This window comes from Typha latifolia, chromosome 4, assembly GCF_019914945.1.
Source record: "Typha latifolia isolate L0001 chromosome 4, TyphaL0001v2, whole genome shotgun sequence".
NCBI lineage: Eukaryota > Viridiplantae > Streptophyta > Magnoliopsida > Poales > Typhaceae > Typha > Typha latifolia.
Window position 1 is genome coordinate 12,816,539 of NC_133089.1, and position 120,024 is coordinate 12,936,562.

Below are 120,024 nucleotides of genomic sequence, written 5' to 3' on the forward strand. Positions count from 1 at the left end.
TTTAGCTTTTAACCTTCGATCTTAGTAGTAGTTTTTGTAATCTAGGTGATAAAGTTAATACAAATGTTGACATATTTTTCTTTAAAAAAAATTATCATGATAAAACTAAAAGGAGAACACTACTTTTCAAAAACTAGCAATGTATATATTTATTGAGTTTTTAAGCCCCGCTGATATCTGGCATATAGTTAAAATAGGAATAGCGATTCATATTTATTATTACTAAATAAAGAATTTATTCTATGAAATAATTATTCCTATGTTCACTTGTGTTCTAAAATATAAATGTAATAATTACTTTTGATTTGATATAAAGTGAAGGAAAAGATAGAAATATATATTTTATTTTTTTATAAAATTATGATAAATGCCTTTTAATTTGATATAAGGTAAATTAATAGGATATATATCAATAGTAAATTAATAATTAGGTTAGTATATAATATAAGATATAATTATGATGAATAATATTTGTATTCTAGAATAATTACGAGGTTTAGTTGTTATTTTGGAATAACAAGGTTGTAGTTTAGAATAAGGAAAAATTCTTTCGGAAATCTATAAAGGAGCTGGCCAAAGTAACGTATTAGGAGAGAGAGTCATGGTGAAGAGGTGTCCTTGATTTGCATGGATGAGTTTGAGACTTGGTTGGATTCACAATTACTAGAGATTCCAACATGACTTCCAAGATATATGCCTCTTCTTGTGGTTCCACTTCATGAAGATGAAGAGGACATATCAATTGAGATGTAGTCTTATTTTATAACCGATACGATCTCCCCTTGGGCTAAGGTTCGATCTCTTCTAATTCTCTGATATGGACCGGATCTGACACAGAACTTTGAAATAAGATCTCGAAAGATACCGTTGTTGGATTTACATAAAATTTGGATATATTGTAGCCTTAGAAAAGAGCTTTCTAACAAATTAAATTTCAGGCAAATCGGATGTGGGAATCTCGATATATCGTCCGATTAGTAGACGAACGTCATGGTGGTCTGTTTATGATCCATGGATGGAGGCACGAGATCCTAGGATGATGGTGGTTGGAGGTGGACCAGAGTTTGTGGGGTAGCACCGGTGAAAAGTGGTGATGGAAAGGTTATGGTTGACGGAAGGGTTAGGGCAAGTATTGGATAGATTAGAAGAAGGGGAAAGAGAGGGCCGCCCCTAAGGGTCTAGGGTGATTGGCCAGTCGAGGGAGGTTAGAAGCGGCGTCGCCGGGGATTGAGAGAACGAGAGCGAAGAAGACGAAGGAGGCAAGGCAAAACTCAATTCTTCAATAATCAATCCTGACCTCTAGTTGCCATCTACATCCTTTTAGAGGCTAACCAACAGCTCAAGATTAATCCTAAACAATACAGCTTCGTCGACCGCGTTCGAACGCGCTTGACCGCATTCAAACGCACCGAGTTCGCTCTTCTCTAGAATTGCGAACGCGATGCAAGCATTCGAACGCGCGATCGAACGCGCCTGTTTCTCACTTCTCTGGATTTGCGAACGCGATGTAGGCGTTCACAGTGCTTTCGAACGCACAATGCACACTCTTCACCCACGTTCTCGACCGCATTTACAACCGCATTCGAACTCACTCCACCTGCGTTCGAATGCGAATTACAGAAAACTTATTTTCATAGAAATTAAACACTAAAACAAGAAACAAAGACACTCATAAAGTGAATCCATGCTCGAGACGACATCGGTAAAGTCTGAATCGTATCAATAACATAGAAAAAAATAAAAATAGAGAAAATGCACAATTAAAGAATCGACAATTAATACTTGTAGTTTAATTATTCTAATGCCACAAAGCTATAACATATTTTTGGAGAAAAAAAGACAAGTAAAAGATTTTATTTAATTAACCATCATGGTTACAAAAGGCCTCAATGAGATTTGAGGTGAGCAACTGCAAAAGAGGGGGAGGGCAAGCACCTATCCAAGTATAGCTAAAACCATAAGATTGCCCCAAGGTCGCAAGCCAATCAGAGGCTTGATTAGCTTCACGACATAAGAAAAATTATAATCTTGGTATTTTTGTAACTAAACATGTATATAAATAATTATAGAGTCCAAGGCTCTTTGTGGGTTGATGGTGCCAGGTGCTAGTAAGAGTTTGAGAGTTAGACTCGATCTACATACACACTATATCCAAATCTTTCATAGCCTTTAGTGCTTCACACACACCAGCTTCATGCATTTAGTTTTGCCCACCCTAGGGGAGAGGGTTCCTATCGGATTGAAGAATCTAGTGGTCTAGGCTTTATAGCCGCCTCATACTGCTTTTGCTTATAATATTCCAAAAGGAGACTAAAGAGTAGTTCCAAACTTAATTGTTGCCTAATGAATGTCATTGAAAATAATACTATCCATGCATTTTAAGATTTGCTAGTGAACAACCCTAAGAACCACTCCGAGCAAACTTTTCTCAGGTATAGAGATGCCACCATCCTCTAAGACCCAAAGCTCATTATCCCATAGGTGTAAATAAAAGGAGTTAGCCTCAAGGTATTCATCAACAAAAGTTTGCATAGAAGCAGCAAAAACACAGTTATAGAATAAGTGGGCAATGGTCTCCGATTCAAGGCCACATTTTGGGCAAATGGTCTCAGAGACGAGATATAAATAATGAATGAGGTCTGTCATAGGTAACCTAATCCAAAAGACTTTTCCAACAAAACTTTTAGGCCTTGTTTGGTTTAAGATTAAGCCCTGAACTCGATTAGTTAGTCTCATTTCTTAGTCTTAATTTTTTTAATAATAAACTTAATTAGATATGAAAAGGAGAGAAAAAAATTTAGTTATCGAACCAATTTAGAAGTCCATGAATCAATTTATGAGGAATTTCTAAACTCAAAGTAAATAAAACCTTAATCTTTAGAGGAACATTCATGATATAAACTCTTTTTCACCTATCCCACATGGCGGATTAGGACTACCATCGTATCTCAGGTAGGTATCACAAATCTATAACTCAATAACCTTACCGCTCCACTTGGTTGGCAATTAAGTATATAGTAGATGATCAGATAGGCAGAGACACAAACTATTCTAGAGTGTATGGCCATAATTCATCCTTTAAAAGGTTCTATGGAAACTTCTCAACCTGATGCACTAGGCCGCCTCCGGCAAGCATATCTTTCATGTTTTTGGGTCCCCCCCTAGTTGCAAAATCTTTAAAACTTTTGGCCCAAGTCCAACGAGGAGCCTCAAATTGGTCTTCTAGACTTCTACCCTTCTATTAATTATAGTTTCTATTATAAAAGAACGAAATCTTTAGCCTACATTGTCCTCCTAATATTAGTTTTTTAAATTTATTTTAATTATATAGATTAAAGTTACAATATAGTTACTATATATATATATATATATGCTTATAAGGGATCTAGATTTATCTTGAATCGGCAATAGGAAATATTAGACTAATACGAGCTAATTAATGAACATGGTCCGGTTAAGTAAGCAAACCAGTGTATGTACCGACGGCGACGCCGCCGTCGAGGCCGACGTGAGCTCCAGGCGTGGTTGGAAGGAAGTTCGCGAGGTCGGGCACGGCGACATGAAGGACGAGCCATGGTGGACCAAGATGCAGACCGTCTCGGAGCTCACCCACGGCATGCAACACCATCATCTGGGTCGCCTCCGCCCTCCACGCCGACATCAACTTCGGCCCGGCTACCTCCCCAACCACCCCACCATAATCCGACGCTTCATGCCGGAGCCCGGCACGGCCGACTACGCTGAGCTGGAGAAGAGTCCGGACAAGGTGTTCCCATCCCGCATCACCAGCCAACTGCAGACCATCGTCGGCGTGTCGCTGATCGAGATCTCATCCCCCTCTGACGAGGTCTACCTCGGGCGGAGGGATAGCCCGGAGTGGACTGCGGACCAGAAGGCGTTGGAAAAGTTCAAGACAAACGTTGAGAGGCATAAGGATGGGAGTCTCAAGAATAGGAACGGGCCGGTTAAGATGCCTTACACTTTGCTAGTGGAGTAACTGGAGTTGGGCTCCCTGGCAAAGGGATACCTATTGATTAGATTGGATTGGATGAGAAGAGGTTGATATATAAATAAAATGGCCTCCGATTGCATTAATATATATCTCATCTCTTCTCTTGTCTTCTTTGGCATCATATGTATGTCAATGTAGTGGTAAGCAAGAAATCAAAATTCAAGGGATATTTAGACCCAAGTCTGATGTAAGTTTGATTTAGGTCTGATCGGGCATATGTCAACCCATGACATTACTGATAGGAGGGCCCAATCTTGAGAAAAGAAGCCTGGTTAGTAGATTACCATAGATATGTAATATAATGCAATGCTTGTGGATAGAAATTTTATAAAATTGCCCCTAAACTTGATTCTCTATTTAAACAGGAACTTTCACCGCCAAAGTCAAACGGATCTTTTAAAAACACTGTTATTCCTGAAACGGCCCACCGGCCATCACGTTTGGATACAAACAGACTTCGTGCACTTCACCAATACGTTAGAACAAAACCACGGTCTACTAAACCTAAGGTTTTGTATACTTCTCCAGAATGACCTTTTCCCAATGTTGATCTTGTTTTTGGACCTTTTTGTATTCGCATCATTTAATTAATTATTTCTTCTTAGAAAAAAAGTAGACTCAGTAAATAGTTACTCTGCTTTCCGATGAACGCTAGTTACGATGAAATATATTTGCAGCATATGTATTTTTGCACAATTACTTTGATATTTTCCATACTAAGAATTTTCTGAAACGAGTAGGATTAAGAATTTTTCTAGGTTACTGTAATGGTGGAGCATTCAGGGGAACCAAAGGCGTGTGCCTTCCCCAAGTGGAGGTGGCATGCATTATTTAAGTCCAGAACTCAGGGTAGGGTATCAATCTATCCATCACTTGGCATCTTTCTTCACTAGGAGTGCCAAACTGGGTGAAACCCCCCATCCCACTATTCCCATACCCAACTTGGGGTCCACCATCTTTGCATGTCTAAATTAGCACTCACTACTTGCCACGACTCCGATGGAGATGGCGGCCCTTAATTCCCTTCTTCTTGCACTCGGTGGATCGTCGGAAAACCAACTCCTCGACGGCTCGTGGGGCGACGCCATCTTCTCCGGCCATGATCGGAGGATCAACACTCTCGGGTGTGTGATCGCTCTCAAGTCGTAGGGTTTGCATCCTGGAATATGCGACAAAGGTATGTTCACTTAACTACTCTGCTCTCTTATTTAGGTTCAATGGTTATCTCTTTTTATTTCATCTGTAAGAATATATGGAGGTTGGCTGAGGAGGAGGAGGAAGAGTTCATGCCTATTGGTTTTGAAATTGCATTCCCTTTACCGATAGAGATGGATTATCTCAAATACTACTTATTACTTTCATGTATGTCATGCATTTGGGATAGGATTGTTATTAATTTTAGAATTTAAATTAATTTGAAATTAATAATTAAAGGATTTTAAAATTCAAACGTTATAAGAATTTCAAAAGTTTTGCGACGATTATAACAACAGCAATTTTAGATAGTTAATGGGCTGATTTATTTTTGGGGGGTTATAAAATATTTTGGAGAATTTAAAACCCTCAAATACCTATGAATCAAATACAAAGCTTTGGCTACTCCTCTCTCTTAATTTTTTCTCTTAAAAATATTTTGATCAAATCAGAGGAGCACAGCTTTCAAAGAGAAATGTCGAAGGACTATACAAATCGACGACGTAGGAACATTATTCTAAGTTATACCTTGAGAAAAGATAGGCAAGAAATTCTTTGACAGAGGGCGCAATTTTTTTTAGAGCAGTTACGTTTTAGCGTGCCTCACAAGTCAGGTTCTTTTAAATATTTGTTCTTTATGATATTTTAATTTTTTTCAGTTTTTATTAAAAAAACTTACTTCAAATTTAATTATAAAATGAATTAAATTAAATTTATAACAATCTAAAGAAAGTGGTACTAGTTTTTGTGTTAATTATCTACTGTGGGGTTTTGTCCATACTTCTAGTCTCATTAGAAATTTATTTTTTCTATTTAAAAAAATTAGTTTTTCCATCTTAAAATCATCTTTAATTCGAATTCTATTAATAATAGTTGTAACCGCTGCTTTTATTACTAATATAATATTGTAACAGCTATTTAGTAAGATTTTTTTTAAACATTAGCTTTTATTGCTGTTTACTTTACCACATAAATATATACATAAATTGACACCATAATCAATTATTGACATAATTGCTAAGTTATATAGAGTCAGAATATTTAGATTTATTCATTAAACTATACAATATGAAGTTATTGCAAAATGTTTATTATTTATTTTATATGCTTATTTATACATGTTAAATGTATGATCACATAAACAAAATTTAAGTTCTTTGACTCTAAAATTATTAAACATAATGGACTTAAACCAAACAAGTTTGATGGAAATAGATTTAAGAGGTGACAAAGACAAATGAAATTTTAGCTCACCTCTTTGGGACTTTGGTCCGTCGTAGAAAAGCCAACCCCATCATCTACTTCTTCCCAAACTAAAGAACAAACTCAAAGAGAAAAAGAGATCGGACATCGAAGAATTAGACTACCAATATAAGGGTAGAATTCTTAGTGCCTTAAATGACTCTTTATATAATGTCTACAATGAATTTGAGAATGCTAAAGAGTTGTAGGAAACCCTTTAAATTGAATATGGCCCAGATGACATGGGAGTTAATAAATTTAATACCTCTACATTTCTTAGGTTCATCATAGTAGATGATAAACCTATGAATGAACTACTTCATGAGTATCAACAAATTTTAATGAAAATGCAAAATTAAAAAAAAAAATTTAGAAGATTATAAGGTTTCTTATCTTGACTTTTGCTATCATGATTATTAATTTCACTATTTATTACTGATATTTGAGGCTGGTAATTGACTCCCAAGTTATTTCAAAGTACTGTCTTTAGGAACTTGACAGTGAAAGCAATGTATCCTGAGATATATAACTTTCACAAGTCTATCTCCATCCATCATATATGAAGAAATTACTATCTCAAAACAAGCTTCCATAAGTTTTTTTCCTCTCCACCTCAATATTTCCCCAATATTCTGATCCATAAAATTCTTTCAGTGTATTCTGTGATCAAGTCATTATCAGTAAGGCTATTTTAGTTTAATTGCAAAAAATAAGTGATGGGTGAAGCTTGGACCAATAATATCAACAATTTTTTTTATTGAACAATGACATAGTTAAATGTACCAAGTACAATATAAGGTACATTAAATAATAATGCCACCTTATTTTTGTACGATTATTGTTGAAGATAGCTAACTAAGTTTTTCGTGATGTTTCCTCTATCAGTTGCTAATTGACCCACTAAATTGGGATTAAACGGGGGGAATAATAAATTAATTAGTGATGGCAAACCTTGTATTAGTTAATGATAAACAGTCATTTATAGTACGTACCAAGCTAATTCAAACGTCTTCTCTTTTTAATTTTAATTTTTTTTTTGAGAAAGAATTAGGAATTAGACACGTAAAGGCAATTTAATTACCACTTCTTCCTTCTTATATATATTTCAAGAGCTCAATCTTAAAATAAGTAAAATATAAAGATTTTTTATTTTCTACAAAATAGTCTAAAAATATAATATTTAATTTAATAATCATTCTCTATTTTTATTTAATTATTTATATTGTCAAACAACCAAACGAATAAATTATTTAATTATTTAATTATTTATTAAATTATTTATTAAATTTAATAAGTAAAACCTCTCTTATCAAACAACCAAACGAATACATCAACGGCTTTTTTTATTGGGTACATTTACAAAAGACGAGACCTTTCGTTCGAAGATATGACCGTTACTCTCTCGCATGTACATGCCACGTCATGTCTGGGCCATAGCCTCCTCGTAATTCGCGTCCGGTGGGACTTGGGCTCCCTTCCCCCATCGCACTTCCCGAAACCCACTCTCCCGTCTCCAAAATAAAAAACACAGGGGTAGATAGTCCTCTCCCTTGGTTGCTCCCAAGTGCTGCAACCAGCTCTCCCCTTCCCATTTAAAGCCCAAATCCCACTCCCCCATTTGGTTTCCCTCTTCGAAGAGCGAGCTTTCCCACTTCAAAATGAAGTCATTACTACGAGTTTTCTTCTTCTTTTCCTATTTCTTTTGTGCAATTTGTTCTATGCGTTTGATTAGGAGAAAGGGATCTTCTTCTTCTTCTTCTTCTTCTTCTTCTTCTTGCAAAGGGAGATCGATGGCTGTGCTTCTTCTCTTCCTACTGGCGATCTTGGTAGTTAATGCTAAACATCTCATCTTTATTTTGTGTGTGTTCTATTTGGAGTATGAACTTATTCTGGTATCGTTTGTTCATATAATTAGCTATTATTTCTTCTTTACTTTTTAGTAATTTTCTTTTTCTTTTGATGTTCATTTGACACTGGTCCTTTTATTCCAAAGTGGGAAGCGATGATATACTTTACTTATTTCTTTTATTTAGTATTTAGTATATATATATATATATATTGAAATTTTCTTATCATCTCTCTCCGACAACTAATTTGACACCACTAACCATTCAATGCAGTCCAAGCGACTGAGATGCTCTGGAACCCGTTGCAGAACTGTTGCAATATCTCGGCACCTGGAGAGAGAGAGAGAGAGAGGAATGAGCTCAAAATGCCAAAATCCACCATCAACAGCACCTCATCATGCCCCTTTTAGTGAATCAAAGATGGCAGGCACACCACCTCATCGTCCCCCACCCCCACAAACACACCGTCTTCAAAATCCAAAAAAATATATAGCCGTCACTCTCACACCTCTTCCCTTCCGGATATAGAAAGGCCGTCCCCATGAGCTCGAATCCGATAAAACCAAGAAAAGAACAAAAGGAAAGAGAGAAATAGAAAGTGAAAAAAAAATAAGGAAAGCATCGATCAACTTTCTAGAAAGACAAGCAGGTACGAATTAAGGGGGGTGAGGGTGCGAATCTTGTACAGAAACCCATCCTTGGAATCTCTTCAAGCGGTTACCTCTATAAGAGCAATTCCACTGCTACGCGTTACAAGCCCACAGCACGTAGTAACAAAATGGGCTCTTTGCTTCTTCACCCCCAGGTGTTCCTTCTCACCTCGCAGCTTTCTCCTTGTCGCTTCTCAGGCAATTCTCTCTCTCTCTCTCTCCCCAGTTCCTGTTCCTAATGTCTGAATAACGTTCTTATTCTTCTTCCTTCTGAAATGACTAGGATTAAGAATCCATCACGATGTGTTGTTTGTAATTTTTCTAGGTTATTGTAATGGTGGAGCATTCAGGAGGACCAAAGGCGTGTGCGTTCCCAAGTGGAGGTGGCATGCATTATCCAACTCCAGAACCCAGGGTATCAATCTATCCATTGCTGGCATTTATGCTCTTTGCCTTTCTTTACTTGGCATCATTGACTCGAGTCGAGTCCAGTCGAGTCAACTCGGACCGATCTCCTACGAGTACCAAACTGGGTGACCCCCCCCCCTGTTCCCAAGCCCAAGTTGGGGTCCACCATACTTTACATGTTTGAATTAGCATTCATTACTTGGCATTACGTGCTCAATCATATAGTTTAATGCATCGTATACATGCGCAGAATATAGCGGCGCCGGATTAGTTGGTAAGAAAGACTCACCAGTCCAAAGGTCGGAAGAAACTAGTCTACTCGAGGTAATCTTTTCTTCTTTGTTTGGCCCAAATTTCTTTGAAACAAATCGATTCCTGTTGAAACTAACGGAAGCATACTGGATTGAAGGTCCGGGGATTGGGGTTGTGGCATAGGATAGATGAAGTCAAAGCAATGTTGGGTTCGATAGGAGATGGGGAAATAAGCAGTTCGGCGTACGACACTGCATGGGTCGCATTAGTACGCGACTCCAATGGAGATGGCGGCCCTCAATTCCCTTCTTGCATTCGATGGATCGTCGGAAACCAACTCCTCGACGGCTCGTGGGGCGACGCCATCTTCTCCGCCCATGATCGGATGATCAACACTCTCGGGTGTGTGATCGCTCTCAAGTCATGGGGTTTGCATCCTGAAATATGCGACAAAGGTACGTTCACTAGTTATGGACAAATAACTACTCTTGCTCTCTTATTAGGTTCAGTGGTTATTTCTTATCAGGAATTAAGTTCATCTGCAAGAATATATGGAGGTTGGCTGAGGAGGAGGAAGAGTTCATGCCTATCGGTTTTGAAATTGCCTTCCCTTCACTGATAGAGATGGCTAAAGACCTTGGGTTAGAGTTGCCTTATAATGACCCTGCCTTGGATGACATATATGTCAAGAGAGACCTAAAGCTAAAGAGGTATCAACCTTATGGCCACAATTTCCCATGGGGATTATCTCAAATACTACTTACTATTTTTGTGTATGTCATGCATTTGGGATAGGATTACAAAAGAAGTGATGCATGAAGTACCAACATCACTGCTCCATAGCTTGGAGGGGATGCCTGATTTGGATTGGGGCAGGCTTCTTAAGCTCCAATGCCCTGATGGCTCTTTCCTCTTCTCACCTTCTGCCACGGCCTATTCTTTCATGCAAACTGGTGATCACAAGTGCCTTAAGTACCTTCAGAATATTGTAGAAAAATTCGATGGAGGAGGTAAAAACCATTAAATCCATTGATGATGACACTAGTGTTAAATGTATTATTTTTCTAAATACACACCTGACTTATGCCGCCAGTTACCTAATAGCTTAAACTTTTAACTTTTTAAGTCAATTAATTATCTAGTATAATATTTAATTCTTATTTTATATTTTATAAGATGCAAATCCTATTACCCATGTGCGCGGTGTATATGGATTTGTTACTTAATAGTTTAGAGCAATCATTCGACACATATTAATAAATTTCTCAAACAAAATTCTATTGCTAGATCTATTAAGGATAAAATTAATATTTTACATATATTTCTTAACTAATCAATTAATTTAGTTTCAGAACTTTTTAATGACTGTTTTATTGATATTCCATAAAAATCACATAAGGGAAAAGAAATTATACATATATATGTGATTTTTATGTTCTAAAACTAAATAATCAACTTGACTTATGGACCACATAAGAGAGAAAAGGTGTAAAGAGACTAATTTATTCTTGAAGAGTAAAGGGGTGACCAATATACCTTAGATCAATACAAGAGAGTTGAATATCTGTTAACAACTTAAGCATTTGAGTAAACTGATTATTATCTAATTAATGAATATAATATATAATTTGCAATGCAGTGCCTAATGTCTACCCCGTTGACTTATTCGAGCACTTGTGGGTGGTTGATCGAATGGAGCGTCTTGGTATCTCTCGCTACTTTGAGAGTGAGATCAAAGGTTGCCTTAATTATGTGTACAGGTATTGAAGTCTAAACACTTTTAGCTAAATCAATATAAGAGGGGAGATCATATCTAATTAAGTTGATTAGTGTCAATTAATTAGTAGTTAATATTCTAAATTATAGATACTGGACAGAAGAAGGGATATGCTGGGCCAGGAATTCAAGAGTTCACGACGTGGATGACACTGCCATGGGATTTCGTCTCCTCCGTTTACATGGATACGATGTCTCTCCTGGTGAGCATTTTATTCTTTTCTTTTTTTTGCTTAAAGTTATCCCCATTATACATATATATACCTAACCATCCCTCACATCTTTAAATCAGACTATATTTTCATGGGTAATTAAGTCTTTTAATGTCACAATTAATAGTTGACTAACAATTGCAATTTGACCGTAGCTTTTATTTTTAGTTATTAAGAACTTGTATTTCTTTAAGATCAAGTGAGATAGCTATTGCTTAACAAGCAATAGCAATTAACTATTTAGCTTTTACATAAATTCAAAGCACTATACAAGCCCTATAATGCAAATGTAGCTAACAAGAATACTAACGCGGCAGGTAGCAAGAGGGGATGACTAGAGATTAAAATACTCTAAAAATAATAGCTCAAAAATCCTTTTGTAACTATAAAGAGAGATTTTTTTTTAGAAATATTGAATCAATAATACCACAAGGGTCCGATACCTATATTCTAGATAAACTCAGAATAAACCAAAACTAACAAACTTGTAAGGTTAGAAATATTGAATCAATAATAACACAAGGGTCTGATACCTAAAATTTGATTTGTTAGGATATCAGACACTTAGATACTATTGAGGGTCATGATACTCATGAATATAACAATATTAAACGTCATTGAAATTCTCATGTCATCCGGTAGATCAATTACATGTGTCCCCACTAAAAACCTTTCCTTGTGAAGAAAAATCATCGGCATGTCCACTTCTCGGAACTCCCTATGTCTCCTGTGCTTATGTACCATTGCCTTATCTACCATTTCCTAGAGCTCTTGGTAGACGTGCTAGATCAAACATGCTTTGGTGCCTTTTAATTAATAGACAATGGAGAAAGGCAACTTGTCGGGTTTTGCTATTAACAACATTGTTGTGAGCAAACTCTATCTTAACCAAGGCATGATCCTAATGCTTTGTGTTTTCTCTATCGATACAATGAATAAAATGACTAAATGTTCCATCACCACTTTCATCTCACCATTCGTTTGTGAATGTGTTGTGCTGTTGAAATTTAATGAAGTGTCAAGCATATGCCATAAGGTAAGCCAAAAATGACGTAAAAAGTTTGAATCATAATCAATTGTGGTATTTCATGTAAAAGAACATTATCTTGGAACAGTCATGCAATGTGAAATTCATCGGATGTCTTCCAACATGATATAAAATGTGTCATCGTGGAGAATTTGTCAACAACTACAAAGACCAAATCTACCCTTCTTTGTGTACGAGGAGACCCAACACAACAAAGTCCATGAACAAATCTTCCCAAATAACTTTAGGAACAAATAAAGGCATGTAAAGACCAATACTTTTTTATTGACCTTTCTTCCTTTGACAAAATTATACATATCCCCTTACTCTAATACACCTTTTGAGATTATATAACAATAGTTTTGGATTTGTTGATTTTATGAGATTCAATGTTTGTTTTAGTATTTTAGAGTCTTGATTTAATCATATTTTGTTGGAAATCAATATTTTAATTTGTCTCCTAGCTGTTTTGGAGGCTTAATTTAATTCTATAATTAAGAACAAGATAGTCATGCTAACCTATATCTATCAATAAATTGGTACAATTGATTTGATATTGTTTAGTAAATAGAGAGCTATATTTATAAATAATAAAAAAGAGAATTGATATAATTTTCAATCATTTCTATTTATATTAATGTGAAATAGTTCAACTTTTCTATTCCAAACTAATAGAGTAACTATAAATTACCATAATACATCTATGATATTTATAATCTTCTTGTTTAAGTAAATATGAAACTTCTATCCAAATTTTTAAGATGACTAAAAATTTCTCTTTCGTGATGACATATTTAAAAGTAGGTACATCGTAATAGTTAAATATGTTGAGTTTAAATGTGATAGCATAGTTTCACATTGAAAGAGAGAAAAAAAAGTAAAAGGATTTATATAGATTCTTGGGTTTTCACCTAATAGCCTAAGCTTTTAGGTTGAGTTAGGTTCTAAAAATTTGTGTTAAACGCTATTTCACTTGGACTATGATTCCCTTGTCTTCTTAGCAATTTGATGGCTATAATAGATATGTGCGTTCTTCTAAAAGAGTCATAGTAACGGTGAGAGATTAATGACTATCACATGTGAGGGTTTAGTCCCATATTGGATGGAAAGGAAAAAATAGTAAGAGCTTATATAGATACTTATAATATCAAAAGTATCCTTCAAGATATTAATTAAGGTTTAATGCTTGTAATATTAGGTTGGAGAAGATAGAATAAGTTGCTTGTAATATCACATGTGAAGGTTTAGTCCCATATTAGATAGAAAGAAAAAAATAGTATGAGCTTATATAAATACTTATAATATTAGAAGTATCCTTCAAGATATTAATTAAGGTTTAATGCTTGTAATATTAGGTTGGAGAAGATAGAATAAATTGAAAAGTGTATCTTGCTTTTAAATTTGAATAATATAATAGTGTGGGCAACTCATGATATTTTAATGTTTATTATGGTGGGAAAATTATTCTAACAATTATCGCATAGATGTATTGAGGCGATTCGAGAAGGATGGTATGTTCTTCTGCTTCATCGGGCAATCCAACCAAGCTGTGACAGGCATGTACAACTTGAATAGAGCCTCTCAAGTGCTATTCCCCGGGGAGGAGATCTTAGAGCGAGCCAAGAGCTTTTCCTATACTTTCCTTCGACAAAAGCAAGCTTGCAAGCAGCTCCGGGATAAGTGGATCATCACCAAAGACTTGCCCGGTGAGGTATGTAAATATATGCTAGTCAACTTATATATATATATATATATAATATTCATCATGGAATACAAAATACAGGTGGAATATGCATTGGATTTCCCTTGGTACGCGAGCCTCCCACGTGTGGAGTCGAGGATTTACATCGAGCACTACGGTGGAGGAGACGACGTCTGGATAGGGAAGACTCTCTACAGGTTAAATGAGCGTAATTCTTTTGGGAAGCAAAACTAAAAGAAATAAATTGTTGGCAATACCCATTTGATTTCTTATATAAATTTATATATCTAGATATCTTGAATTATGAACCAATATCACTTATACTCTATATAGGGGATACAGGGATAGAATTTGGGAGGAGGAGGATAAATCACTTGGTATAAATTTGGGGAGAAATATGAAGGCAATTTTAGCATCCTCCATTTCTTTTGTCAGCCATACTGTTTTCATTTGAGTAGATAACAATATAGGAAGGACCTCACACATGTGTATGAAATATGATATGACAGGATGCCGCTCGTGAATAACGATCTCTACTTAGAGCTCGCCAAGGCTGACTTCAACCAATTGCAATCTCTCCACCAGCTCGAGTGGCTCAGCCTACACAAGTGAGTTCCTCTTTCTTCTTTTATACCTTTTCCCATTCCAATAACCTAGAGAGAATTATACCTAGATCTTATGTATTGTTGCTCGTTTCCATATGCAAAACCTCTTGAATGTTCTTTCATTTAGTCATCTGCTAGATTTTTCTCGTTAAAATAAATAAATTATGAGTGTAATATGATCAATTTTAGATCCTCTAGGTATCACTTTACCCTTATTTTAAAGAGAAAAAAGTGCAAAGTTGAGAATAGAATAATTATTTAACAATGTAAGGATTTGAAAGATTTACTATAATTTATGGAGGTCATTGTGTACTAAAGAAAAGAAGATGATGGGGGCACATATAAAAACAGACAATTGTTTAGAGGTCACAGTAGGGTTGTCAAAATAGACGAGTGGCTCAAGTGACACCACTCAATAAGCTAATTTAATATATATAATATTCTTATTTTATAATCATTCGATTAAGCCAAAGCTGAAGCTTGAAAATAGGCTCGTATGCGGCTTGGGCTCATATCAGATTAAGCTGAGTCGGTCCCTGATAGTTACAAATATTAATAGAATACTACTAATAATGTGATCTCAGGTGGTATGAGGAGAGTGGTCTGATATCATATGGTGTGAGCTGGAGGAGCGTGCTGAGGGCCTGCTTCCTAGCCACGGCCTGCATCTTTGAGCCGGATCGGGCGGCGGAGAGACTAGGGTGGGTGAGGACGGCAGTGCTCGCCGATGCTATCTCCGCATACTTCAGAAGCAAGACTTGCACGACGGAGATGAGGCGTGCCTTCCTTCGCCGTTTCCTTGATGACGCCGATGACGATCATGTCAACTGTAATAACGACCGGATCAGGTGGGCCGTGCATTTTAGTATAAGAGAAAATGTGTTGTGTTTGCTTGATGAGGAGATGATGACATGGAGTTCAATTGTAGGTCGGGAGAGAGGAGATCTAGAGGATTGGTAGAGATCTTACGTCAACTGGTCGACCGCCTAGATTATGAGGCTGCTGACATGGCTGCACGTGGAGGGGCACACATGCAGCGGCGCCACCTACGACGATCCGTAAGATCTCTTTATCTCACACTCAAATCTCACTAATCAAGATTTATGTCTAATTAATATTTATTTCTCTATTTCATCTGCCAGTGGGAGGAGTGGTTGCTGACGTGGAGAAAGGAGGAGGAGAGTGGGGCCCACTTCTGTCTCGGGATTGAGTCCGGGAGGGAGGAGACTGGGTTGCTTTTGATCCGGACCGTGGAGGTCTGCGGCCAGCGGTATGGTTCCGGTGAGCTCAAGACGGAGGATTCCGAGTACTCGCGGCTTGCCAGGCTTGCATCTTCTATTTTTCACCGGCTGCAGCTTAGGATGAAGCTTACTCAGGTAACCACTTTATTATTATGCAATTCCCCATAGTTATCTTAATTATCCATTACTCATTAAGTAGAAGGACGATAGAGAAGATATGGACAAATTAAATTGGCAATCCTCCCGAAGTGGATTTACCACTAAAAGACGTACAAGGTTGTCTAACACGTACAATTTGATGACTGAGTTTTCTGCATGATACACCCATTGGAGCTTTACAAGTAGTGAGTGGATGCACCAAAACAAAAGGCTTTCTTTCAACTTAATATGATGCTTTTGTGGAGGAGGAGTAGATGCCAGAAAAGATTTAAAACTTTATGTGATGCTTCCAATGTGGATCTAGAGGTGTCTGACTCGGCCATCACTTGTGACTACTTAGCAGACCCCTAGTGGTCCTAATGGCTGACAAGGAGAGTCTATGTCAAGCCATGATCGATTCTTTCTAAGTTAATATAAATAAAGGGATATCCTTTTGCAATTTTCTCAGGATTTTTATTTTTTATTTTTTTCACTAGATTGTGGGATCTCATAAATCATAATAGAGTTGTACTCCATTGCCCAGGAAACAATAGAGAACCAAACAATCACCAAGAAGTTGTACTCCTTTTGCAATTTTCTCAGGATTTTTTATTTTTTTCACTAGATTGTGGGATCTCATAAATCATAATAGAGTATTACTCCATTGCCCAGGGAACAATAGAGAACCAAACAATCACCAAGAAGTTGGACAAGGAAGTGGAGTCAGAGATGCAAGCTCTAGTCCACACCATCCTCAAGCATTCCACCAGCCTCAGCAGCAAGACCAAGCAAACATTTCTCAATGTTGTGAAGAGCTTTTACTACCTTGCTCATTGCCCAACTGCTACTCTCAACAACCATATCTCCAAGGTGATCTTCGAAAGAGTTGTTTAACCTAAATTTAATCTTACTGTGTACCAGAATCAGCAGTGAAAGGATGTAACCAACGGCTACTCTCAACAGTCGCAACCATATCTCCAAGGTGATCTTTGAAAGAGTTGTTACTAAATCTAATCTTACTGTGTACCAGAATCGGCAGTGAAAGGATGTAACCAACTGCTACTCTCAACAGTAGCAACCATCTCCAAGGTGATCTTTGAAAGAGTTGTTTAACCTAAATCTAATCTTACTGTGTACCAGAATCAACAGTGAAAGGATGTAAATTTGGCAGATTAGTGATGATCAATGATGTATATTCCCATAGTCGTCGGGTAATTAATTGACCCAAAAATCTTAATCTATTAGATTAGCGATGATCAATGATGTATATTCCATAGTGTAAAGAGCCAAGTCAAAAATAATAATAATAATAATAATCTTAGACAAATCTAATTCCACTATAATTTTCCCATAGTAAATAATTACTCACACCTATCATGGAGTGAAACATTGCATTGTTCAGCGTTTTATTAGGGATATATATTGTGATTTAGGTAGTTAGTATTACTAAATTTAGCAGAGTAGCTAATTATATTTTTATATTTTGATTACATGTTCACCCCCAAATGTATAAACTTGTGTCACATTACACCAGTTGAATTATGTAATTAAACTTTTTTTAATATAAAAGTGATTTTGTGCATAAATAAGGACTTGGTCCTAATCCTTGATGGCTATTGATAGGATTAAAATATGCACACACGTTTTATATATAGAAGTACATATCCACTATAATTATGATTAAAAAAGGGAAAAAGCCTGGCCCTAATTTTTTTTTTATAATGCCCTTGATTTGCATAAACTAGGATTGAAAAATTTGTGCTAATTGTTGTTAAGATCTCAAATTAACAGTATATAAGAACATCGATCATCTCGTGAATGTCCTCCAGCTCACATAGTTGAGAGGACTTATGAGCAAATAAGCTAGCAGTGGATAAAATATGGGCAAATGATAACTTATGTGCATATGAAATTATTAAAGGTATTAGATATATATTATTACTGAGTCTGCACTCTGTCATATGAATATTTATCGTTAGACCCTTACATTATATTTTTAATGCTTAAAGGAAAATTGAGTTAATTTTATCCTAACACCTGCTAACATAATAGAGAATATTTCGTTACCTATAAACAAAGAAAGTATAACTACTTAAAATATATCGTACTGAATATGATTATAACTTTTGCTCTTTCTATAGCACGAGATTATGTAACCCAAGCCTTTGTATCACTTACAAGTCAACTTAAACAAGAGAAGGGGGCATGGGCCTTCCTTAAATTTTAAACAATAGTGCTATCTACTCAGATACCAATTAGAAACTATATCTAATCCAAAAGCATAATATCAATCAGTTTCACTTTTCCTCTATTTAATCAATACAAGACAATTCTCACTCCACAGGAATTCTGCCAACTTACCAAAGGAAGCTTGAGTTAGGGCTGCCGACGAGGGAGGGGGGACGAGACCGGGTTGCTGCTGCCCGTCCAGACTATCGAGGTCTATGGCGGCCGACACAAGCTGGGTGAGCTATCGGAGTACTCCCATCTTGGCCGGCCCACTTCTTCCATTTTCCACCTCCAACTTAGAACAAAGCTCTCCCAACTATACATATTTCCTATTTATTTTTCAACATTTTATCATATCAGATATAATTATTACCGACGACAAGTATTTCTCAAGAAGTTAAAACTCGTAGGCAATTAATGATGCTCATTTTTGTCATTATATTTTTGAGAACAAGAGATCTCACAAATAGTTTTTATATCCCAAGAAAAATTGTACACAAGTGCATTGCCAATTGGACGCTTATATCAGTTGCACTTTGTTTTCAATGCCTTCCTTCTCTTGGCAATGAAGTAGAGGGCCAAACTCGATACAAATTCGTAGTTCAAAGCTATAAATATCGGCAAATATGAAGAATACTATAGAAATGGATGCGACTTGGAAGATTTAGATCAATCGTACTCGAGTTCATCGGGTGTAATCGGTCTTTTGAGTGGTACTATGGATTTCTTATCAACATCCTGTGACAACGCCTTCCTCATATCTGCAACAATAAGGGCCCATAAGAAGAGAACAAGCATAATAACTGATAGTGGAGTAACTTACCTAATCCATCTTCTTCCCCAGAGTAATATCGTAACACTCTTCGATAAACCACATAGCCAAGCTGTAGTTAAACAGCTCAGAAAATAACAATGGAAATTTTTAGACAAGTCTAATTGATACAAAGCAAAAGCATATTAGAAAAAGAAAAAGAAAAAGATATTCTATCCAGTACCTGTCATAACAACTGCAGAAAAAGATGACTGAACTAACAATACCACTATAGCAACCTTTTAGTTTGAAATACTATTGGCAATAGTCCCACTGGATTACAAATGTCACCAGCTTCTGAGTCATTAACTGGTCCCACGGTTTAAGCCAATTCAGGTCTCAGAAGTAGTATCAAGTGACCATGATGCCAACCATTACTGAAGTGTATTCTTAAAAGTATCCTAAACACAAGTTGTGGTTGTGGCCCTTCACCTTACCGACCTTTATTGAGTTCTAATAATATAATCCTCTTGACAGATTGAAAGAGTGTTACTTTCAGGTGTGCATAAAGTAAGTGGTCCCAGGCACTGTAGGAACATCGGCAGATGCCATGCAAAACCTCGGAAAATATCTATTTATTAGGCAGTAGATTTACACCCATCCTCTATGTGTATCAAAAATATGTCAAGAGTCGATCCGAAAACCCAAGGCACAATCATGATGCCTAGATCTGTCACAGCATATTGGTCTGAACATCTCATCATTAAACATATGTACACCAATAAGGAGAAAAGTTGTAAGTTAATAAGTAAAGTTGGCAGAAAGCATACCTTTTCATACATCTTTATGGCCGGCATGTTGGATGCTCTGACAAAGAGATCCACAAAGTAAGCCTTATCCCTGAAAAGGACAAGCATTTTTTATTTTTTTTCAGTGCAAGAGGGAAAGAAATCATCACACACACCCACGACAGCAATATCCTAGAGGATCCATGATAACTGCAGATTCAGTCTCAATTAATCTCAAACTTCAGTATCAGAATCATTAGAGCAAAGACTGAGAACATGTAAACTCTGACAAGAAGATGGAAAAGTGGATATAATGCATTCAATGGGAATGTAAAGTAATTTAAAGAACTATTAGAAAGAAAAAGAAAGTAAACCCATGATCACTGAGAAATAGAAAAGGATATCATAGTTATGCTAAGAAATAAAGTAGCAGGCCCTTGGATCATTTAGCGAGGTGCATGGGTTATATTTAGTTCTAGCCAAGTAGTTGACTAATAAGATCATGCTTTTTAAATGCGAGAACAAAGTATATGAGTTTACAGCATAATCAAATAGCAAAACTTAAAACAATTACAAAGGATGACATAAATTACAATTTGTCACAGAAGCTATGGTTATACACCATATGATAAATTTTCTGCATGTGACATCTCCACTATAGAGTTCACCATTTTGTAATAATTTATCTCATTAACTTAACAAGGCATCAGCACAAATAATATATCTGGTTCTGCTTATAGATACAATGTCTCAACATGTTTGTGCTAGAAGAAATGCTATCCATCACAAAAGTATAACCTTTTTTTCATCTATGTAAACCTTAAAGAAGAAGAATTAAAAAGTGAGAAATCAAATATTGAATGGACTGATCATTGACACCATAAACTGTCACGAAGGAAATATGAACATCGTAGAGCTCTTGCAGGCCATTAGGTTTGATGTAATTGAAGATGCTACATTTATTGATATAGAATATTATATGAAAATCATTTTCTTGGTTAAGAATTTCAATTGTAGTATTTCCAAGTGCCAGACTAGATCCATATGCAGTATTTTGATATCCACACAAACTGAATGGATGTCAAAGAACAGTTTCTCAATCTCAAGTGAGAAAGAAAGATGAATTTAAGGTTGTTGCTTGTGCTAGTATCTAGTTGGAAGTAGTAGATGTACCATCCTCGAATAGATCTAAGCGCAACAATTGGGTCAGGTCATAATAATACAAACACGAATATGACTCTTTTATTTAACGGATTGAAATATCTAAATATGAACACAACTCGTTTATTAAATAAGTTACACTACTCATAAATGAGTTATTGGGTAGCACAAGTTACTCAAGTCATATAAGTTATTCAAGTTAAAAATAGAATTATTCGAGTTATTTATTCAAATAATAAATAGATTTTTTTAGTTTATAAATTAGTTTTTTCGTGTTATAAATGGGTTAGTCAGATCATAAAAGAATTATCGTATCATAAATATGTTATTTTGTCTTAAATAAGTTATCATGTCATAAATGGGTTGGTGAGTCAATTCATAAACAGATTAACTGAATTGAGATACTAAACACGAACATGGCCTATTTAATAGTCGGGACCAGCGAGTCAACACATTTATAATTCGAATACACTAGATATAAATCCGTTTAAAAGCTGTGTTACCATATCGAATTATCAATTCAAGTCAATTTTTGCCACCTAAAGACATCAAACCAAGCGACCTCTTGCAGCTTCTTTATTTGACTAGCTAATCGAACACTATCAATTGTAAGATGGTTAATGCACAACGCCTGCTGAAGTATGAGTTACTCTAATATCCATAGGATAAAATGATGAAATATTAATCTGGTACTTGTGCGAACAAACTACTAAGTGAACTAACACTAATAGGCTAATCACTCTCAGATAACACCAAAAAAAAAAAAAAAAACTTTCTCTGAATTATTGGCGACTACTCCATCTCCTTCAATGTATGCTGAAGCTCATTTGTGCTGATTTGATGCATTGATCACTTAGTAATAGATAACCTTGATATATGATGTAGCATTTCAAACATGAACTAGCTAGAGTGATCAACAACAAAAAGTTGCAACAGAGGGCCATTCAAAAAGGTTGATTTGACTTAATGGGTTTAATATGAATATCCCCTACATCTTTGGTTACCCCTATAAATGATTTGCTAACCTGGTTGATTTATTAAATTTAAGTTAACCAAAAAATAACCTAAAATAACTAGAAACAAACTAACAAGTGTAACTAATGATCAATGTGAAAAAAGTATGCTTCCTTGCCTACTTTGTGGTCATCGAGAGTCCTAAAATCTCGTTTACTTTAGAAATAATATCAATTTTAGAAAAGATATTCCTCTTTATTATTTCTAAAATGAGATTTTTATTTCAGAAATAACTATTCTTGTTTTTACTTGTATTCTGAAATAAGAATATAATAATTACTTTTGATGTGATATAAAGTGAAGAAAAAGATGAAAAAAAAGTGCTTTTATTTTTTATAAAATTATCATGAGTACCCTTTGATTTGATATAAAGTAGATTGATGTGATAAATATCAAAGAAAAATTGGTAATTGAGTTAATGTGTGTTATAAAATGTAATTTTGATAAATAATATTTGTATTTTAAAATGTGGTTATTACAGTGTTAATTTGTTACTCTGAAATAAAGAGTTATATTCTTAAATAAGAAAAAAGTTATTCCCGAAACGAACGGACTAAGTGTCTTAAAGAGGGGAAGGAGGCAAGTAAAATGGATAGTTAGATATATGGTCCAAGTTGCAAGCTTTTACACAATAGACTTTTGCTGCTTGCCTACAGTCAGTGAGTACATCAACTTATGCCAAGTGTTAGCAACAATATGCTGCAGTGTATACCATGAATCATGACAAAATTGCTAGCAGGCAGCAACAAGATGTTGTATAAGTTATTTGAAACAAAAAAAGAGTAAATCTTATGGCTGGATCGAGAAGCCATGTTATAATATTCAATTCTTGTTGATGAATTGATTCGATAGATCATATGAGGCATCTAGGTGATAAAGCAGCATGTTAAATACCATGAAAAGTAAAAAATCTAAATAAGTAGAAATATTGGCTATTTACGAGCCAAAATCTAAATCCTTTTCTGCAAATTTTGATGCCTTAACGTGCTATTTCATCTCACTAAGGAAAAGGTAAGAGCAATTAATATGCTTCTTGATATTCCATGCATTAAATGATGTCTGATGCTTCAAGGTTATCAGTTAAAGCTTTACCAACTTCCAAGTGCTTAAACTTACTAAATAAAACTGAATGGATAAGTTGAAAACATGAAGATAGCTTATATCAGGGAGGAACTATGATATAGTTGCTTGATTGATATATAAATGGATGGCTAAATATTCAATACTTGCAATGCCAAAAGAAAGAAGTCAAGGAACGTGGACAAGTACATGGTAGACAAGATCAAGTATAAACTCTTTGATATTTAAACATGTTGAAAGTTTTGGATTATTAATAAAATTACAACAAAGCACACAAATTGCACCATTCAAATAAAGAAAATGCAGTCTAAACGAAATTTATGACCCAGAGAAGAAACTAGTATATTAGCACCTCAGGAAAGAATGGAAAAAAGAGGATGAGATAGGCCAAAGAAGATCAGAAATAACCAAGCAAAGTCTCTTTTACCAACTTAGGCCTTCGGTGGGTAATCTGCAAGGCCTTGTTTGGTTTGAGGCTAAGCCCCAAACTCAATTAGTTAGTCTCATTTTTTTAACTTAATTTTTTGGAGAGTAAACCTGATTGGATATGAAAAAGATAAAAAGATGTTGATTATTGAACCAGTTTAGAAGTCTCTGAATCAGTTCAAGAGAGACCCCTAAACTCAAAGCAAACAAAACCCAAGATTCCAAATTACCCATGCCTGACAGACAGCAAGTATAGGTCGATGCAAATCAAATACAAGTTGGAATCATGATAAAGAAATTTGCCATTGTTGGAGTCTGAAAGTGACTAAACAGGAGAAACTTGAAGGACCATTAGCCCTTAGCTTATCAAGCTTTCCTCGCAGTATCACCTAATAGAATGTCAATACAAGTAAGGCAACCTTTATTCCCAATTATTCTCTAGATCCATGAATGATTATGCTATCTTCCAATGATCGTGCTATTAAATAAATATTTAATACATATTTTGTAAGCTCCCTAGGATATCATCGTCTTAATGGATGGTGGCCAGATAAGACAATCATGTAATTTACAATTATAGAGCTCTCCCAGAGAAGACAGACAGCAACAAAAATCCGATTGGTAAGTAAAAATATGTTGAATCAAATTTGCCATCGGAATAGGATGTGTGTAGACACACTTTTACCGAATACAGATTATATAATGATATTTGTACAAATGATTCATTTCAAATTGAAGCCTTACAAGGAAAATAAGAAAACACAGAGGCAGGTGGTGCAATCCCAGAATCCTAGAGAGACAGAGAGATACTAGATAACAAATGCAATAGGAAAGATTTTTTATCTGATGTTGAAATATTCAATAATAAGGATTCTCTTGGAGAAGTAATACCAGGCCAGCATGCCTGCCACTCATTTCTAAAACTGTTATTTCAGGCAGATATTCAGAAATTGGACACTCTTACAGTGTTTTTAGTAGCACCCATAGAAAACAGGAGTGTGTTCCAATTTTTGAAAAGAAGAAAATAACTTTCGCATGAAGTGGGAATTTTTTTTTCTTAGATAACTATGTCTAGTCAAGTGATTCTTAGATAACTCATGCAAGAAATTATGAATATGAAAACCTAAACAATTGAAGAATAGTGGGAAAAGATATGACATTTAAAAAAATAACAAAGAAACAACCTTTGACAATTAAAATAATAATAATAATAATATCTCCTCTACGGAGCATGGAAAAGATATGACATACAGATATGTCACATCAGTGATATATCAATAGAACAAGCAATAGTAGAGCAGGATAAAATAGAAGTGTCGTTTCTCTTATTATGAGTACATTACACATGGCAATCATCATTATTCCAAAATCTATTGAGCATAATATTTTAGATGTGCCCCAAGCATATTCAATCCAAACTTTTTAAGAGAAGTGAAACTAGGAAGAAAATCCAATGAGAAAACAAAAGTTATCCACATGTTAACAACATCAGATACAAACACAACTAAATCAGTTTACTCCTTCATGATCTCCTAGATATCTCAATCAAAACTAGTGATTCTGCAACTCTATGTTATAGTAGGATACAGGAAGCAATTAAATTTCCTATTTCAAGGTAGTAAGACAATGGTAAATAACTTAATATTTCAATATTAGATGACATAAAATAGTAATGGAACTTCTAATGAACAATAGTTAAATGGCCAAGCAGTAAGCTTACATCTTGTCACTAATTTCTTCCAGCAAGTTCATGAGTTTATTGGCTAACTTCTGTCTCCGATATTCTGGGGCAACAGTTACTGCAGTAACATGGCCATGCCAAGATTCACCTTGCCCTTCAACTTTACCCATAACTGTAACAAATACATTTGCCCATTCAACATGTTTAGCAAGTCAAGGTCAATCAAATAGTAGAAGTAAATTCTGCAGATTTTCTGGGACACAAAGAAAGTTCAACGTGTAATTTTAAAAATGTAGAACACCAACAACAAATAATTTCTCAACTTTGTAGGATTGTGAAACATATCGACATGGCAATCAAGTGAAAGAAGAAGCAACAAGTTGTACCATAATAAACTGCTTGGCAAATGGATAACAAAACATAGAGAACTAAAGAATATACCACAATAAAAAGAGACAGATTGACACTTAAAAAATGGAGGGTTAAAATCATTCATACTATTAAAATGATGGTACCAAGCTAATCATAAGTTGTGTTCTTCCTTATGTCATGCTTATCATAAACAATACTTATTTCAGTTATCTATCAAAATTATTCATCTTACAAAGGTATGTTTACGTATACATCATGTTAGATTTTATTTCTACTTATATAATTAACAAATTATGTTTCAAACATAAGTTTTATTCATGTATCATGTTTAGATTTTATGTATAAACATATGTACAAGTTATGAAATATTTGATGAAAAATACTGAAGTGGAAGATTAATTTTAAAATCAAAGTGTTTGAAATGATTTTAAAATCGTCATTAAAATGCTCAAATGGTGTCGTGACAATTGGAGTAGTATGAAAAAATATTAAAAGGTATATGAATGACTACTCTGCATTCAACTGTCCACTATAAAGTTCGAATGCACCGAAGCAGCTGTTCGAATTTACAGAGAAACATTTTTAACCGTTCGAATGCACTTTAGCCATTGGAAGATACAGAGACTCGAGTCAGGTCGTTCGAATGGGGTGAACTTGCATTCAAACGGGGTCACGAATCTTCATAAAATCTGCTACATCATGAAATTTGTTTGGAGATCTTTATGTCTTATCTCTAAAAAATATTTACCTTATATTTATGAAAATATTTATTTTATCTCTAAGAGAATCGATGAAGAATGTTTGAAGGAATATTACATCTTATTTTTAAGAAGTATATAAAATGGTTTAATCTAATCTTAGAGAGTAAGTCATCGATAATTATTTGGAGATTATCTTTTAGAGGTCATTGAAGATCATTTCTTAGCTTTAGATGGAATGTGTTGAATTGTTTTCATCTTAACGTATCTACATTAAATATAAAAAACTATGTCTCGAAGATCATTGAGACAGAAGGATCAACATCGAGAGTCATTGAGGTTTAGAAACTTATCACAAAAAGTAATGTATCGTGGGGTCAAGCAAGAATGATTGGTATATTGAGCTGTGGAAATCGGCGAGTGATCTGTAAGCATCTTGTTAACTGCTACGAGTTTTATTGATTGATTTTGATCTGAGTTTAAATTCGTAGTTTTTTACCTGATTAGGTTTTTCAACGTAAAAACTTTTGAGTTTGCGATTTTCTTTCACACGCTACTTTTCACATATTATTATTAATAGCGTGTGATATATCTAGCGTGTGATATATCTCATCTCATAGGATATTTATTACGTTTTTTTTTCATTTGGTATCTTAGCATACCTATTAGTGATGGTAAATGCTACAAGCAAATTTAATTTCCATATCTAATCATGTCATGGATTCTCGTATCAAAGACACCGGTTGTTCCGACCTTGGTTGGGCAAACATGTATAGCGGCACGTGCAATGCTAAGCCAGTGGTAGATTGAATTCTTTTAGTACTAGATTAGGTTAGGGTACTAAATTGAAGTCTTTTTGTACTAGATATTAATATAACATATACAATTTCTCATAGAAAATGATAGATGGTAGATGCACTCAATAAAGCAACAACTAGATCCCGATATGATGATCAAGCACCAATAAGCAAATGGGGTACTGAAATAGCTCGATTGTCATGACCAACATACCAAGTAAACTTTGACACATTTTCTATTGGCACAACTCTTGGCTGCAATGCTAGTCTAATCCTCCAAACTCCACATGTGAAATCTACGACACTTTGGCCCTTTTTGGAGTTGAGCAAACCAAATGTATAAAGGTGCTAGAGTTAAAAAAGATAAATATAGCAATCGATAGAATATGACTACATCCATCAGAAGTCAATTCTTATTTATTGGAGAGAGTTAAATAGTTAATAAACTAGAAAAGCATTAACTATGTAATACTTGTGTCCTGTAAGTTGTAACATATGACAATTTTGCTTGCACTTTTTCTGTACAGAACACACAACCTAAACTACATAACATTCATACATCTAAATTTTTACAACCATAAAAACAAAAAGTGAACTAGAATATATTAACCAATACCAACCAAGATAGCTTATGTAAAAGAACAGAAGGAAGGAAAAGAGAATTTGCACCAGCTGCCAAACAGATAAGAATAGATCAAACATGTATTGTCAAGTCAAGGCATGGCATTGGCATAGCCTGAAAACATATGCCAATGCCATGCCTTGACTGGGACAGCTTAGCATGCCCATGCATTAAGGTTTAGGGTTTTTGAGGACCTAGATGTAATAGATGCATTTTAACATAAAGATACACTGATGAGTTAATACCAATTTGATGTTAATGCTTGCTCTCTAATCCATATAACCATCTTTTGCCAGCATAATGTCAATTGCGCCCATCTATTCTTCCAAAAATGTTCCTCATATTCAATATTGTGAGTATCATGATTGGAATCAGGACCATGATCTGCCATACAAAAATAAAACAATCCCTATCGAGCATTTCGATATCGAACTAGCCTTTTATTATGTAAACGTTTCAAACATTATTTTAAAATACAAGAAAAATCCTTAAAAAATAAAAAATAGATATAAAATATAGATTACCCAACATGATGTTTAAGAACTAAAAAATATTATTTTCTCTATCTCTATCTATCTGCCACGCCTCACACTCTCTTACACTCTCCTTCCTCATATCTCTCTACCATGTCTCTCACTTCATTTGTCACTCACTTCAGAAAAAGAATTCTCCTTTTCCCTTGTCTCGCACTCTCTCTCCCTTTCTCTCATAGTTAGAAGTCTCGGTTTCGGTTTTAATTCGGCTTGGTTGAAAAAACAAAACATTTTAGTCAGTTTTTATGGTTTTGATTCTAGTTTTGTTGTATCAATTTTGAAATACTTTTGATAAATAATCTTCTTTATCTTATTTTTCAATGCATCACACAAAATCTAATAGCATTTAAAACAATGAGGTTGATATTTATTAGGTATAAATTGGATTCAAGTCAAATCCAGCTTAGAATTTAAAAGATACACTAAAAAATTATTATTAGGGTTGTTTTTTGTCAGATCCAAGTTATGGGGGTAGTTTCAAATTGGATAGACCCAAAATGTGAAATGTTTAGACGAAATATCCCAGTTTCGGTTGAAACTTGATGCTATCTCTCTCTCTCTCTCTTAGTGTCTTTCTCTCTATTTCTCCCTCGCACACTCCCTCTCGAAGTGAGTACTTAGTCGAGTTTATTAGAGTGCGATGTAGCTGCATCTATCAGAGAGGCATTTGCCAGACGTCTACTTCAACGGGTTTGCATTGGAGGAATTCACCAGGGTGGACTGCTAGTGTATAGAGAGAGAAGGTATGTGGAAGCTGGAGGAACATAGGAGCATCATCAATTGATATCCCAAGTTCAGTTTTGGTTTGGATCCAAGTGGATCCGACCTATTTCACTAACCCAAAGCAGGCAGTATTGATTGATTCGACCAAATTTGCTCCAATAATGATTAGGAACGATCGATATCTCACCAAAACCAATTAATAGACTGGTTTTCGGGTGGGATCTCAATCAATTGAAATTGGGAACCTTTGTCATATTTTATCTTAAATTCAATGAAGTTTGTACAAAGTGAAACATAGAAGAGTAGAACTTGTGGAACCACCCTAAAATGATCATCACTTCTGTTTTATATTTCTAATTTTCAACAAACTCTTTTCCCAAATTCAATATTTTACTACAAATTAAAGGAACTCGTAAGGGTGACCTACAAAGCGTGAATTTACATGATCTATCTCCTCCTTCCACCAAAAAGGGAGGTCCTTTATGAAGGTATGAAAACTTCCTTCTTACTGTTGGAAGGGTAATTTGTCTTCTCCTTTTCTTTCCATAGACCTCCTCCCTAAGTGTTTAACTGTTATATTGTGTGGTGTAAAGTTTAAACTAAAAAATAATTACCGAATATTAGATCCTACCATTCTAATAATCACTCTGATGTGATTCGGATCACACCGAGTCGTCTCGAGCATAAATACACCCTATGGGAGTCTATTCTTATTTTGTTTTAATTGTTTTCTTCAGAAAAATAAGAATTCTGTACGTCGCGTTCTAACGTGGGAGGCTCGCGTTCGAATGCCCGCGTGCAAACGCCTACATAAGTTCGCATCGACAGCGAACGCGAAATGCGCGTTCGTACACGCTCGAACTTATTAATACGGTCGGCGAGAATTCATTATTTCTAGAGGTATTATTTATCATTTTGGCTTGTTAGGTTAGCCTCTTAAGATATGAATAGCAACCTAAAGGATCATGATGAATGAATATTGAGTTTTATCCCCTTTCCTTCCTCTCTATCCTAATCTTCCTTCCCTTTCTTTTAAGCTCTAGTCATGCGCCATTTCGACGTCGATGATCCTCTAACCTCCCTCGTCTGTCGAGTTCTCCCCTCCTCCTTGGGATCTCGACCCCTTCTCCCCCCTCATCATTATCCCCTAAACACCACAATCCATCCACACTATCGCCATTATCATCCCTCACCTCATCATCACCATCACCCGTCACTTCCACCATCACCATCACCCGTCACTTCCACCATCACCTCCGCTTTTACGTATTTTCATCCCAGTTGCAATTAGAATCTGCAAGGGGCGTACATACTAAAAATGTAGATCAAGAAGTTACGGATCGACCACTCCTAGTTTTGTAATTTTTCGTCTACGGTAGAATATCTGGTGAATATTTTCCCCCGACTGCGTAGACTGCTTTCTTGCATTCGATCCAGATCGAGTAGCGGACATCGAACCATAAGACGCTCTAAAATATAGAACGGAAAGAAATTATATAAGACTTCATTCATGAGGTTCTTCACAACTTACTCCAATGCATCAACCCAATGAAATGCTATTAGACACCTTAATATGCAACCTTTCCTAAGAACCTTAAATTCTCCCTAATGATCTTCTCCGACACATCTTCCAAGGGAACTTCTTAAACAAGCTTTTGCCATTATCAGCTTATCAAACTACGATGCAATCTCAAGCGTCAACAGCTTTCAAGAAAGCAGCACACAAATACAAATTTCGGCAGATGGAAAAAGAGAGTCCAAATGAAGAAGGCAAAGGGCAGTAAGGCTCCTTGTCACATAAATTCCAATAGGGTCTGTTTGAAAAGACACAGCGGTGCAATGAATTGAAATAAAAATAACGGCAACCCACCCTCCCTGTTCTCCAACATATTGGATGCAAGCCGCCTCTCAATCTCCCAGACAGTCACGAGTAATCATCCAAAATTGCAGGAAGTAAAGGGGTCAGGTGAAAAAGTGCTTACTGTAACCCATGATGCGGTTGCCGGGGCTCTCCGCGACATGGAAGTAGTCAGGCCAGCGAGCAAGGTACGTCATGTAGAACGACATGTTGAACTGATTCGTATACAGAGAGATGAAATATGCTTACCATGTCACAAAATTTGAAGAGAATCAAGAGGTCAAAGTGAAATAATAGTAATAATAATGGCCAGAAAAAAGAAAGAGAGGGGAAGTGGGGGAAGAGTGGAAGAGAGATTAAGAGAGAGAGAGAGAGAGAGAGAGAGAGAGAGCGTACGGTCTCGGTGAGGTGGTCGAGATTTACGGAGGCGAAGCGGAGGAGATCGTCGCAGCCGAACCTGCGTATGGTCGCCATTTCTGAGCCGAAGCTACGCCTCTCCACCGACCTCCTCAAATAACTTATAACTGGGGTAGTGGGGTGCGACTTTACCGAACAGATTTTGTAATTTAATTACAAGTACTTTTTTTTAATTTAATATAATTTTATTATAATAGAGGGCACATAATTTATATATTCTAATTCTATTATTATAAATTAAAATTTTAAATATAATTCAATTGTAAACGCTCAAAGTTTATCCTTTACTCATGTTTACAGTTAGAAATTAAACACTGCAATTAAATTGTAAAACTTAATTAATATATTAAGTAATAATTTGTCTACATATATTATTTGACTACTCAAATAATTTAGTCAGAAAACTTACCCTTATAAATAGTGTATTTTGTGAAGAGATTGGAAGTTACTTTAATGGAGTAGAAAATTTGTTTTGATCCATGGATCAGATAAGAGAGAAAAAAATTTAAAAGACTGATTTATTCTTGAGAAGTGAAAGGGGTGATCAATACTTTCAGTCAATTTTATAGAAATATCATAGAATTTCAATTGTTAGATAAGGAGAGAGAATTAGATGTTAGTATTGACATGCTGAGTTATGGTCCAGAGAGAGGCTTGGACTTCTACCTAATAGCTTAAATTCCCCTTCATTCTCTCTCTAATTCTGTCAATTGAAGTGCCATTTGCTTAAACGTTATCTATTAACAAAGAATTCCAGTGCAAAGGTAAGGTTTTGTAACCCAGAAGGAGAGAGATGGACAAGAGGTAACATGAAGAGTAGGCGCAAAGGCCGCCCAATGGGTTTGGGAGGGAGGAGTATTTTAACAGATAAGTAATGGAAGGACTATTTTAACTATTTTTTAATAATTTGGAAGGGTCACTCAGTAAAAAATAAAAATAAAAATAATAAAAAATAAAAAACAAGTGAGAGGATGAGAATAAAAAAGAACCACAGTTTTAGAGGGTGAAAGTGTATGTATCCCTTTTTATTCCATTCCCTCCATCTTTACCTCTTTACTACTACATTGACATACATATATATATATATATATATATATATGCCCAAGAAGAGAAAAGAGATACATTCTCGCAATGCCATGCAAGGCGATTTTATTTATCCGCAATCAAACTAAGGACATAAGCACATCAACCTTCATTTATTCGACTCCTCTCCATCTTACTAGTAATTACCTCTTCCCATCCATTCCAATCAAATGGAAACACTGTTAGGTATCCCCTTACCCGTGAGCCCAACTCCACTGGTTGGAAAGAGCAAGGTGTAAGGCATCTTAACCGGCCCATTCCTATTCTTGAGGCTCACATCCTTGTTCCTCTCGATAATATCATTCTCAACCTTACCCAACGTTGTCCTGAACTTCTCCAACGCCTGCAACGCCTTCTGGTCCGTAGTCCACTCCGGGCTATCCCTCTGCCCGAGGTAGACCTCGTCCGAGGAGTGCGTCGACAAGATCTCGATCAGCGACACGCCGAGAATGGTCTGTAGTTGGCTCGTGATGCTGGATAGGAACACCTTGTCGGGATTCTTCTCCAGCTCAGCGTACTCGGCCGTGCCGGGCTCTGGCATGAAACGCCGGCTTACGGTGGGGCGGTTGGGGAGGTAGCCGGCGTAGGGGTACTGGCCGAAGTTGACGGCGGCGTGGAGGGCGGAGGCCACCCAGATGATGGTGTTGCATGTGTGGGTGAGCTCCGAGACCGTCTGCATCTTGGGCCACCATGGCTCGTCCTTCTTGTCGCCGTGCCCGACCTCGCGCACTTCCTTCCACCACGCCTGCAGCTCCACGTCGGCCTGGACGGCGGCGTCGGTGGGGTAGTAGATCGCGCAGTAGTCGGTGACCCAGGTCTTGATTGCGAACCAAATTGAGAGGCCGTCGACGGCGTAGGGGTAGTCCTCGATCAGAAGACGAAGGTCGTCCGGACGTTCTGGGTTCCCCACCATGACTCCTCTGCAGCAATAGGCCAGATTTAGATACTCTCTCTCTCTTATCTCTTTGGCCAAAAAAAAAAAAAAAAACTCTGTTTCGTCACTTTGATGTGTTGTTAATTATATAGGACGATGGAGTCCATACCTTTTGATGAGATCGGCGGGAAGGCCTTGTTCCATGAAGTTCCAGCTCTTGTAGACCTTGGAAGACATCTCCATGGCGTACTTAGAAGGAAAGACCGTCAACTCGAGGATGCCGCCGGCGTTGATCAATGTCTGACGAGCCAAGGCGTTGATGTTCATCGTGTCACGGTAGTGCGGGCTCAGAAGCTTGTAGATCGGATGGAGTTGGCTCAGTTGCCGGTTCGTCGCGATCACGAATGGCTCCATCGTCGCATGGGTATTCAACCTATAATTTTTATTTAAAAAAAATCATATATCTACAAATAATTGTGAGATAGATTATGAGTGGAATCTGTTACTTATATATATATATATATATATATACCAGTGGCTGATGAGCTGGTGGACGCCGGAGTCGTTGACGGTGGCGTAGGCCTTGGCCAACTGCCAAAGGGATTCATCCACCCCTGTCTGAGATGGAGTGAAGACTTTGCTCACTGCACCATGCTGTTCTCCGTCCGGGTGTGGCAGGCTGAGCTCAATCGCCAAGGGCTTGAGAGTGGAGTCATCTTGCAAAAACAGCACGGTTCTGGTTGCATATATCTTGTTGGAAGTAGTAGTGTTTATGCGGTTCAGGTATGGAATCAAGGTGTCATGGTGATCCAAGATGAAGAGTCTCTTATCCTCCAAAGCCTACACAAACATGGGTGATTCGAAGTTATATAAGCAATATAAAAGCAACTTCAAATCAATTCACTTACAGCTAACTGAATTCGTTTATGAAATATACCTTATCAACAGTTCGACCACCTAAGTTCTTCTCAATCTGAGCTGCTGTTATTGTGCTGTTCTGGTTGCCATACAAGCTCGAATCAAGTTTGCTCTTCGGAGGGAATTCCTCCAGTCGTCGGATGATCAAAGGATTCACGCCGGCGAGCATTTCTCGCGCGAATTCTTCGTCGGTTCTCCAAGCCCATTCATCCTCTACAAATTCAAACAAAATTAAAATCACCAGTGTACTACTAATGCATGCTTATGTTCTTGAAACATGGATAGTAATTAATTAATTACTTTGGATGACTTGAGGCTTGGGGAGCTTGAGCAAGCGTTGGTTGCCTTCAGTGCGTAGCAGTTCCTTGATCATCTCAAAAGGGATTTTTTCTCTGAGCTCGTTAAGGAGGGGGATATTTGGAACAGGGAAGCCTCCCTCGTAGAGCTTAAGGATGTCCTCGAAGGAGTCGAATTCGTTAGGGGTGCCATTGAAAATTCCATCAAGGATGGGGAGAACGGACTGGGCCAGAGCTTTGATGGCGTAGGTGAGGAAGTCGGCCATCTTCAGGTGTCCAAATCGCTCATCTCGAGGCACGTAGATGTCCAAGCTCAGCAATGGAAGTCGGCTCTCCGAGTTGGGATCTGTTCTCCAAGGAGTAAACACGGCGCAGTATTAGATAATAATTGCCGATTTTTCTAACTTATGACAAGATTAGTTTGAGGGAAGGGTCAAAGTTAAGTTGGTCGGACGATACGTTGATATCCAAATATCCAATACGAATTCATATCCGATTTTCTTGGATAATCTATAAAAATAAAATAATAGTATTTAAAACAATAATGGTATATTTACGTAGTTTCAAATATTTTGAAAATACGTGCTATTAAATCTATTTTTATTTTTTCCATAAATCTATAATCTACTTTTAATAGTTCTTAAGCAAAAAAATATGGTTTAATCTGAACATAATATAAAATATATATATATATATATATAATAGTATAGTAGATTAGTTTTTTAATATAAAAAAGTCTTAAGAGTTCTAGTTTGGTCCAAAACTTGAGTCAGTAGCCATGTTTCTTTTCAAGTTGCAAGATAGGACAGTCCATGCCAATCTTGTCCTCCTAAGGGATACATAAGTCAATCAAATTAATTTGTGTTATATTATGACTTTTTGATCAAGATGTAGTCATGGTTTTTGTGCATCTTTTGGTTTCACATCTCACAATTATAAAATGATTAGATCTATTGTCTTATGTGATAAAACACAACTCTGGAATTTAAAATTTTAAGGTATAGTAAACTAGTTAAAAATAAAAATAAAGTCTAAATGGTCCTAGTAGACATGTTTCTTTTCAAGTTGCAAGATAGGACAGTCAGTCCATTCACAAGACAACCAAATTAATTTGTATTATATTATGACTTTTTGATCAAGATGTAGTCATGCTTTTTGTGCATCTTTTGATTTCAGATCTCACAATTATTGAACAATAAAAAAAAATACTGGATATGAATTGTTTTTCAGTATATATATTATAATAGGTCTAGTAGGTTATACTTCTCGGATAAGAATGGTTATAGGAAGATGATATATACCTTTCTTGGAGGCCGGTCGGCCGGTCTTTCCACGCCGAGGGTACGGGTATTCGGTAGATCCCCCGAGAACCGGTCGAGCCAGTGACGCCTTCTGATCAGGATTACCTAGGTCATTGTAGTATGCATAGTTATATACTCGGTCCCATTCTTGCAGCTGCCCTGAGACATAGTCTCCTTTGAGGTGATAAAGTTCATCTTCTCTGTATGGTAGCAGAGGACCTGGCGTGTTTGATTTTAGATAGGTCTGCAATAATTAATAATAAATTTTGTTAACAAAGACACTAAATTAATAATTATTATATATATATATATATATATGTATATATTTGGTCAATTACTCGGCCTCTTCAAACTTTGATACTTGCATGCGTTCTCCTGCATATTTGGCTTCATATTTACAAATTTTAATTATACATTAAGGATTTGCAGAATATAGACACTAATAAAAGAAGGGGATTTTAGGGTATATATATATATATATATATATATATATATATATATATAAGATATTTAAAGGGCGTAAAGAAGAAGACATTCTCTTTATGTATATATAACTAACTCCATTATACGTGATTAATCTTCAAATATTTAAAACGTCATCAGTTGAAAGGAAACTTCTTATAAGTAGATATACATAACCATTAGCATTTCTAATTTACTCGTTGGCCTCCACCAACCAGCCAGAGTATATGTTATATATATATATATATATATGACTGACTGGACTTTTGTACTTTTCTCAGAGAGTCAAAAAGATTCACTCGGAAAGAATAATCAACGCGTGCTTTAGACGCAAAGACTAAGTCTTAAATGCTGATAATAGAAGACGAAGACGAAGAAGAAGAGATGTAGATGTAGATGTAGATGTAGATGTAGATGTAGATGTTAAAATGAATATACTACTCACACTGTTGGCGAAGAAGATGCGATCGTACTTGTACTTCTCCACCGGATAAACCCAAGAGTTGCAGACGAAGTGCATTCTTCCCTTGCCGGGGAAATTCTCTATAGTGATGGTCTTCAGGAAGAACTCGGAGGAGTGGTGGTTCTTCACTATGATCGCCCCTGGAATCCCCTGCTTCTCCTCCCAACGGAACGTCAAACTGTACTTCGACTCGCCGGCGGCGATCGCCTTCAAGATCGACACGTAGTTCTCCAAGTACGCCGGTGGTCCTACCACTCCTCGGTTCCCGTTATCTGCATCAAAACACAAAACAAAAAAGCTGATCACCTCTTTGCCTCTTCTCATGCCCTGTTTAAATTAGATAGAATAAACCAATCATGGGCATCGGCGGAGGAGGGTGGGCGGGCTTTCTTACTGGGGTCGCCGACGGTGGCGCTGACGAGCTGGAGGGAGATGCCCTGGCCGAGGAGCTCGCCGATGTTGTCGATCACGTTGGCGCCGAAGTCATTGAAATCGAGGACATTTTTCTTCATCAAGACCACCGTCGCCTTGACCGGCACGGTGCCCTTAATTCCTCCGATGACATTGCCGACAATATTGCCGATGCCAATCATATTTCTCTCCCTAGCTAATTAAACTTTGCAGAAGGAGTAATAAGAAGAAGGATGGATGAGTAATATAGAGATGGTAGGGGGGGCTATTTATAATGCTAGTAAGTGATGCTCTTCTATTTTTATATCCATGTAGATATATTATTTTTTTTAAAAAAAACCCTACTCGGATAGATATTAATTAATCCTTTCGTGCTATCCACGTGATATTTAATTTAGTGCAAACTTCTGTACTTATCACGTGACAATTGTCCCATGTTTGTTCCCACTTCCCATATATATATATATATATATATATATTGAGGTTAAAATATATTTTATAATCTTGCACTTATATTTAAAAAATATTTTAAACTGAGTCCTTATACTTATTAATCATTTGACGATATTATCTAAAAAATTTGCGTATTTTGTACGGCAAATATGAACGAGTATTTTGATTATTTTAACAGAAATTAAAATGTTTATTTTAATAATAAATTTAGAGAAGAGTTTTTAAAATGGAGGGAACACGTTACCTCATCTGGAAGGATATATAGTGAGACTTTTTATAGGATTATTTATGACGAGTAATGAATGCGGAAGGTGAGGAGGTGTTACCGATGGTGGAAAGTGAAAAAGGAAAGTGACAATTCTACTTTGTTTATGGATCACTTTCTAGGAGAGTGATAAATTTATGGAAGGCGAATGGTTTGTTATATGTCTCATTCTATAATTAATTACAGAAAATTGTATATGATACCCTAGATTTTGAATATATGATGAATAAAGTATGTTTTATTATTCTGAAATAACTTAGAGATAAATTAAACACTGATATTTAATAAAGTAAGAGTTAAAATTAAGCTTCTAAAACAGTATTCAAATATTGAATCCAAAAAATTAATGGATTCAAAGTTACTGTTGTTTAATTTTTAAACTGGATTGAATAACGCTAAAATAACTCAAATACTCATATCATGTTTGTTAAAAAAAAATACAAATTTTTTAAAATAATGCAGCTAAATATTCGTACATTTTATATAATTGAGCCATGTTCTTGAAAAGATGAGGAGTTAAAACAAAAGGTAATGGAGGAGTTTAATCAAAAGGTTGAGAAGAAACAAACAAAAGGAGGGATACAGAGAGAATAATGGTGAAAAGAAGAGGACTATGTATATATAAGTAGGGAATTCCACAAGTAGGCTGGAAACGCAACAAAATTGGAAGTTAATAAAAGAAAATTGAGAAGTTTTATCTTTGAATGTTTGAATTAAGCAAGCAATTTGAGAGGCTAAAAAAAAAAATCTCAAGTTGCTTCTATTCCTGGGACACTTTTTTTTTATTTAAAAAAAACAATAAAAAGCATTGGAAGCAGCAATCATCATCAGAATAATTTATGTCAAGTTGGGGTTTATGCTTTATTAAATTATTAATGTTTAGGAACTTACCATAAAGTTTTTTTTTTTACTGTAGATGAGAGATATATTTTAATTAATAATAGACTTACAATCTTAGAGAGCTCTGCTAGTGCTAGGGTGCAGGTCCTTTCCTTATCTGGTCCCGACGACTTTCCACACTCTCGATTTGTCTCGTCCCAAGGGATTTTTACGGTGGCCACCATTTCACCTCCCTCATCACTGTCTTCTTCAAAGTTTCGATCGATCTTCGTCGGTCAGTGCTTTGTCCCCCATCCTTCTTCCTTCTAGCTTTATTTGTTATTCTCTAATTTCCACCTAATCCGTTGTCATAGATCTCCCCACCACCATCGGATTCGTTCCTCCCCATCCACCTCACCCTAGCCCGGCCTTTTGCTCCAGCTCTGTCGGGATCTGCTAGTCTCCACTGCCTCCACCGTCACCAACCTCCCTACCATCGGATTCGTCCCCCTCCTCCTAACACAGTATCTTCATCGCCATGCTACCCACACAGTATCTTCCTTGCCACAGTTGACTGTAGCCTTTCTCACTTCGCCGCTCCTCATCTTTGTTGTCCTTGATGCCTTGCCACATCATCCTCCCTTTGCTTCGACGATAGTTGTTGTCCATGCTGACCTTTATTTTCTTACTAGTTTCCTTGGGGTAACTAGATTGCTTCAAGATCCTCTCGGTTTATGTTAAAGCTACGATTAGTTAACTTTATATATGTATTATCGGTATTGTCTCATTTATATCTTGTTCACTCATTGAGCTTGATATTTGTTTCTTCATATTATGCCGGTAGATGGGCTGCTTTAAATATATATATATATATATATATATATATACAATCTTATATGAACAAGATGAACCAAAGTAGCAAGAATTGGTATACATTATTAACCCAAAAACCTTCTAGTAATTTGAGATTTTTATACAAGTATCAAGGCTTGCTTTAGTGGGATTGCCTTCTCTCCTATTTTGGATAGAAGAATAAGAGAAAAACTAAGATGAGGGAAATTGTCTTCTTTCCTGTTTGAATGAAATTTTTTAAGAGATTATCCTCTTTTTTCTTTTTTTTTCTCTTTTTAATCTCCTAATCTCTATATCCCAACACAGCTTCTCATGCTCTTCTATAATAATCGTTCTACCTCATTAAAAATTGGTACAATTTCTCTTGTTTTTGACCAAGCAAGAGGGTTGTAAATTGTTTTTGACTAAGTCCATAGTTTCAAGATAAGGTTCTTCTACAATAATCTTCCTACCTCATTAAAAATTGGTACAAAAAATCTTAAGATGAGGAAAGACTAAACTTCTAGCTGGCAAACCCACCTACTTTGTTCCTCCTTGTCAAACTAAATAAATAAATAAATAAAAATCCTTATCTGTGAACAATTTATTCATTTAGAGAGATCACGTTTTAATGAGTTTTGAACCAAAACACGCCTCCTTAGAATTATTTTTAATATAGTTTTAGTCCATTCATAATTTTTTTATTAAAAATAGTCTATTCTATCATATTACAAGTCAATCTCTTCAACAATTTTACCATTTATAAAAAGAGCCGAACAATTCAATACTTTATTAAAAGAAAAAAAAAATATTAAAGCATTGACTACTCATCATGTAAACTATCTAAATATCCAAACAACTCAATGGTTTCACTAAAGCAAGATAAAACACATCTCTTTCTTTCTTCCCATCATAATTTTTATTTTTAGACCTCTGTAATAGATAATATTTTATACCATTTTTTGGGTTAAAAAACTCAGTTTTAGTGGGATATTTTATGGGCTTGTGAGAAGTCGTAGCTACTTAAATTACCATGCATCCCACCTACTCCATGATCCACGAGGTGTGCTTGAGATAAGGATAGACTCCACTATTCTATTACATATATTATATATATATATATATATATATATATATATATATATATATATATATATATAATTTATACAAGACGTACAATTATTAAATTTGCAGATGTGACACGGTACGTGAAATTTAATAATATGTGACCACCAACCAGAAGGATAAGATTTGATTCCATATGATTTAAATCGTGTGCGTTTTTCTTTTTGGTTCTAAAATTATCACGTGCTTTTCTGGATCACGGACTAGGTATAGACTCAATTATTTTATTAGGTAGCACATTGATCACCCATCTGGGATAGTACCCCCCTCTAAAATCTAAATTTGATATTTATTTTGCTAATTAATTATGTGATTTGTTGTTGATAAAATTAAATAATTCTAGAGATATTATTCTTTTTACTATGTTTGACAAAGAGTTGGCCTAAAAGATAAAATTATTAAGTTGCATTTTAATAATATACATGTATATAATGTTAATTTAGAGGTGATTATTAACCTCTCTTGCGTTAAGACTTACGAGCGAGAGGATAGAAAGATAATATCCTCAAAAGAGAGTTACAATAGACCGCGAGGTCGTACTCTGTTCAGAATGTTCACCAATAGCAATGAATCAGGATTCCACGACCAAATGAGAGATGCTGCCACAAGTGTTGAACGATAACACCCAAAACAATTGGCAATAATATCAAGGTTTATTGGGACGGAAAAAAAAAAGAGGGGGAGGGAGGGGGACCGAGTCATATAGTACTCATAAATAAGTGCTATGGTTCAGTCCAAACTACCAGCAGTGGCTTCCAAATATTATTAAAGAAGGCCCCACATTTCACGATCGAAATTATAAGCGATAAGGTTGAGAAAGGTTATATATATAACTCTAAATACTATATATTTCACGTGTAAAATGCATCTCGAGATTCACGAGGGTGTTTCTGACGTTGGGTAAAAGGAAAAAAAGTAAGACGATGACGATGTCCAGATTCACGAGGTAGGGGACTAACTCTAAAGGGCAGTACGAATGAGAGAGACTGAGAAAAGGTAGGCATTCAATTGGTGAAGTAGATCATAGATGTTAGATTCGTTTATTTATCATCCAATAAAGTAGATTCCGCATGCTAATGAGGTCCCCGTGCACAATAAATTATCTATGCATGTCACCGATATTTTAGATAATTTCACTTGGATTATTTTCCACCAACATCTTATATATAAAATTAGTAAACCATATATATATATTTATATACATACCCTTCAAAACTTACCATTTTTGCCGGAATACTTTTCTAGTTTATGTTTTATAGCTATACGTTAGAATTTGAACCATTTAATTTTTAATAGATAAAAAAGGCAGAGATGTCTTTAATCAAGAGTAATGCATGCAAAACACAATTGAAGGGTTTTTTTTAAAAAAATCTTTGAAATGTATTAAAATTAAGTGTTGGTTAACTTTTATGAGTACCATGAAAGGAAGCAAAGATTTTTCAGATGTATCAATAAAAGAAATTAAGTATTTTGAGAGTCATGTGAATGTACAGATATCAACTTTAGAGGGATGTACAGGTAAATAAGAGATTTTAGAATGGTTATACATAAAAAAAAAATTCTATAGAAAAAAAAAATATTATTTAGATAAAAAACTCACTTGGTTTTTGATTTAATAAGTCCGGGTTACTTTCGGTTTCACTTGCAGCTTTTGTCTTACTTTTTTTTTTCTTCTAATTTTATCCTTTTTATTATTTAGTGTCTCATTAAATATTGACATGACACTATAAGAGAGAGAGAAATGATCGGTAATCATCATCTTTAACTTCTTCTTCTATCTCTTAATTCTTTATTTTTTATATAAATTTATAATCGCTCATTAATTAATAAAATAAGAGACTAATTAGAGATAGTTTAAAATGTGAATTTTTGTCAGAATTTTATACTTAAACTATGAATTCTTCATTTCGCCGTATATATATTTTGAATATGAAGAAACTATAAATAATAAAGTCAATCTAATATTACAAGTAAATTATAATATATACTTAAAAAATATAAATTATTGTCAGAATTTCATATTTAAACTACGAATTTCTTGTCAAATTTTTTGTTTCACTGTAGATAAATTTTAAATATGAAGAAATTCTATATACAAAAGTTCTAGATCATGATGTCATATCTTAAACTATCTCTAATTAATCTCTTTTTTATTAATTAAAAAAAGATTAGAGACTTGCATAAAAAAAGAAAGGATTAAGAGATAGAAAAAGGAGCACTAGAAGAAGAAGAATTAATGAAGTAGAAGATGAAGAAGAAAATTAGTACTGATCATTTCTCTCTTTTATAGTGTACCAATAATATTTAATAAGACACTAAACGACAGAAATAATAAAATTGAAAGAAAGAAAAAAAGCTTCAGGTACAAGAGAAATCGACTCGGTCTTGCAAAATCAAAAAAGAAATAGATTTTGGTTGCAAATAACGCTCACATTAGTGTCTTTTTTCTAACTTTTTTCAATCAAGTCATGTCATACATTGTACCTTATGCCGAGAAAGAATCCACATTCCAATATATTTGCAAATTGCTCCTCCTTTTCAATTATATTTGTAAAACCTTACTCTTAGCCCTGTTCACATGAGGAATAGTAATAGTTTTATTTCAAAATAAATCTTCTTATTCCGGTATAGTAAATAAATAACTTAGCTTCTCCTAATATATTAATTCATCATTTTCTCTCATCTTATTTTATAAAATATTTAAAAAATAATTGATAATAACCTATAATTACTATTATTGCTCATAGATTATACATCACTTAATTATACTACTCAACTACAATTGAGATTCATTTTCTCTCCTCTCTCTTTTCTTTCGATAAATAATTATGTCACATAAATACATATGATATTCGTACTATAACAAAATACAATTGCCAAGCACTGCATAGCTATATGTCCGCACTACCAAGCATTACATGGCTATATGTCCGATATCCGCACTATCACACACTACATCACTATATGTCTGCACTGTTATGCACTACATGAATATATATTTGCATTATCACTTATTACATAGTCATATGTCCGCATTGTCACTCACTACATAACTATATATCCGCACTACCATATATTTGTCCAAGTGCGGATATATAGAGCATTTCAAATCCCCATTGATAATAAAACATATTACTTTAAATCAAATCAAAAGTATTTTTATCATTTGGTATAAAACATCACCAATTCTCAGTACAAATTCACTATCTCTAATATTTTAATATCACTTTTATGTCATATTAAATATAATTATTATGCCTTATATTAATATTCAACTAAAAAATATAATAGCTTATACTGTCATTAGCTCTTTTTTTTCTAGTATTAAAAATTATAATACTTATTTTAGAATTTATCTTATTCCACAAGTTTTCATTGTATTTTTATTTTATTCTTGAGTGACCTACCCTTGTTTACAATGATCCAATACCATTTTATAGTGATATTGTAACAGAACCACCTAAAGGCATCATTTTTAATTAAAATTAAAGGTCATTATAGTTAATTTATTGAAATATATATGAATTAGCTTTTCGATTATGAGGCCATGAGGGGGTCAATTAGTATAATAAATAGATTTGCACCTTGCATATATCTTAAGTCATGAATTAAATCTTGAAAATAATCACTTTAAAAATTAAAACTTTAAAAACCGTTCTAGAAGATATCTTTGGAACAAAGTAACTCTTACAGAAATATAAATAAAATAATTCGCAAACACATGAGCTTTTCAACAAGCTAGGCATGGTAGTTAGGTTAGCATAAATTACATATGGTTGGGGGGTATAAATGAGCTGAGCATGAGCAAGATGGGCTTAGCTCAGCTTGTTTACTGAATTTTTCCGGTTCGAGCTCAACTCTTCTCCAACTTGATGAGGCTCAAGCTCAGGTCAACAACTCGATGGGAGAGCGGAAAAGGCAAATGGGAAAGGCAAATGTTGTCAGAGATGTTCTTCTCAAGGTAGGTGGTGCGCATCACAGCTGGGGATAAGGGAGAAGGTTTATTTGGGTTTGCAGTCGAAAAAGTGGAATAGATGGATGAGGTGGACGGATATCGATGAGGCGACATAGGTGATCTAGGTGGGAGGATTTGGGGGCCAAGCTTCTAGTTACTTATTAAAACAAAACCCATTTGATAATTTCCTAAAACAATACAAAAAATAAAGTATTTAAGAAGAAAAAAAAACTCAAAGGAACAGCGAAAAAAGAGAACTCACTTGAAATTAAGGTATTGTTCCATAGAGAAGAGGAGGAAGGGTACAATGGCAACCACGAGAAGCGTGCGATGCAAAAGAGGAGACGAACTGGATGGCCTTGGTGGCTTAAGATATCTAAGCCATTCAATGGCATGGTTCGAACCCTTTCCCGCATAGATCAACCCATTTATGTGAGAAGTTCCATAGGCAATAGTAGAAGAGGAAGAGGAGGAGTACATCTATGCTCACCACCGCCGTCACCATTATCGTACTTATGCTCACCTCCTCCTCCCAGGCTAAACGAGCCTAAATGTCTTGACTTTGGCTTGCTTCATGTACGAACTCGTCGCACCATTGTTTCCAGAAGGGCTAATCTTTGGGTCAAAATTGGCGTTCAAATGTGGTGGTGAAAGGAGAAGAGGAAGGGGCCAGAGAAGAGGGTCCCCACTTTCATTTCGACAAAGATGATGTCGATGAACTGTGGGTGAAGATGAGGCCAAAGGAAGGTGAAGAGACTCGAGCTCGCTATTTCGATGTCTGTAAACTAAAGGCATGAGTTTGCCATAATCAATTTTTGTGATTCTTGATTTAGATACAGATTGGACATGATCAAACCGATTCAAATTGTATCATTTTTTTGCCTTTGTTTTAGAAAAAATAAGATGACTTCTAGCAGGTGAGTTCGAACGCAAGTGGAAAGCGTTTAAATATCTTATTTGCGTTTACATATACAGAGTATGGGTTTTGGCTGTTCGAATGCTTGATTCACGTTAGCATATCTAGAGCCCTGTTTTTAGCCGTTCAAACGCAATTGAGGGGCATTCGAAAGCACGCCGAATAAGTTATTTTGTATTAGGATTTGTTTTTGGTTTTTGAATAATTGGCTAGCTTCCAAATATGTGGAAAAACAGCAGTTTTTAGATTATTAATTATTAGAACTTGTTTTGCATCTAGGCTTGAGCCAACTCCTTCCTCCCCCTTAGTATCTAATTCGAGCTCTCTTTTACAACCGAAATTAGTCCTCTATCGCTTCTCCCTCCTCACTCAAACGAAACGACGGGTCATACCTGGAAGCTCCATTCTCTCACCTTATGTTGTTCACGACACTAACCCGTCCACAATAATCATCATCATCTTCCATAACCCTAACCACATAATCCACGTCCATCCCGCCATCTCATAACATTTGCTTATTATTTTCTTTATAACTTTTGATCTATTATCCCAATCAACGAAATTCTAACTGCATTGGATTCTTTATTTTCAGAGGAACAACATATCCAAATCTCATATCGTTCCAATAGTTTGGATCAATTTCTATTGCTTTCGCAAGTTCTATGTTAAATTCTATCCAGATTTCGGACAATTATTTTCCTTGAAAATCGTAACATCAACTTGGTGAAGAATGAGGAAAGAGCTGGTGAGCTTTTGTGAAAATAAACTGGATGCAGTCACCTCCTTAGATGGTTTTCACCTGTTACATATATTATTATAGGATCAAGCCTAAGTGAACCGAGCTCTCGAGCGAGCTAGCTTTGCCGAGACCCTGGACTTCTTTTGACAGTGCTACACATTTTAACACCATCACAGAATAATAGAAGATTTGCTAAGCAATCTAATTTCTGAATCCACTAAGCTTGATTAACCATACAAAGGGTAATTTTATCCACCATTTGCTTTGTCAACGTCCTATTCTTAGCGATTAATTGCCAAAAATATTTCCATATACGCTGTCGCATATGGCATATGAAAGCAGCTTGATTTGTTTACACGATGGTTTCAAACAAAGACATGTAAATCTAGAGGCGTTTACACTAAACTTTAAGCTGCAACCCATGAAGATGCATCTCCAAAGAATCACATTTTGATTGACCTGATGATTGCAGACAGTTGCCTAAAATACCTCGTACAAGAAAGGATTACTAACTGGAGCTTACTCCCAACCAAGAATAATGTTTCAAAAGCTCAATATAGCCTTCCTCCTCGCTCATCCTCTTCCCGGTGTTTTACAAAGAGGCTGAAAAGAAAATAGATAACATAAGCTGTTAAAGGCATAATCCTTTGACTTACCTCCCTAACGGATCCCTCTTCAAGGGGAATCATCCCATCCATCCCTGACCAAGGCCATACATGTTCGTATAACTTGCTGGATGTCCATGCCCATGATCATGATGGTCATGATCATGCCCATGATCATGACCATGCCCATGATCATGACCACGACCATGGTCTGCTTCTTCAAACATATTCTTGATGTGCTCTGGTAGAGGTTCGCTCTCTGTCTGCCTGATGGACTTTGGCAGTGAAGTTACAAATTCGACAATCCTTTCAGTTATCTCCTCTGCTGCGTCCTCCTGAAACCACTAGCAACATTAGCAAACCATGCAGACCGTTCTCATATATATATATATTTGATGAAAGAGAAGTTATGCTTGACTTCCAAGGAAAAGATTGTTGGTGGGCTCAATTATGATAAGATCATTGAAACAGGATTACTATTCCAAAACTGTCGCTGATAGGAGAGTCAAGCAAGTTCAGATTGACATGTGATGAACTTTTCCTCAGTGAGGATAGACAGAAAATAATTTAAGATAGCTAAAGGAATGTAAAACTTTGTCTCTCTAACTAATTATGTGTATCATTATGAATAAATACCTAATATATAGAGTTGTAGGTCTCTATAAAAAAAAAAAGTAGGGCTCAACCGTCACTGCAAGAAAACCTGATAAACTCTACACTATTAGATAGTACAGCTCAATTGGGCTAATAATTTAATATCATTAATAATCTCTGTCAGGTTGTGACCCTTTTTTCTTCTTTTTACACTATTTGTTCTGTTTGCACTGTACTCTACTAGTTGGCTTTCTCTTCTGCAGTTGTACTTGCCCCCCGTGTTGTCATTCTAACACATCTCAGTGTCTTACCAATAATATTAGCAAATTTTAAGCATAACTTCCAAGATTCGAGCTTGTTATAGTATCAGTGCTTCTAGCAGTAATTGGTTAACCTGTGATTGTTTTGAACCGAGGGAGTGAACATGTGCACAGTGATTGATCAACATATGCTTTAGTTAAAAATATGGTGTCTCCTGCTAAATTGGTTAACCTTTTTACATTAGCTCATTATGTGATGTCATGTTACTATGTCATCTAACCAAGCATCTTTGGTAGCCTCCTCCTTGCATCACAAACTGCTTGTCTGATACTCAACCACCATCTACTTTTCTTTCCTCTTAAGAGGTTCTAGTGGAGACCGTAGCCATTGGTAAGGAAGAAGTAGAATGGATAAAAATGAAAATGTACAGCTAATTCAAGATTTGTTTGTCTGAAGTAAGATTCACCCATAAGCTAGCACTTGAATCTTAGTACATGATAGGGAATTGTTCTTTGGCTGTTCATTTTGTCAAAACTTGTCTAGAGACCTCTCTGTATGACCTCAATTTACTAAAACCATCAAGAAGCACTAATATAGCAAACTCTCAACTATTTATTGCTCACATGAATCAGACAGAAATCATAAAAAAGATGGGAAAATGAGATAGCATTAGTCAACAAGTCAATATCAAAAGGAGAGGTACTAAATCCATAAATTTTCAAAGTTTTTGTAAGATGAGAATCTCAAATAGACACCAAGGCTGTCAAATTACTAATATTTCTACTATTAAGATGATCTAGCTATCAAAGCAACATGACAACATGACAAGTTATAGAAATGGAGGTCTAATCCATTCCAGTTTATCTATAGGCCGGACAAGAACTACAGAGCAAATCTAAATAGACTGATTCAATTTTATCAATCTTCATATTAGCCAACTCAAAAGGAGGAATCTTTTTTTACCTAAAGTGTTACTTCTTATAAATAAGAAAGAGATTGAGACAGAGACTCTAATTAGACATCCACTTATCTATCCAACTTAGAATTCTATTCAAGGTAGGATCATGATTTAGTAAGTGAACTACTATAAATAGCCTGAGGAGGATAATTGGAGTTGCTCATGCAAAGATGTACCCACCAGCAGGATGCAATATGGACTATGACGTTAAGAAAGTAGAAATAATAGAGCAGTAAGATGTGCGGATGGAGTGTGAGAACATGCAGGAAGAAAGAAGCAATTTATTGAATGTCTTGTATTAGGTCTTTGCTATAGACACCACTGTCGATGCTCAGATTCTGTAAGGGTAACTATTGTATGCTGGTCTTGCAAGCATCTCTCTTGACCATACTGCCAGCCATACCTCACAGATCATCATGTGAAAGCAAAACTCCCTATTACCTTTATGAGGTTTCTTCGGCAGTCTTTCATGCAGTGATTTCTATATTAAGTAGTGCTATAAGTGGTGATGTGTGCATTGGGTTTTGTAGGCGATGTCGATCCATGTACTCGTTCATAGACACAAGGTTGGGCCTTGGTAATGGAAGACCTACTTAGGATGAGATCGGAGCAGTGTATTCTGCATATTGCTTAGGCAACCTGAGTGTTACCTGGTTTCCCTTGGTTGAAAGGTTCCACAGAGACATGTCTGTGTGAGTTTGTTCTGTTTTATTCTCTTTAGTGGTTTGGAATGTGTGAGACCTATTATTTTGACAAATTCATTTATTCTTTATCCAAACATCATGATTCCTTAAAGTCCACAAATAAAACTAATTTGACCTAACAAATTAATCACAACTTATATCAAAAATGTCTACAATCAGTGCAATCTTTATCTTGAATTGCCAACTTATCAACCTAATATGCACAACTCACCTGAGGCCAACGCCCGCCTGAATGGTAAGCAAATTTTGCCTGTGAAATGGCAGAAGCAGACCGCCGCCCTTCATCAATCCATCTATCCGACCATGAATTTGACCAGAGTACCTGAAGTGCCATATCCTTCGCTTCCTCTGAATCTATCCACTCTCCCAAATTAAAGCTATAATTCAATCCCTTCCCAGCCGCAACAACAGCCTTCCTTCCATCCTTCCCCTTCAAAAGAAGCCTATAAGCCTCTGCAGCTGAATCCTCCATGGATCTCGAGCAACATAACCTCATCAACCCAGTGAACATAGAGCGCGACCTCAAAATCATCTGCCCGACCAACGGCACACCAAGAATCCAGGAAGGGAATGCTGCGGACTCTGCGGCAGAATCCAGAAACGTCACGCTCCGCACTGACGCCGGATTCATCGACACATAGTTCACCCCAGGCCCCAACGCCGAGTCATGGACTACCAAATGGATCGGCGCCAATGCCATTGAGTCAATAACCTGCTTGATGACACGGCCCGTCTCCGCCAACCCATCTCGCGGAAAGCTCTGCCTTTTATCCCCAATCTCTTCATACGGCATCTGTCCCGTCTCAACTAACCGATCGAATGCCCAAAAGAGACCTTTTTCCTTAATCTCACTGTAAACATCCCATAACCCACCAAAAACCCCACCCCACCTCCCACTCCCCTCCAACCCCATTGCGTCGGAGAAACCCGAGCCAGGGAGATCGACGGCCACAGCGCGAACGCCACGGGATGCGAGCAAAGTAAGCACTTTCCTAAAAGAGTAAGAGTTGCAACCGAGACCAGGGACCAAGAACACGGTTTCGGCGTCTCGTGGGCCTTGTTCGACAACGAAGACTTGGATCGGAGGAAGGTAAGGGGAGACGTGGACTTTGATGAGCTTGCCATGGGAGTGGTGGAGAAGGAGGTCTTGGGGCAACGAGAGGAACCAAGAGAGCTGGTCGTTGTTGTTGGGCTGGAAATGGGAGCGGAGGGAGGAGAGGAGGAAGGAGAGGAGGGAGACAGAGACGGTGAAGTAGGCCCAGAAGGCGAAGGCTTTGGAAGGAGAGGAATTACGGTTAGGGTTGGTGAGATTGGTGGGTTGAGGATGAGGAGGTCGAGGGAGAAGGGGGCTTTTGGGGTTTTCTTCTTCCTCTTTGATTTCTTCTCCATTGGAGGAGGAGGAGGAGGAGGAGGAGGAGGAGGGTTCGGCCATTGATGATGGCGAGAGAGTGTGGATCTTGGAGAGAAGAGAAAGGGAGAGAGGCAGCGTGGTATTGAAAGTGGAAAAGCGTGCCGATGAATACTACTCTTTATATTATATTTTTTTGTACGGAGAGAATGTGAGAGAGGAGAAGAAAGATGGAAGCAATGCTTGGTTACACTTACACACTAATTACACTGGAAGAAAGTAGAGATACCGTTTGGATAGAGAGAATAATACAAAATTAGAGAGAAAGAGAAAGTGGGATAAAAGAAAGAGGAGAAAGTATAAGAAAAAAGAAGAAGGAATTCTCTCTCCTCTTATTTAGACTTTAATAAAATAATAGGAGTGAGAGAATGAAAGAGAAAATATAATTTTTCTTCTCTTATTCTCTGTATTCAAATAGTGTATAAATATATTATCCAAAATAAAAGAAAAAGAAAGAAAACACTCGTCTGTCTGTCGGCGATATTAATATATTCTAACATGCAAAAGAACTCTCCATTTTGCTTATGTTTAGCACAAAATTATATATTTTTTTCATAAAATCTTAGCAATACTATGAGAACTTTCATGAGCACATAATTCAACTAAGAATACAATGCCATTAAAATGACTTATATTGTACGAGTATTCTCTCATATTCGAATGTAGGCACGGATATATTTAACTTTTCCCTACAACAAAAAAAGTGAAAACAAATATAAATAAAAAAAAATTCTACTAATTAAGAATACAATGGTTACCCACACCATCAGAAAGGTACAAAAGCAAGATAATTTTTACGATTATAAATCTGTCTTTCATACCCTCAGCAAACGTCTTAGATAATTAGGATGCAGGAGAGAGTCACTGCGGTGTTCTGCTAAACAAGAGATTTCTCCCTGTTCCAATTAGGAACGATGATTTAGGAATTGTTTTGCAAAGAACTCCAACAAAAAAAATGTGGATTGATGAGTAGATAGATGCTAGACTTGCATTGACGACCAATTTAATCAAGCAATTTTGGATGAACACTAGATGCCAATACTAGTCTTAGATTCTTACATTCAAAATGCCCATATTATGATAAATATGTACTGCATATTACAATCCCCTTATGCCATGCAGGAAGACCCTCACTTGTGGCAAGCTTTTGCAGTTGGCATGGTCACACACACAGGAGCATAGAACTTCTTAGCCTCTGGTGTCCCAGCCTTGGGCACCTCCCCTGCGATAGCAACACCATGAAGTGATCCAATGGTGGACACTGCAGCTGCCGCGACGGCAAGCATGGCGGCACGCCGGCCTCCGCTCCCACCATGTTCCCGATTGTCAACATCGTCGCATTGGACTTTCGACGCAGCCTTGGCGATAACAAGGCTGCGGCGGGGGTTGATCGATGGGCGGTCAGCGATGGCGGCACCGGCCGTGAAGGAAGCCATCATGGTGGTGAGTGATGCCATTTCTAGATAAGCTCTCGAGTTCTCTCACAAGATGAGGTGGTTGGTTGTGCGACTGAGGTCTACTGTCGAACAGTTAGTGGGTGCTCTCAGCTGGATTAAGAGCTGGATGAGGCAAGCAGAATATAGGGTAGGGAGAGAAGCATTTGTTATCTTATCCTTTCAGAGTTGGTGCAGCCAATGGACGAGTCCCACGTAGGAGCTTCATTGATCATTCTGTGTATGAGTGGTACCCAAAGTGGATTGATTACATGGGAGGATCAAGTTAGAGCATGCCACGCGGAGGAGAAGGGTCACGAAAGTGGAAATTAGTCGGAGCAATTTGGTGTGCCTCACTCACCCTGTAAGTGATCCAATGGTGGATCTCTAAGGCCCTTAGATTGAAGGACAAGGGATAAGTTGACGGTCGACCTTTGGTTAAAAAGGGTTTAGTTTTTATTTAGCTCCAGTTCACTTCAGAAATATTTTTTTTTAATTTTAAAATAACAGCTAAATACTATAATAATCTCATTCTATAATATAAATATTATTCATCAAAATTACATATTATACCACACATTAACTCAATTACTAGTTTACTCTTAATATATATCCCACCAACCTACTTTATATCAAATTAAAAGTATTCATGATAATTTTATAAAAAATAAAACATATATTTTCTATATTTTCCTTCACTTTATATCACATCAAAAATAATTCTTAATTTTATTTTAGAATACAAGTAATACAAAAATAGTAATTCCTATAATAAATATCTCATTTTGGGAATAACAAAAATAAATATCTATTTTAGAACTGACTTTATTCCTAAAGTAAATGAGGCCTAATGTAAACCATCAAGGAGACCAACATATATAGGTAAAACTCGATCGGACGATGGCTAACGTGAGATGGTTCAGTGCCTACCCACATTACAAAATCATCCACCTTCACGCAGAAGGTGGCTTGGCAAAAAAAGGTGATGAGTTGTCTACAGGACAAATTGGTGAGGACCACTCAATCCATCCAGCAGCTGGAGTGCCTTAGTGCGTAGGAAAACTTGGATGAGGTAGGGTTCCTCAACCTCAAATGCTTGTACAACTACGAGTCGGTGATCAACATGTAGATAAATATTAAATGGCTCCAAAGATCTTAGCTCAAATGGTCTAGGAGGATGACAGGAACACAAGGTTCTTCCATCTCATGGCCACCATCCACAGGCAACATAACTGCATACCTAGGTCGATGAAAGAGGAGAGAACCTGGTTCTAGGACCCCCGACGAGATGAGCTCTGCCTTTTTGAGCTTCTACCACCAGTTGTGGGGATTGAAGGTTGGGTCGAGCCCCGCAAATTCTCAATGGCCAAATCTCCTAGTGCTCGTGACTAAAGATGCGCTTACTCTCACTACCCTAGTCACTCATGAAGAAAGCAATCCTGTGGAGCATGCCGAGAGGGAAGGCTCTGGGGCCGGATGGCATCCAAGCCAACATTTATATCGGGTAGAGTCTCTATAAGACAATTAGCTTCTTCACCTTAGCGTCCTTGCCCACCCAATGGGGTGATACATCATGCCCATCCCCAAGAAAACCAACTGCAGCAAGTGAAAGACTACCATCTTATTGCCATGTGCAATATGGTTTACAAGTCATTGCTAAGGAGCTCCTAGTGAGGCTAAAGTCGTTCTTGGCCACGCTGGTTGGGCTGGAATAGATGGTTTTCGTGGCTAGCTATAGTATCTCAGACATGAATTTCTCAGAATAGTGGTGTGCCTGTGTTCAAGCCTACATCATGTCACCTCAATTAGCTCTCCTAATCAATGGTTGCCCGATGGAAATGGATCTCGCCTGGCCACATACTATAGCAAAGGGATCCACTATTGTCATACATTTTTATTTTAGTCCCATGGATCTTCTCGAGCCTTTTGATTCGAAAAATGAGCTTGGGTGAGCTCACTGGCATCAGGGTGGGGGAGGTGCAACTCTCACACCTTCTCTATAGATATGCTCATTACGACACAAGTCACTCGTCACAAATCAGAAGATCCATATGGCCAAACCTAATCTCTTCCTTTGCGATTGGATCAGGCCAGAGCTTGGTAGCCAGCTTGGAGAGCTGTTGCATTTATAGAAGGCCTCTATGCCTTTCGATTACTTGGGGATTCTTATCTCGGGCAAAAGGATCAAAGTTAGGGAACACCAACTCTTAGTGGACAAGGTGGTGCACCGGTTGGCAAGATGGAAGCGTACCTTCCTCTCGATGATGAGGAAGGCTACCTTGGTGACGGCTACACTGTTGGCCATTCCTTCTTACTGGATGGGCTTCACTTGGCTTTCGGACATAGTGCTGGACTCCATCTCACGCAAGGCAAAGGTGTTCCTTTGAATTAATGGCCATGGCAAAGGGTTACACTTGGTAGGCTAGGTCAATGTCATTAAGTCGTTGGCGGAGGCGATTGGCCATTCATAAGCGAAAGGTGGCTAGAGCTGCGCTATTAGGGAAGCAAGTTTTTAAGGTTTTCAATCAGTCCAGCTCCCCTTGAGTGAGAATCTTGACGACCAAGTATGGAGAGCTTGACCCCTAGGCTGCTAAAATGACTCGAAGGGTGTCCTAGCTATGGCGGGCTCTCAACCGAACATTGATGACCCTAAAGCTTGGGTGTAGGAAGCTGATGGAGAATGGCTACGCAACTAAGGCACCCATCGTGCCGTGGCTCTCTACTTTCCCTTAGTGCAAGAAGTCTCGCACTATGCATCCTTCCCTCCTTGACGAAGACTTGATGGTGGCTAATCTAATGGATAGGAGTAGGTGGAGCTCAGAGAGGCTCACTAAGAAGAGAGGCAACTATCTAGCCTATGACATTCCGTCCGTTCTCTTTGGGTGCCACCACCACCGTCGACACTTGGATTTGGTGGTTGCACCCAAAGGGAGAACCGAAGGCAGGATCAATGTACACTATCATGGATCTAATGATGGATGGGGCGCGCAAAGGATGGACAGAGCTCTAGTGCATCCTAATGGCATCGAGGGTGAAAATATTTTGCTGGAAGCTTGAATGGAGGCTCCCCATGCGAAGCTACTTGCAAGCCAAACATGTCGGGTCAGTGAAGGGTTGTGCGCTCTATGGGGCTGAGGAGACATGTGAGCATCTATTTTTTTAATTGCAAGTTCAACTCGGAGGTATGGCAAGGGCTACATGACGGTCTACATGAATCGTTGCATGTGGTGGACCTGGATTGGCTGAGTGTTGCATAGCAGCGGGACTCGTGGAGGCCTTAAGTATTAAATGGGTGATAGCTGCCATCTTGTGGTATATCTAGAAACAACGTAATGCAATCGTCTTTGGGAAGGTTTTGGCACAGCCGAGGATGGTAGTCCAACTAGCCATGCAATTGGCCAAGGAGTATGATGGCTCTGTCAAGAAAATCATAGCTTCCATGGCAAGGAGGAAAGTCATGTGACGAGCTCCGAAATCGGTTAGGTGAACTTAAACGTGGATGGCGCTTTCAACGTGAACGACTATCAAGGAGGGGTTAGTGCACTGGTTCGCAATGAGGCAGGATTGCTTCTTCTGGTGGCTTGGGAGCCTTGCCCCAAAGGCATCAGCCCTCCACGCTGAGGTCTGGGCTATTCGACTAGGGATCAGCTTGATCGAAGGTGGGAGGAACCTAATCCTTTGAGTCTAATTCCTTGGAGGTGATTAAAATGCTTAGAAGGGAGTCTTCTAATCATGTGGCTGATTAGGCTACCAAGTAGGGTGGGCTAGGATCTAGTTAGGGGTGTAAACGAGCCGAGCTTGATCGAGTCTGGCTCTAATCAAGCTTGGATTGAAATTAATTTCGAGCTTGTCTTTGTGATCAAGCTTGAATTGAAATAATTTCAATCCGAGCTAATTTTGAACTCGAGCCAATTTCGATCTTAAACGAGTTTAAACGAGCTGCTCAATTAGCAATTTCAAGCTTTATCAATTTCAAAGCATTTTCGAGCCTGAGCAGGCTTGAATTAATTTAGGCTTGAATCAAGTTTGAAATAAAACCTAATTCAACTATAAAGATATAAATATTACCAAAATATAAATTACAAGCAATAAAGATAAAAAAAAAGTTAGAAAACTACAAGCAACCAAAATATAAATTACAAACAATAAAGATAATTGTGTTAGAAAATAATGGCTGAAATTCTGAATGAGTGAAAGGGTTTTGATCTGATGGTTCATATTAGTTTGATATTATTCATATTATATATATTCGAGCCTTATCGAGCCGACTCAGGATCAAGCTTGGCTCGAATTTAGTTTCGAGCCTAGCTTTAATGATCAAACTCGGCTCAGCCTATTTTCAAGCCGAGCTTAATCGAGCATTATCGAGCCGAGCTCAAGCCGACTCGATTATTTTGACAACCCTAGATCTAGCTATGTGTGGGTTGGGCATGGGACCTTATTCCTCCTCATCTGTGTAATCTCATCTTTGCAACACCTCTCCGACAAATGCCAAACAAGGGATCTTGGCTAATTACAGCTTATTTCAAAAAACAAAAAGAGATAAGTTGATGGACCAACAAACTCTAGTAGAATTGGTTTGTTACCTTTCCCTACATTCATTCTTCTACTCTCCTTTTTTCTTAATCAAGTGTCAGCACTATTTGATGGTGTTCTGCAGTGGATGGCCAAAGTTCACTCTAACCCCGAAATAATTAGTGGAAAAAATTATTTAGTAATTTAATTGCTTAGCTCAATGGTTCAACTCAGTTAATGCATCGACAGTGTGATTAGTTAAAAGAACAACATAAAGTAATATCTCAACAATATTTAATTCGAAGTAATAGCTCGACAATACATATAACTTAAAACTTAAACTAGACGACCTAATGTATTAACTAAGAGTTAGGCATTTGTTTAGACTTCAAGCACTTAAATGACAAAGAAGAAGGGATATGTTTGATGGCTGTAAGATTACCACCAAATTTTGATATTGCAATGTTAGTATCACTTCAACCAATACTTAGTCAGAAAATATAACATTTTTTTTTTAATTTTACAAGATCTAAAGTATTATCCATATTATGTGAATAAAAGAAAATTTCAGCACGCATACTATGGTAAATCATAAATCATATCTTAGTAGACATGCGTTTCAAGAGACTAGCCATGAACACTTATCCATTCTTAACAGTGAACTCATGGAACAGCTAATATTGAACCACATATTTAACAAGTTAATCCATTCTCTACTCTTTGATGATGTGAAGTGTGAAGGCACATATCAATGAGTCATTCATTGATCGGTATTAGAGTGCCATTAGAAAATACAGTACAAATTTATCCCTCTATTCTAATTAATCCCTTGATCACGGAAACATTCCCTTGAGGAATTCCTCAAAGTTACGGAAACATTCCCTCAAGGAATTCCTCGAAGTTGTCGTCCTCCGCATTGCCATCACCTGCTGAAGTATCCTTCAGCCCTGCAACAGTTGCAAAATAGTCAGTTACAAATGGGCATATTTTAAACTGGTAATCCAATTGAAGCCACACCCTCTATATACTGTGATGTCATGCTCCCCGCCTACGAAAAAGATGAAAAAGAAAAAAGGCAAACGGGAAAGATGAGGGAACTGTCTTGGTTCGACAATTAGTTAATTACTCTTAGTTGCAATGTTTTCCTCCTCATCTATATTATAATCCTAAACGAGATCAGCTTTCCAAATTTGATGATTACAGGCTGGACTGAAAATTTAAAGCTCATGATGACCTATACAAAAAGAACCTCTACTAAGAAATATAGGACCTGATTCTAAAAAAAAAAGGTGTGATTATTCACTACTATTATGACAAAGTTTACAGTCTTGAGAGGTTCAGAGGCATCGTAAGAAACACACACAAGCAAATAAAAGCAGACCTTTTTTCCTTCTACCATTGCTCTTGCTCTGCTCCTCATCGGTGCTATCAAGGCATCCCTCTATGTCCCTAGACAAATAGACAAATAAAAGAGATAAAAGATTCAGATTACCAAAAAAAAAACATTGATATTATTAATTTATTATTATTAAGTATAGGTAAAGAAAGAAGTAAATTAGCAGGAGTTTTGATACCTCTTTCTCTTGTCATTTTTTTTATCCTTAACAATAGACTGCTCCTTTTCTTTCTCCCTTCTATAAACAAGTTTTTCTGCACATCTTTGATAAAGGAGTCCATCAAGCCAAATAATTAATCACAACATGTCAATACAAGTTATATGAAAATCTCTTACATCAGGAATGGAATGACGAAATTAATGAAGTATTTTAAGGAAATTAATCAACTTTCAATAAAACCACGCCAGCAGAAAAGAAAAGGACAATTTAAAAAATAATTTATTGGACATATTAATGGGCTCTGCTTGTTCTTGGCTTCTAGCATATGCACACACTGTCAGGTTCATCTCCCACCTAGCTTGCCACGCTGACAGCAGCTCTGTTCAGTTAAATATGATACATGTTGGGGTCATCGGACCTCTAGATTGGGGAGGTATAAAGATACTTGTTAATCCCCACCATATAATGCACAAAAAGGTGTGAGTTGATATTTGCTAACAGACAGATTTTACCCTTCACCAATAAGTTTCTCCTTGTCTTACATTCCCAGTGTCATCAAAATCTCTCTTTTCCTATGGAAAAAATTGCAACCAAAGGTTGCAGTTTTGATGGCAAGGGTCTTACTTTGGTGAATGCCTGCATTTGCAACTGCTACACAACAATAGTGAAAGTGAGAAATGTAGCCGCATGTTAATAACTTCATTACACATGGGCATTTACTGAGTGATAAGCTGATATTGATTCTTAATCGGAACTTTTCTACACATAGTAAGATGTGGAGAGCAGAAGCTGCCATACAACTGCTGCATCAATTGGATTCTAATTGCAACTGTGACACTCGTCCCTTAGATTTGATCCCCTTCAGAAATGATCACTCACATACCGTACTTAAATGGAACAATAATTATGAAAGATTCCGTGAGAGGTGCTATTTCAGAATTGTTTTCATTAATGATTAAGTTGGGTACTGCCAGATGGGGATACCTATGTTCATTCTGTTTAACTAAGACAAGACAGCCAGCCAGAAATAATATGAAACGTACCACAATAGTCAAAACCAGGCCTTACTCCAATTTCAGACATGCCTCAATAGAAAACTAGCCTTTTCCCCTGAAACTTCAAAAAGTGGTTCCTTCATGAGGTTCTACTACTCATATAGGTGAGCTTCTATCAACTAGATAAATTTCATCAACAGTTTTTGTATAAAGCATGACTATAGAGGTGTGCCAGTGCACAAGGTTTTGTACAAAGTATAACAGGTAACTTTTTCCCTATGTCTTGACCTGATTCAGGTCATATAATATTTTAGTGTCACTTTTTCCCATATGTCAAACTGATGTAGCAAATTTAAGAATATAAATTGCATGTGCATTGAACATAAGCACTGAAGAACACATTGCATACCTACTTCATTTGCCCACAGGAAAACTCAGCTTACTGATTAAAAATGGTGTGGATCTCCTCCCTAATGTTGTATCTAATAATCATTAAGAAAAAGAAAGTCTTCCTCTAGTTAAAAATCTCCAATAAAAATATGGCTTGAAACAACCATATCTTTAAGAGAAAAGATAACCTTAAAAACTATGGAAGAAATAGGTTCCCAGTAATCATCTATTAGAAATTCAATGCAACCAGTACTAGTAAAAAGAAATGCACATGCTATGTACTGAATATGTGCCCACATGAGTAACTATAGGCATAGTATAACATGATGTCATCAAACTGGCTTAAACTGCCTCGATATCGCAAACAACAATAGAAAAGTAGCGGACAAACTAACCTCTTACAAGCTACCAATTTCACGAGAGCCTGTTTTTGTTCTCCAGCTTCCACATATGAAAAGTTTACCTGAAATGGAAGCAAGCAATGTTGAAATCCACCACCAGTAATAGGTAGCCAATAGTAGCTGAAAATCAGAGATAAGAAGTTCAAACTTGAAAGCCATCAGGCCAACCACATGGAAAATATTTAGCTTAATCATAATATTCTGCATTGGCCTCTCTATTCTTTTGTTTAGTTTCTGCAAGTCTAGATTCACATAACTCAGTTCATAAGAAACATATGTATAAGAAACATGTCAAGCAACACACAGTGTCATCTGGTTGCATGCCAGCAGTGCAAGAGGGGCAGGCAGAAGTGGAGAGTGCCTGAAGAGAGGAGGCTCAGCAACTCAGCAATGCTGGAAATGTTTTATATATATATATAGAGAGAGAGAGAGAAAGAGAGAGAGAGAGAGATTAAGAGATTATTCTATAATGCACAATAAGGTGAGAAGGAAACAAGATGAAAAAAATAAGCCCCCGTTTATTTCAGGAATAACTTTTTTCTTGTTCCGAAATACAACTCCTTATTCTAGAATAATAACTAAACGTCATAATAACTTTATTTTAAAATATAAATACTATTCATCAAAATTACATTTTATACAACACTAACATATTTACTAATTTACCCTTAAAATCTATGTCATTAATCTACTTGATATCAAATCAAATAACATTCATGGTAATTTCATTAAAAAACATCTTTTTCTCATCTTTTCCTTCACTTTATATCACATTAAAAGTATTTATTGCACTCTTATTTCATAATACAAGTGAATATAAAAATAGGTATTCCTAGAATAAATACTTCATTTTGGAAATAAAAAAGAGGATTTTTCGTGATGTATGTGTCAAAAGGATTTTTCGTATCAACAAGCTGGAAATATGAAATGTGTTGCCCGCTAGAAGTACCAACCTGAATTGCAATTTTTATCTTAAGAAATTGATATATGAACAGTAATTAAGTGATGATAGATATTTATTTTTCAAAAGGAAATATCTTCTTTTGTTTGTTTCAACATAAAAGTACCGAACCGTAAAACCAAAGTCATGTGCATTGTGTATTATGATAACTATTCAAAACCTATTATCCTAATCAAGGTTCAAAAAATCGAGATCGAGATCAGCCTTTCGAAAAACAATACGTATCGGCCGGATCGATCGTCTGAATCGATCGGACTTTTTAATTACGTAAAATTCTAAATATTATTTAAAAATATAGGAAAACTTCTAAAAATTTACCAAAAATAAGAAAATAAAGAAATAAAAACTATGGTGCAATGAAAATTGAAAGTTGATGAGTGAAAAAAAATTAAATAAAAAAAAACCATGGTGAAGTGAAAAAGAGAAGAAGATGATGAAGAAAAGAGAATAAAAAGAGAGAGAAAGCAGAAGAAATAAAAAAAATTTGAGAGAAATAAAGAAATGAATTAAAAAAATTTATACCAGAGTTCGCCAAAGTTAGATATGTGTCGCCGGAGTTTGTCGGAGCTAGATCTCTCCGCAAGAGAAACAATATTATATGATAAGGAGAGAAAAAGAGAGAATGAGTGAGAGTGAAAGAGAGAAAGAGAGAGTGAGAAGAAAGAGAGAAAGAGAAAGAGAGTTCGAATCAAACCTAGATTGGAATCGGCCGATCCGACGAACCATGATTCTAATCTTTTTTGTAAACTTACACTATAGGGATTCTTCCCAAGTTTCCCAGCTACTTCCAAAATTTCTAGCCAAAGCTGATGAAACAGGGAAAGTAACGACAATCTACTCTTTGTAATATAACTATGATTCTCCAACATAGATTATTTTTCTAGATCATTCGAACTTAGGATGAATTTTGATATCTCATCCAAAGATGGTCGTGATGGTGGCATGGCACCTGGCACAAGGTGTGCCAGTGACACACTCGCATGTCGAGTTATGTTGATCTCCGCGTCGATGTAGAGCTTTGTTTCTTTTTCTTTTATTTCCATCAATCATCATCAAATGAAATCTTCTATCCTCCTCGTTATTTTACGTTTAACTAGATATTACTTTTAATTATTTAACTATTATCAATTAATATTATGTATTGAATGTTATTATGTGTCCAATTATATTATCGAGTATACAATTATATTATGGAGTGTTCAATCATTAATATTAGTTTTAATAAATGTATTCAATCATATTATATGTTGAATTATATTTATATTTGATAGTTGCTTTATCTTTAATAATATAGGTGACTTACAAAAATAATCTAAAGAGAAAACATTATAACGTATGTTTTAATACATATATTTAAATCAAATATTAACATGTCGAAGATTCAAAAACATCTCTAAATGTCTTAAATTTCTAATTAAAAATATGTTAAATGCGTATTAGCGACACGCAGGGGTGTGCCGGTCCTTATAACCATCGTTGATTTCATCTACTACAAAATAAATAGATAAAATGAAAGATTCACGCATTGGTGAACTATTTTGCGTCTAAGATAATTGTTCAAGATTGTTGCACTGGTTCACATGCATGGCATGTAAACAGAAATAGTCAAATTTAATTGCCTAGTATGAAAATACCAGTATCAAAATTTTGATTATTAAGAAGAGATTCATATATCCTGATATAGATGAACATGAGAATTTTACAAGCAACCAGAATTACTACATTCACCATAATGTAAGATAAGTGTAGGTCAGCAATTTATGATGACCGCCGCGCATCGAATAAACACTGAAAACTGTAGCTAGTTCTGCAATGAACCCAGATATACTAGCACCAGTAAAGGAAATGCTGCAGTGAGAAAAGGTAAACAAAGTAGAGTCAAAAACATGCCTCATAACTTCCTAAGCCATCTTTCTCGTCGCATTTCTTGTTGCCACAGACAAATTGGCCTATTATATTGACAATAATATAGCTTGTCAATATTTAATATAGAATTCTGAAAATTTGAAGATAACATTGAGTGACAATGAACTGTGACAAAATAAGCATCACTGCCTAGTATTAGGACAATCCATTCTCAATATAAGCCAAATAAATAAATAAATGGAGAATACAATATCTTAATAGGTTGAGGACAGGCTGTCATAAAATATGGACTACATAACACATCACTGATAAGCACAGCATGTCACAGCGTCTTACTGGTAGGTGATCAACACGAGAATACACAAAATTTCATATCAAACAATGCTTTTGGCCACTACCACCCCTTCATAGTTGATTTCCACCTATGTTATCGTCCATCATCATCCTCTAACATCCCCATCCATCCGCCCACTTCCCATCACAGAAAAATAGATTAGGTGTTCTTTTTACCTTCTGATCAATGGAGACAGGCAAGAGAAGAGAGCATTACTAATATAACTTCCAACCCGTACCCGCAAATATCAAAAATGTAAACCTAAACCTATCTTCTCTAGAACACATCTTACTAATTGGCCACTCCCTCGTCCCTCTCACTCCTATGTAATTGCCAAAGATCCCCCTCTGCCCCAACTTCGGTGCCTCCCATCTCTCATCTTCTCCCTCCCTTGCACTCTTTTCCTACCTCGTCAAAATGACATTTGCACAATTACAATACAAGCCTTGCCACCTGGCATGTCTCATATTCTCATGTCGCTGCCACAACCTGTGCCAGTGGATTGTAAATCCCTTCTATTAGTACATGTTGTTCCACAAGTAAAAGAACATATCCATAAGGCCTTGGCACTACAATTTGAACATATTTATATCCTGTCAAAACACATCACACACTTTTGCAGCACATAGTGATGTAAGTTGTTAAAAGGTTACAGTGTGTATTTACTGGATTACCTTTGCCAGATACGACTTCCTTTTCTGTTCTCCATCTTAGGCCAATCTGTGCAGAAGAAATTTCCTCAGAAACAAATAACTCTATTGACATTATTAGGGCAAAAAAGCGGCAAAAAATTAATGCATGAAATATAACACGAAATCAAAAATATATCATATTAAATTTGCATTATGCTGACTCAAGACTGAGGATTAGTAAGCTGCTAATGAAGTTATAGTGTTATACTCAAATGACATGTAAAGGATAGTGTGCAAATCCAATATCACTAGTAAAACAAACCAACATAGTGACAATCATGAAGAAACTCATGCACAGGTACTCAACCATATCATAGTAGATCTAAATTGTCGCATTGGCACCCCTAGACCAACTTCTGCCTGAGCCCTGAAATATTGTGCCACAACTAGAAAACAATGTGGCAAATCAACTTGATTTAGCATTCAGTAATGTTCTATTGCACAAGACTAGCCTTCAGACCATTTTTGTCTTTCCATTATTAATTTGAGAGGCTCTTATTTCATTAAGTATGTACTAGTTTAGTTTGTGCGACTAGTTATGATTATGAATTCTTAAGCAAGCTAGAACCATAAAGCATGACATGTCTCCTAATTATCTGGGATTTTAAAATGTGGAAGACTGATCATGCTCCTCCCATTGCATCAATGACTCAAGGACTCCAGGACTGCATCCTGAAACTGTGGTGCATCCATCTACCTTCCTTTTTTTCACCCGCCACCGGTACACTGACTCTTCCACCATAAAGCAATTATCACCACCATCTCCTGATTCATGGCCACCACCAACACTGCATTGTTATCCCTTGGCACTCTTCTTTTCTACCTCTCTCCCACCCTCACACTCTCTTCCATTGGCACCATTATCATTGGCATACAGTCACTACAGAACTCTGTGAGGAGGTCAAAAGAAAAGAGTACATTTTACAAAGGAAATGAAAAAAAGAAAGTATATATGGAGGAAACAGGAAGACAGACACCGTGATAAGATGATCATATAGTGGCTGCTTTTGCAGTCTAGGGAAGAATTTGCTTATTTTTAATGTCAAGAAAATGTCAAAGGGCTTTTCTTGAAAATGGTAATTTTCTCTCTTTGTTTTCTTCTTTTTCTTTTTATTTAAACAAAGGCATGTCAAGAAAATGCCATTCATTAGTTTAAAATTTTGAATTTGATAATTTAATTATAAGGTATTGACTATTTAAAGTATAAACCTAGACCAATAAATTTATAGTTTAGAATAAATTTTTAGAAGGAACTTCTGGTTATTTGTGTCCAACTGTCCATATCAAAACACTGACCATGCATAATGGATATACTTAATCATCAGATGTCAATTTACAGAAAATAGTAGAAAAATATTAAAAGCAATTAGATAAATTAGATTAATTAGATTAATTAGAACCATGATAATCTAGTTTTTCCACAAGGCCATCTAAGTGTGCAAGGAATAGATTAAGCCCGTCAACATAAAACACTATCATAAAACAAACATGACATATTTTACCAATATAAAATCAAGTATAGTACTGTCAAATTGCAGATAATAAATTAAAGCTAGGGAGGGAAGGTATAGTAATGCTATGAATAACCTAGCATATAGTGTATATAAGCAGACTCATTATACAGCAACGAGAAGAGGTAAGACCAGAAAAAAGAAAAGGATAGGAAGAGAACTAAGGAATAAAGAAAGTTTTTTATCTTCTTATAAGAAGGAAACATCATCAGTAAACACATACTCTATGAAAGTTATAGATTCTTAATATACCTCATGCCTAGCTAGTTAAAAAATACCTTGCCTTTTTTGTACTGTGACATATCTGCAATGCAATATCTATCAGACGTTAAGGCTTCTAAGATACATATATCACAATTTTCAAATAAGAGTCCCATGTAAGATTATAGAAAGTATAACTTAGTAGGCATAAATTGTGAACATATGGCATTCATTAATAAAATGAAGCTGGTAAAGTAAATATCACCAAAATTAAAATAGTTCTGTTATACAATAATACAAATGGATAAACAATTAGCAGTCCATTTTTTCTAAAAGTTTGCTTATTTACTTTCACGCACAAGCAGTCCATAAAGAATAAACTAGCTTTAGTAGCCATTTGAAACAAAAGATATATCTATCAAATAACTGAGTTTAATAAGACTCCTTATTCCACAATGTATCAGATTTCATAAGACCGTAAGCAGCGAAAATTTCCATGAGCATTCCAATAACCAACTCAAGTTTCATGTAATTAACATTACCACTATAAAAGTACATATATTTGGAAACTTAGTAGTCCGAGGACCACAAAGTTATGAGCAATACTTATAATATGCAGGGACATATCATATTCTCCAACTTATTTCCTAGCTTTAACAAAGATTTATGTTTCAGAAATTGCTTAAAGGTGATGCAGTATTGAAGTTATAGTTCAGCTAGATATAAGTTGGAGACTTCACTAAAGGGTTTATACTGGATGATGCTGATTATCATTATTTCTCTTGGTTTTTTAGAGCTGAAGTGACAAATAACAGGTTGGGAAGCACAAAGGTTGAACTAACACAGTTGCACATAATACCACCAAAAAGTTGATGAAGCACAATGTTGTTATTGAGAAAAAGAGCTGCAAGTGCAGCACAAAAGTATAAAACAAGTCAGCTGAAAACATAACTACACAAAGTTGATGAGACACACTCTTTTTATTGAGGAAAACAGCTTCAACTTCAATTATCTGCCATTTGAAGTAAATTGAACAGCGGAGATAGGTTCTCTACCTACAGTTTAACATGGGCTTCTTAAAACATACAGCGTTGGCATCTTCACACAATCCAGGTTAGGATTGCCACAGCTAATTGATTCTTTGTGTTGAGCAGTATAGAATTTGTGTTGAGCAGCATAGACTGTGCCACCAAGGTGGTGGAATAGTACAATAACACTGGCACAACCTCAGTTATATGAGCAAGCCGGGTCTTGCCGCAAATAGTGTGTCAGCATTGTACCAGACCTGTGCCGGAGGCACATAATATATTGGTGCGCCAGCAGCACATAAAACTCTGCTCCAGCTCTATCAAACAGAACCCAAGCAGAGTTGAAAAGCTCAAAGATATCATATTGAAGTTTTCCAAACAAAAAGTTATGCTACCGTAAGACTTCAAAAAGGATACTCTTTAAAAAGCTTGTCATAATAACGTTTGACGAGCCTTTTCTCCCAAGTAGAGTCCACGTCATCTTCTTCAGATAGAATAAACCTTTATACGGAACAAAAAATAAAAAAATAAAAAACTGTCAGTATCTAATATTTATTAGAGATGTCCAAAGCAATCTGGAGAACAAGAAAAATATCAGTTGGAATTAAGGAAAAGCATAACTGCAGAAATCTTAACTACCTTCATGTTCAGACTGGATTATACTACTAAATATTCCTCAATACATGTAAATAATTGTATTTAGGTGGCAATTAAAGATCTTCTTTTGATGTTTTAGTTGAAAAGACACAATTGAAATCTCAAAAGTGAGAACATGCATATGACAAGAAAAGACCTTAGAATAATATATACAAATTAGAGGATCCATTTCATAAAGAACTAATAATGAAGGGAATAAAGCAACCAAATAAGGTACAACTACAAATAGTCAATTAAAACCCTTTTAGCTTTACCCTATTCTTTTTTCTTTCATTCTTTCATACAAAATTTTCATCTTTTTTTTTGTCTAGCTCTTGCTTACTGCTCCTTGATGCTCCTTCTATTTTTCCTTAAAGGAACGACCGCCTAGTTTGTCAGGAGGTCCATATAGGCATCTAGATCCCACACATGCATTTGGAATATTAGCCTAAACAATATTGAAATGTAAAACCATTTAAGAAAATGAACCAAAAGTATAAAGTAGCATATCCACATAATTATGGATGTGAATTATAATCTCTATGCATTACATCGTAAACTTTCCTGAAAAGTATCCGCTAGTTATAGGTCATGACATACAAATATACAACTAAGGTGAGAATTCACTAAGAAAATGAGTATGTACTTCTACTTTCTACAGTAGTACAATATATTTGTAAATGAAGCTTTATAAAACTTATAGATTTCACAACACAATGGAAAGTACAAAAAAAAATTGTATAGTGTTCAAATACTTATTAAATATACTATGACTTATAAGCCATAGCATGCAATCAATTACAAATTAAGGGTGCTTTCGTTCATCATATTATTCAGATTAATGTGATATATCATATGATTGGGCTATTTGCAACAAAAAAAAATTAATAATTACAAGATTGGGCTCTTGAAACTGAATGTATTTATTTTTCTATACTAATACACATCTTTTTATAAGAAAATACATACAATTTACACAAAAGATGCGCATAAGGGCCCATTTTTGCTATTTTAGAAACTAAAAGGCTTTTTTGTGCAAATGACCCCATATGATTGTGATGCTACTTATATCTACATTCGCATTTATAGTTATCTAGACCAGCCAATATACAATAGTCCATATTGTGCAATTAATTGTGTTTTACATGTGTAAAAGGGTGTTGAAGAAAAAATCACTATGTTGGGGTGTGGAACCGTAGGAGCACGAGGGCATGTAATAAGTTTAACACCTTTTTGAACCTTATTGTTGCCCATTGGAGCAAGAAGAAAGGACATCTTTACTAGCCTTCACTAATGTAACCTATGACAAACTTATCTTAGAGATTCTCTCAAATAGAAAAGTTTGATTAAAACAGCTCTCCTAGCTAAAACAATCAGATAATTGGGAAGTAACCAAGATGAAAATTAATACCCAGTCAAAACTCTCAGATCAAACATAACAAAATAACTCTATAGAGATGTCAAAACATAACATAAAGGCAGTGACTACTTACTAGCTCTTCATTCAACCAGTGTTTTAAAATATGAGGCTGGCACCTAGTGGGGTGCTCATGTGAGCACCTCAATTAGGAGGGAGGCAGCCTATTTAAACAGCCCTAATTAAGACGGGTGATTAGGCGAGCATTTTGCAATTAAGTATAGGGTAGAACAACTTTTATGTGGCCATATGGATCTGGATTTTAAAATATCCAACTGCAATAAATTTAAAAATAATGAACTAATCCCAATTGAACATGTATTGGTTTCTCCACTTCCACGTAACAACATGCTATATTAGTCTATATCCAACAAGAATTCGCAAGGAAAGTTTCAAGAAAGATCCCATAGCATCAATGAATACATAGAATATTGTTGCATGGCTTTCTGAATTAAAAATAAATGAAAGAGCAAATATTCCTTAGCTTTGGGGTTAATATTCCTCAGTATGACTGAAGATGCCTCAGGTGCAATGGAAGTCATAGCTTCAAGGACAAAATTTAGAATTGCATCATAAGGTGTTTCTAGTTCTAGAAGTTTGGATGACAATGATGAAGCACATCTAAGCTCTGAGAATGACTAAGATGAGAAAGTTAAAGCAAATCTAGAATAACATGATAGTTATGATGATGAGATAAGATCCAATGAAGAGCTTCATATTGATCAAGCTAAAGCTTCATGCTCAGAGTGATAATTGATCAGTCTTTTTTTTTCGTTATTCAAAAATATGACTATTATGATTTTGTATCGTTTGGTTCTTGATCTTAGTTTTCTATTTTGAGACAAAATGTTATGGATATATTGTTAGCACTCAATTTTTATTCTAGGATGAGAAAATATAGTTTTCTATGGAAATAATGTACATCTTGATAATTTCTTATATATAACCGCATTAGTTCAAGATGCTTGCGTGGACTCTAGCCTAGCGCCTAGGCGCTGCACGAGCCATTGGTCATCCATCTGCCGCCTAGAGTCTTTTAAAACATTGTTCTACTATAAATTACACCAATCTCTATTTTTCTCACATAATCAACCCTTGGCTCCAAGACTTTTCAGCATTACTAGCTTTCTAAGTAGTTTGCCCCTCTAAAACTTACTAGAGTTCACATCCATGAAATTTACCTCTCTCCATGATAAAAGGAGTTGCTTCTTCTTCGTGCATTCTACCATAATGAACACTAAGTTTTCTTGATATTACAACTTGATAACTCGAAGTACTAATTAATTACAAAATCTTCAAAGACATGGTGTTAATTGGAAAATATTGGAAACTTAAGGTGTGATTTGAAATGCCCTAGTTAGTAAAGGTCTTAACTTATATTTGTTAAAATGTAACATGAGTGATATCTATGAATGAAGGGGTATAATTGTAAACATATCCATTTACTTTTGTTTTGAGGTTCAGAATTCTCTTGTTCATTTTCTCAACCAAGCAATAGAAAGTAAAAGGCTCACAATTTCAATCTCATACTCTCTATCTCACCAAACATTAAGAAGTGATAGGTTTTTGTTAAGAAGTAAGTTCCCCATAAATTTCCACTTTCCAAGATCGCTTCATTTCCCTCAATTTTTGTCAAGCAAACATGCCTTTGAGGAAGTAGAAATTTTAGGCTCTATCAACCCAAGTAAACTTCCTACAAATATTACCATTTGCAACTTGCAAGTCAAGAGTTTAACAAAGTACTTCTAAGGAATTGCTATTTGTGACTCCAAAATATAGATAACCACATAAAATAAAATGCTAAAAGTGTAACTTTAATTCAATAGGCCATTAGGCACCATCATATAGTACGGCAATTATAGGTTTCTCTAATCCTAATTGGGCAGAACCAAATAAGATGACAGCAATGCATTGTACCTATAGCCTTCTCTAAGTACGTCCCGATCAGTTCTTACTGGCAAAGCACCATTCATGTTCTCTTCTCGCCCATAAAATTGAGCTGCGAGTCACACACTATCTTATTGAGAACAGACAATAATAACCTCTACAGTAGAAATTATTCTCAGATTTATAAAAAATTTGATGAAAGAAATGATTTAGTCAAACTATGTTAATAACTACCAAAAGCAACAGAAGGACTGCATTGGTAAACAAATGCATAAAGCACATGGCAAAGATAACTTGGACATATCAATATGAAAAAGGCATTTGCTGCTTCAGAGTGATGTTGCACACATGTATAGTGACATATATTCATATTCATGCATCACAAACACCCGTTAGAAACTCACTGTTAAATCTTACTTGGAGTTAAAATCTAAAAGTAATAACAAGCAAAAGATTTACAATTTCAACGATCAATACAGTTGGATGTGATCCACAACACTGCAAGGCTTCGTGTAACAAAATGCCTTTTAGTTTAAAAACTTTTAGGTACATAGGACTAAATGAACAAAAAAGCATGGTGCTAACCAAAACAATAACATGTTCCACTAAGCCCCTGTTTACTTCAGAATTTTTTTTTATTCCAAAATATAACTCTTTATTCTAGAATAACAGCTAAATATTATAATAACCTCATTTTATAATACAAATAATATTCATCAAAATTATATTTTATACCACACACTAACCTAATTCCTATTTTACCCTTAAAATCTATCATATCAATCTACTGTATATCAAATCAAAGAGCATTCATATTAATTTCATAAAAAAACAAAAATATTTTAAAAATAACAAAGAGTAATACATATTTTAAAATTGACCTTATTCCTAAAGTAAATGAAACCTTATGCTATGCTTTGAAAGCATCCAAATTTATGATCTAATAGATTTTATATGTTAAATGAGGACAATTTATGCCTTATTTGGCTAATGAACATTGAGCAATCAAACCCTATATACAAACATATATGTAGATCTTACAGAATCTTCTGGCATCTATTTGTCCCCATCCATAAAATAATACTATTTTCTCTTACTGTTCCACCAAAATTAACTATCGTAAATGAAATACAGAGTTTATGAGATAACAATAGTTCAAGAATCAAGGAATATAGACAAATAATCCCATCAAAACATAGGTCAAATGTATAGACGAATGTAGCCCCCAATCTCTTTCTATGGCAGCGGGGACTGTTCATCATCTACTTGCTATTGGACTCCAAGATATAGCACATAAATAACTAATTATATGCATACTTCCTCAGTGTCCATTTCTCTCTTACTATAGACCAAGTCATATCCATCCATTTTTTTTTTAAAAAATCATGTCCTTCCAGCCCTTGATTTGGCTTGCAAAACATGTAAATAGGATGAATTTAAGTTGAAGAAAGTCAAAATATACCGATTCCAAACTACGATAAGTAGCATCAGGAATTTAGGTCAACGTCATGTATGCTTGATCTAGATATCAAGACTCACAAGTGGTTAAGTATTGAGCATCACATATGAGGGTTTATCCAACATCATAAAAAGTGAAAAAAGTGAAAGGTTTTATATAGATTCTTGGGCCCTCATTAAATAACCTAAGCTTTTGGGTTGAGTTGGGTTTCATGGTTTTATTAAACTCTGTTTCACTTGAATTAGAACTCTCTTGTGTCTCAACAATTGGTATAGGGACCGATGGTTCAACAATCTTGGACTAACTTAACACAGTTTGGTGAGAACAAATTGGTAGCTCTTGTGGTCATACCGTCTCTTGTGGAGGAGTAATGGTAAGTGGTAACACGATGTGATATGACTAGTGGATAAAAGCCCTAAGATTGGGCTTAACAATGCAGGATTAACGTGCAAGCTCAGTTACACTTGATGGAGCAAGGGTTCTAGGTTAGGACAAGGGGGCTGAGTTGATGCACGAGCTCAGAAGAGTGAGCTTGCGATGACTCATGAAAAGTTAACTGCATGGAAGAGCTGAACTCTTGAGACCAATAAAGGTGATCAGAAGAGAAATTGGGCACAAAGCTTGGTTGAGAGCATTAGATTGGAATCAAGTGGGAGCAATTGTTGTTAAGTTCACAAGTGAAGAGGCATATTGTTAGGTATCGCATGTGAGGATTTAGTCTCACATTGAAAATAGAAGAAAACGTGAAAATATTTATAACTTTATATAAACCTTTGGGTCCTCATTTAACAGCTTAAGCTTCTGTGTTGAATTGGTTTTAAGGTTTGTATTTAACTACATCACACTTGGATTAGGACTCTAAGGCAAAGCTTGTGACAGGCGTAGGAAAGGACGTGGACCAGCGGGGGAGACGACCCATCTAAGACTAGGGGGGAGATCCTATTTCATATGTATACCTTGTGATATTTTAATCACCCGAAACAAGCCACGGACAAAGAATAAAGGAACTCACTCTCTAAAGGTCTAACCACAGCTGTCTCCTTTCAACTGCACTGATTGAAGCATAGACAAGAGTGAATGTGAAAGTTTTATTCAACTGGAGACTACTGCACAAACAAGTAACCCATTCTACCCGATTTTTACAATACCGATATGTCGATAGGAATTCCGACTGCACTTTAAGCCTGCTGCAGCCTGATTGCTTGCCATATTCATTCTCCTCACCAGACAGATAGTGGCTGAACGTGCCATAAGGAAGTTCACACTACAGGACTGAAACCGACATGTCTCTCCAACATTAATTCAATTAGAAATCATGGCAGGTCAATGAGAGGGGACAATTCTCTCATGTGACAAGTGAACAGTTTATAACAGAACCATATAGTCTGATTAAACAGAAATGCTATATCTAACTAAAAATTGAGGTTCTCAAGAGCAGCATGTAATAAGGAAAAGCCAAACTCTACAAGTAAGTCCGGTAATCTAGATTAAAAGTAAAACTCTAAAGCAGATAGACTGAATTTGCTAACTCAATTACCAATAGTGCAAAAGAAAAATCCACATAGCAATCTTCTAGTAAAATAGTGTATTCATCCGTGACCTATGAAGTTCATGAGATTAAGCTAGTTCTATATTTACGTATTTGGGTAACTGGTGCAAGCGAGAACACTATAATCAAATGTGCAGATACCTCTAAACCTATCTCCCTTCATTGGAAAAAGGTTCCCTTTCTGAAATCGTGCATACAGAAGATGAACAGCTAACGATGTGAATGCCTTGGCAATATTCAGATTCTTATCATAGATATTTCATAGTAGCCCATATGTTTGCAATAATATATGGCTTCCCCAACTTGCAAACAAGAACTAAACAGTTCACCAAAAAGGGAAAAAAAATTAGAGCAGCATAAGAATATGTCGACCCTCTGAAATCCTAACTTCACTACTTATCAAAAGAACTTGGTCGTTTTGAGCAATACTTTTGTGACACTTTAAAGCCAATATCTATAATAAACCAACAGCAAAGAATCCAAAGGAAATATCTACTTTAAAGCATAAATTAAAAACTCTCACTTTCAAGAGGAAACCCATTTCAGATTCCTGCCAAAATTGCTCCTGTTAATACGCTTAATTGCCTACTTAAATAGTAACAAGAAGAATAAAGAACAAAATAAAAAATACGTACCATAATCTTTCATGAACTTCTTGTGCCGCTCGTACGCATTGAGCCCTCTGATGTGAAATTGGTACTGCCTGCAACCCACCGACTCCAATTTTTCAAAAATTCCTCATAATCGACGAAAAGACCTACTAAATCGAAGGGATAATAACTTACTGCTTCTTCTCCTCTCTATCGAATATCGAGGATTTCAGCGACCCGAGCGACGCCATAAATTTTTCCTCTTCCCCCAAATTTTGGATAGAGAAGCTATTAGGGATTTGGGTTCTTATTATATTTGTTGGATTCATGTTTCGGATCTGGATTTCGGATCCTATAGTGGATATATCCAATTAGTGGAGTTCCCATAGTTTAGTTTAATAACCACCTGTCTGGAATATTCCCTTTATATTACTTTAAAATTTAATCATAAAAGCATCTTTGAAACACTCCAAGAACTTTAATGATAATTATCATGTTTTAAGAATACAATAGCAATAAATAAAAAATTTAAAAGTTTTAATTATGTAAATGAAAATCTTACCATCTTAATTTTCTCTTTTGCTTTCTAAATTTGGCGTACTGTAATTAATTTTTCATGCAAATATAGGTAGTAATAGTAAGGTCTATTTTTGTTACTAATATCATTAGTAATATATTATATAAAAAAATGTTATATAAGTGAATGAATTACACATAAAATGAGCATATGTCAAAAGTAATATGAGTTTTAATCCATATTTGCTAATATGGTTATAAAGTAATATATATATATATATATATATATATATATATATATATATATATATATATATATATATCTTGCAATTAATCTGTATATTACCTGTAGTTTATCTAGCTGGCTACCAAACAAATTTGAGTAGATCTTAGTATCCAGTAAAAGGGTATAAGTTTTGTAATTGATCATGGATAAGAAGTGTATAAAGAAAATCTTATCCAATATTAATCTAATAATTATTCAAGGTCATAATAAATTAATTAAATATGTAAATAGAAATCACTGAAATATGCAAACTCCTAGAGATTTTCTAAGATATTCAAATCTTTCGACTAGAGGTTTGATAAAAATATTATTGAGTTGTAACTTTGTTTGAATGTATTCTAAAGTAGTAACTTTCTCCTCTACCAATTTGTAAATAAAATAATGCTTAATGATGGGTCTCTAAGTTGAGGTTTATGTATTGATTTGCATAGGAAAAGCCTCCAAGAATTAATTACAATCTACTCATAATTTTCTTTATTGCATGAACTATCTTGGAAATATTATTTATTTCTACTGTTTGAAAGAAAAAAAAAAACCATATGTCGCACTTTATTTATATATATAACAGCTTAAAATTCAACTAAGACCTATCATTTGAGTCCAATTCTTTTTATACGTGTGAAGTATATTTCCATAGACTTAATTCTTTTCTCTTAAGCATCCTTACAAGTACTTCAGAGTCAACTTCCGAAGGCTTATAAGCACAACTCAGGCTTCACTTAAAATATAGCACCCCAAGAAGTAAGGATAAAGATGCATATATCTCATATTCTAAAATTCTATATAACCAATAACCTCGTGAACTGGGACACCTTCTTAGGGTTATTAGGCATACATCATCCAACTCAAATTGAATAACAAGTTATAAAAAAAAAAGGTAATGCTACGAAAATGATATTTAAAAATAATAAAAAAAATTTAGCAATCAGAGGAAAATGAAAAATTTTGCCCATTTCTTCATCCCTTAGGAATGCTTAAAGGCTAAATCAGACCCATGTAAGGGCATTTTTGTCATTTGAAAAGTTGCTCCCCACCAATGACAAGCTGCCAAGTACCCTTGTTTCTGCATGAAATTCCTGCAGCCTGCTGCCAAGTTTAATTACCTTCCATACCCTCACCTGTTGTTAAAAGAGAATTACCATGGTAAGGAATTAAGGAAAGGATTCAGGTTGACATTGGATACTATCTTTCCCGGGCTTTTCTGAGATTTTAACTTTTAAATAAGGCTTTGGAATGCTAAAAGGAATATAGCATCAAAGGTCTTCCCTACTATTGAAGTTGGCCATTTATATATGGCTGGGTTTGCTCCCCTGAGCTCTCAAGCTCACATAGCTAGCTTTTCTCTGCTTGAATGCATTTTTCCTCAGCATATTTGGACTTCTAGTTTGCTGCAGTACTTCTCCCTACATGAGATTTCTCAAAGGTCTTCATAGCTCTTCAGTTTCTTTTATCAACTTGGAGTTAGAAGCAACTATATATATATATATATATATATATATATATATATATATACTACTAGTCTACTAGTTAAGATTCTGGGTTTCTAGTTTCCTACCAATTATTGATCAGATGAGGAGGAAAATCTACTGCAGACAGTGTTTCGCTAGGCGAAAATCAACAGCAAAACTAGCTGAGGAGCTCCAATCTACAGCTGATAGCTCCACAAGGCAGGCAAAGCTTCAAGTGGAGAACAATAGTGTTGATGTCTCCTTCTCTGGCTGTTCCACCCCAAAAGCTAAAAGGTTTTGCATCCCTGAACACCTTCAGTGTCCGCCGGCGCCTAAGAAGCGGCGGCTCTCGACCTTCCATTGCTCCTCACACAAGGCTTCCATCTCATTCTTCAAGCCTCCTGAACTTGAGCTCTTCTTCTTGTTTGCATCTTAGTAGAGCAAGATAGCATGTGCTATCCTCATTTGATTTAATCATTTTTATCTTCTTTCAGATGAGTATTTTCTTTTCTTTTTTTTGTTTTTTTTTTGTTTCAGCTTTGATTGTTGTGCTTGAAGTATAACTAATATTGAATCACCCTGTGTTAATTCCTTATGTTTTTCCATGTAAGGCGATTAGGGTGTGGTATGAGATAAAGAGTTTAATGTACTGAATTGAAGGTGTGAGCAGTATTCAGTTCATGTATCTTTTTAAACTGTTCAATATATAAAAGCATCTGAGTTCTGTCATAGTTATTCTCCTCAAAGAGAAAAAGAAAAAATAAAAAAGGAAAAAAGAAAAAAAAAGAAGAAGATGTTGATATATATATATATATAAAGATTCACATAAAATATTAAGGCACTTTCCAAGCTCCTTTTGCCAGTGAAGTTAGTTTTAAGGCTTCTCATTCTTGAATATTCTTGCATGCTCTTCCTTTTAAGTTCATCCTGTGGTCATTCTCGCTTTCTCTTTTCCTTTGGAAAGCAATGCTGGTGTTGCACTGCTGCAAGAGCTGTTTTTGATGAGATTGGTGATGTAGATCAAAGTAGGAATGAAGCATATATGTGGGCCATTCATGCATATCCACAATGATATACCTGTGCAAGATTAATCACTGCGGTCGGCTCTCCACCAACAATGATCGCGAGTAGCCGCAGGTTAAAAGCAACACCAAGCGTGATAAAAGGAGTCCCTTTATTCGAATCTGGATGATGATCTATCTAAAGCTTGTATAAGGTTGTTGGTTGTTGGTCCTCAGGAGAAAAGACCCATAACCTGACCAGAGAATGTACAGCAAAACCTAGACAAAGCATATATGTATATATATATATATGATCCCAGACCTCCTAGCTCTGGTAGTGTCCATGGTGTGAAGTGGAGATCGATGTAAAGAAAATTTATTAGTATCTGAGAATAAATTACACAAGGACAAAAGAGGTGGGTAGAATTTCACCATGCCAAACAAAATAATTAATAACTTTGTTAACATAAACTTTGTGGTACGGATACCAACGTCCTCTGCCAGGAAGTTGATTTTTTCTTATACATTCATGTGATTATAGTCAGTTTTATGCATCTTTGTCTATGGCAAAGCAACGTAAGGACAGGGTATCCTATGAAGAGGCCTGACTGTGAAATGTCTATTTTACCCTCCAAGGCAAGGAACCTTACATATGTGTGTGTGTGTGTGTATAATTATATATATATATATATATATATAAGAGGAGTGGGAGTTGACATGGGACCGGATGTCTTGCCTTGTGATTCTTGTGCTTGATTTGGTCAACTCCAGTTGTCGGATTAGATGAACTAATATCCAATATCTAGTAAATAAGCTAAAGATAGTGAAAAGGCAAAGTGCGAACAACTATATTAAAGGTTCAGTGAGTACAAGGAATTCTGAATGATTTTGGAAGTACAAAGAAGCACCACCCATTATATAATTTGAGAGTTAAGAATATAGGAAAACAAATTATTAGTAAACCAATAAATGTCTGAAACGCTGATATATTTAGACAATCGACAAATAAGCAAAATCAGTAGCACCATCACTTACTATTTGTAGTAATATCTTATTCGTTAATTCAGGCAACGAGAATATTGTTATTTGAAAAGAGATTGGTACATTGGACAAAAAAAGTATATATCAACTTCCATTCTATCAACACCACCACTAATGAAATAGCTAAACACTTCGATATCTGAAGCCACTACAGTTCAAAATTATACTATGTATTAGTGAGAATTTTAAGTGAATCTTATTGACATGAAGATGCTAGACCAGAATCAATTACTTATTAACGAAAAAAATGATCACTATAATTTTGATTAACCATACAATTCTACATAAATTTCTGAATATTGAAAAAGTATTATGACAAGATACTTTGGGAGCACAGTTTTACAACTCATTTTTCTTAGGTTGATCTTCATCCTATGTGATCAGCGCCGACATCGACTGGATCTGCTTCTTCGGGTTCATCTGAACTATACTCCAGATTTCCATCTGCGGCTGACTCTCCAGCAGTGGAAGAACCTGAACTATTCCAATCAGCTGAACTTTTTGTTTCTGTTGCATTAACCTCTTCTTGTTTGTCCATCATTCCAGATAGAGCTAACTTTGGAGACCACTCAAGAACATCATCAATTATGTTTGAAACCTTCTTTTGGTACCTGAGAAAGAGCAACGAGTTTAATGATAATTCCAAAACATACAGGTATATGAGTAGCATACAAAAGGTCAGAATGCATAACAACACTACGGTTTTTATTAGCAACGTGAGCATATACTACAGAATGGAGATCAAACCTGGCTCTGGCAGCTTCATCTGGAGCATGATGCCTTAGCAATAATATGATCAACACAGCAGCAACAGCATATGTAATCCTTGATGTCCATTTTGGTGGCTCCCCTTCATCTTTCTCTGGCCAAAAGCGAACAAGCTCTCTAAATGTTGTTTCCTCCGCATTAATATTGGGGAAGAACCACACACGCTTTCCAAGAATTATCCAAAGGGCCCCAAAGATTGCTCCTCGAACTGCATTACAAAGTTCAAGAAGATGAAAATATTTGTTCAGTTTATGGCACGGTGTTCTTCTCTAGCATATTTCAAACTAAACTAATATGGACGACCAATCAACAAAAGAAAATGTAAAAGAATCATGAAATAAAAATAACAGCCAATATTTGTGTTATATAATTAATAGTCCTCTCACGTGGATAGATAAAAGAGGATAGGGTGTGTCCCATGGCCTCCGCCATACCATACAAAAACGGATAATAGTAATTAAGATTAAATAGGCTTATAAGAGGTCAGAACTCAAAGCCTCTAAAAAACCTAGCTTTGATACTATGTCATTTGTTAGATAATCAATTGACCTAAAAGCTTAAGTTGTTAGGTAATAAACTAGCAACATATATCCTACCTTTAAGAAATTAGAAAGGCCAAATTGCTAAAGTTCCTAGGCATAGAAAGTTTCACTAAAGTGCCTAGGCCAAAATCATCAAAACTGCATACCACCATTTGCTAACATCATCACCTTTATAATGGATATACAGCAAATGAATTCTATCATATGATTCCCTTGGTGTTTAAAATTTAACCAAATAGACATTGTAGAGAAGTCTAAAAGAAGCATCCAAAATTATGTTATCATTCGTTACGAAGTGTTGTCTAAATCATGTCTCTTAGTTAGGGGTGAAAATGGATCGGATACAAACTGAATAGTGCTCAACCCACATTCGAATTCATACTTTTAATTCCGATACGGATCCGAATACGGATATTGGACGGATATCAAAATTTAAATCATATCCTAACTAAATGGATATAGATAATTTTTGAATAGAGGATCGAATCTTAAATGGATGTTGATCAAATTTTAATCAAATTATGTTCTTTTATTTAAAGATAATTAACACAAAAATATTAAAAGTTATAAAATAAATAAATTTTGTATGTCAAATACATATAAAATTAAAAAAATTAATCTCTAATATATAACACATCATTAATAACAATATCAATATTCACTATTTAAATAAGCAAACTAAAAACTGTAAATCATTCAAAAAGTATGCAGGTAAATAGAAATCCAAAATCCATATCCGAATTATATCCAACCGGTATCTGAATCCATATCCGAAATTTTTTTTAAATCCTATCTATATCCGAATTCGTATCCGAAACAAATAAAAATTTTTTATCCGAATCGGGTCGGATAGTAGGTTCAGTCGAAGTTAATACAACCCGTTTTCACCCCTACTCTTAGTACATTATTATACTGAATTTCCCCTAATCAGGAAAAGATAAGTACTAATATGAAGAACTTCACAAGGAAACTATTCTCATGATTCCCCAACTTTCTTATTGTGTTTAACTTCACTTGTGATCTCCAATTCTTCCAATGTCATAATCTAGATACTTTAAGGTAGGTCTCAGACATTATACGAAAAGTCATTTGCCCAAATAAAACCAATTAGTATTTGTGTGCAAGCACTTTAAAATCAAAAGAGAGGGTCTATTTATTACAAAATTTACAGGGTTAAGAATATGGAGCCTTTACAGAAATCATAGGGTTCTATGGGTTCATGACTACTCTGTAGACAGTGAAGATTGCTCTCCCGTAATTAACTTTTGTTTCATATTTCATAATTCATGACTATGCTTCCTTTCTTCTGTTTTGCTAACTTTTGGTACATTTAAACAATTATATAACAAATATTTAAATTCAAGTACAAAGAAAAAAAAATCAAAGAAACTGCTGTGACTACTCAAAATAAATAAAGATGAGTTCAAAAATGAAAAACTTACTTAGTAGCAGAGTTACAATGAACAGCAAAACCCCAGCACATGAGTACAGCACAACAATCTTGCACTGATAAGGATAAACAGGAAACAAACAAACTGCTAGTGCAACAAGAGGCCAAAGGAATGAAAGAATTGTTTGCCATAATGTCCTCCTTTTCATGAATGTCCATGCAAAAAAGCCATCATTTTCAGAGAAAACTTGTTCCTGCACAAACCAATCGAATAAGACGCTTGAGACATAGATTCATTACCAATTCAGAAAAGAAATCTCACTGAGAATAGAAAAGTCAGATCTAGATAAACTTAGTCAAATCTGAAATAGGGTAAGCAGCTAAACATGCCAATGTAGGAAATGGCACTAAAAAGTTCAATATAAATGTAATGGACTCAATACTCTTGAGCCCAAATTTTCGCCAAAAATTTACATAAACTACCATAATCAGGCATAATGATGCCTGGAATCATAAACCGCATGCTACAACACCAATTAATAAGGATGTAAAGAACTTAAACTTTTAGGTAACAATATACACAATTATACACAATTATACACAAACACATATAATAGACAGTAGAACATTGCATTCTCACATATGATCGATTGGTAAAGAAGCGTGCTCTAGGCAACTGTTAAGGAAGAAGAACCTAATAAATAGTCCAAGATGCTCAAATTAACAAACTGAAACTGAAAGCAGATCAAGGTAGCTTGCTCTCAAACAAAGAGGCTGCTTACACTTTATGTAGTACACAGCATATATGGACATGAAATGAACATCTTGCTCCTAGCAATAACTTCTTAATAGGCAAATAATATGATCAAATATCCAGACTATAAAAGGCGATGTCCATATAGGCTAGTTTGTGGAACTTAGAGCATCTAACATGTCAAAAGAAGGGTTCCCATTGCACAACGTCTCTGCCCATGTGAGGTCTGGGGAGAAAAACTGCATGCAGTCTTACCCTCATTCCTGATGAGGTTGTTTCTAAGAGCATTTCAAATATGCAAAAGCTTAGCTTAAAGTGCTTTAGAGATTATTCATTGCCACCAAGGTCACTTGATATGTATCATATCCATTAGCTTGATTAGTAGTAACAGCATATGCCAGTTCATAGACTTTGTTCAAGTATCCAAGTGAAAGAAAAAAAAATCAATATCATACACTTAAAATAATTGGATTTATCGCAACTAAACATCTGTTGTTGCTAACAAACAAAAATCATCAAATTTTTCCTCTATCGGAAATCAATCTAGTCATTAACATTTATCAGAAGCAACAGACTCTTACATAATAATTTATACCATCAAAGAACCTTACTTAGACAGACTATACATGCTCCTTAGCAATTGCACCTCAAAGTGAGATTTCAACTCATCATTCTCCTACTAAAATAGGCAACCTTATCTCAAGCATCTAATTCATTGTAAACTGAACCATGAGCAAATCAAAATCAATGTACAATTGCATAAATGAGGCTTTGAGAACATTTAAAAAAGCAACGGAACCAAAGAATGGTGTATATACTAATAAGAGAAAAATTCCAAACTCCAAATTTAGCAATAGTTGATATTGGATTTTGTAAGTTCTTTAAGCAATAAAAAGGGGAAAAAATCTGAAATAACAAGGCAAATTCATAAACTGACAAAGTGGCAATCAATTGAAGAGTGATCTACTATCCGTGTGCTTCATTACATACAATTTTTCTCCAATTTTAAGCTTAAGTTTAGTACAATATTGCAATATGAAAATAGTAACAATGTAATTTACAGATAAAATTATAAAAAATAGTCTTTTTAAAAATAGTTTAGCACAATAATTTTATGAGTAACTTTATTTAATCCTTTTTAATTAGATATGAGCGAATAGTCAGCACCAGAGTGTGTGAAGCTCTGCAAGACAAGCTGGCACCAAGTTGTCATGTAGAGCATCATGGTACATGCCATAGAATGTTAAGTGCCGATCATAAAATGTACACTGGTAATCTATGATCACAAGTAATAAAGTACTTCATATACAGTATCTACAATCTTGCAGCTCATAAATCAAACATAATTTGATCGTTCTTTGTCCAATTAAAAAAAAACAATACTTACATTATGTATCTCCAAATGTGCAGGCCACGATGATAACTTCCTTTTCCCAGGCCTAACAGTTTTCACTACACGGTCACATCTTATCAGAAGGTTCTTCCTCAATAGAGTATTTATGATGTCTTCTGCCTCTAAATCTTTATCTGATCCAAGAATTTCCTTGACCTCTGAATGATTTTTCAAGAAGACGGTAAAATCCTTTCCTCTAAAATATTCAACTCTGGTTTCTTGCATTATAGCCCATCTAGATTCTAGCTGCTTGTTGTCTCTAACCTTCTCGGCAAAGATCTGATATGCATCTTTATTTTGAGCTGGCTTCTGCAATCATTTTGAAGAAAAGTGTTAGTACATGTAAATGTACAGAGCCTTGAAACTATTTCGTACAATTCTAAACTTCTTTACTAGTAAAGACCAAAGACAAAAGGACCAGAAAGAGAAAATGGAGCTCCATAAATGAAGGATAACTATACTAATTACATTGATAAGCCCCTAGTTGGTGAAATGCAATTCAACAGCAGCAGCAGACAAGAATGAGCAGAATAAGATCCTAGACTATTTGAAGATTGTTCGAGTGAAGGTGATAAGATACCAGGGTATTCCATATTTCATGGACTTCAATGAAGCGCAGATAAAATAAACTACGGAAATTTACTAAAGTCGTAACATTCTCCTTTTTGCTTCTAGGGAAGATTACTAAGCAGTATAAAAAATGTGGATGAGGTATGTATAGAAGGATTTAAGAGATGGAAAATTAAGCCTCTTAAGGCAAAAAGACAAGCATTAGCCGAAAAGAAAGCTACCGGAGAGATAGCAATCGCCTAAACATAAAGTGTGCATTTTGATGTTTTTTTTTAAGTCTTATATGTTCTCATAAAAAAGATTACGATTTGACATCCATCCACCTAAAAAGATGACAAATTTCCTCATCAACAAAAAAGAATACTACACAACATCATCAAACTGCTCAAAAGTTCACGTTCTCCGTCAAGAAATCAAGAATGCCTTGGTCGGCCAGCTTCTTGATTTCCAAAAATTTAGGAGACTAACACGACCTCGTCTCCCCGTCGTACGCTAATTTCCTAATCGGAAGACGGCGGGATCTTGCCTCGATCGAATGAGATGCAAAGAAAACCGCCGAAGAGCTCGCAGCCGCGAAAAGTGAGAAAGAAATTAGAAGGAGGAGAAAACCTTGGATTGGCTGTCGGAAAGATCCCTTCCCCCGCCATTCTGTGGAGCCCGGCGGACTCGCTTCTTCTCCGTTCCCGATTTCGTCATCTCCGAGCAGCGATGATGCGTGCGAGAGAGGGAGGGGCTCGGATTTGGTGTTTGGTATTCGGTCGTCAGTTACTCCATGGGGGGGTGGTATTAGGGCTCGAACCCGTTCACGGTACAGTTACGTTACTCACAAAGGACTTGTTGGGGAAACGAATTCTTGACCGATTTAGACTTCCTACCCCCAAAAAAATTACCCTAAACGAAGACCGGTCGCAATTTTCACATACATCCCCTCATAATTTCTTTAATATATATCAACTCCCTAAACTATATAAAAATAAAAATAAAAATCTCACCCGTATTAAAATGTTAAAAAAAATTTAACACATAAAGTAACTATTTTACTGTAGACTTTGCTATCTTTCCGTTCTTTAATATAAGAATATAAAATTAACCGTGTGACACTCATATATATTAATCTTTTAACAAATAATTAATAAAATGAGTATTTTATATATTTTTCATAGTCAAGGAAGACAATGTGTTATGAAAATAAATAAGTGGTTTATGTGAAACGGGCAAAAGTTAAGATTAGATGTAATTATCTTAAAAAATTATTAAAAAAAAAACATATATAGATGAGGACATTCCCGAAAGCAACAGTACTTTTAATTTTATTTATAATATATTATTCTTTTAGCTTAATTATAATTTGCTTAAAGTTTGATTAAGACTATAAAAGCTTATATAATTCATCCTCCGAATTACTTAAAACGCTTCAATATCCATCCTTATAAAAAGATCCCAAAGTATTATACTGTAGATATTATAAGTGATAATTTATATGTTTTTATAATCGGAGGATTAAAATGATACTGGAGTTAAAGTTTAAAGGAGCTTAGTATAACTAAATCTATTTTTAAAAAATAATCTATATATGCTTTCTTAAAATATAATTTTGTATACAAACTTGGAATTATCTTTATAGAAGGTTGTTTACTCAGTTGTCTATAAGAGCATCTAGTAATAAATCAATTTAAATAAAAAACAAATAATAAGTGGAGTTAATTCTATGTGACTTATTCCATACATCTTTGAATAAAAAAAAATTATATGAATATTTTTTTAGTTCAGAGATTGTGTGGATATAAAAAAATTCAGTGCATATGTAAAAGAAAGAGTATTATTGAGTTTACTTATGATACTATTATATATTCATTATTTTTTTAAATTAAATAGAGAGAGAAAAAAATAGAGATCAATAACATGCTATGCTTATCTGTATTAGGAATGTAATGCTAAAAGCAGACATGATTAAGGAGTAAATATGTAATTAAAACTATAATTTTCTCTAATACTGTATGAGTTTAACTCTCCTAAAAATATATCACAGTGGAATGAAATGATGAACTTTTTTATTTCATTTTTACTAAAAACTTTTTGGTAATAAGTCAGATATAAGGAAGGTGCAGCGTAGTGATGGGTTGTACTCTTCCTTTTAGTTTTTATCTCGATTATGAATTTTGTTAAGAGAACAACCAATTTTAGTATAGTTGGTAGGTACTTTTTTTATGACCAAATGATCATGAGTTCACAGAAATTATTCGGTGGTTGATAGTTTGGTGGCTTGGCTCGATTTGATTGATAGCTCGATAGTATAGTCAGCTTGAAAGACCTCTCGGCGGCGGGGTTTAATTCAAAATAATTCGAAATAATTGTTTCGCGAGTCGTATGCCAAAAAAAAAAAAAACTTTGTTAAGAGACGCCGCCTACGGTCAGTCCACCAGGAGGGCATCAGGGAACACAAAACGTGCACCTCGATGCCACGTGTGACGGCTATGTAGCCACATCACCCAAAAATGTGACACGTGTCGCCACCTTCACCTACTATATCTATATAAAACGTCAGCCTCTTCCTCCTTTCTCTGTACCTAGATATGTATAGAGACTTCTAAAGCTCATATATAGCAGTAGCTGTTGTTGGATGAGTACCTCGCCCAGCGTCTTATCTCGGATCGATTGCTTAGACGCCATCCTCAGCCACTTGGAGGAGATGCGAGCCTGCAGGAGCCCTTCCGCGTCCGCGAGGACGTCGACGAACGGCGCCGTGACGACGGCTGCGGCGGATGATCACGGCGGCTCGTCGCCCAAGAGCCTTAACCGGAGGAGGTGCCGGCCCATGAACGACGTGGTGGTGGAGGCACAGCTTAAAGGCAACATCATCGACCGCGTCGGCCACCTCGAGATTCGTATACTCAAGGCAAGCTACTCTTGCATGTAAACTCCTTTAAATTTTCTAAATATTTTTAAAAAAAATCTTTATTCTGTGTTTGAAGTAGTGCATGTTTTTAAGGGTACTTTCTGGTGGTGTTTGCAGTTGGAGGAGGAGATGGAGCAAGAGAGGAGCCCAAGGAAAGGGAAAGGAGGCCTCAAGGGTTTGGTCAAGTCGTGCGTCAAGGGAGACCTCAAGACCAAAGAGTGATTGATAGACAGAGATGTCTTCTTGGAGTTTTCTCTCTACTTTTGGGCGATGTGAAAGAGTTTGTTGGATTCTAGCTTGTTATGATGTTGCCATGAGATTAATCACCGTTTTCTTCTCTCATTTTTTTTTTATATCTCAATGCAAGTAGAAACATACAATTAAAATCATATCATTTTACTAGTTCCGTGTTTATTTTTTCCTTCATTTTTTCAAGAAATGCTCTACTAAAAAAGATAAACATATACTCCAAAGGAGTTTCTTTTTATGCATTGTAAAGCTCCAGATCCAAATATTGTCTTTGGATTGCAAAACTGAAGCCGAGAACACTCAAAATAGAGCTAAATAGTTCTGAATTCCCACTTTTAACTCTTACGTAATAAGTACACTCAGCAAAAGATAATGTACAAAGTGGAGAATACTCTTGTAGAGTATAAATATGATCGCATCTTTAATTTACAACATGGAAATAATACAAGAAACGAGGTCTAAAATACATAACGTGATCTTTTCGAGAAACCTTCCAGTCAAAATTAAAATCAAGCAACAGAAAAGGACCCAGAAAAAAGAGAAGGATTTACCGACCCGCTCCACTTCTTGGAAGTTGCAAGAGTAGACATATCCATCCTTTTGAGTTGTACAAGGGAAATTTTCCAACAACCGAAGGTAATCCCTGAACCTGCGAGTGGTGTTACTTAAAAAGAACTCACCAGAGAAAAATCTCTTTGAGCTCAAGCTGGGAAGGGACTTTAGAGAAAGATGAATCAGTTCCAGTTCATCTCGATCAGATTGGAAGTCAAAAACTACCGAATAATGGAAGATAGAACTAGTGATCTTGCCGACTATCCTCGAAATCTAAACACTGTTCCAGCACCATCCTTACTCGAAGCTGCGGTGGAAAGATATTTGAAACATCAGACCAGCTATAACACCGAAATTTACGATATAATTAGAAATACTGTAACTTTAAGTATTCGAGAGAAGTAGGACCTTGCAATCCAAGCAGGGATCATTGACCATAGTTTTTAGTTGAGAAATTATCCCGGCATCCTTCAGTCTTGTGATCCGAGAAGACGAGCTCTCGGAGTCGGGGAAGACAAGGTTCACTATGCACCACAAGGTAGCAATCCGCAATGACTTGTCCTTGCTCTGCAGAAACTTGATAATAAACGAGGACCTGCTCCAATCTGGTTGGGATGGAAGAAGACAATTCATCACAGCTTCTTTACAGGAATCATCCCCGGCAGCAATGTTGCTAAGCACAAACATTCCCTGAAAGGGGAAATTGACAGATCATAATGTTACAACAGATCCTTGAAAGAAAATCAACTACATTTGGAGACTTGCTGTAATATGACAAAAGTCATAGACATCGCTCGCTACTTTCTTACATGGCAAGATCACTGTAAAGTGATGCATGGCCATGCCATATAACACTCAAAGAAAAGTAATGAACTCTTAAGGCACTGAGGAAGTCCCATCTGGGTATATCCAATTTTGCAAACACAGAATGGAGTAGATCATTACACTAAACATTTTTTTTTTGGTTAATGTCCTGCTAAAACTTCATTAAACGAAGCTGAAGACAGCCAACTTAACCAGGCTTACGGACCATTCTGTCAAATAATTTAGCTTTTAATATCCCAAATATTTTTTATTAGATGCATAGGATCCTCAAAGCAAAGGCAAAAGTGTCTGAAGAGAGCATGCATATAGAGAAGCTCAAAGAAAATAGTGAAATACCAACCTGAATACACACTCCAACAGCATAAGCATTTTTTAATTGTCTAGAAACAGCGATTATAATAGCGCTTTCATCAGCAAAGACATGCTTAATAGAATCACCACACCCATCAATAAAATTGCTGACCAGTGCCAAAGCTTGCTCTTGAATTAGATGTTCAGCATCTGCAGCATATTACATCAAGCAATGGTGTTAAATAATTTAGTAGGAATTATACAAAGAAGGGTGAAGAAAACTTAAAATTACCACATATCAGGCTTGATAAGGTGGATACAGTCAGCTGCATAAGGATGTGGTCTTTGTCCTTTCTGTCCAAAAGGAACATGAGATTTCTCAAAGCCCATACCGATTTTAGTCTCAGTGCTGAATCCATCGACTTGGATAATAGAACAAGCTGTGTGACGCCTCCATGTTGAAGTAAAACAGACTTCCTGGTAGTACAATTGACAGCTACGTTGCAAATAGCACCAAGTGCAGCAATCTGTGACCAAAAACAGAAGGGTCATCAGATAGGAAGCACTAACCATATCCAACTTTCAGATTTTGAAAAGCTAATGGAAGTTTCCAAGTGCTGGTGAACTAGACATGAGACAACAGGAATTTATCTAATTCTAGGACATGTTTCAGGGAGGATCTAATGTGGTTTTATACAGATACTACCAGGGGATGAGTAAAAATTGAAGTCAATGATGGGACGATGATATGCGTCATATAAAAGATAAAAGAATAAGTAGACATGAAAACTCACTTCTATATGTACATGAGAAAGTTAAAAGATAAGTAAAAGAAGGATGATGATATGCTTCATATTCATGAAACTCTCAAACATAATAGATTCAAAGAACAACAATATGCATACCTGTACTGAAGTGGATGGATCGTGCAAAAGTTGGATTAAGCGAACAACAGCCGAGTCACTAGAAAAGCGACCTGCACTAAGGTTCTGGAACAACACAAACCTATCAAATGGTTTCAAGAACATGCAAATAAAGTTCAAAACAAATTAATGTTCCAGAAAACAAACCTTAAGTGATCGAGAAATGTTCTTTATACAGTTGCAAGCAGCAATTCGAACATCAGCTGAATCATGCTTTAGTGCATCAAAAATCAAGTTTGACACCTGTGCCAGCATACCAAGGCAGAAACAATTTAGATTAAAATAAAAAAAAACTATAAAGGGTCCAATAAATTTTGTTGATTAAAGCACAATAGCCAACGAAAATGCAAAGAAACCATTTCCATGCTCCTTCGCTTCATTTGCTGATATTTAACAAGCTAGGGAAGGGCATTAGTTACACCGTGCTAATATATATCATGCTAAAATAGGTGAAAACAGGGGTTTATGATATTCCAATGGCAATAAAGCACATTGGAGTCACGGAGATATCCCACAGGTTAGGGACATGTGCAGGTGCACTAAAGTCCTTCATTCAATTTAAATGCGTGCATGAGCATTGAGCCAACAAGCAATGCTAAAAGAAATACAACAAAGCACAATGCTTATCGAATTATTCAACACGGCGTAATAGGAATCCAAGAAGATTGTGTACTCAAAAGAACTTCAACAGTCGAGAAAACAAACAAACTTTGAACTTCTTGATCAATAATACTAAAGATCTACTTTGGAAGACGTATAATGTTACACAGAGAGGGAAATGCTACATGCAACATAGGCACAAGTACGGACCAGCCAGCCACTAATGATGCACATTCTCATTATAAGATCCTAAAGCACGATAACAACTTGACAGCATTGACGCAGCTGTAAATTAGAAGAATTCATATGATAGCTTCTTCAGGTCTCCTTGATTTAACCCTGGCCAGCAGATAATGCGAGCAAAGGAAGTACCAGGAAGAAATACAATGCAAACCTCCAAAAGTATCAAAGAAAAACAGCAGTTCAACCTGACTATTGCTTCAGAAAATAAGGTCCTGAAAAAGTAATTGTTGCAGTACAGGGGGCTGTGGCAGATTCAAAAAAAAAAAAAGAACTAGTATTCACACTATATAAGACCTCAGTAAATGCATTAGAAAGGGAACAAATGCACAGTAGTTCAAAAAAATTACATGACACCTGGCAGTTGGAGAGAATGTAGTAGAGAACTCCAAAGAACAAGAGAACGAGTAAACAACCTTACTAATCTAAATTGTCTTATAAATGTACCTGAATCATTATCATTTCAAGGTTATGATTCTTACAACAGAGAACTCAAAAGCACACAGGGAATTAGCACTTCGTAGTCAAGCATGTATCAAAACGATACTCAGGAGAAAATCATGGTGAGGTACAGTAGAATGAAATAGAAGTGATCTACTAGGCCATCTACCGGCCAGAAGCAAAATAACTGAATGGTCAGAAGCAAACAATTGAAATAGAAGTAGATTGGAATTAAGAAATAGGTTAAACCTATTTCTACAAAACTAGATTTAAAAGGCCTCTGGCCATCTGTTTCGCAGAATTAGATTCAGAAATATGTGAAGTCCAGAAGATTGCTTCTATTGCCGAGTTTATTTGCTTTCAGATGGGATGTGATAGGATAAGCAGAATAAAAAAGAATTTTAAGAAAGGAAGAATTTAGGTTTGCAACAAGTACCACCACTACAGTAACTCATCACAATAGAAGCACCACAAACAAGGAAAAATACTAAGTACAAATTATGACGTCTAAAGCTGCCTGAAGATACAGATTATTACTTAATCCCCAAGGCTTTAAGTATCTACAAGTTGATTGAAGGTTGTAACAAAGCGTTCCTATAAGTTCTAACTCTAGCCATGATTGACTGAAACAAAGTCTGTTGTAGCTTCAAATTACAGTACAAGATGATGGTTTGAAGATTAGACACACAGGTACACCGGAAAAAAAAATCAATTGAAGGCAATATGAGAGAGCTAGAAGCACATAAGAAACAATTGAATCAAAGAAAGCCACAGTACAAAGAATAGCATAAGTTTGGATGCAAATTAGACATTAAGGAATGCTGGTTAAATGCTGGACGACAATATTTTTATGAAGAGTTGCCATATCACGTTTCTCTGTGTTTGTGAAAGTCATAAGACACCAACATGTAAACATGGAGTGATAGTTTAAAGGCAAGAGCACAACAAATCGTGGCCAAATAAACTATCAAATATGCCATTTCTCTAGGTAGACATCAGGATTCGTTTTAAAAAAGTAACTTGATCACATACTATGCTAGGTCTTATTATTATTTTTAGTTGTACTAAGGTGCTCTTTATGCAGAAGCACACAGTGTTGGCTATGTCCCATACACATCCAAGGAATAGCTGTTAAAATAAATAATGATTCCACTACTTACGATAGAGATTCTTAGTTATGTCTGATAGCAGATGTTCCTTTTGCACTTGATTATAACTTGGGTCATGTGAAAGATTGTCTGGTCCATATAAATAATACAATAAATTTAGCATCTTTCTACATATCAGGATATAGAGTAGATTGGTAGCTATTATGCTGATATATTTTCATGAGATATTACAGACCTGTAGCGACATAAGCTGAGATCTGGACTTCTCTAGTTTTGAGCAAAGTTCAGTTAATGCCAGCAATATTCCCTCAAGGCGCCTGGCTTCTATTGGGGTCTTATTCAGATGATTGCAGAGCTTCTCAACAGCATTTATTAAAACAGCCTGTTTCTGTAACTCCTCATTTTCTGCAATTAGATTTGTTAATGCTGATGGAGCCTCATCTCCAACTCGACCAGGTTCTTCAAGAAGCTCAACTAGGATAAGTATTAATTTGGTTTTGATTTGTATATCCTGAACATAACAAGGGAAAGCATGCCCAATAGCAATCAAGCATTCACAGGCAAGTAATCTTGTACGGGGGTTCCTTTCTTGCATTAGCACCACCAATGAATCAAAAGCTTTTCCATTGCCCATGCTTGCAAATTTGGAAGCAACTTGAGAGTTATTTTTTACAATTGCCACAATAGAGTCTAAGCAAGCATCTCTTTGATTCATAGAACCTCGTAGTAGACTAACAAGCCTCTGCAGAACCCCAGCATCACAAACTGCCATTTGTTCTTCATTTCTCTCACAAGAGTGTGCTATGATACTAGCAGCTAGTTCAGTCACGTTCTCATTTCCACTGTTCAAAAGAGAAAGAAGAAACTGCATGTTTTTCTCCTGAAGGACATCATATTTTGGAGCCAATTTTGATTGGAATATAATTCTAAGAGAGCGTGCACCAGCATCCACAACCTGTAAATAAGCAAAGCTAGTCAGATGATACTCATATATTCATGTAATATTAAGATATCATTTCCATCAGTGAAATTTGACATATGTGATACTAATCCTATTCCAGACATCTGAATTTAGCAGTTAAGAGACCCTCTATAACAAGAAGCACTAGCTGTTGTCAGTTCTAGTTTTCTTAACTCATTAGACCACCAATTACTCCATATGGAATTGTTCTAGCTCTCGGTTTCTTGCTTTTAGATTGTATCCTCCAATCCAAATACAATCAAAGGTTTTCGCAAGAAGTATTCAGTATTATTTATCTGAAACGCATATAAAGTCGCAAAGAAATCGTAGACAAGTGATAGTCTAATTGAACCAGCTGCATAGCTTCTCTAACAGAAACACCCCTCAACTCCAATATAACTAAGCCGGATCACTACCATCAGATCCCCAAGATTTCTCCTCGCAAACATAAATTAACGAACGAAAGCAGCGGAATTGAATCAAGAGCAGCAGCCGGGCCACGATTACCTTCTCATCCGGATGCGAGAGGAGACGCATGAGGTGCGGCACGGCGCCGGCATCGAGAACGGCGCGCACCCCATCCTCCACCCCGCAGGCGAAGCTCCCGACGGCGGCCGCGGCCTGCACGACGACGGCGGCGGAGGCTGGGGACGAGGCGAGGAGGGAGACGATCTTGGGGACCGCGCCGAGGTGGAGGTAGAGGAGCTTCTTCGTCTTGTTCCCGATGATCTGATTCTTGATCTCTCGCAAAACCCTAAGCAAAGCCTCTCCATGACCGCCGCCGTCCTCACCTCCGGCTCCGGCGGCGGCAGCGGAGAGCTTCTCCGCCAGCTCCTCCGGACGGCGGCTCACCGCCGACGCCGGCATCTCGATCGATTGGTTCGGGAGGAAAAAAAAAAAAGGAATCGAGATGGATTTGGTGTCGGATTTTTTTTCCCCGGGGTGGGGTTTTGATGGTTAGAGCGAATCCGTCGTGCTGAAAGCCGGATTTCTAATCCGACAGCAGTTTTGGGGAAGATCGTGGAAAATGGAATGGTGGGGCTCGTTTTTATAAATCTGATATTCTTACCCTCGGATTTAAATGTTACAAACTCATATACTATTTAGTATTTAATTTGGCCTTTTATTTTGCGAAATAATTTATTATAAGAATAATTAAATTTCAAAAGTTAAGTTCTAAAAAAATTAATTTATTCGCTATCCTTGAGGGGAATGAGAGTGACTCGATATTACTTTCCATGTATTTTTCTGTAGTTTTTTTTTGACTAAACTAGTCTGGTTCTAATTTTTTTTTATTAAAATTAATTATTTCTCAAACTTATTATTGTAGTCGTAATAAAAATGCTAAACTAATCGGCATTTTATTCCTAAAAAAAGATACTGATCAGTTTAACATTATATATATATAAATTTTTTTAACTTAATCTTTCAGCTGTTGAAAAAAAAATATTTAGAGATAAAAATGCTGAACTGATTAGTATTTTTTTAAAACACTGATTAGTTTAGTATTTTTATTAGGGCTATTGTAAATTAGATCCTATTTGATAATAAGTTTAAGAGAAAGACAATTTCAATAAAAAAAATAGAAAAAATAAGTTTAAACCAGATCATTCTAATAAATTAGACCATAATTAGTAATAAATTTGAAGAACATACTATTTTAGTTAAAAAAAATTAGATTGTGGCTAGTGGTTTCTTTTCACAAATATACAACATTTTTCCAAAAATAATTAGAGGAATGAGAGTTTTTTCGAACTATTTTGATTAATAGATGAGTTATGACTTATGACTTGTGAGTATAACATCATAAAAAAATATCCTAGTTTATATTAAATAAGTCTATAAAATATACATAGGAAAAACCTCATAGATTTATTAATTTATCGATTGAGATAGTAGTTAGCTACGTGTTATATTACACCAAACTTTCAGCCAAGTGGCCTTTTATATTTATTAAATTATTTAATTATTTATCTTTTAATTCAAGAGCAATTGCGTTTACAGCTCAGAGTCTAAAAATAAAGTTATCCAAAGAGGTATATTGTAAGAATATAAGATAATTTTATTTGTATTAGTTAACCCTCTTATAGTTCTAACTTATTTATAACTAATTTATTTTTATTCTAAAATGAGATAATATAAAATGAAAAATGGTTGAATGTATAGCACTTTTAATAGAAAATAATCTTTATCGGTAGTTTGAACAGAAAAGGTAATAGAACTCTTAACGGACACAAATGAAAGTTGAAGGGGCCCGGTAGAATGTCACCTAATTTAAGGAAAGTAAAATATATTTTCTACTTGTAAAAGTTTTGGGTATTTATTACAAATCAGATCTGGACCGATTCGGACATAAGAAAATTATAAAAGTTTAGGTGGAGGTAGCCTCGTGAGGTAGGATTCTAATGGCTTTGGTTTCACTTAAATCGGAGGTCGGGATGAAAAGATAAAATAAAATAATGGAGATAGGTCGGAGATGGCAGAATGATAAATTTTGACATTGTGGCGGTCGTTGGAGGGTGGTGGACGGCCGTTGTAACACCCCAAAATAAATTTGAAAACAAATCCCTCTGACTAACGTACGCGCCGAGCACGTGCGTCAGTCCTGCCACCCTGCCCGCGTCTCCTCTTCTCCTTCTTCTTCCCTTTCCCTTGCCGTGCACGCCACCTTCCCCACCTCCTCTATCTCCTTCTTCCCCTCACCGCAGCCATCCCACCCCGCCTCTCATCTTCTCCTCCACCTCACCTCTCTCCTTCTCTCGTGGATTGCCGAAGCCGGAGTCGACGAAGTGTCGTTGCCGCCGAAGCCAGACCGAGAGCTGCCGAGCCTACCGGCCAACCCCTCGGTAAGCCTTTCCCCCCTGCCATTACTTTTGATAGTGTAAACCCCCCTCCCTCACCGTCGTCGGAGCCCACGGCGGCCGACGACCTCGCGTCTAGCCGCCGATCCGAGAAGCCCCGATGGAGGGAGAGAAGCCATCTCTGGGCTTCGGGCCCTTAGTGATGGGGGAGGATGGACTCCCCATGGCCGCCGGCCATGGAGCACGGTCGTCGCCATCGGGTCCACCTCCTTCTCCTTTTTTTCTTTCCCTTTTTCCCCTTTCACTTACCCGTCGGTCTTGTGGCCGTCGCCGGCCTTGTGCTACGCCGCCGGCCTCGTGGCCGTGTCGTCGGCCTCGTGCTGCGCCACCGGCCTCGTGCCGCACCGCCCGCAGCCCCGCAACCCCGTGGATCCCTCTCGTCGCCTCGACCTCCTTCCCTTGGGAGGAGATGGGGTGGTAGGGTGGGGGTTTAACCACCACTTATTCCTCCTTAGTGGGCTGCAGTGGTCTGCAGCCCACTAAGCTAGCTTTGGGTGGGCTGCGGGCTGCAGCCCACCAGCTCGGTCTGGGTGGGCTGCAGGCCGCAGCCCACCTAGCCTTGGACCCGGGTGGGCTGTAGGCTGTAGGCTGTTAGCCCACCTAGCCTTGGACCCGGGTGGGATGTAGGCTGCAGCCCACTATTCCAACCTTGGTGGGCTGTGGCTGGGCCCCACCCCAGCCCACCAAGGCCCTCTTGCTTTTTGGGTTGGGTTTGAGCCTACCCATTGCCTCTAGCCTAGCCTATTTGGGGCCATTTGGACCCTATAACACTGTTTATCTTTTTCACCCGATTTAATTAGCCTGATCCCTCGTAATGACAATCTAGTATCATGTGAATTTTAGGATAACATAAGACTCGCCCTAGGAAACCCTTGACTCATGTATTTGCCAAACATACATAAGATAATTAATTCTATTAGTTCGCTAATCTTACGTATGGCTTACTTGCGTGAATTAATAGGATTGACACCGCGTGAGAAGGATTTTGGGATTCCGGAGGAGCCGGCTAGCTGACGAGATTTACCTTACTGTGGAGACCCCCCAGCGAGTAGAGTTATACCAAAATAGAATAATATAATTACAGTCATTATACCTATAATGACACTGTAGGAAATATCGATATTAATGCATGCATTTAGTATACCATGTTATATCTCTACATATGCAGTTATTGATAACTTGCTCATAATGATATTATGAGATTGTTAATGTAGTATAAGTATTAGCGTGATATGCTTTGCATATATCCTGTATGATATACCATTGCATATATATCTATTGTGAATATAGAATGTAACGATCAGGATGACTATGATATGCTTTATACACCCATAAACACTGCACCACTTCCACCTATCAGTAGTAGTCGAATTCTGACTAGGCAGTACCCGTACTCACTCAGCCTAGGGTTAAGGGTAAAGTGTATCTTATATGATTATACTATTAGCGGCCTACACCTGAGGTCAGGAAGCATGTGTTAGGCGGGGATATAACTCTAGTGGCACCCGATGACGCAGGGTTAGGGCATCTGTTGATGAGCTGAGGGCTCCCGATTCTCCCGCCGAGGGCGGTGATGATTTAGATAGAGTGAGGTATGGGCTTACGACCGGGGTCCTTAATCTGATGGCCACAGACGACCGGTCACATGTAGTGTCGCCATACATGTGTAGGTGGCATTACCACTAGATGTGTATATATCCCCCCTCGATGTATGAGATGATGGATGATTATGTGATGGATGATTGTTTCTTGATAGTATTTACCATGTGTGGTGAATAGCTCGGTGAGCGATGATAAGTATGATTAATGCTTTGGTAGGCATGAGATGACTAAACTGCTATTTTAATTGCTATGCATAACATGTGAAACATATGATTGAGATGCATACGAATAAGATATTGTATCAAGCTTTATATCTGTGTGAACTTATCGTGATATGTTTAGGAACTAGCATGTTCCAGGATAGTGACTGGTAATCTTAATCAATTGCATTGATGTAGTAAATTGTGGTAAGTCATTTTTAACAAACATATCGTTATTGTTAGCAAATATAGGCATACATTGGATATACACATGTGATTTCATTATTTTAAATTGTATGGATCCTACTCACTGGGTTGTAAGCTCACCATCTCATGGTGGCATTATTTCAGAGCTAGGGGACGCAGGTGTGGGTAGTGAGAAGTAGCTGCTTTTCCTTTCAGTATGTATGTTAGATGTATTAAGCCTCTACGAGGGCATTGTGATGATGTTATATTTTGGACTTTAGCATTGTATTTTGAATGTATATTTGGAAGGCTTGTTGTGGCCTGTGGAACTTGTATCCGGACTCTTATAGTGAGTTTATTTATGGTGAAATTGTGCTATTGTGTGCCTTGTGAAATTCTTGTACTGACAGGTCATGTGAAACACCGCGTGGGAGGATTTACCCATGCGGTTTACACGTGTATTTGGAGGTTTGGGGTGTTTCAGCCGTGTAATAGGGTGGTGCTAGAGGTAGAAGATGGCTAGGTTTGGATGCTTAAAAGGGATCTACAGTTATGATCTACTCTTATAAAGATAAAAACAATCTAACAGCTAAGGTAAAAAGATAAAGGACGAAAATAATAACTGGCTAAACTCAGATTTCTTCCAATGATCATTATCAACATGTCAACCCTATTTATAGGACTAAAATCCCTAGCGCATCGGATCCACATGCGGATTATCCAATTTATTTAAAATTAAAAATAATAAAATAAATCTAAGTAACTAATTTGACTCGACTCAACTCGATTTTGACTCGACTTAGTCCATATGGTCGGACCGTAACAGTACCGTATTTTACTATTCTCTCAAAAACTAAAAATAATGCAATTTTGACTCGACTTAGTATTTTACTAATGCTCAAAAGTTTACTCTCCCCACGTAAACACAACCCAGAACAAGTAAAGCTATTTAGATAAAGAGTAATTTTAATTTGTAAAAGAACCTCAAACAACCTCTGCGCATCCTCCTCTTCTTCCAATACCTCCTTGCCACTAGAAGTTTCCCTTCGCTCTCCTCTCCCTCCTTGCATTGGGGCCTAGCCTTTTCAAAATGAACATGATGGCCAAATGCTCAAAGGACCTCTTCCTCGGCAACCTTGCTTGAGCATGTCTAGAATTTGTCTAAGGGATCGATTATCATATACTTAGAGTACCTCAAAGCATTTATAAGTAAGTTTTTTTGAGAGGCCTAATCCCCCGGTTTACTTAGCTAAGGATATATATATAATATTTTTTCTATATACTGAATAATGACTATTTTACATATAATTAATGATTAGATAAATAAAAGTAAGAATTGCCAAATAATTATTAATTAGATTTTGTTTATAAATCATATATGTAGCCACTGTATATTTTATATAAAAAAAGATTAAGTATTATAGGCATACTCTATAATTAATGAACTAGGATTCTTAATAAATAAATATAATTTGTAATAATAGCATAGTAATATTATCATAATTAAATATATCATATGAATTTAGTTAATTTTAAACCTAATAAACTGTTATATTTTGCAGAAATGAAATTCTAATTGGAAAATTAGTACTACCTAAATATTTTCAAATGACCTCCTTTATTTGAGATCCTGTGAATCTTCCTAGCAATGAGTTGATCCTTAATTTGAGATCCTTTATTTGAGATCCGTAAGGATATGCATTTGTGTATTCTTATTAGACTATGAGTACTCTTACCCCTAGATAGTTCTCTTATATTATGATATATTATATAATTATATAGAAGTATTCTATTTTAGTTTTCAGCATAATTATATATATATATATATATATCATGCATTTATTAGATTGATATTGGATATGAGTATACATATGATATATGAAGATGATTAAAGATGAATATATAATCTATATTTCTTTGTCGAGTTGATTTTTAGCACAAGTATGCATATGATAGATATATAATTTGAAACTGTATTGCATCATTTTTTTTACTTTCTTACCAACTAAATTTTTGAGTTGCATAATCTTTTATAGTACTGGATAAATACATATGATCTATCATTTAGTCTCATCGATATAATAGTTGATAAAAAGCGTGAGGATACCAGAGTGAGAGTAAGGGTTAGGGCACGCTTGTGATTTATATATTGGTCATTAGATATGCGATCTTGTGAACTAACGTTCAACAACAATAGTATATGTGTGTAGCAAACATTCAGCCATATGTCGTTCGCTAGGACATATGTAACGAATTATTCATATATGATTTCCATCAACTAAAAGTGTACTCAGTCTGAATGAATGTTGTTACACTTAGCAAATGACAATGTATCATTATGATTGAAATCTCTTTTGTAAATAGTAGAGTATGCTTTGAGTCTTCGAACATGATGATGAGGTCAGGTGTTGAGTTTTGATCGTGTAAGGTGATCTAATATGATGATATTATTTATAATTGATATTAATGATTGAGATATTGAGAAATTTATTGATCCTCTCATATATTGATATATATGATCATCAAATAGTCGTCATGCATCATTTTGTTGATATATTTGAGGAAATATAGTATGATTGTATCATTAAAGACATATATTGTTGATGATATATATACATGCTCATTTATGATATAACTTATTATTTATTTATATATTATTAAAGATATATTTATATGTACATTCATGACATAATATTCTTTTTAATTCATATAATCAAGTACATTATTTACTTTTTATTTAACATTACTGATTCGGGATAAAGTCTATTTACTGAGCTTTTAGTTCATGCCTATTTCTTTTCTAACTCTCTCAGATATAAGGTACTTGATAGCGACTTGATATATTCTAAATGGATAATTTAGAGCGAATATGAGGTGAGTTAGATGTGAGATAGTATCAAAGATAGCTTATGTAAAAATTGAGTTGTGGTAATATTGTATATATTTGTATTACATTGTATTAGACAGTAATTTACATATTATAAGATGTATTATATTTTACTCATATAGTAGTTATATTAGTTGTATCTTGATAGTTTCTCGTAGTTTATGTAAATCTTATCGAATTATGTAGTGGTTGTGAAGAAAGAAAGAGACATCTTTATCTTCAACCTACTTAGATTAAGCTTGTCATAATGTCATGTACAAACCATTTCCAAATGGACGTTTAGGATTTATACTCAATGCGTATTAATTAGTAGAGAATAACAATAAAAGAGCTTCACACCATTACAACACAAGATTTACGTGGTTCACCCAAATTCGAGTTACATTCATGGTCTACCGACAAGCATATTCACTATCAATGGGAGAAAGCTTACAAAGAGGGGTATTTGAGATTACCTCCATCGAGATTACAAGAATGAAAAGAGATTCCTCACCAAATGAGAAAATGTCACCATCTCAAAGATGAATTATCTTGAGTACATGTTTATATTCATGTGACAGCTTAGCTTATCATGTCATGTGCATCGCATGTACTGTGTGGACACATGGGTGTGCGCGTTGTCACAGAGTTAACGTTTTTTAGCGTTTCGACAAGTTTGCACGGCGCTCCAACTTTTTCACAAGATGAAATAAGCCTTAAACTAAAGTCAGTATAAAAGTAAGAAAAGAAAAAGACTTTCAATAACATTTAGAGAAAAGCTATCTCGATGAAGTCTCACTTATTTTTATTTACTCAAACTTATATATCTTACAAGTAGTGGGCTCAAGCCCTTATATAAAAAAAAAAAAACTTAGCTACTAAGTTACTCTAACAAATATCTTTTATAGATATTCAGAAGAAAATGGATAAGATCAAAGAAGTGTCGCCCTTTGCCCTTACTAATTCAGTAGTAAATAAGTTTGAGACTTGTCCAGCAGTAGATAAGTTCGAGTCTAGCTTAAATACCGCAGTGTCATTTAAGTTAGACTTTGCTACTGCATTGCTGATGCTCTTAGACTGTCATAATTACTTCAATTTCGACCAAAATTTAAACGTGGTGTCACAACGTACCCACCGGGCAAAGTGCATTACACTTACACCATTAAGGAGGCTAGATAGGTCCCCTCTACCACGTCCAATGAGATTCCTTCCCACACCTTGGACTGTGCTCACTACTATTGAAGACAATTAGTCTCTTGCTCTCTGTTATCTCCCTTGACACAATTTTCAAGGTCATTAGGATGTCACCTGTTAGAATCTTATTTAAATCTAATTAATTACGTCTTAATTAAACAAAAAGAAACCTCTAATTAAGCTGCGTTTTTATTATGAACGAGTCATTTATGTTAACATAGTAAATCGTGTCGAATAATGCAGATTCATTGATTTTGTTTCGTGCTGCCTAACTTGCAGACTAAAATGAATAAATTCCATTCGGGTAATAGATTCAAATTGAAATAAATAAATGCGCATAGGTTTCATATAATTATGAGATCTTTGTTACTCAGAAATTTTATATTGTAAGGAAAATAAATTATTGAATTGAAGATAGCTAAGAGGAGTATTGACTATGTCTGATATTACCTATGAATTCGAAAGGTTAATAGGTGATGAATCGGTTCAACAAGAGAGGCTTTGGAAGTGTCCAACTCTCTTGAAGAGTCTTAGTTATAATTGTGACTCAATCTTGAGATTGTGCCATTAATTATTTCACCTCACTGAATTAGATGATACTAACTGATATTTAGTTGAGTAGATTATTAGCTACGAGATATGCTAATCGCTACTCAATTGTCCCGGTAATCCTAACTAGGGGCGGCAAAAGTTGCCCCGATTCAGTAACCCGACACACGAAGACTCAACTTTTTAAATGAGTTTGAATTTTAATCTAATTAGATTATGTCATAAATGGGTTAGATTATGTCATAAATAGGTTAACTCGTCCGATTGGATTATAAAATAGACTGTGTTCAATTTTACTACCTTAGCCTGATTAATCTGTTTATGACCTGACCCATTAACTCGTTTATGACCTGACTAATCTATTTGTAACCCGATTAAATTATTTATAATATAAAAATAATATTTTTATAACATAAGTAAACTCTTTTATAACTTAAATAAATATATTTACAGTTAGAATAACTTATAAAAATTTAAATAACTCGACACCTAATAAACTTTTTATGATCGATGTAACTCACTTAATAAACGGATCGTATTCATACTTACGACCAGAACTTAGCCCGACTAATCTAACTCGAGATTGCCACCCCTAACCCTCAACTCATGGATGCATTAAAGTTTTTTCAAAGTGAACTCTCATAGATAACTTACACAGATGGATTAATCCAATCTATCTAAGATATGAGCCTCCTCGTTTATTAATCAAGATGAAACATGGATAGAATTAAATATACATATAATATATGTGAATATATAAAATTGCAAATATAACATAATTTTTGTTTTTGTTTTTTAAACAAAGAGTTCTTATCACAATAGATACACATAGGGTTGCTTGGTGGTGGATAAAATAGTAGTTTATTGCAAGAAAGTGTTATCCTAAATCTTAATCTTTTTTTTGGAAGGTATTTGATTGGAAAAATAATAATATATTGGATAAAAATAAGGGATAAAATAGCATTTGGTTGTAATAATTAGAATAATTGAGAAAATTAGTTAAAGCGACCTTATTGCCCTTTTCTTGGATCGATATAAAAAAGATATTTATAATTTATTTTAATATAAACATTATTACACTATTTACTCATAGTTAGTTTTGGAATTAATCCAGCCTAAAAAATGTCTGGATTCACTATAATTTATATCATATATATACTGTCATAAATAGAGAATTCATATCAAAATATTTTCCTTTATTATAAAATAGTATTAAGTATATTATAGTGTTATAATATTATAATATTTCAACATCATGCCTCCAAAATGTAGCACAATGCAGCCACACAAATAATATATAAATAAAAATCCGAGAAATAATATGATAACAAATTTTCTTTTGATAAAAGAGAATAGCTCACCTATTTATCTCATTTTTGTTCTTATTTATTATATTTTTTAAGGAAATTTGCATATACCGCCCTGTATTTTAGAGAAATTATGATTTACATCTTATATTTTTATTATTTAAAAATTTAAATAATATAATTTAGTAAATATGTGTAAAATATATCATGTTGTTAAATGTGTTAGTTAAACTTAATCAAACTTTCAAATTAAATTAACTATACTAATAAAATTATAAAAATGGCCCCAACCAATTCATATTAAGGGTGTTTTACTCATTTTGAAAATAAAATATCTCTACTTAACGAAATATTTAAATCGAACATAAGATATTTTAGGCACATATTTATTAAATCATATAACTTAATTTATAAATAGTAAAACTATAAGATGTAAACCGCAACTTTGTCAAAAAAAAAAAACACAGTGATATGTGCAAATTTTTCTATATTTTCTAATCTCAGTAGTTAACACGTATTTATTTCATTTTTCTTAATTATTTTAATACATCTAATTTATTTTACATTTATATGAAAATTAATTTATTTATAAGATTTAAATTTTCTATATAAATTTATTATGATTGGGTCAGCAATTTTTAAACAGAAATAATATGATATGTAAAAATTGACATGGTACTAACTAAAATAAATATTTTTGGAGGACTAATTTGGTAAATTAAAAAGAAAATTAAAATACTACCCCATTTATCCCGGCAACTAGACAACGCCGTACTCCTTTTTCTGTTAATAATATAATATAAAAAGTTGGAGAAAAATCCTCCCATTGGGCGGGCAGACAGTGGAAAAGAAAGCAATAAACTCTTTAACCAGAATTATATATAGGAGAGATTAATGGCGTCCGGGACCCACCTCCCAGCACGAATCAAAATCCGAGCTTCCACCGCCCCTCACCTGCCGCGGGCCCACACGGACCCTTCTAGAAAAAAGATCGTATCGGTTAGTTTTACCCGAACTACCCTTGCAGGGAACCATCAGAAACTACGCTCGCAGGGGGCGTTTTCGTCATCCGAAATTACGCTCGGTGACGTCGCCTTCTGGAACCCTCGGAAGACGTAGTATGTAAGATATTAGTGGGTTCTAAACGACGTACCCCAAAAGTCTGTACGTAATTATGATTCCGTAATGTTATAAGGATGAAACTGTAAATTGGGGCTTAAAAAATTATAATACACAGATGTGACGTGGCAATTCATCATTGGGTGGCGTTTACTTTGGTCGTTCGTCGTCGCGATGCTGATCAGGATCAGCCAATCCGTTTATCGGCAGAATCCTGATAGGCTGGGCGGCGGTGAGCCGGTGACCAAACCTTGGTCTGGTGTCCCGCGATACACTTTACGCCTAATCTAGTCGACGACAGTCTGCAAGTGGGGGCAAAATTGTACATATACTTAATAATGGAACGGAGTGGGGATGGTTAGGAGATAAAATTGAAATTTAAACTATGATTATTTTATTCCGACTTCAGAAAAAAAAATATAGAAATCTCTCTAACAAATATATTAAAAAAATATTTGGAAAATTCATATAGCCAGCACCTTTATTTGAAAAATATGGAAGGGAGTGGGGAACTGGGGATAGTAGTCTGGTAGTAACTTCCCTCTGTGTTTCTAAATTCATGTTGAATTATAAGCAATAATCTTTTTCTTCCAATTGTTTGTGTATTAACTCATAAATTAAACTAATTTCTTCAAAAGGTTGAGTGGAGAAACAACTCCCTACAAATACTAGACTCCACCATTTATGCCAAGTGGAGGAATGAATTAATTTGTTATTAAATTTAGAATTGATTTAAATTTGAAATTAATAATTAGAGAATTTTAAAAGTTTTGCAACGACCATAAGCTGAATTTATTTGGGGGTTATAAGTCGTGGAGAAATTTAAAAAGCATCCAACACTTATAAATACATTTTTTTGTTTATAAAAAAATATCATCACAAAATTCTAATTTAAATATAAAAAAACCTTAGATACTTTTTTTTCTCACAAATAAGCATCAAAGGATTGTACTATCTAGTGACGCATAAATAAAATTTTAAGTTGTACCCTGAAAAAAAGATAAATAGATAAATTTGCATCGAAGACGCCACTTTTTTTAATAGCAGTTATACTTTGATATGCCTTACAAGATAGAGTTCCTTAAAACTAAATTTACTTTGTGTATAAATTTTTTATGTTAATTCAGTAATAAAAAACTAACGATCATCTCCTCTTTTGGTGTCAATGAGCTGTTGAGTTTTGTAATAAGTTTGCCCGACGTACATAGTTGAGTTGTAACTATCATAAATCTTGGTTGAATGGAGATTAGATAAAAGAAAATTAAAGAACTAACCAAAAGTACTATGAGACTAATCGGAAACATAGTTGTCTCTCATAAGTGGCACTTTGTAAAGCTAGAGATAAGTTGCTCTTTTAGCAAACAAATAATATTTTCTGCAAGCATATTCTGCACAAAACATTGGTCTATGCTACGAAAGCTTACCCAAACTCTCAAATCAGCCCCTAAATACTTGATGCCAGACAAATACATCTACAGTTGGCAGACGCCTCCAACTGGGTTTGTGGAACTTAACTTTGATGGTGCATTTTCTCCTCTTTCATCCAATGTTGGGATGGGCTTCATTGTTCAAAATTTGGATGGTTGACCCATCATCATCATAGGGTCTCGCCATCTTTGACTCTTGATCTTTGCATTTTGAAGCAAAAGTTTTCAAATTTACTTTATTTATCATCCAAAATCTCAACATGTCTAATATCGATTGAGTCTTACTTTGAAACCTTGATTAAGTTGTCTTGTAATAAGACCGTAAGGCCTTAGAATTGATGGCATACAATTCTTGTCATTTTTTTTATTATTTATTCTATTTTTGTTTTTTCTTTGTTCTAGAGGCTAACTAGATTATTGCTTAGTTGGCTCTCTTATAATAGGCTCAAAGTTTCTTTTCAATTTGTGTCAATTTCGTCTCTACTCCTATTTTAGATTTACTAAAATAAGAACAAATTAGGGGTTATCTTAAATGTTTGATGTATTTTTCTAAGAATATAATTGCATGTTTAACAAGAAAACCTAAATGATAGTTTATATCACATTCTTACTATAAAAATAAAAATTATAATTCAAAAAGAAACAAAAAATTTATATATATATTTCTGGCTCCGTTAGTGTTATCCAACTATAGGTTTAAGTTAACTCTTTTAAGAAACGAACCTTGAAAAGTTCAAATCATGCGCATACAGCGGTTTGATATAAAATCTATTAGGAGAAGTTCGGTTGTAGAATAACTTCTAAACTAGTTTAGGTATGCTCATTTGTTAAACTTATACAAAACACTTTATACTATTTTAGGGTATTACAGGGCAACCAAGATAGTGATTTGATAATTACAACTAACGAGACATAAAAATAATAAATTTATAACATATGTTAACAAATTACTAAAATATATTTTGCAGTAGTGAACATAAAATATTAGATGAAAGAAGAAAGGAGGGATAAATATGTACTAGTAAACTAGCATTGTGAGAAGTTAGTATTTGATTACTATACTAATATAGATCTCATTATGTTAGAATACACTTAGTATTATTACAGGACAAAATGGGGCCTTAAATATTGATCCGAAACAACCATAGTAATCAAATATATGATCTCATAGTGAATGTTAGTTTAGTTTAAAGTATAATATAGAATAATAATTTCTGATACTATATAGTAGACATCGCAATTTGCATGAAAAAAACATTTTATTTATGGTGTTGGAAGTTTTGGGTCCTCAATTTTAACATATTTGATCTCTTTTATCAATTTAGCCCTAATAAAATAAAAAAAGACCATCATATTCTAAAACTAGGCAAAATATTTTAATTTTGTCCAGATATACATCCAAATTTAATAAAAATAACATATAATATATAAATTGCACGCCATTATTTTGCTTGCAATAACATAAGTATAATTTTTTTTAAATTTTTTTAGAATACAAATAAAATAAAAATAATTATTTCTAAAATAAAGGCCTTATTTTAAAAATAATAAAAATCAATAACTAGAAGTGCTCATTTGCAAAAAAATCCCAATTAACAATTTTACTGGGAAACATTGTTGATATATCCGCTCGGACAGGCGTAAGTGGACCACATTTGCTCCCGCTGGTCCGCGGTCTTCGTTGCTGCCGTGCTGTACTATACTTTTCTACGACTAAACTACCCTTGGTCTCCCACCATGACCTAACGTGGGTCGGCCGAGATTTCTATAACCGGGCAAGGGTAAATACGTAATGTCGGCCAATTTGGTGGAGGAATCGACAACGAAAAGATTGAAACGCCCCGTCGGAAATGTCAAGAATCGGAAAAGGATATGGGGATTATTTAATGCTTGATATTCTCACCCCCACCCTCCTCCTAAATTATACCCTCGCAGACGGCTTCACCCGGTCACCGCGAACGCGACGGCCGTTATAACGGTCCTCGTTCGAGGAGGAGGGGGGGGGGGAGGGGTCAAAGTTTGGCTGCTAGGGTTTCTTAACTTCTTTTTTCTTAATGTTTTTTTTTACACCGGATTTAACACGGCTATAGGCCCCATTTGATAGTTGCCCGAGAGTCCGGTAGCGCACTGGATTCGCGGACTTCACTTCGGATTCCAATCGAGTGCAATTCCCGAGACACGAGGGCCGCACCTCGCCTCCCGTCGTTATCCGGTCACCGACCACCAATAGCATTTTAAGTCGTTTTTCTACTTTTTACATTTTCAGTCAGAAAAAGTGATTTTTTTTTTGCATTTCAAATCCGACCTACTTTGTTGTCTTATTCCGTTTTGATATCTATATTCGTACTGCTTGCAAATTAAAAAAATGCTTAGTGAAAAAAAAAGCAGGAATGCCATAATTTTTTAAATCATAAATTATACATATAATAATAATAGTGGTAATTTATTTTTAATATTCTTAGTGTGTATAGGTTTAAGATAATTTGGAGTCATAGATAGGGTGTAAAATGATATATTTCCAATTAAAATAAACCCACCCATTCCCGCTTCTCTACCGGCTTAACCGGTCACTGGAGAGTTTTGAATTTGGGACTGGGATTTGGGGGTGAATCTCGAGTACATTACATTTCGACCGCGTGGTAGAAAAAGTAGAACCCTTGCAGACTCCCAGGGTTAAATTTACCGTCATTTGTCTCTCATTTGGCAAGTTTCATTTCATTTCTACTTTGGAGAAGGCGTTAGAATCTAGAAGCCCACCGCCCCTTTCCTCTCCTTCTCCTCCTCCTCGCCGTCCTCCCCGGTCTCCGATTCTTCCAGATCGCTGATCTGCTCACCCGTCGCTGGCGGATGCTCTGATGGGTCCTCGTCTTCTTCTCTCCGATCGTCGATCTTTCGATGGGATCGGGTCGTCTTCCTCTCGCTGGTGAAGAAGGTCGGGGCTTTTTGACCTGATTTGAGCTGCTCTAATGGCGATTCTTCTCATTAGTTAGCTTGTGTTTCTCGATGAGCTTCCTAAAGTCGGTAAGCCAGTTTGATCTCTTCTGCCTTTTCTCCTTCTGGCATTTTAACAAGTAGTTTCTTGAGCTTTTCTAGAGGTCGTTCGTTTGATTCTCTTCTCAAAGCCGAAGTTTGATGGGTTTGAAATGGATAAATCTGCCGACTGGTTTAGGTTTTTCTTGTAATTATTGCAAAAGTCGTCGCCTCGGAGGAAAAACCCAGGGGATATTGTGATCTTCAGGTTTTCTTTGTCGACCCCTATTGGGGATTCTTTTAGTAGATATCGATAGTTTTAACATTTTTTTTCTTCATATTGCTGCTTTCGACGTGCTTCCTTGAGCCGGTTAGCCAGTTTGATCTTTTCCGTTTCTTTTCGTTTAGACATTTTAATAAATGCTTTTGAGCTATTACTACAAGTCGTTCCGTTGCTTCTCTTCGTAAATCTCGAAGCTTGATGATTTACTAGGGACAATCTCTCAAGCCTATATGTTTTTTTATCACCAAAATCTCGGCCTTGGTAGAAACACGGAGAACTAATTGTGAAATCGGTCTTCCCTGTGACCTCTGATATCGGAGATTTGTGTAGATTTGAATTAATTTCTGCAAATTATACCTTTAATTTTTTTTTCTTCGATCCCTTGCTTATATTCGTTTTGACATTCCAACGAATGCCTTTGGAGCGTTTTAGACGCCGTTTGCTCCTCTCTAAAGAAGATTGATAGTTTTAAAATGGATAAATCTTCCAAGTATTTGGATTTCCTTTTCTTTTGGCCGAGATTATTTCCGAAGATGCGACCTCAGCAAAAAAAAAAAAATCCGAGAAAAATAGTGATCCCAATCTTAATTATTTCTCCGCTAATGAAAATTGTATTGATATGAAACTGTAAAATTTGCTGTTTCTGTTTTCTTCAGGGCAAATTCCACCAATCCAAAGCATGTAATGCTTGAAAACCTAGTAAGAAAGCCATCAAATCTCCAGCATCCAAGAAGCAATGAATAACCACCTTAGCATCGAAACTGATGACTCCTTTGCTAGCCTGCTTGAGCTAGCTGCAAATGATGATGTAGATGGATTCCGTCACTTTCTTGAGCAGGACCCCGCGGCTGCTGATGAGGTTGGCCTCTGGTACGGTCGCAAGAAGGTGTTTGAACAACGTACTCCCCTCATGGTTGCTGCCACTTATGGCAGCCTTGAAGTGCTAGGCTTAATCTTATCCTTACCATCTGTTGATGTCAACCGATGCGGCAATGATGGCACCACTGCACTCCATTGTGCTGCTTCGGGTGGTTCCACAGATGCTGTCAATGCTGTTAAGATGCTTCTTGCTGCCGGTGCGGATATTGATGTCACAGATGTGAATGGGCATCGTCCGGCCGATGTGATTGTTGTCCCGCCGATGCTGCCCAACTCAAAAATTGCTCTCCAAGAGCTTCTTGGTAGCTCAAGCATTTCTGGTGGGCGCATCCTTCGTGTGACTACCAGCTCATCAAACTCCAATTCGCCACCTTTGTCTTCATCTCCTAATGAGGATGGATCACCTTCCTCAGATTCTACTTCGTCACCGATGATGACGACTGTAAAGGTTGCTGAAAAGAAAGAGTATCCAGTTGACCCATCGCTTCCGGATATTAAGAATAGTATCTATGCAACTGATGAGTTCCGCATGTTCTCATTCAAGGTCCGGCCTTGCTCACGGGCATACTCACACGATTGGACTGAGTGCCCATTTGTCCACCCAGGTGAGAATGCCCGACGCCGGGATCCAAGGAAGTACCACTATAGCTGTGTCCCCTGTCCGGACTTCCGGAAGGGTGCATGTAGGAGGGGAGATATGTGTGAATATGCGCATGGGGTGTTCGAGTGCTGGCTCCACCCGGCGCAGTACCGCACAAGGCTCTGCAAGGATGGGACAAGCTGTGCACGTAGGATATGCTTCTTTGCCCACACAAATGAGGAGCTCCGCCCTCTGTATGTATCCACTGGCTCGGCGGTGCCATCGCCGCGGTCGGCCACCTCTGCAGCAATGGAGATGGCTGCCGCTGTTGGTCTGATGCCTGGTTCCCCCTCATCAGTTTCAGCAGTCATGTCGCCTTTCACACCACCAATGTCTCCTTCAGCTAACGGGATGGGCCACTCTGGTGTGGGATGGCCACAGCCTAATGTGCCAATGCTGCATCTTCCAGGGAGCAATCTCCAGTCGAGCAGGTTGCGCACCTCGCTCAGTGCAAGGGACATGCCAGTTGATGACTTCTCCTTGTTGCCAGATTTTGATGTCCAGATGCTCAATGATCTGTTATACTCCCGACTGGGCTCATCAGCTGGGAATCGTTCAGCTCGGACCAAGACTCTGACCCCTTCTAACCTTGATGATCTTTTCTCAGCTGAGATTGCCTCTTCTCCAAGGTACAACTCTGACCAAGGGGCTATCTTCTCACCTTCCCATAGAAATGCCATCCTCAACCAGTTCCAGCAGCAGCAGCAAAGCTTGCTTTCGCCGATCAATACTAATGTGTTCTCACCAAAAACGATGGATTCCCAGCAGCTGCCTGGACACTCATCTCTTTTGCAGGCTTCACTTGGGGTGTCCTCACCTGGCAGGATGTCACCCCGAGGGGTGGAGCCGGTCTCTCCCATGAGCTCTCGCATGGCTGCCCTCGCCCAGAGGGAGAAACAGCAGCAGACACTGCGGAGCCTTAGCTCTCGGGATCTTGGTTCCAATACCTCATTAATGGTGGGCTCTCCTGTGAACTCATTTTCTAAGTGGGAGTCACCCTCAGGCACAGTGGACTGGGGTGTGAATTCCGAAGAATTGGGCCAACTCAGGCGGTCATCGTCCTTTGAGCTGCGATCCGGTGGTGAAGAACCTGACTTATCTTGGGTCCATTCACTGGTGAAGGAATCCCCTCCTGAGAAGTTAATGGGCACAGCAGCAGCAATAACTTCTGCTGGACCATCACCACTGATGCCTACTGGTGGTGGTGTTGGAGATGCGGATGGTCTGAATTCGAATTCTCAGATGGAACTGCGCGATCAACTTGGGGCATGGCTTGAGAAGATGAAGATGGACCAGATATTACATTAGTATCTGAAAGGAGAGAGCAAGAATTCTACTGAGCCTCAGGAAGAGGTATAACTAGTAGCTCGTGACTCGTAGTAAATAATTTTATTCTTGGTTAGGTAAGGAGGGAGGAATAGCTGAAAGGTGGCAATATTTGGAGATTCATTTCTTTAGAAATTTATTATTACGTCAAGAGGAGTTCAGATAGTTAAAAAGGAAAAAAAAAAGGAAAAAAAGAAAAGAAAGTAGAGTGGATTGATCTGGGTTATTCCAAGGCAAACCCAGGTAAATTTACTCATGTAGTTTGGATTCTTTCTTTCTTGTTGAGCTCTAGCTTCTTCCTGCTGTCCTTTACTTCAAACAATCTCTGTTTGTTAATGATGATACTCTTATCCTGCTTTTGCCAAAGTGGTATTGAATGGAAAAATTAAGAGCGAGGAGAACCTTGAAGAGCAATCTTCTTTGACTAGGTCTCTTACATGAGCTTATGTGCTGAAGACTATCATCTTTTAAAACTTTTGCTGACTTGCCCCCAGTTTGGGATTTGAACAGGTTGTCTAATTTAGGTGGGACCTTAATTCTGGATCAGATGGTGCCTTGGTCCCTAAGGTCTCTGTATGATGTAACGCTGTATTAAACTTTAATAATTGCTGTTATCTCAAATTTTATTAATATATTCTTTCATGCACTTTTGTTACCATCTTTTATCTGTTGGGTTACATTTGTTTATGCTTGCCATACGATTTCTTTTGTTTATCATTGTCTTGTGCTTTGAACAACTGGTGGTGGATCTCAATGCAATTTAAGAGTTGTTTGCGGGTATTGTGATTATTCATTGCAACAGGGTACACATGATCTGTAATATATTAGACCCTGATGTCTTGTTCTTTAGTTCCTATGCTACTCTTTGAGAATCTTGTGCACAATTATGGGTTGGATTAGGAGACCTACCTGGGAACTTAATACTTCCATGACCAACAGACAACAGCAGGAAGTTTTATGTGTATTATATATATATTGTTTAGATTATAAACATATGGATAAGAGGCATGCTTTAATCTCTATTTTCAGGGATAATTCTGTTTATACCATTCCTTTTTGTGCATTTAGTTTTATATGCAGAATCAAAACATTAAATATAATTAAATCATAAAAGTTTTTTTAAATATTATTTTTGTTTTGATTTTTTTTTTTTCCTCTGGTCTAAATTGACTCTTTTTTTGTTTATTATCTACTAAATTTTTGTAGCTGATTTTCGTCATAAAGATTAACTGGCCTTTAGATTGAATTAACTTATCATATACAAATTATCATTATCCTCTTAGAATAATGAGCTAATTTTATAACTGGGTAACTTGGCAAATCATTTTCGATATCCATAGATCCGATGACTAAGGTAGGGAAAATTCTCTGCAACTTTTTATCTTCAAGATTTTGTTCCTGATTTTGTTCCTCAACCATGGCGAAGTAGAACACTAACCCAAGATGCTCTATTCTCGAAAGAGAAACTTATAGAAGAAATGCAACATTTAGAAGAATATATATATATATATATATATATATTTTCTTCTTACAAGATGGTAAATAATCCACTAGATGACTATTTAGATTGATGAAGAATCTTGAAGCCTATTTTATCTTTAGAGAATATAGTGGGCCATGCAACTTTGTGCAACCAAATTACTACATAATAATTTCTAAAAGATGCCATTTGAAAACAATGCAAAAAATGAGACTTTTAAATAAAATTTTCTTCCTTTGTTTTTAATATGGTTTATACTGAAATTGATTGGGAGTGGAGAACTTACTGCTGCGCGCATCGAATTAGCCTACGGTTTGCATTTTATGGACCTAACCTACTTAAATTACAATTGTCACTAAATTTCTTTAAAATATTAAATGTCATTCCATTAATTAAATCTAACTAAGTATAATAAAACACAACTTAGCTTAATTTTTTTTATATTAAACTCGCATAAATCTAATGTAACTAATACCATACTACAATATAATATATCTTATTTTATGTAAAATAAAAAAATTGATAAATAATTTTCACTAGGTATCTCTTAGTTATTAATATATGTTTACTAACTCTTTAATAATAACATGTTAGGAATATTCTTTTAAAAATTAATGATAATGGTAATTCTAAAAGAGTCAAAAGATTAGTGACAATGCTGATATTTTAAATAATGTAATGATAGTTATGGTATTTTAAAAGTTTTTAGTAGGAATAATGTGAAATCCAATTAAATAAGACTACATGCTTTTTGATAGGAGGTGGGTGTTTGGCTAAATTTATATTGACATTGAACTCTGTGTGTTTGGTGGACCAAGAAGTCAAGGACCAGAAATTGCAAAGCAGGTAGAAAACATTGGGCCATTTCAACTAACTTGCCAAAATTAAGCCTTTGGTTGCAACTACAAACTATGTAGGTCTTTTATGAGCTTTTGTAATTTAATTATACTTAATTTAATTAAAATAACTAAAATATTCTTAGTATGATTTGTTTGAGAGTATTTTTGTAATTTTGTTAGTATAGTTAATTTAACCTAAAGTTGAGTTAAGTTTAACTAACAGACCTAACAGCAAGATGCTATTTTTTAACTTTATATTTATAACTAAATATATTATAGTCTTAGCCTCTCGAGTGACAAGAAAGCTTAGATATGAAAATTATACTAAAAACAAGAAGAGTTTAAGATAAGATTATTTCAAAAAAAATTTAGAGAAAGGTTTGTGAAGAGATGTTAAACACAAAATTGTAGGGTATCATTTGGAATTCTTTCCTAAAAAAAGGATAAAAAAAATAGTGCATCACAACAATGAGGATAAGAATTTTATTCTGAAAGTGCAATGAGAAGACAAAAGAACAAGTTCGATGTGATAAAAGTGGCACATCTTTTATAATTTTTTGTTCTTTGTTTTTCCTTTTTAATAAAAGAAGGCATAGCGTGAAAAAAGTTGTAACATAAAGATGATTCTAGCGTAAAGCACTCCGATTGAAATAATCCTCCATGAGAATAGTAATAAAAGGATCCGAAACTCTTATCTATGCGTTATCTAGTAAAGACAGCTAATTTATTAGCAACAACAAACCTTCACTATGAGTACGAACAAGATAAAAACTAGAAAAAACACCTAAAATTTTTAAAATATTATCTATCATGCCACGAATTACGAGAGGACAAATGGAATGTCGACATATATTGTGGATGAAATTATCATAGCAAGTCTCAAACGATCAAACATTAAAGAGGCCTTCATGAAGAGCCCGGAGGAGTCACTGTAAGATAAAGCATTTGCCTCTTGAGTCCTATGATGAGCAAAAGAACCATTAGAGGTAACTTTGAGAGAATCCAATGGAAGGGGGAGCCATCTAATTAGCAGATCAAGCAATTCAGGCCACTGGGGGTGAGACTTGCTTACCACAAGAGTAGAGAGAGCCCCAATAGAAGATGGCAGCCAAGAAGGGATTTTTCTATCGAAAGCAACAAGCATTGCAACTTTTCTATAACTACATATTATTACTCTTGCTCACTAGGAAGACTTTCCCTTCAAGTATCAATGAGGATGAGAGCTAGCTACCCTTCAAGAAGGGCAAAAGTCACCCTTCAAGAAGGACAAATGAAGCTGACATGAACAAATCTCAAAAAGCACGAGTTGGCCGACATGAGATTAAGAGGTTCATTGTATGTCTTCCTCGGTCATCAAGCAAATATAATAAGAGAGGCATAGGGTGGAGAGAAAATCTGCAAAGCTTGGCGAGAGCTTGCTCTACGTTAGCTTTCAAAGAAAAACTGTAATACGTTAATGAGTTGAGTTACCGATTGACATAGAGCCCCGTTGAATTTCAACATTGAGAAAGTGGGCTTCAGGCTCAAGCAAGTACTGAAGACCCAAATGGGCCATGTAGGATGGTAATGAGCTTGTAATCGACAATATATTTGGTAAACCCACTTTGAAAAGAGTTATAGAGTAAAAAAATTGTGTTTAAACTTGGGAGATCTCCTTGACACCTCTCTTGGGCTGCTAGAGATGTAGATGCCCGCAATTCTTGATCAGAAAGATGGCCTACCGAGAAGATGAAGGAGCTTGTGGCCCATGAGAGTGAGTATGGCATAATGCATTTCCCTCGTGTCAAGGTATTTAGTTTTTATGCAAAGTGAAGCCAAGCCTTTGGAGGTTTCTCCTTTCTCCTATTGAAAGATTTTGGCCATGGAGGATAAAGAATCAATAGTGGAGAGAGGAACCAGCGAATTGACCATATCCTAAGTAATAAAAGGGGATGGCCTACACTAAGGCAGGTGGCAGGGTGGCTTTCTCCGCTTACAAGAACGTACATGGCTTCAAACTAACAAATTTAGAAGCAACACCAAATGAACGTAAATGGGAGATTTGGATCCCAAAGTAGGGGAACAAGATGTAGCCTTGAGGAACTCAAGAAGGCCCGAAATAACTTACCCTACATATGAGGAGGCCTATTCACCTTTTGATTATGAAGAACTTATACTATGTTAGGAACTTTTTAATGGTGACACAATTAAATAGAGAAGCTTTGGATATGAGTAGAATTGAATAAACTCGTTGGCAATGATAGTTGGGAATTTAACTTTCTCCCCTCCCCGATTGATAATAGATATGATATGACTTGTAGTATCTATGAATAAATGTGGAGAGATAAAAGAACTTGGTATTTACGTTAGCCTTGATGACCCAATTAACCAGAGAGTTGGATTGCTATTTGGTTTCAAGATGGCATAGAATAACCTCGTGGTGATTGTACATTGACCATAACTTAGGATGTCATACTCATGAAGAGGAGCACCACTCTTATGTTAGTGTTACTCTAAAAGATATTGATATGGGAATCCAAAGACACCGCCACGTTCTCCAATTTACCAAGGTTGACCTAATTCTGTTTATAGATAGATCAACATAAACTATCATAAAAGGAAAGAATGACCACAAGGTGAGCGAGCTACAATGCATATTTTCAAATTTCAATAGGTTATTATTTAGAGGATTTGATGGAATGCATAATTATTGCTCTATTTTCTTTCATTTGGAAATTATAATGTGATTGCAAGTGCTATTAATTGAATAGTGTCAAATTTAAGGATAGCAAAAATATTTGGCTATGAAAATATTTATGGAGATAATTACACCTAGACCCGTGGAGCTTACTACTTTCATGTAGACTCCTTTTATTTATTTTTCATAGCATATTGATTCCTTAACTGTGTAGAACTTTTAAAATACATTTTGTTAGTTGTTTGCTGATTCTTTTTGGATAAAAAAATTATGTGAATGATCACATTATTAATTTTAGACGCTCTAACAGCTATTTTACCTTTATTTTAGAGAAAATAATAAGAGAAAGGTTAAGAAGTAGATAGTCGTTATTTATTTTATTAACAATATTAGAAGAGTAAAATTTTTTAGATAATTGAGGGTATCAAAGTGTCAAAATAAATAAATAAAAAATCCATGTGAAAATAGGTAATAGTTTTTTTTTTTTGGTTAGAAGATAATAATTCAAGAGTCTAGGCACAATTAAGATTGCAAAAGTATTAATGTTTGATATAACCTCTTATATCATTAATCCTTGTTCTCGTAACATCTACAAGTCATCCTGTAGCCAACCAAAGGAGTAAGTGGGTCTCCTTTTACCTTAACAAAATCTTTTAAATTAAAACTTTTATATGATTAATTACTTTCGTTCCATGCAATTAGATTATAATTTACATAACTATACTTACCGAGTCACCTACTAAGACGGCTAGTTAGGGCTCCCAAATGATTAAGCCCTAAATTGGATCCTACCCAACTAATTGTTAGGCCTCCAAATAAAATAATTCTTCTGTGTGCCGTTTATGTAATTTATTTATATCGAGAGGTCTTAACTATACTCGAGTTTCAATTAGAGATAGTTCAAACTTTAAAAGTATCTATAAACTCTATCGTAGACCGAAAGGATTCGACCATTATGTTTAAGTCTTAGCAAACTTTCTCAATCATTTTCCATGTCTTATGAGTTTCTTCTAAGACTACCAAACTATCCTTTTTAGGGACCAAAACTGGTACTGTTGGCATTTCAGCCTTTCTTCTTCTTCTTCTTCTTCTTTTCTTCAGGGCCTATCAAAGAGAATCAAGTTAAAATCTACAGATTGATAAATGGAAAACAATTAAGAAGAAAAAGAGTATTCCCAACATAATAATTACTAGTTGATTTGGCTTGAAAACTAGTACAAAAGTACACACATTAGCCATATTGGGCCACCTCTTTGTGCACCAGGAAATGGGCCACATTTTTATCTACCTAAAGAGAAAAAATAAGTAGCAAAAAAGTCTCTTCAAAGAGGTCCAGGTCAGAGTTTTTTTTGGACAAAACTAACCCTCTTTTTTTATTTTTTTAATACCAAACTAGACAATTTCTGGAACTTTATTATAGCTGTCGGTAAAATACTAAATTTATTATTATTTTATCTAAGAAGAAAAGATATTAATAAGTATTTTTTTTACATATAAGACGCTGAACTGATTCGTATTTTATATATGAAAAAAAAAAAATAATAAGATAAACTTAATTAAATCTATCAGTATTTTATCTGAAAATTTTAAATAAATTACCGATAAGTTCATCATTTTACACATAAAACACTGATTTGTCTATATTTGACTAGCGGTAAAATAGATCTATTTTTGTAATAAATTTGGTGCGGTCTATTTTAGTAAAAAAAAAGCCTGGACAGGGCTAGTTTGGTCAAAAACTCGTCCAGGAAGTGGGCCACAACTCCCCCATCTCGTTATAATGATAGTGCTCACTTGTTGAGTTAGTCAGGACCACAACAATTGGGTTTCCATCGTCACTTTTGGAAACTCACTAGTGGAACCAAAAGTGGTGTTCTTGGCAAATAACTACCTACATTTTAACCTTATTGTAAAAACACCATTGCCAATCTACTTCTCGTTTGCCTCAGTTTGGCTCTTAACAAATATTCCAAGAATATATATATATGTTTATGAAATTAAGAGAACTTTTAAACAATACCCTACATTTTTATTATTTTTTTCTAACCCTTTGTCTCTGAGAATGTTATAACTTGGCCTTTTTTTCCCCTATAATTATAATATAATACCCTACTATCATTAAATCTAATCTATGGTTTATGTAACACTATTAATTAAATTATTAAATTACCCTTAGAAAATTTCTAATCTTAACCTACCCTTTTTAAGCAATATCTCACCCTGGCCCACCACAGCAAAATAAATTAGGTATTTTAAGAATTATAAAATATTTCTTAGTTGATACTTTGCCTTTGTAAAGATACCTTTCCATTTGAAAATAGTTAGGTCTAGTTAACTTAGGGTGCCATATAAAAATTATAAAAAAAATGAGGGTTAATTACAAAATTTTCAAAGACAAGAGTCAGCGGGAAAATAAACGAAAAGTAGGGTGTTATTTGAAAATTTCCCGTGAAAATAATTGATACTGTCCTTCCTCACCCGGCAAATAAAACCACCTAAAGAGGT

At 35.9% G+C, this 120,024-nt stretch overlaps 10 protein-coding genes across 13 annotated transcripts; 3 read left to right on the forward strand and 7 right to left on the reverse strand.

Annotated features, from left to right (window-relative positions):
- Positions 1-3,445: 3,445 nt before the first annotated feature.
- LOC140785990 (linoleate 9S-lipoxygenase 1-like) lies at positions 3,446-3,997 on the forward strand. The gene has a single exon (XM_073134150.1). It carries the CDS (start codon positions 3,446-3,448, stop codon positions 3,995-3,997), a length of 552 nt encoding a protein of 183 aa, XP_072990251.1.
- A 3,991-nt stretch (positions 3,998-7,988) lies between these two features.
- Positions 7,989-17,566, forward strand: LOC140785574 (ent-copalyl diphosphate synthase 1, chloroplastic-like). 3 transcript variants are annotated; one of them, XM_073133474.1, is made up of 17 exons: positions 7,989-8,274; positions 8,569-9,143; positions 9,271-9,360; positions 9,604-9,677; positions 9,763-10,060; positions 10,132-10,315; positions 10,401-10,615; positions 11,245-11,365; positions 11,472-11,584; positions 14,105-14,331; positions 14,404-14,519; positions 14,832-14,930; positions 15,512-15,775; positions 15,856-15,985; positions 16,070-16,303; positions 16,979-17,176; positions 17,337-17,566. In XM_073133474.1, the coding sequence occupies exons 2-17, from the start codon at positions 9,074-9,076 to the stop codon at positions 17,346-17,348; spliced, it is 2,445 nt and encodes an 814-aa protein (XP_072989575.1). In that variant the 5' UTR covers positions 7,989-8,274; positions 8,569-9,073; the 3' UTR covers positions 17,349-17,566. The 3 variants fall into 3 exon arrangements, with proteins under 3 accessions (XP_072989575.1, XP_072989574.1, XP_072989576.1); XM_073133473.1 differs by having other exon boundaries at positions 16,979-17,566; XM_073133475.1 differs by lacking the exons at positions 7,989-8,274; positions 8,569-9,143; positions 9,271-9,360; positions 9,604-9,677 and having other exon boundaries at positions 9,917-10,060; positions 10,109-10,315; positions 16,979-17,566.
- A 1,427-nt stretch (positions 17,567-18,993) lies between these two features.
- On the reverse strand, positions 18,994-31,571 carry LOC140787110 (N-terminal acetyltransferase B complex catalytic subunit NAA20). Of its 2 annotated transcripts, XM_073135881.1 has the most exons (6): positions 31,436-31,571; positions 31,164-31,254; positions 25,476-25,608; positions 20,117-20,186; positions 19,359-19,419; positions 18,994-19,296 (listed from the first exon to the last, which is right to left on the reverse strand). In XM_073135881.1, the coding sequence occupies exons 1-6, from the start codon at positions 31,511-31,513 to the stop codon at positions 19,205-19,207; spliced, it is 525 nt and encodes a 174-aa protein (XP_072991982.1). In that variant the 5' UTR covers positions 31,514-31,571; the 3' UTR covers positions 18,994-19,204. The 2 variants fall into 2 exon arrangements, with proteins under 2 accessions (XP_072991982.1, XP_072991981.1); XM_073135880.1 differs by lacking the exons at positions 18,994-19,296; positions 19,359-19,419 and having other exon boundaries at positions 19,531-20,186.
- An 879-nt stretch (positions 31,572-32,450) lies between these two features.
- LOC140786311 (linoleate 9S-lipoxygenase 6-like) lies at positions 32,451-37,506 on the reverse strand. The gene is made up of 8 exons (XM_073134634.1): positions 37,248-37,506; positions 36,836-37,125; positions 35,929-36,172; positions 34,632-34,973; positions 34,351-34,544; positions 33,946-34,253; positions 33,583-33,846; positions 32,451-33,459 (listed from the first exon to the last, which is right to left on the reverse strand). Exons 1-8 carry the CDS (start codon positions 37,444-37,446, stop codon positions 32,706-32,708), a joined length of 2,595 nt encoding a protein of 864 aa, XP_072990735.1. The 5' UTR covers positions 37,447-37,506; the 3' UTR covers positions 32,451-32,705.
- A 9,039-nt stretch (positions 37,507-46,545) lies between these two features.
- LOC140787218 (protein AUXIN RESPONSE 4) lies at positions 46,546-51,017 on the reverse strand. The gene is made up of 2 exons (XM_073136023.1): positions 49,701-51,017; positions 46,546-47,307 (listed from the first exon to the last, which is right to left on the reverse strand). Exons 1-2 carry the CDS (start codon positions 50,919-50,921, stop codon positions 47,053-47,055), a joined length of 1,476 nt encoding a protein of 491 aa, XP_072992124.1. The 5' UTR covers positions 50,922-51,017; the 3' UTR covers positions 46,546-47,052.
- Positions 51,018-52,027: 1,010 nt separating this feature from the next.
- Positions 52,028-52,354, reverse strand: LOC140785991 (photosystem II 5 kDa protein, chloroplastic). Its single transcript, XM_073134151.1, has one exon. It carries the CDS (start codon positions 52,352-52,354, stop codon positions 52,028-52,030), a length of 327 nt encoding a protein of 108 aa, XP_072990252.1.
- A 5,108-nt stretch (positions 52,355-57,462) lies between these two features.
- LOC140786093 (uncharacterized) lies at positions 57,463-74,596 on the reverse strand. Its single transcript, XM_073134293.1, has 11 exons — positions 74,514-74,596; positions 74,364-74,431; positions 70,751-70,832; positions 67,198-67,281; positions 65,830-65,869; positions 64,023-64,068; positions 63,039-63,097; positions 60,182-60,249; positions 58,420-58,503; positions 58,227-58,294; positions 57,463-57,792 (listed from the first exon to the last, which is right to left on the reverse strand). Exons 1-11 carry the CDS (start codon positions 74,567-74,569, stop codon positions 57,713-57,715), a joined length of 735 nt encoding a protein of 244 aa, XP_072990394.1. The 5' UTR covers positions 74,570-74,596; the 3' UTR covers positions 57,463-57,712.
- A 4,246-nt stretch (positions 74,597-78,842) lies between these two features.
- On the reverse strand, positions 78,843-84,906 carry LOC140786922 (uncharacterized). Its single transcript, XM_073135639.1, has 5 exons — positions 84,637-84,906; positions 83,452-83,766; positions 81,363-81,564; positions 79,358-79,586; positions 78,843-79,221 (listed from the first exon to the last, which is right to left on the reverse strand). The coding sequence occupies exons 1-5, from the start codon at positions 84,721-84,723 to the stop codon at positions 78,978-78,980; spliced, it is 1,077 nt and encodes a 358-aa protein (XP_072991740.1). The 5' UTR covers positions 84,724-84,906; the 3' UTR covers positions 78,843-78,977.
- A 2,660-nt stretch (positions 84,907-87,566) lies between these two features.
- On the reverse strand, positions 87,567-94,136 carry LOC140786992 (uncharacterized). Its single transcript, XM_073135717.1, has 8 exons — positions 93,622-94,136; positions 92,389-93,108; positions 89,911-90,006; positions 89,746-89,829; positions 89,133-89,367; positions 88,890-89,050; positions 88,133-88,414; positions 87,567-88,031 (listed from the first exon to the last, which is right to left on the reverse strand). Exons 1-8 carry the CDS (start codon positions 93,979-93,981, stop codon positions 87,969-87,971), a joined length of 2,001 nt encoding a protein of 666 aa, XP_072991818.1. The 5' UTR covers positions 93,982-94,136; the 3' UTR covers positions 87,567-87,968.
- Positions 94,137-109,054: 14,918 nt separating this feature from the next.
- LOC140786401 (zinc finger CCCH domain-containing protein 24) lies at positions 109,055-113,181 on the forward strand. The gene is made up of 2 exons (XM_073134800.1): positions 109,055-109,446; positions 110,335-113,181. Exon 2 carries the CDS (start codon positions 110,415-110,417, stop codon positions 112,503-112,505), a length of 2,091 nt encoding a protein of 696 aa, XP_072990901.1. The 5' UTR covers positions 109,055-109,446; positions 110,335-110,414; the 3' UTR covers positions 112,506-113,181.
- Positions 113,182-120,024: the final 6,843 nt, after the last annotated feature.

Bases quoted from the DNA above. Each gene is read 5' to 3' on its own strand.
- LOC140785990 (XM_073134150.1), top strand. From the start codon at position 3,446: ATGGTCCGGTTAAGTAAGCAAACCAGTGTATGTACCGACGGCGACGCC.
- LOC140785574 (XM_073133473.1), top strand. From the start codon at position 9,074: ATGGGCTCTTTGCTTCTTCACCCCCAGGTGTTCCTTCTCACCTCGCAG. The intron at 9,678-9,762 runs GTAATCTTTTCT...ACTGGATTGAAG, and splicing joins AAGAAACTAGTCTACTCGAG to GTCCGGGGATTGGGGTTGTG. The intron at 10,316-10,400 runs GTATCAACCTTA...CATTTGGGATAG, and splicing joins AGAGACCTAAAGCTAAAGAG to GATTACAAAAGAAGTGATGC.
- LOC140787110 (XM_073135880.1), bottom strand. From the start codon at position 31,513: ATGGCGACCATACGCAGGTTCGGCTGCGACGATCTCCTCCGCTTCGCC. The intron at 31,255-31,435 runs GTACGCTCTCTC...TATACGAATCAG, and splicing joins TCGACCACCTCACCGAGACC to TTCAACATGTCGTTCTACAT. The intron at 25,609-31,163 runs GTAAGCACTTTT...TATTTGTTACAG, and splicing joins CAACCGCATCATGGGTTACA to TTATGGGTAAAGTTGAAGGG.
- LOC140786311 (XM_073134634.1), bottom strand. From the start codon at position 37,446: ATGATTGGCATCGGCAATATTGTCGGCAATGTCATCGGAGGAATTAAG. The intron at 37,126-37,247 runs GTAAGAAAGCCC...GTTTTGATGCAG, and splicing joins CGCCACCGTCGGCGACCCCA to ATAACGGGAACCGAGGAGTG. The intron at 34,545-34,631 runs GTAATTAATTAA...TTGAATTTGTAG, and splicing joins CAAGCCTCAAGTCATCCAAA to AGGATGAATGGGCTTGGAGA.
- LOC140787218 (XM_073136023.1), bottom strand. From the start codon at position 50,921: ATGGCCGAACCCTCCTCCTCCTCCTCCTCCTCCTCCTCCTCCAATGGA. The intron at 47,308-49,700 runs GTGAGTTGTGCA...TAGTGGTTTCAG, and splicing joins CAGGCGGGCGTTGGCCTCAG to GAGGACGCAGCAGAGGAGAT.
- LOC140785991 (XM_073134151.1), bottom strand. From the start codon at position 52,354: ATGGCATCACTCACCACCATGATGGCTTCCTTCACGGCCGGTGCCGCC.
- LOC140786093 (XM_073134293.1), bottom strand. From the start codon at position 74,569: ATGGCGTCGCTCGGGTCGCTGAAATCCTCGATATTCGATAGAGAGGAG. The intron at 63,098-64,022 runs GTAATCCAGTAA...TCAATATAATAG, and splicing joins GGAAGTCGTATCTGGCAAAG to GCCAATTTGTCTGTGGCAAC. The intron at 58,504-60,181 runs GTTAGTTTGTCC...CCTTTATCAAAG, and splicing joins AAATTGGTAGCTTGTAAGAG to ATGTGCAGAAAAACTTGTTT.
- LOC140786922 (XM_073135639.1), bottom strand. From the start codon at position 84,723: ATGACGAAATCGGGAACGGAGAAGAAGCGAGTCCGCCGGGCTCCACAG. The intron at 79,587-81,362 runs GTAAGTTTTTCA...TTTGTAATGCAG, and splicing joins CATTGTAACTCTGCTACTAA to TTCGAGGAGCAATCTTTGGG. The intron at 79,222-79,357 runs GTTTGATCTCCA...GCTCTTTCTCAG, and splicing joins GATGAAGCTGCCAGAGCCAG to GTACCAAAAGAAGGTTTCAA.
- LOC140786992 (XM_073135717.1), bottom strand. From the start codon at position 93,981: ATGCCGGCGTCGGCGGTGAGCCGCCGTCCGGAGGAGCTGGCGGAGAAG. The intron at 93,109-93,621 runs GTAATCGTGGCC...GCTTATTTACAG, and splicing joins TCTCGCATCCGGATGAGAAG to GTTGTGGATGCTGGTGCACG. The intron at 89,051-89,132 runs GTAATTTTAAGT...AATATGCTGCAG, and splicing joins CTTATCAAGCCTGATATGTG to ATGCTGAACATCTAATTCAA.
- LOC140786401 (XM_073134800.1), top strand. From the start codon at position 110,415: ATGAATAACCACCTTAGCATCGAAACTGATGACTCCTTTGCTAGCCTG.